We start from the raw sequence: 144,179 nt of genomic DNA, 5'->3' as shown, positions 1-144,179 counted from the left end.
CATTTCAATAACACTAAAAAGCCATTAAAGTTAATAAAAATCACTTAAATATTTATGTAAATGACCTCATAACTGTTCTAGCTAATCTTAGATTGCATGATAACATCTGAGTCAATTTTGGAGAAAATAAAACTTGGTTTTTGCAAATCAAAGAAAGAAAACTGCACACAATGGCAAGCACCCAAAAGCATTTCCTTTCCCAGATTTTCTCTTCACGAGTTAAGAAATTAACTAGCTTATATTATGCACTGTAGAAAAGCCAAACATAAGTGTCTAGATTAGATTTAGAGAAAAGCCACATAATTTTGAAACTGTCTACAAGTTTTAGCCAATCCACTTTTAAAAAGGGCAACTAGACATCAATGTACATGTGATGTGATGTAACTAAAGATGTTGGTGGAAACAGAAGAAGCAGAAGAATAAGGTTTCAGAGCTCTTTCGAGACAGACAAAGTTATATGATGAGAGAGTGTATATGGATTTCTTCTCTCAAGAAGACAACCTCAAGGAACCTAGAATAAAAGGTTAGACTAGTTGACCATTTTATCAAGTGTGGTTTAAACAGCAGCAACATTGTTTGATTGAATAAATGGAATTAAATCATTTATGTTATTTTTACTTACATCTGCTCCAGCATTTGTCTGAGTTTATATCAATTTCTTTCATTACACTGTAGAGATGTTGTGAATTTTACTTACTGTTGTCTGTAAAAGTAGAAATTTATGAAAGACAACAGAGACTAAATAATTACAATTATAATTTGACTTAGATATGAAACATTTAAAATGGCTTTTGGGTGTAAATACATTTATTTCAAGGAGAGTGGCCATGGGGTTAGAGAACGCATTTGCTTGCAATAGAAATGTGTTGGAGCATTTACAACTGAAATGTGTCCAATTGTTAATTGAGATTTAGGAAGTTGGAGAGCCTTACTTCTTTCAGCAGTTGCCAAAAAATGTAGGAACAGTACCATTTAAGTGTTATTGTGTGGAGGTCGCAACACTAACATGGTGGAAATGTGATTAAAACAAGTTATTTATGCATCTGTTTCAGTTTTTCAGTTTACAGTTTAACAGTTTTCCATGGAAATTTTACTCATTCTTTTTTGTCAACTGAATTATATAGCCAAAGCCTTTTTTAACTCTATTCAGAGTCAGTTAATATTTGTTTGACCATTCACATTTAACTCAACTCATCTTTGATTTGAGTCATATGATCAGTCGTTTTAAACTACATGATTATCTTGCTCAATAAGCAGCAAATTTGTATCTTTTGACTTAAGCACCTTTCAGTGTGTAATCTACTAGCTAGGATAGCTGTCTAGCTAATTAGCAGCATATGTGGCAAAATGCTTACTCCACATACCATAATTGAATGAAAAACATCTATAATATAGCTACGTCAAAGGCTAAAGCATTATTCATTTTATGTATGCAGAATTTTAGACTACTTTTAATAAACATATATCTATCCAAGTAAAAACATGTTCAGAAATCCATTTTGTGTCCAAGCTATGAAAAAATACTTTACGGTTTAGTACGCATGTTGCAGTTGTTTTAAGAATTGTGATAAAAAGCTGTTAGTCAATACGTTTGAACCGTTTTATAGGAATATTCAAAGTTGGTAATGATCTTAAATGAAAGCAAGAAAGTTATTGTGTGTAGACTTTCTGGTTCCACAGCCTGGTACCAACCCCCTGTCTGTAAATATACACAACCAAATAGAAATCATGTAGTCATCTTTGATTCTTAGTTTTCCAAACCAATTAATTCTGTTTTCCATGCAAGCTTTTTCCAACTCAAGACCATTCACAGGAAATTGTTCATCACATTTAATGATTTGGCGATCATTGTTCGTGCCTTCATTTCATTACTTGTAATTCTCTTTATTTAGGGGTCGCATCTTCAGCTGGTTCAAAACTTTGCTGCTTGCCTACTGACTGTATGAAAAGTTTAATCATTATATGGATTAACACAGCTTTACTTTTAAAAACTACTCTTCCCTTAGACCACATGAAGGTCTCATATCAGCTAGTCAAGCTCCTCTTAAGGTTAAAAGTTGACCTTGCTTTTTTCAGTTATAAGCCCAAATATATATACGATTTGGTACCTACTTCGGTTTTCAAGTCACAGTTCGGTTTAGTTTCAGTATGGTTAGGGGGAAGAAATGCAAAACATAAAATTGCTTTTCGTTTTTTTAGTAACCCAATTTACTATTATTAACATTTGTGAACATCAAGAGTTAAACATTTTTAAACAATTTAAAATAAAATGCTTGGTTAAATAATATGTGAAATAATATTTTTTATAACATTTAATAAAATAAAAGAGAATACATCTCATTAATGCATTTTTTATTATATTGATTAAATTGAGTAATCAATTAAATTGTCAAAATTAAATTGATTAAATTAAATACATTTGTTAAATAATAATTAACAATATATTTAATTGTACTTAAATTGTAATTAAATAGTTTACATTTGTTAGACCCATTTGTTTATATATAAATGTGTGTTTTATATTTAACATTAAATTTTTTAAAGATACGATATTCTTAAATGTTCTACTTATTATACTTTAACATATGTCTTAATTTCTTCCATGCATCCTTCATTCATTCACTCCCATGATATGTGGAATTGTCTAGATTTTTTCCTTTAAAGAGAAATCTTTGAAGCCGGAAATAAGATTTGTTTTGCATGCATGAAAACCAGGACGTGGCTAGCGGCTAATGCTAGCGCTACGGATTCTTTAGGGTTTTCATGCATGAAAAACAAATCTTATTTTCAGTACGAAGTGAGTGGCCAGAGTGACACTACGCTAACTCTATTTTCTTTTTTATACCCCTGGAATTGTTGTGTATGTTTTTAAGGTTAACAATTATAATAATAAAATGCACTCAAAGTGCGAGGCGGAGACTAAACAAAATTGCATTCTGCCACTTAATGCGTTCCAGGGAACTCAGATTCTAACTATATTTCACACCTAAAAAGGATTGCAGTCAGTACACGTTAAAGCCCTGTACTGAAAAATGCCTGTATGAATACGTGTACCGTTACACTTCTAATATAATCAAATACATTTTTGTATCTATATATTATATCAGCTGGGTTTATTTGTGCTTAATTACAGCACAGTGGTTAACTTTTGTTATATTTGTAAATAAACTTGAATTTTTTTTTCTATTTATCAGATGTCAAGAATCATTTATTGCCATTTTGCACACTGAATGATTTCTCAAAGTCAGAGGTCCAAATTCCAACACAAAATATTACGCAAGGCACAACCTAAAGCTCTTTACATTACTAAACAGTGATTTGTCACATACACATCCTGATCTGACAGGGGTGCGATGTACATATCTGTTTTTACGGACACACAATGACTCATAACTTAAGGAGAACATTCTCATCAGGAAGTGAGAGACAGACAAAAACAAGGTACCATTAATCATTCTGTTGACAGCCCTTCATTCAACTTTCCTTCTATTTCAGCAAAAGTTGTTTTATACTTTAGGCTATTTTGAATTGACAAATACAATCTATAAATACTGTATGTGACAAAAATATTTTTTCATATAATATATAATATTGTACTGTATCATAATATATTGTATTGTATCGAATTGTATCACATTGTGACATATCTGTCTTGCATCCTTGTCCACCATTTAAGCAATCTAACCCTGTAGGCTTGTGCAAAGATATCTTTTGGGACTTGAAATGGGATGACTGTGGTCAGCTGTGGTAAAGCTCTCACGTCGCCTTTTCCACCCGACTTATTGAGTTCAAACTTCCTCTCTATTTCACCACTTCCGTCCTACTTCAGCTTAATCATTTGTCATGTAGCATGATACAAACATAAGAACAATGTTAAGAAAGAGGATGAAATGAAGAATACATGATGTATTTAAGTGTAGGTATTAGTGGGGTCACTTGAAATTCCACTGTGCAGTAAAATGCTAAATAAACATGTGAAGCTGCATAACAGTTCCTACAGTGTAGGGGCTTAATGTAAATGTCAAAAAACTTCCCAGGAACCTACAGAAATAGAAAGGTTGCTCAATGCATCTTTAAGGGGTTGTTGGATTTTTTGCATAAAAAAAATTTGTAACTGAAATCCGTTCTAAAAGGAAAACATTCTATAACACGAGTCTTTAAAGAACTTTTATGGGTTCTCCAAAATGAATAAAAAATAAGGTAAATGTAAAAGCTAATTTTATCAGTGTAAAATTATCTGAACTTATTATAGGTTTTAAAGTTTTGTATTGTTATATGTTCATAAAAAACAACCTGAATTTTGTTTAAAACCATGTCTTTAGTCAAAATGTTTTATTAACACTTTCTCTTTTTTTTTAATTCATTGAAACACACCACTCTCCATTCACTTCCAAGCTACTTTGAGCGAAAAACAGTGAATCTTATATGTTTATTTTAGTCTTCATATGTGTTATTTGTTTTCTTGGAATTTCATTTTTTTTTTTTTTTTTTTTTAGAAATTCCATAATCTGTTTACTTCTGTCATTATTGAGCTTTTCTTCAAAGCAGAGTGGCTTCTTTGAGAAGCCCATTCGCTTCTTGATGGTAATGAGGATGTAACATGATCCAAGAGCAAATACTTTTATTTAAATGGAAGCTCACCATTGCTGGGGCCAAACCTTGCCTTTGTGTGAACAATCACCTGATCAGTCTATGCAAACAAGACCTGGAACATCCTCTTTGCCTGGCCTTTCTCTGCTGATCAAAATCTACACCGTGGTTTGTATGAACTGTTGCTGATTTTTCCCTTCAGTATTTTTAGCTGTCTGGCTTCAACCAGCACTGTAAATGTCACCTTACTATGTCCTTATTTCACTGAGTTTCTTCCCCATGTGTACAAATGTGACAATAACAATTCAGTGGTTTCCAATGGTGTATTTTTGGTAAATGTTGCTTCATTCTTTTTTTTCAGGTGAACAAAAGCTATATGTCAGAGAGAATGAATAAGTGCTTTTAAGATGCTCTTATGCTCTGTGAATTAGATGTCTGTTTTTGGTCTCACAAGGTTCTATCAGTTTCCGGTCAACAAAGTTTCCTGGTTCTCAAAGTAAATTCTTGGGCACCGGACTTCACAAGACTCTCCACCACTTTTTACTACCCCCAACTAGCAAAGTAAACAAACAGTAGGGCATTGATGCTGTTTGTTGGTCCAGAGTGTCAACAGGTGACACCTTCAGATTTACATGCCCATGCTACCATTATGGGCCACCTGCAAAAGTGTGCACTATGATGAAGCAATGCAAGATTGGTTAAAAAAGCATTAGAACTTTAAATATCAGTCTAGCAGGAAACAAAATTACCCTGGACAATGTGTGTTCATTAAAATCCATGATTAGGTTAATCTTTGTCTTAGAACCATTGCACTGCATCTGATGTCTTTTCACATTACAATACCAGACTAAGGTTCTTTTGGATTATTACATAATTTATCAAGATTAAAAATTGTCTCATAAAGAAAGCTGACTATACTAGCTCTTACTATTGCTTGCACCTCTCTCCACACCTTCCTCCCCCAGCACTAAAAGTGTCCTCTTTACTTTCATCATATGGAAATAATAGAGAGGTCAAGTAAATACTCCTTCTTGTGGGTGTTGATGGGAGGGGATAAAGGAAGATGGATGTCTCTGGTGTCCACATTGCAGGTGCTTGCTTTTAGGGCTGAATGTTGTCTGCAAGCAGTTTCTCATTAGGAGCTGGAGAGCAGGACAGCCTTCAAGTCTCCTGCATACATACATTGTGCTTTGGACTGTGTAATTTGGGAGCCTAATTTTAGGAGGAGGCAAATCAGATTTTATTCAAAGCAGATCTGAGTCAAATGGAGATTCACCGCACTGTGGTCAGACTTCAAAACCAGCTCATTACTCGCTCTTTTTCATGTCCAGAGTGCTGCAAATCTTTTTCCTTCAGAAAAGAGGCAAAAAGATTAGTCATTTGAAGTCTTCCTGTTGAGTTATCCTTGCCACACACTGACTGATACAGGAATACTGAAAGGTTTGAATTTACAAAGCAGTCATTATGTAGCACATGGCAAGGTTTTGAAAGGAAGTTTTAGAAGTTTTTAGCACAGACACATACTCAAGATGCAACAACATTTTCTGAGGATGTGTACATTTCCAAAACATACACGTGTATTTTACTTATAACGAGGTGCTCGAATGGATGTGGTTTATGTGATTAGCAAAACAATGTTTCAATGTCTATTTATCATATCACTGGTAGCTGCTTGCAGCACATAATGTTGTCTAAAGAAACAAACAGAACTTTAGCATAGACGTATAATGGTTACCTACTTTCAAGCAGTGTCACAAAAATCATGATAAAACCTTACACAGGGAAATACATTTTGAAAGTTATATAATTACAAGTATTGATTAAAAAAACAAGAATATATTATATGGAAATAAATGTATTAGCAAGTTTTGTGGAATAAAAAGTAGTTACTACTCAACCCATAAACAATGTCAGTCAGGGTAAACTGTCAAGGCTTGGGAGGAATATCAGCTGTAGCGTGACTATGCAGCAAGTTAAAAAATTCTTCAAACGTTTAAAGAGAATGTCAGAAGTGAACATGAACAGGACTTGTCATGACATTTTTCCTATACTGAGTTGTTTACTGCTTGTGAAAGTGAGTAGACTAGGAAGCAATACAGCTACAAAGAGCAATGCTTTGGGTCTAGATTGATACACAATTCCCCATAAAACATCTGTGAAGAATTAAGGCTTTACTGTTAAAATTCAAATGGAAAACCTTGACTCTGGGGTCAGAAATAAACAAGTCACAGAAACCTATCTTAAAGTAGTATTTCTGACATCAGAATCAGCAAACAGAGTTTCATACAAAGAATATGGTGAGTTTATTTATAATTTGCTCAATAAAATTATCAGTTTGCACTTCAAGAAATGCAAGTGAATGGACAAGGACAGCAATTTAAAAGGGGGTGATTCCCGGCTTTCACTTGGACCACTTCATTGCATTATAGTCTTATTCTATACACAGACAGAAAAAAAAAAAAAAAATATATATATATATATATATATATATATATATATATATATATATATATATATATATATATATATATATATATATATATATTACTATTATTATTGTCTAAACAGCTACTTTGAACTTACATTGTGATTCATTCTGATTCTATATTAAGTAAATACACAGTAATCATACAATCCACAAAATCAACCAGTTGCTGCAACGTGGTAGCTTCATATATCCAAAATAAATCAGAACAAACAGAACAAAGGTGGTCTGATCACCATGAGGAATACATTTCCAATGTCTGATCTTACAAATGCTTAGTGTGTGGCAAAGAGAAAAGTTAAATAATGGGGACTTTCCACTTGACATCTTAACAAATAAACAGAGAACATTTAATTCCTTGTTGGTCCCATTCTAATGGTTTGCTCTGCTGGGATCACAAGAGCACGTTTTGTTTATAGCAATAAATGTGTTGCAGCATTTACAGCACCTTGGTATGTAATCGTCAATAGCATAAGGTAGATTGAAATATTTTCCAAATTACAGCTCCTGAAAAAAAAAAACTTTTTGTGCTCCTCCACCGTCCTTCCAAGATAACAATCTTTAATGAATGGGTTTTGAGCAGTGGGGATTTTCGACTGATAGTGATCATATCAAAGAGAGTAGGGTTCAGTTTTTGAAAACCAATCAGGGCATTTCATCTTAACCATCTGGACGTCTTCCATAATGCCACACATTCACTGATTATTCATGTAATGGGCCTACACCATAATCTGACTCTGCACCACCCAAGCATTCTTGCCCTTCTCTTACTATGCAAGTGAGATGGCCTGTTGCTGCGTTTTTCTTCTCTGCGTTCTCTTTGTTCTGATCTTAGGTGTAGATAGATATTGTTGTAAGTGAATGCATGATTGTACGCCTGTATGAATGCTTGTAGATTTCTTTGTGTGTGTGTGTTTGTATGTATGTATGTATACGAGTGTGTGGGAGCATGTTTTAATGTGTGCATGTGTGAACCAGAGAAAGTGCAATGGTTGCTATAGGTTAAAAAAAATCCTTTATTGAAATAAAGTTAATTGTTTCCATCCTATTTTCTAGTGAAGCATCTATTCATCTACCTCTACTGCTATTGCACACATGCACACATGCACACACGCACACACATACACATTCAACACTCAATGGTAAATCACAGCTGGTGTAGTAAGATGTTTTATAGATGAGACAGTTAAGTCATTTAGTGTTGGCTTGGTTAGCAATTGACATAAAAGTAATTTCTTTGATTACTTACAGTCTAAGTACAAACAATCAGACAACTTGCCTGGCTGTGTTATGAGCCAAAATGCAACTGTCTTCTTATATGATAAGCAGTAATTGAGTGCACTCTGTTTGTGGTATTCCTTCTTTTAAAATACATGAATACAATCATTACGACAGTCAAAGTAAGACAGATTTAACTTTAACTGTAAATGGAGAGCTTTATCATGTATCAACAGTACTTTATGCAATAAGGTAATTGAAATATTCTTAAGATTTTAATTTGAATTATTGACATTAAATTCAGTTACATGGTTTACACAGTACATATGCTGCGATGTTACACAGGTTATTGTTGTTGATTAATAAAAATGTAGTGTGAGAAGCACAATAAAATAAAATTAATAGGAATTTAAAATGAATAAATGTTATCTAATTTGCATATAGATTTCGAAACTGCTTATTTTGAAATAAAATGTTAATATCGAAGAATTCTATAGGCTAGTATGACTACTAATATATTTGCTATAAAAAGTTTCTATTCCATTCACCCATTTATTTTCAAAATTCCTTTATGTTATAGGAATCACCTTAGCAGTAAAAGCAGAGAGTTGACAGAAACTCTTTGCCTGTCTCAACATGTTTCTTCTATATATATCCAGAGAGCTTTTGAGGCCATTATGACAATCTTTCACATTTAAACACCGTTATTGACTGAACTCAAAAAAATATTTGTTTGTTGTTTTGTGGAATTTGCAGTATTGCTTTTTTCATCATGCCTGTGTGACTGTAAATAACTTTTCTATAAATCAAAGGTTCTGTGGAAAAGGGATAAAATCAACAAAAACTTTTAAATTGAGAAAGGGCAGGGAAAGTCATATTCACCACATGATATCTGGTCAAGAGCAAATCTGCTAATCCTCTCAGTGAACAATGTGATCTGCCTGCCAGTCCACGACCTGTTCTCTTTCTTTTAAAGCTTTAACAGCCCTGAAAGCTTCCTACCTGAATCCTTTAACCAAATAATGTGACATACCCTCTTGATATTCTAGAGCTCCATTATTTACCAGGAGATTTTTAGGATTAGTTCATCCAAGCCATTCCTAGTGAATGACTGAAAAATGGCTGTTACACAGTTCACCTGCTAAAGTTTAAAGTGAGCTTTGAATAAGTTGTGTTATTGTTTTGGGAATTCTAAATACCTTTTTTTTAAATTATAAACTTTCCATATACTAATTAATTTTAGAATGTTCGACTTGTAACCAATGGAAATTTCAGATTGCATCTCTAGAAATGCTTGGAATATTTGCCATAGCTATACACATACATCATTTTCACTTTTTATTATTCCTCTTTCAACTCCTCCCCAGTAGCCAGTGTCTTTCTAGACTCAACCACAAGCTTTTTCAAGCTAGATGGATAAAAAGTGACTGTGTCAAATAAGGGTACATTGATGCTGTGCAGTGAACAGTGGTGTCTATACAAGGTATCGGTATGGGTAGTGCAAAGTGGTCTGCCATTGTCAGCACAGAAAGATTTTTGCTTTTGCATAAAATGTCTGTTAAGCATTGCATACCAAAGAGGGGATATCTGGCCAGACCACTAACCATTGTACATTTACAATTTTATTTGACTGATTTTATAAATCTGCAAGTACATTGTTGCCAGTTTAAATGAATATTTTGACATTTATGAAATATGGCTATTTATAATTACCTGTCTTTGACTTTGAAGAATGATGCTTATTTATTGACCTTACTATCTACCTCTTGAAGGAAGGACAATAGAAAGCCTATGTGTAGCCCCTGACCCTTACAGCCAAGCCAGGATGGAAAATGTCTGCTTCCAGCAGCTGCTTTGCAGGAGGTTAGCTGTTGTTTTAGAGTGTTTGTCTAGGCTGGTTTACCTAACCTTAGTGTGTTGCTTTACATGCCTTATCCTGTACAAAATCATATCCTGATGTTTATTTTATGATGTGGCATTTTTATAGAAATTGTAAAACCGTTTATGGTACATTCATTTTTCCATATAATAATATTTCTTCAACAATAGATATGTACTTGTAGACATGTATGATATGAAAATGTAAATACGTGAATTCTGCACTTTGCAGAAACAAGTGTTTAAGCCACGTTACTTAATTCATTGTAGCTTATTTCATACTTCATCGATTTTAGTAAACAATACAATCTTAAAAATGTGGTCTAATGATGGGATTAGGAAAATCTTGAAATTTTGAAAAAGAAATCCTAGATCAGTATGAACACACCATAAAGCTGAATGCAAAATGTATTTCCCAAATTTAGCAGAATGGTTTTGACATGACTGCATGGTCATTAAATGAAATAACTTGTGCTACAAAAATTAGAGAGTCAAATGGCGAAGTTCCTTCACATAAGGAACTGAGTTAAGATTGAGAGATGCATTTCCCTTCTTCTACACTGAGTGGCAGGAGATCTGTTGTGAATATTTTTTCTCTTGTGGTTGGTCTTTCTCTCCAAGGCCATTTACTTTAATGCATCTCAGCTGCCTTCACTCCCATTGTAACAGATACCAAGGGCACAAAATCCACAAGTTTAGCCCTGGTGCTGTTTCTTATAAGGCAAAAATATCTGGTATGAGTTGAAGTATAATTTTTGGTTTAGTGTGTTGAGTAACATTTCCTTATTGTAGCTGGTGTCCCACAGTCATGTCCAAACGTTGACAATTTCTAATTCTGTATATTTGCAAAGGCAGACCTTTTTTTATACTTCAGACTGTCTGACAAGTCACTGCACTGCATGGGGTATTCCACAAAATGACTGATGGGAAAAATCTCCCATTCCTGCTGCACACATTGCAACCTCAAGTAAGAACAAATTTTGATCTCATGTTCTAATCTGGAAAAATCTGGAGCACCGATGTTTGTTTTTGTTTTATTTGAGAGGTGTCCAACCCTTTGCACCATGACCTGTGGTTCCATTGCTCATCTTGAAAGCCTTAAATATACACACCTTTATAAACCAATCTTTGGTTTTTAAAATATATAGAAATGATGTGCCACCTCCTCTGTGCTACATTTAACAGCTTTTACATTTGACATTAATGAAAAGGAATTTTGTTGTCCAGATATTTCACTTGCAGTTCTCTTGCACCTCCAGTGGCCACATCCATATGTGCTTATTCCAGCTAATGAATCTCCCGTATGAATCAGAGCTAAGTCTCAGGCCAGGCCTGAATGTATGTGTTGGATTGGGCCACACATTTCTGGAGACCACACAGGTTTCCTGCCTGACGGCCAACTCTCTCCCTCTCTGCTACCCTCAATCTTCGTCTCTACATGTCTCCATGGAGACAAGGTCACAAGTTCAACATCAGCAGGAAATATGAACATGACAAAAGCTTACAAACCTGCGAAATTCCTTTTAACTCAAAGAGATGGTAAAAAAACAATAATTTTAATTGTATTAATTAATCATTTGTAAAAATCCTTAAATGGACTCTTTTATTTAATAACTAGACAATAGAATTTCTGTAGGTCATATTTCAGTTCATAAGTCAGATTTGTTTTTACCTGGGACAAAACAACTATTTCTAAATAACTACTTTAATGATGATGATGATGATGATGATTCTTATTCTTCTTCTTCTTCTTCTTCTTCTTCTTCTTCTTATTATTATTATTATTATTATTATTATTATTAATATTGTATTACTATACTTTACTCTATACTGCAGTGCACTTTTCAAGGCAATTGGCAGATAGTTTGTTCCAAGGTTCTTGGGGAACTTTTGTACTTAATTTCAGTAGGCTTAAAATTAAATCCTTGAAAATATAAATTACCCAACCTGTTTGCACAGTACTGTGCAAATATTATGAAGATATATATAAAACATACATTTGCCTTATTACAGTATTCTTGTGAGGGCATTCTCTAATTCATAATACAGTTAATAAATACAAAGCTAAACTTAAACCTCTATAACCCCCTCCCCCCCCACTCACACACACAAACACACACACACACACACACACACACACACACACACACACACACACACACACACACACACACACACACACACTCACATGCATATACACACACTACACACAAGCAAAAACACATGCATATGTACAACTACTGAAATATTCTGCTCCCAATGGATAGAGCTGCCTGTTCATGACTTTTTCATCTGAATAGCATGTGCTTTCAACCTGTTGTCTTGGCTCTGTTATTAAAGCCACACTGGAGGGAAGCTTCAGTGTGTGTGAAATGAACCTTAACCTGTCGCTTCCCTACACAGCTCCCTTTTCCATCATATCCTCACACAAATATACAAAAAAAGCAGATTATTTCATTACCTGCGGAGCCACCACTGGGACCAAGACAGGAAAACATTAGACAGTGGGAGTAGCAGGAGCAAAACTAAAAACAGCAGAAAGACACAGTGAACATGGAAGGCATAGAGAAGACTGGGAGGTGGGAGAGAGTGAGTGATCTCATCCTAAGCGCTGAAATCTTGCTGTTGTAAATGAATTTATCATACCACCATGGTCGGCCATAAATGACCTCAGCAGACATGCTTTCGTAGTAAGCTAAACCAATAAGAATGTGCATAAAGGAAAACACTGCCTGCAGTGAGAAGCACTACTTCTGCACCATAAATACTGCTAGTTTTAACCCCCGACATGTGTGGTGAGAGGTTGTGTGCCGGTTTGTGTGTGGGATTGTATAAGTTGAGGTGTCGCCTTGTAAGCAGTACATTTGCATGCCTGGAGGACGGCTCCCTCTACTGTGGAAAGGGACTTCCATATGTACTTGCATTTCCAGTGGGCTTCTAACCCAGACCAGATGTACACAGTAAATTGCATTGACCCACAGAGGCCCCTACAGTGTGGCTAGGCTCTGGACGCTGGGCTGTGAAGGGCAGGGCCACTCAACACCTGATCAAACTGCGAGCTTTACAATAAGGAGGTGTAAAACTTTCTCCCTGTGTACTCTAAAGCCAGAGGATTTTCAGAAACAGCAATATATTAAAGTCTAATTGGCTAAAGCAACAGACTACAGGCTCCCATGAGAGGGTTATGTAGGCTGTTACAACCTACCTTGCATTACTAGGTCTGCTGGCATGGAATGACCTATGAACTCCTTATTCTAATCTGTGCAAACATTTGAAACTTGACGTGTGTATGATCTACTTTATCATGTATTTACCTCACCTGCATGTTTCACGCTGGAATGGCCAAAGTAAGTGTTGCATACAATCCACTTATTGATTCTACCCTTATTAATTCACAAGTGACAAAATTATGTGAAGAAGCAAACTAATGAAATATGCTACTACTACTGCACTACTACTACTGCTACTACTACTACTCTAATAATAATAATAATAATAATAATAATAATAATAATAATAATAATAATTATAATAATAATAATAATAATAATAATAATAATAATAAAGGCCACAATTGGCACAGTACTACTAGGAACAAAAAAGAAATTTGGAGTCCATTGTGAGGTCAAGTCTCTCAGAGGGTGGTGCCCTGATGTACGAAATAATTCTGATAGCGATCATGAATGCCACATTTATAAAAGACACAAACAAATGGAACCAATGGAAGCCCATCCAAACCTTTCAGTTGTAATGGTGGTCTTCTTAGATCAGCCAGTGAAGCACGGTAAAGACCTGTTCACATGCTATTAAACAATATCCAGGTCAGATAGGAGAGTAATTTACTCAGTATGGATAGAGTTTATTTGTGGGGAAAGCTAAAACAATCTAAACTAATATTTACAGAGGAAATGCAGCCAAATAGCCAGTTCTGTTTCCCAGAACGTTGACTAGCAAATTAATTGGAACTCCAAATTACAGCCTATTCCTCCTGTCAATGCTTCAAATGCAATACATAGGCCTACTTTTATGTACTTTTTTTATTCGAACAGACCATTGTTCTTTAAGCAGTACATTAATGCCTTACCATAGCATCACATTGGAAATACTGAAAATATTAATATCTTTTCATGCAGCCACACTGAGAAACATGCAGAAGATCAAGGTCATTGTCAAGAAGGACAAGAAGGAACTTTGGCAGGTCTGTCCTTCCACACTGCTCTGCTGATTCACTTGATACATCTTGGTGGTCCCATTTTTGGACACTATTAAACCAGCATTATTTTTTTTCCCCTGACCCCTGGCGATGGCCCCTCTACAGCAATGCCCTCTTCTGGAACATTGCAGCTGGGTGTATTTAGGAAGCAGGAAGCAGCTGTCAGGAATGACTATGGCATGCATGGCTATCCCAGGCCTGGCCTGTTTGTTTTTAAAATGGACAAGATTCTGTTAGTAGACAGCAGCAATGCCTAAACCTACCTAACAAACACTTCAGATCAGTTAATTTGGAAATAAACCGTAATATGTATGTGAAATACAACAAGAAGCATGATGGACTGTATGTATTCTCTACACAGCCCTCCACACTAATTACACTAGCAAATGCTTGAACTATTACTTAAGTTCAACTTAAGTACACCGCATACAGTTAAATACAGTAGTTTTATTTGAATAAAATACTATAAATGATCTTACAACTACATCCATAACTTTTCAGAGACATTGACCTATCAAATAAATGGCACAATACACTATATGGACAAATGTATTGTGGCACCTGACCTTTCTTGCCATATTTGGTTCTTCTCCAAACTGTTATCACAAAGCTGTAGGCATGCAATTGCACAAGATGTCTTTGGATATGGTATAATAACATTTTGCATTCATTTTAACTTGGAAACCCATACCTGTTTTAGCATTGCAATGCCCCTGTACCAAAGGGAGCTCCATGAAGATATGGTTTACATGGTTTGGAGAGGAAGATCTTTAATGTCCTGCTGTAGAACTCTGATCTCAACCCTACTGAGCACCTGTGGGATTAATTGTAACACTGACTGCACCCCAGGCCTCCTCACATTATATCAATACCTGATTTTACTAACACCCTCATGGCTGATGTACATAAATGTCCACAAGCATACTCCAAAATCTAGGGGAACATCTTCCCAGAAGAGTGGAGGAAATTATAAGAGCTAACTGGATGTCTAGAAACTTACAGCAATATATATTTTGGCAATATATTTATTAAAATATAACTTACTCTAATAAAGATCCATTGACTTCAGACAACAAACAATCATCTAACATCAGTTATACAACAATGGTCTATAGGAACAATATTTCATTATTATTCTCATATTCTAGACATTATCTATTAAATAAAATGGAAATGTGGGAAAAAATGATGGGTGAGAATGTTGGGTTTCTTTGGAGAAGAAGAAAGTAGAAATGTACAGAGCTTACACCCACTTAAGACTACATCTTTCACAATCATTTTCATTTGGTTTTCATTTGGCCCTTTCTGTGTTTCACTAACAATCCTCAGGCCTCAACTCAAGTGGATCGTTTGACTTTTAACCTGCCATGGAGAATGTCTAATGAGAGGAGAAAATCAAACCATGGGGTAACCGGACACTCTACTGTACACTGTAAAGCCTATCCGTCTACCCAGCCCCCCGAAGAACTTCACTGCCTGATCAAAAGATAGACAAGGCTCTTTAAAATTCCTCACCTACCGTTAAATTTAATGCAGCACTCATTAGGAGAAATAAAACAGATTAATGCAGGTGCAATTAAATGTGAGCCATTGGTTTAGAGGACACAAAGACATAGACATGTTGCTTATTCACTACATTCATACAAAACACTAGACATGTTCCTACATGAGAGGAACCTGGTAAGTATCTCAAACAGGGGTTAAAATGCTAAAAAAGGTTTTGCTAAAATTTATTTACTATTAAAAAAACAAATGATAAAGATGTACAATTAATAATGTTAATATCATATGTTACAAAATATTAAAAAAGAAACCTTCTGGAACCCAAAGGCCCACTTGAGCTAATACCTCAACCCAACACATTACTGCATATTACCAGCAAGCCAGAAGATTTGTTTTGAGAAAAGGAAGTAACACAGTCTCATTATGGAGCTAATTTTAGTCTCAGGAAAAGATGTTTAAGTAGACTTGGCTCAGGCCTGAAAAGCTGAAGTGCCCGTTCTTAATTCCCAGTTGTGGAACAGAAGTCATTTTGGTTCTTGTCTGAACTCAAAAGAAACGATTTTTAACATATACAGGGCAACTTCAAAAGTGCCTTATCACTACTGGCATCAAACATGAGTGATTCCACATGAAAAAGCAGCTGAGCTTTTACTGTAATTAGGGAAATAATTATTCTATTTGTATTGTACAAATAAATCTGGAAAGGCCCTGTTTGAAAGGCAGTTGCAAAATGCAGCTCTAACCCCTTGCTGAGACTCTTGCAACTCTGCACTCAACACACAAGATTCTTTAAACCTGGCAGGCACAGTAGGAACGAGAATCAGAGTGCAAGAGTAAACTCTACCAAATGGGTATTAAACTTGACGGTTGATTAATCACAGATGAGACAAGGGAGTAGGGCACTTAGATGCAAGGTTGCAATGGAGTGCTTTTGAGAAATGGCAGGTGAGTTCTTGTGCTTTGGCGCCATGATTCCTATAAAACTCTGCTCACCTTTGTGAAGACTTCACCATTTAAAGGAATCAGAGCATTTCCACCACTTCAGGTCAGAAAAAAGGTGATAATGACAGTAATAATATTAATACTAATACTAATAAAAATACAACAAAAACTACTCCTGCTACTGCTACGCCTACTACTACTATTTCTACTATTACTACTAATAATGATATCTATGCACATGTCCTCATTATTTCCATTTACTGTTTTGCTGGTTATTTTTTGCTGCTCAGTTGTAGCATCAGTGCACAGCGTACGCTGCATTCTGCACACGATAAGAGCATAAGAGCTCTGACAAGCTGGGCTAGACCACCCAGTCATGCCGTGTTGAAACACAGTCTGGCAGCGGTCATTAAAGTGTTTCCTCAGGTCACTCAAAAGCTGTGAACTGTGGAGCAGTTGGAAGTCATCCAGCAGTTCCAGACTAACACTGATTGATAATATTTCTGTTCAGCCAGCACTATTTTCTGTTGTGATTATTTCTGTGGTGTGTGTGTGTGTGTGTGTGTGTGTGTGTGTGTGTGTGTGTGTGTGTGTGTGTGTGTGTGTGTGTGTGTGTGTGTGTGTGTGTGTAGCAGTGGGGAATATGTATATTTTAGGTATTTATTCTATTGTATGAGGTGCCATTTATATTACAGTAAGGAAGGCAGATTTGACATTAATGTGTTCCACTGAACGGTGCCCCTGGGAGCCAGCAACAGGAAAAGACTGCATTTAAGTAACATGAATACGTCCGAAAGCTTTAAACTTTGTTAATTTTGTTTTGGGTGAGTCATGTTTCTGTACATGAAACAGAGGCCATTTAATATAATTAAGCTTTGCATTTTAAATAGGTGCTGTGTGTATTTTTAATGTGTAATGTCATGTAATGTTTCTATGGTTTAGTATTTGTCAAATTTGCAATTATTTACAAAATATTTTTTATCACATGTATGATAAGTCTATGTTATAGATAAATTTGCTGTTTGCATTACATTAAATGATGCTCGAATGGCTTAACATGAATTCTCAAAGCACAAATAGTGCTACATTCACTCTATGTTTGTCTTTATCCATCCAGCTGCCTTAGCTGTACAGCAAGAGCAAAATAAATGCTGCATTGTTAACTCAGTAGATGTGTGAAGTAATAAAGTTTATGTTGGTCACTGCTACTGCTATGACTGTTCCAGTACTGTGTGAAGCTGCAGTGTGTCTTGGGCTGGGCTTGAACAAGTGGTCAGTGCCAGAGCTCATAAATCTTCTGCCTGCTCAGACATGTAGTGTCTTACTGCAGCCCAGGGAGAGGGCCTCACTGGAATGAGACAGCTTGTCAAGATATCCCAAAATATCTTACAGGTAAATACTTTTAATCCATAGCAACAGCAACACAGGACTGTTTGAATGCTTTTAACTTTCACTAAAAGACTTTGCAATATGTTGAGATTAAAAATATGTAAATTATCATTTTGTAGTTAAAACATAAATATTCACAATCTAAAAAACAATAATTCCCAACTCGTAGTTGCTAAGAATTAAAAGTGTGGTTTCAATAAAGGTATTTGGACAAGGTTTAAGGCATTAAGTATCAAGTAGCCAGCTCCTTTACATGTTTTGTCTGGGAGTGTGATGAATAGGAATCATCTGCAGTATTTATGTGATTTTTACACTGATAGTGACAGAATGTTTGCATAGCACAGAAAACTCCAGAGTTAAACAGTAACTGGAATGAAAGATGCCGATGGTGTGCCACCCAGTTCCTCAATACAGGTGCAGTGATGTGCTTCAGTGAAAAAAAAAAAGTTCTTGACGTCACTGAGCTTCTGTGATGAAACACAATGGCAAACTCTGAACAATCAACCTTAAAACCTATTCTAAGAAATATTCGCATATGACCATAAATTAGCATGTGTTATTAATTCAGTTAAAACTCAAAGTTTAATGCTGTAAAATAAATGGGTCTGGGGAACATCATTACATGTATACTTCCCCCTGTGGTTATTAAAGCACATAAATGTGTCTATCATCCATTAAGTCACTGTTCACTGAAATGAATAGCTAACACTTTTCATACCACCACATCCTTTCAAATGTTTCTCATGCAAGTCATGCAAAAAAAAAGTGTTGAGATATGAATGAGAAAATGAATGTTTACGTCCATAGTGATGTGCAATGGACTGCTATTACATATAAGATACTGTGGATTTTTTTACAAATATCCTCATGCTTTTTTTTTGGCCAAACCGCAAAAACTAAATAACTGTTAAATGTCAAATATATGATATTGTTTCAGTTATTAAATTATTAGATTTTTTTATGTAATTCAGTATAACTAAAACTAAAACTAACTCTGATACTGGGTACCAAAGAGCAACAGATTTTGCAGATGTGTGCACTGTAAATTACAAGTTTTTCAGAATCAGTTATTCTTTCTATATATTATTGCATGTATATTTTTTTATGGTTAAGCAAATGCAAATTTCCAATGTGAAAACACACACACGCACGCACGCACGTGCGCGCACCCACACACACACACACAAACACACACTTTGCTTAAATAAAGGTCTCTTGCCGAGAAGTACCTATGGCGCCACACTGCAATTTTCACTACCTGTCTATTAGTGTTCTGGCTTCGATAGAAATAAAAGCCAGAACTGAGGTGGAGTCTGGTTTTTAGATGTAGTTTTGATAGCACTGAACAATGAAAACATTTTTGATTTCACTTGGCACCACTTTGCTTAAATTCAGTTGAACTATGACTGGTTCTGTGGGCTGATCTTGCAGATACTTGCTGTTCTTAAAAAAAAAAAACATTTTGATTATGTCTTGAATTTTTTTTTTTTAAAGACCAATTGAGCCATCCCATGATCAGATAAGTAAGATCAATCTAATCAGTTTCCATCCATGTGTGAGGCCTGAATACATTAGACCTGAACTCACTAATTGTTTTTTATTTAATTTTTGAATTTTTGAAAGCTCACTGGTAATACATATTTGTCTTTTACCCTAATGAGTTTGGATAAGGATTCCCAATTTTATCTACTGTATGCTTCATGTTCTGAAACTTTGGTAATTAATCTCTGTAATGATGATATGGCTTGACTTTACATATAAGATTATTAATAAACAATGCAGTTACCCATCTGAAACTGTGAATGGAACACAATAGTACAATGTCTTCAAACACTGTTATTAAGAAAATTAGCACCTTGTTAGAACTGTTAACTTGATATTGTGTTATCTGAATAAAAATTAAACTATTAAACGTTCCTATTTGTCTACTGACCTATATTATTCTACTAAAATATTCTTTAGACCTGTTACGTGTCTGAGTAAAGAGATATAGCCATGGTGTGCAGATACAGAGGGTATAAGGAATTATCAAGCAGCTACCCGCAATGTGGGCTCTGTGATAGTGTGCCCTCTTTTCACCTCCCCCTGTAAGGCTAGGTGTGAGAAACACCTACCAGCATTCACTTAGCATTTGTAAGCTAAGTTCTACAGAGAGATAGAGGCCTGGAGAAGCTGAGGGCCGATATAAATTACTTGCTGATGGGAACGATAAACCATGTCATAACAGCTCTCTGCTTGCAAGGGCCAAGGAGAGATAGTCTCATGTCTCTCCCTGGGATTCTATGTCACTTCTGATCAAATCACTATCTGGATGTGGTCGACTTGGAGCAGAGGATTTATTTACATACACTGAATCTACATGAGCCACTCACTGCCATCCTTGCTGTCAGTCTACAGCTGAATGGGACATAGGAAATGGCAAAATGGGAGCAAAATCTTACAGCAAAGAGGGGAAAAAATCCTGCCCATGCATTTCAGTTTCATTTGGTAGATATCCTTAGACCTTTTCTGAAATTCATTTCTCCAGGGAGCTGCTGTATTTATGCTATTCTACATATCCTGACTAGACAAATGTTGTAGCCATCATTATCATTATTATCATCATTATTATTATGCAAACTACAGAATCTATCTTATGAATATAAAATCTTACAGAAATAGTGTTCAAGAAATAGGATTCGGTACCCTAAAATAAAGAATTTATGCACACACAAACAGGAGCTTGTGCTACAGAATGTCAAAACTTTCGCAAGCTTAAACACAGAGTTGTTTTCTTTACGTAAGTCAGACAGTTAAGCACGTAATGACTGCGATAAGTCTGCTTTATCAGCCAGCAGAAATGCTTTGAGGATAAGCCCTGTGTGGATGCTAATTAAGATGATACAGTCAAGCCGAGTTTGCAGAAATCAACTGCATGTTTAATTGCTTAAACCAGCTGATAAAATCCTCTATAAATGACCTTGCCAAACTCGTTTAATGTTTAAACATTGTATTTAAGAATATGAATATATATATATATATATATATATATATATATATATATATATATATATATATATATATATATATATATATATATATATATATATATATACACATACATATACACACACACACACACACACACACACATTTTGCATGAATTGGGAAAAAAGAATTGTATTTTCCCAATTCTTTTTCTAGTAAAAATGTCTGCTTGTAGGTCAGTCTCCCCTATCTTCTAATCATCACCATTACAGATGAAAGCCTAAATCTCCTCTCAGAACAGCCTCAATTGCTACAATTAAATAAGTGTGGTTGCGAGATTATAAGTCCCCCACCTCAACAAAAAAAAGTGAAGCATTAAATAATCCTACAATTAGAAACAATCAAAGTTAATGTTTGATGTTGTTGTTGCACAAAATCCTAACGAATACATCTTAGGCCAGGAATGGTGTTTTGGACCAACCGAGTAGGCGCCAGACCGCCGAGACTTCGACCAATGTGGTCATATCCTCATGCCACCAACGTACTCTTAGCAGATTCAACACATAATCTTTGTTTTCCCACCTTAACTCTGTACATGTAACACACCTTTTTAGTTTCCATATTGATATTATTTTCTAAGATTACTATCTCCCAGACAATAAAGGACACACTATACTATTTTGTATACTAATTTGGCTACATAATCTCACATAATGATCTTAGGAAATCTAATAAAACAGAAAACATTTTTTTTAATTATAAAAAACAAAGTTCTATACTATAAATATTTGCAGTAATTCTTACCCTAGTTGTATTGTTTATGTGCAGTAAAATGCTATATTTCTATGTTAATTTATTTGGAGTTTGAATAGCCAGTGTAATATTTTGAATATGATTGATTACTGTATAATATGATACATAGAGTCAGGTGAAGGTGAATATAAAATTATATCTAAATTCATACTTATGCAAATTAATAGCTATGCTATGACTGCACCTTTAGTTGTATAGTGCTGATGCCACAAATATTACTCCAGTTGGTCTAAATTACAGAAGCAAATAAACAGTCTAATGATTTTCCCATCCCAAATTAGCAACACACATAATATAATCCATCTCAGTATTTACTGTAATTCTAATTAGGCTTTGATAGTAAGCAGATGCAGGAAATAGCAATATTATTTGAAGCTTTTATTGTAGTCAAAGCATGGCAGATTAGTAAGTGTAGAGATTTATAGTCGAATTTTTAAATCAGATGTATTATTGCAAACATTTTATTAACCAATCAGACAATTCAATATAACTGTTGAATGATACTTCATTAGGATAACATACGTGCATACCATTAGGTTCTGAGACCAAACTAGAAAAAGAACCGTATTCTCAAAGATGTAGAAGATGACTGTACAGTCTGTGAAACTGGATGTTTGCCTGATTAGACAAAGTGGTGGATGAGGTTTATTTTTCCAAAGGTTGAACAGCTTTAATCATAGGGTCAGACTCTTTGGGATTTGCCTTTGCTACTTTAGAGAAAGCTTTGGAGGTATTTTCTCTGTGTTTACACAAACTGACCAGTTACTCGGGTGGCTTGCTTTAGTGGCAACATGTGGTTCACAGTGGTTTAATAATGCTGTCCACGTAATTGTGTAATTGAGTTATTTAAAGCCTATGTTTGCATTTACTAAAGCCATATCAAATGCTTTTAATTGTACACTGGCCAGTTCTGCACCCCAGTGCCACAGACAACTGCAGATTTACAAATTAATAAAAAATAAATAAATAAATAAATGCAAAATTGCTTACATATTTCTTTACTTGCAGCTAAATTGCCAATGGAAAATATGAATATATTATAAGAATTAAGTAAAAAATTATAAATGCATTAGCTTAGTTTGTAGCAAGGGTAAGTATTTATTAAATGTAAAGAAAATTCATTCTAGCCATTAAAATTTAGCTTTGCAGATTCTATTTATTGTGTAAGCTAATGATAAACTACGGCGTATGTGTGAAAGAAGTATGTGCAATTGCCTGGAAGTCCAGCATGGCCTGCTTAACAACAAACAGACCATGCTAGAGCTCTAAAAACAGATATATGTGAAGCCAATAGGTGAGTAAAGGGCCGCAAGTTTAGGTTATGTTACCTAAAATGAGAACGTGCTGTCTGGAGCCTTTTATCTGCTCAGTTTAAATAATCTGCACTGCTTGGCTGGATGATATGCATGAAAACCTGTTTGGCTGATGATGTCACCAGAGCGTAATCTAATTGTTCTTTTAACGCCTTGCTATGGGGCACTTTTACATCCTGGAGGACGCAAAGTTCACCACTCATTCAGTCACGCATATAAACATACACCCATGCAGACACACAGCACACATATCATTTGCCCCTTTGACCTTTACTGATACTTTTTAAACTTGGTAAGCAGTATTACATTGATTGCTTAGTTCTAATGTATTAAACTTTGAGAAACAAATTACATATCATACTGGAAACGGTAGCTAAGCTTGCAGTGGTTTGGAATATATAATGGGAGAGAAACTGGTGTGACCCACACTGGAATTCTGATACTGGAACAGAAAAGACAGGAGAACATATGAGTATGGCATATTTGGAAAGAGCAGGACCAGACCTGTGCTCTGCTATCAGGGTAGTCTAGCAGTGAACCATGAAGAGGCAGTACTGTTCACAACTCTCAGTCACCCTCATGACAACACATCATTGCCATCATTTTGATGATGACACATTTCTTCACCCTGACACAATGAATGTACAGACCATATGACTGGCTGAATTATGTTATGCACAAATTAAGCTATGCATCATGGAAAAAGTGATTTAAAGATCTAAAATAAGTGTCAAAAGAAGAAATGAGCTCAGATGTTTTAAAAAAATGTGTTCACATACAAGCATCAAAAACTTTGTTATTTGCCTTTAAAGCTTATTTAGTATTTTCTAAAACTAGTTTGGATTCCAAATTAGCCTTTCATGACAAAATGTAACCTAACCCTTCATTCTTAACAAGGGCATATTTCACGGTTAATGCATGACCACTTAAACAGTTCACCTCTCTTTATTTAAATCACATTTCCCCAACTGGAACAATGGATACCCATTCACAAAAATAAAGGCCAAAGGCATAGCATGATATATTACATTAAGTGGAAAAAAAGATTCTTCAATGGAGCTTTCTGAAAGTCGATCCATTTTTGAGGTTTTATCAAAGCTGCAACTGGTGTGAGCCTCAACAGCGAATAGCATTTAAGTATATGGGAGCCTTCTGAACCTCCCTTTCACTTTCAGCTATCTGCATAGCTCTCTTCCTCACTAACAAGGTGTGGCACTGGTGAAATTTAGTTCCAATTTATGAGGCCTAAACTGCCCTGACTGTATCAACACTTGATCTGGCATTGATTTGGATCATTTTGATTCCGAGCACTCAGCCTGGTTTTCATTTCCCCAGTGCGCACACCGGTCAGAGTTGGCTTGTTTTATTGGAAATCTTGTTCCTATATTCCTGCCTAGCACCTTTTGACCTTGTCTGTCTCTGGGGACTCGTGGAAAAGGGGAAAAACAAGAAAAGACACTTCCTTGTCCTGTGAAAATTGCAGTGTGAAAATGGAGGCGTTGTCTGTCATGATCTATCATGATCTTTTCAAACAACCTGACTGAATCTGCTAGTGGGTTAGCTTAACACATCAAGAATACTGAAAAACTACACCTGTTTGACACCTAATGATTAGTAAGGTATTTTGTTTTTTAAATCAGTTCTTACTAAAAGAAGAAATAGATTGAAAGACTTAAATATATGTATATAAATTATTTATTATGAGCAAAAAATATCTCATAAGACGCACAGCAGGAGATGCACCTCTCCATGTCCTGCTGCTTTTCTCATTTATTTGTTCAACTACAAAGGAAATGTCGGTAATGCTAGAAGGTTTCAATTTTTATGCTTTCTATAAAGGAAGAGAAACAGGCAAATGTCCTGTTGTTATTGTAGCCTGTGTGGATACCCAGCAGTAGTGCCTCACTTGTAAAAATGAGTTGTATATAAATTGGAAATGACACTGTAGCTTGGAAGAAGCCCACAAACCCAAACTCTCTATTTCTATGTAATTTTTAAAAGTCAGTGATATTTATAGTGAGGGGGAATAGGTTTAATACCTGCTTTTTTTTTTTTATTTAGCAGCTTAAAGTATGTTAATGTTGACCCAGAAAACTTCATTGTAATGTATTGAACCTTCATTGCATTCCATCTGTGGTGTTTTAATGCCACCAGGATCTTACACAATATGTAACAAAAAGTTAGCATTGCCACATCACAGCTCTAGATGACCAGGTTCAGTTCTTCCCACATGTTTCTGTCTGCATAAAGTTTTGTATGTTTTCCCAGTGTCTGTGTTGGTTTCCTCTGGATTTTCCATACTTCCAAAAAGTGTGCCAGTAGGTGGATTATCTATACACTAGATTGTTCTAAGTGAAACTGTGTGTATGGTACCCTGCAATAAACTGGGACCTCATCCAATGTGTATTCCCACCTCACACCCAGCATTCTGGCATAGGAGTCACCACAACCTTACCCAGGAAAAAGAGGTTACTGAAGATGAATGAATAAATGAATGGAACATAATGATAGATATCATTTATAATTACACCTATTAGGTTTGTTGGATTCAGCTGAAAAGTTGTGATTATTAACATTTTGGCATGTATTCATTTTTATGAATGTGTAATTATGAGTCTATGTTGGAACTGCAGTCTAAAATCTCAGTTGGCAACCCAAAAAAAGAAGTTTGCAAAGTCTTGGGTGAACCCCTGTACTGTATATATTACATAACATATTTCATTTCAGTCACATTCACCGATACACAAAATATGTACATGGTTAAGTTAAATTCCACAGAAGGGACTCTTTCCTTGAAACATTCTGTTTTAATTTAAAGTATTAATATATTGCATTCTAAGAAGACCAAAGGCATGTGGGTTATGTTTTAGAAAAGAATCTCGTGCTTTGGCCCTTTTGGTTTCAGATTACCCTCATCCTAGTCATAAGAAAGATTTGATAAATCCACCAGAGTGAAAATCTCTGAAGTCTTAGAGAACAATTAATGTGGATGTAATCATATGGTTCTTCTAAAAAGATTCTGCCCAACATGGGAATGCCTTCATAGTAAAAGCTTTGCCCTCTTTCAAATTCTAAGTGTGACTTACAAATGGCTGACAAATAGTAAGTGATGGAAGACATGAGAGATACCCACACTATACACACAAGCAAATTATCTTATAGCTTTATGAAATCCATTGGCAAGCCACAGTGAACAACACTTGGCATTCTGACATTCCTTTGATAAAGGATTTTCCCAAACAAAACTTAACTCAAGTTAGGTTCCTTTAATAATAAAGTATAGTAGCCTGTGAACAATGAAAACTGTAAAAGAATAATAGAGAATAAAAAATAAATAAATAAAGTTGGTCTGTGAATGTTCTGTACAACTACTGCTACCAAAATCGCTTTTTGAACTGCATGAAATCCACAAAATTATCCACATTTTCACAAGCAACTGACTCAATATACCAAAACATTAGATGTATATTCACTACATGATCAACAAACAGACTAATTCCCGAACCTAAGCTCTTACTGCTAAATTCAGTGCACCCTGTCTTCCCAACAGAACAAGCTGAGAACTGCCTACATGAACACAAAGGCAGAATAGCTAATGTAGCTCATTTGAACGCATGGTCGCTTTTCTATAGGGACATTTCCTCACACTCACAGCAGTTAGAGGAGGTGAGACTGTGTCAAACTGCCTGGCGCCTCCTATACCTTAGTAACTTTACACCAGTGTCTGACCTGTTCAACCTCAAATGCACATGCAGATAAATACAAGCAGAATTTACAACATTAGTAAATATAAATCCCATAAAATAGTCCAACTGTACCTCCTGGGAGCATATGACACTTAACAAAAAACAATACATACTCCTCTAATATTTGACATATATTTTTTGCAGGTGCTTTGCTTAGATGTAATTTTAGGCAACATTGCAAATTTGTCATATATATTTTTCTGTTATGTTCCAAATTGTCATATTAATTTTAGTGACCACATAAAAATGTATCAAAAGAAATATTTGATATACATTTTCATATAATGCTTTTAATTATCAGACATTAATTGTTTTGTACAGTGTCTGTGTAAATATGTGCAAACTGATACATGTGGAACATGTCTCCACATTCAAGCGGTTACAAAAAAATAAAATGTACATGGGTTTATTTGGCATGCCCACTTGCATCGTATCTTGCAGTGAGAGATTATATGTGAGTGTTTGTGTGTGTGTGTGTGTGTGTGTGTGTGTGTGTGTGTGTGTGTGTGTGTGTGTGTGTGTGTGTGTGTGTGTGTGTGTGTGTGTGTGTGTGTGTGTGTGTGTGTGTGTGTATATGTGTGTGTGTGTGTCTGTGTCTGTGTCTGTGTGCGTGTTTACGTATGTGTTGTTGGCCTCTGGTTACCCACTAAAATATGTTAATGTTCACAAACAGAGGAGCTGTGGGTAAGACTGGGTCAGAATTATCCAGCCTGCTGATTCTCAGTGAGTGTGACTCCACTTGCTGAAAGAGCATGCAGAGCTCAAACATTCTGGACGTGGTTTTGTTACCCTCCTACGTTACCACACAGGTCATGAATGAAAAATATATTTCAAACACACAAGTTTGCAAAAGATGTTGTACATAATGTAGATCTGAATTTAAGATGGTAATTCATGCATACATAAATATGTAGCTCAATCTCCTCTCATCAGTAAGTAGAATTGCATTTTCTCCCTCTAAATTTCTACATTACTGGATTGTTTTCTGTACAGGATGGCGCCTTCTGTGTTCTGTCTAAGGGTTGATGTTTTGTTTATTTAGCTGCAAATGAACCATTTAAATCAATTAATTGTTCCCAGTTACACTTCAGAGGCTTTCATGAGAGCAATTAAGATAATGACATGAAAGAAAAGAACATAAACATAAAAAACATTGTTTTCTGTAAATGTACATTTTGAAGAGTGATACAGTTATACCATGTACTTTATCCTATAAAACACAATAGGCTACAATTATCAAACATTCTGCAAAAAATATATATTATAATTATTAATAAATATATATTTATAAATCTATTTTAAAGTCTAGTATAGAACTTTAGAAATCTCTAAGAGAGAGAGAGAGAGAGAGAGAGAGAGAGAGAGAGAGAGAGAGAGAGAGAGAGAGAGAGAGAGAGAAAGAGAGAGATACACAGTGCTGATTTCTTCACACATGAATGCATGTACAAACCTATTAGTGCACATCTGCAGACTCTGGCACATATGCCTCCCCAGCAATGTTTACATGTAAACATACTATAAGCTTAAAAAAAAAATCTAAATGCCAAAGTGTGTGTTGCTGCTCAGACATGCCCTGCCCAGACAATAGTGCCATCTGCTGGAGTGAATTCACTTGCTCTAAGATTACACCAGCAGCTGCTGTAGGATTTCAAAAGTAACGTTAGACAAACTTTTTCAACAAAAAGCATAATGTAAAAACGTTCATTTTGTTTAATTTGAATTAGTTTATGGCTTAGTTACTGATCATGCTGCATGCTTGTTGCACACATTGATAGATGAGAATCTGTCAAGCAATTGGAAATTACAAAATCATATTAATATTACAAATATTTTTAGTCATCTTTAATTTCCATTTATACATATTAAAGCACCTTAAATATGAAAAATGTATCAAATACATAACTGCCTTTTGTTTGTCTGCTTTACTAAATAACAATATAACAATATTTTCAGGGATATCAGTTTGGTTGGATATCTACAAATACAAAAAAATGGCTTAATAACAAAACATTTAGCACTTAAAGTGCTTCTGGCCAGACTGTTGCTGAATGCAATCAGTTTCCTTGAGGCTCTGCACATCTCTAGGGCTGTTGTACACAGCTAGACTGCTAAAATTGTATGTGGGTAATGCAAATGCAGTGTAGAGAAGAAAACTCCTGGCTGTGTTTTTATCTAATCATGCTCTTTGTGAGAATCTGTTATCTAATCTATGTATTTTGTTCTTCACTCTTAAAAAAAACAAAAGTTTAGCAAGAACCAAGCAGCTAGCCTAAACCCTATCACATTTAATGCACTTGCCTTCCACCAAATAAAATAAAAAAAATACACATTTTAGCTGTTAAACAGAAAAAATTTTTTATTTCCCACCATTCAGACCTAATTCGAGTTGTTTTTATATTCCATTTAATGTGATAATATAATATTATAAAATGACCAACAAAAATGGTATATATATATATATATATATATATATATATATATATATATATATATATATATATATATATATATATATATATATATATAAAGCTCATTTCTGGGTGACTGAGGCAAAGTGGAAAAATTGTCTGATGATTCAAGATTTGAAATTATTTTTGGATACCATAAACACCACATTCTCCGGACTAAAGGGGAGAGGGACCAACCAGCTTGTTGACAGCAGTCAGTTCAAAAGTCTGCATCTCTGATGGTATGGGGTGCATTTGTGCCTATGGAATGAATAGCTTACACATCTGGAAAGGCATCATCAATGCTAAAAGGTATATACAGGTTTTAGAGCAACATATGTTTCCATCCAGACGTCTTTTTCAGGGAAGGCCTTGCATATTTTAGCAAGACAATTCTAAACCGCATACTGCATCTATTATAAAAGCATGGCTTTGTAGTTGGAGTGTCTGGGTGCTGAACTGGCCTGCCTGAAAACATTTGGTGCATCATGAAAAACAATTGTTGAGCAAATAGAATCCTGTATGGACACATATAGGTGAACATTCCTCTCCCACAACTTCAGCAACCGATCCCTTCAAATCCGAGACGTATACAGACTGTTGTTAAAAGTAGAGGGGATGCTACACAGTGGTAAACATGGCCCTGTCCCAACTTTTTTTTTGAGACCTGTTGCAGCCATTAAACTCAGGATTACTTTATTTTTTCTTTAAAATGGTGCATTTCCTTGGTGTAAACATTTGATATGTATTATATGTATATCTATTCTGAATAAAATTTTGGAACTGGGGTTTTAAACAACAACTGGTAACCTGTGATAAACTGCCATCCAATCGAGGGTGTGTTCCTACAATTTACATAATTGTTCTTGTTCCAGAAGTTCCAGAATTACAAGAACTCTGCACAATTATATTCGAGGTTGAAACTTATTTCTGATTTCAAGGCGAAGGGTTTAATTACCCACCATTTATTTGACAAAAAATTTACAAATATTGCTAATAAAATGTATAAATATTTTCATTAAGTCAGAAGATTAATAAATTATATCTAAATGCAAGAGAGAATTATGAAGGTATTGCTGAACTTGCGTGTTGTCACACATGAATCATTATTTAATCTAATAATAAATGTGTACATAGTTCCTTTAATTTAAAGAGAATAAGCATGGTGATTGTCAATGAGGACACACACTGGATACACACCAATTCCTCAGTTTCAGTAAAGGTTGTTATTCCAAGTAATTTTCCCTGCATTTCCTATCTCTTGAAGGAGCATAAGGCTATTCACAATATATAAAACCTGGGCCAGGAAACCACCTCTGCAGCCCCTCTGCAGCTTGGCCTGCCTTCCCTAACCAAATAAGCTAGCTTGTAAATGCAGCCACCTCCCCAGAGGTAACGTAATGGCAGAGTGTTTCCACAGACATTGTGTGTGTGTGTGTGTGTGTGTGTGTGTGTGTGTGTGTGTGTGTGTGTGTGTGTGTGTGTGTGTGTGTGTGTGTGTGTGTGTGTGTGTGTGTGTGTGTGTGTGTGTGTGTGTGTGTGTTTTCAAAATGAATCTTTCCTCAACACCCATTGCTTAAAAAAAAATACAACAATTTCATAAAGATCCTGTGACATCATTTACCCAAATATCTGGTTTATAATCCTGGAACCTCCTATTGTATATTTTATTTGGCTGCCAGTGTATCCCATGGTGTCCATGTCTTTAGCTATGACTATTTAATCTAGAAACTCCAAAACTCACAAATGCCTGATGACTGAACGTTCCAAAGATGTACCAGTATACTAAACACACCATATATCTTCAGTTGCTCACTTATCTCAAACAGAAATAGATTTTGTTGAATTGTTTGATAAATTTGACCCAAGTTTTTCCAGTGGGTCTTATTGGAGCGCCTACTGTTTTTCTGCCTGTTGGTGGCCTGGGCTCTAATCATCCACATCTCCCAAGGAGGCCATAAATTATTCCGATGAGATGGTGCTTTGTGTTCCTACTGCTGGGACGTGGGGGCGAATTCACAGCGGCGTATTTTCACAAGCCCCACTCTAAATCATTGTTTTATGACAGCAAGGAAAACTTCTGCACGTTTATGTTGATGATTTATGCTCATTTGGGTCTGGAGGACACTATAATTTGCAAGTAATGTGAAAACAGATGGATAGAGAGATAGCAAAGGCCAGACTAGACTATACGTTCTCAGTGGTGCTTACAAATGACATCCATATGCTGCTGATGTCTCTGTCCTCTCTGTGATTCTCTCTGTGATAGGCAATTGTGGTTTATGTGGTTATAATCAGTCTCTCAAAGACTATGTTTGTAAGAAAATTAGGGGGCAATAATTAGACCAACTGCAATAATTGGACAGTTGCCTTGTTTGCACAATGCACAATGAAATAAGCAAATGGTATATGTATTTTCTGACTTTTATGTATTTTATAACAGTTCAAATACCCAAACTAGTCTAAACTTAATTCAAGCCAGAATGATTACAAAGTCCCAGTTATCTGTATTATAATACCTTACAAATTATATCTCTGATTGCTGTATTTTGTATCACCATAGAATCACTATAGTCCTCATACCTTAAACCAATACAGCTTAAAGTAGTCATAACTCAGAGTTTAGCACTTTTCCTTAGCAGGAGGCAGCTAATGGATTACACTGTCTTGGGATTGCCATAGCAAGCCTGATGCTTCCCACCTTAGCCAAACCGCAGTACCCTTGAGGATCTCTGGAGTCAGTGACACCACAGACAGGCAAGGTCACTGGCTCAGACCAGTGCATCTCCACACTTTTGTCTGCTTCTTGACAAGTCTGCTTTCCTATGGCCTGAAATAACTCCAGAGTTGAAGGCCTGGTGGAAAGTTCACCTAAAATGCCTGTCCACATTACTGTAAACTCCTCTCAGTCACCCAAACAGCTGAACAGTGCTTAAAGCCAGCTCAGCTGGCAAACAGCTCTTTTAGTATATTTATCTGAGCTTTGGTTAGAAATAGTAATTTCTGAACCAATAAATAAAGCAGTGAAACCATATTGGTGCCATACATGCTTATTCCAACTAATTACCAGTTCTGTTGTGTGTCCAGCACAAAATAAAACCATTTTATGTTAATCTATCTATCTATCTATCTATCTATCTATCTATCTATCTATCTATCTATCTATCTATCTATCTATCTATCTATCTATCTAGATAGTTATCGAAAATAATCTTTCTGGTGTCAATAAGAATTAATGTTTTAAGATTCATTCATGAGCTTAATTTTGTAGTACCTATATATATATATATATATATATATATATATATATATATATATATATATATATATATATATATATATATATATATATATATATATATATACATATACATATATACAGTACAGACCAAAAGTTTGGACACACCTTCTCATTCAAAGAGTTTTCTTTATTTTCATGACTATGAAAATTGTAGAGTCACACTGAAGGCATTAAAATTATGAATTAACACATGTGGAATTATATATGGAATTATATACATAACAAAAAAGTGAACTGAAAATATGTCATATTGTAGGTTCTTCAAAGTAGGCATCAAGAGAATGCCAAGAGTGTGCAAAGCAGTAATCTAAGCAAAAGGTGGCTACTTTGAAGAACCTACAATATGACATATTTTCAGTTGTTTTACACTTTTTTGTTATGTATATAATTCCACATGTTAAATCATAGTTTTGATGCCTTCAGTGTGACTCTACAATTTTCATAGTCATGAAAATTAAGAAAACTCTTTAAATGAGAAGGTGTGTCCAAACCTTTGGTCTGTACTGTATATATTTATTTATTTAATTTATTTATTTATTTTTTTTAACTAGGATTGCATAATCAGTCTGAAAAGAAGTCAAGTGTAATAACACTTCATATAAATATAGGTCATAAGTAAAAATATTACATTAGTAATGTTCCCTAAAGAACTGGTCTGGCAATATGACCTGACAACTGTGACAAACTTTCCAGCATGTAGAATGGAATAAAACACTGCCAAAGCATTTTAAATCAATAGTTTAATCTGTATTGGATTCACCTCAAAACATTTTTTATATTTTCAGTCAGTGATACTGATTATTACAATGCCACGGATTTGTTTCTGGAAGATTCCCAACTATAAAATGAACCAGATAATATGCCCAAGTCTGTTTTCCGTATATATGCAACACAGTCTTTTTAAACAATTAAAAACTTATTGAGTCCAAAAAAACAGGAAGAGACACTATGTGCTAATTGGAAAAGTTGCAAAGATCTCTCTGCGAAAAAAATAGCAAAGCAAGGCCAATGTGAGCAATCACTAGCCAACACACTGACAGTTACTGACAGTTATATGTCCATTTGGAGAAAACGTGCGGTTTATTAGCCTTAGATGATTGTGACTTCCACGCAGACATCTGCGTTCCTAATGATTTATTGCAGCTTTGTGGAATGAGCTTAGTGAGTGTGTGTGGTTGGCCGACACTCATGCTTTTCCTCCTATTGCTTTTTGGACTGTGTGGGCTCTGATGAAGCTTTAAATGTTATAAAGCCAGTTTGGAAGCCAAGCAGTATAAAGCTGGAGTAATGCCTTCTATTGCAATGGATCCAAAAATAAGAATGGATGTATATTTCTGTGTCTGTGCATGTATGTCCTTGTTCTGTTTTTGCTATGCTTGCATGTATTATGTTCAGTGAACATGATGTCCTAGATCAACACACCTTAGTTGTTCCTTAAACAACATTGCTATTGACCAAGTACTGTTATCTTATGTCACCAAAATGTAGAAAAATAAACATGAATCAGTCATTAAGCATTTTGTCACTACTGTTTCTGTAAGGGGGTAGCACACTGGCACAGTGGGTGGCATTGCCACTTCACAGCTTAGTTTACTGTCTGTGTAGCATTTTGCATGTAGGTCACATGTCTGTGTTCTTCCAGTTGCTCTGAGCTTAATCCACATCCCAAGAAAATGAGAGTAGCTGAATTGTTTATGATAAATTCCTCCTAAACATGAATAAATTGTGTGAATGTGTGTGCACCGTGATAGACTATCTTGTGTATTCCTGTCTCATTCTGATCATTCAGGATTTTGACCAGGATAAGGAGGTCACTGAATGTTAATGTTAGTTAATAAGAATGTTTTCAAAATGTTTTATATACTGTATATATATGGCCTAAACACTATCATAAGCACTGACCTACATTTACAACCTAAATTCTAACATTTGTTTAATGAAATTTTAGTAATTTTTCCCGACAGTCTATTCTCTTCATTTCATAGCGTTTCTCTTGGCTGCACTGCTTCCAGTACGTGGATGCGGATGTTAGATTTTTTTTGTCCGATCAGATTTTAGCCTCTATGTGCTGCAATCTCAATCTAATCTGCCCGGTGTCAGGAATCCCCCTGCCACGCCCCCTTCAGAGGCTGTCTTTCCCTGGGATTCCCTGACGCATTGCACTCCTGCTCTCGTGCGTGCTCCGCCCGCATGCAGCTGCTCGCAATTGGGCTTCACGAGGAGCAGCTGAGGCTCATCTCCGGGGTCCGATCACACCACCCATATAAACCCCACGCTCACCTTCACAGAGGGTCGGTTATTGCATGTACGTGTGTGTAGTCTCGTGGCTGTCTGTGCAGGTTCCCGGCGGCTCGCTGCTCCGCGTATGCGGCCCCCCTTTACGCTCCTTCTACTTCCGGATTCCCTGTTCTCTCCCCGGCGGTGTGTGCGTTTCTCGGCGTGCCTCGGACTGCTGACGTTCCTCCGTCTCTGCCTCCGCACCGCACCCCGCTCCGTGGATATTATTCGTATTATTATTTGTATCACGGACTGCCTTTTGCCGGTTTATCTTTGCTTTATGTTGGCTCTGCCTGTTTGCGTAATAAAAACGCCGGCTGCTATTTCTGCCTCCGCCTCCATCTACGCCGCGTGACAAAATAACCGACACCCGAAAAGGAATAAAGGACTGGAGAAAAAGCGGAAATAAAGGAAAAGACATGATCGGATTAACGCCGTGTTCCCGGCGCAAATCGCACCTCGGTGGGCGGGTTCGCTCGGCCGCGATTACGAAGCAGCCAAGCCCCGCCTCCAGGAAAACCCGGAAGCACGCGGCCGATTCTCGGTCATGTTCGGCGGTGCCACACCCCTACGATGACGTCACGGGATTCCCAAAGCGCTTCTCTGGCAACAGAGCAGAATGGGGGAAATTTTTTACGGAGCATATGTAACTTTATTCGGGTTGGTCACGGCTGATCTCCAGCTCCTCTCTCCTGCCTCTGAAAGCTCGGCTCCGCCCCAGGACCTCCCGGATAGTTTGGCTCCGCCCCTAGGACCTCCCAGATAGCTCGGCTCCGCCCCTAGGACCTCCCGGATAGCTCGGCTCCGCCCCTAGGACCTCCCGGATAGCTCGGCTCCGCCCCTAGGACCTCCCGGATAGCTCGGCTCCGCCCCTAGGACCTCCCGGATAGCTCGGCTCCGCCCCTAGGACCTCCCGGATAGCTCGGCTCCGCCCCTAGGACCTCCCGGATAGCTCGGCTCCGCCCCAGGGCCTCCCGGATAGCTCGGCTCCGCCCCAGGGCCTCCCGGATAGCTCGGCTCCGCCCCAGGGCCTCCCGGATAGCTCGGCTCCGCCCCAGGGCCTCCCGGATAGCTCGGCTCCGCCCCAGGGCCTCCCGGATAGCTCGGCTCCGCCCCAGGGCCTCCCGGATAGCTCGGCTCCGCCCCAGGGCCTCCCGGATAGCTCGGCTCCGCCCGGTTCCAGGCTCCGCTCGAGAGCTCAGCCTCTCCGCTCCAGGCTCCGCCCGAGAGCTCAGCCTCTCCGCCTCCGAGCGACCCCGTGGGCTCCGCTCGGCCCCAGTGTCCAGAGGAGAGCCCCTCTTCGCTCGTGGATCTCCAGGGAGCCCCTCGCCACTGCTCGGCCTCCATGGGAACTCAGCTCCACCCCAAAACTCCCAGGAGAGATCTGTTAAGCTCTTCTCCACCCAGGGGTTTCCCTGTGCACTCACAACGGCTCCAGGACTGCGAAAGGGAAGTCGAACCGCTGGCCCCGGGTTCCACGTAAGGCGACGGCTCGCCCCACAGTCCTACAGAAGGCGAAGTGACGTCTCCGAGTCCCTCTCAGGACGACGCCACCTCCCAGAGCTCCTCCCACGGCGACGTCTCACTCCCGAGCTCCTCCCACGGCGACGTCTCGCTCCCGAGCTCCTCCCACGGCGACGTCTCGCCCCACAGATACGCTGAAGGTGACGTCGGTCCTCCCAGTCCCTCTGACGGCGACGTCAGACCTTCAGATTCCTCAAAGGAGAACATGGCACTCCAGGGGTCCTCCAAGGGCATCGCTCGGCCTCCAGACTCCGCCGAGGACGTCCTCCAACCTCCAGTCGGGACCGTAAACACCATCCAGTTCCGGCTCCCCGCCGTGAAGGTCGTGCCGCCTCTGAAAAACACCGGGGTCTTTGTTCCGTCTCCGGTCTCCATCCAGGGGGTCCACCAGCCGGTAAGCCTCGCTGACTGCTCACCCCCACCTCCAGCGGTCTGTTCCTTCCAGGTCCTCGTGGGTGAGAAGGCTCTGGTCCAGACCTCCGGCGAGGACATCGCCCAGCCTCAGGTCAGCACCAGGGACGTCACGCCCTTCCCGGTCCATGCGGTGGAAGGGGCCCCGTTCCAGGCCTCCACGGGGCAGCCGATCCGTTCCGGGTTCCCGTGGTGGCCAGCCCGCTTCCTCAAACCACCGCCGAGGACGTCTCGCAGCTACCTGCCTCTACTGAGGGCGTTGCTCCGCCTCCAGACTACCCTGAGTGCATCGTGCAGCTCTTGGTCCCCGTAGGAGACGTCTCTCCGTCTCCAGTCGACGCCAGGGGTTTCGCTCCGCTCCTGGCCGCTGCGCTGGGATGTACTCCGCTCCTGGTCCCCGTAGGTGACGTCTCTCCGTCTCCAGTCGACGCCTGGGGTTTCGCTCCGTTCCTGGCCGCAGTGCGGGGGGTCGCTTCGCTTCAGGTCCTTCCCGGCTCTTCCCGGCTCTGTGGCGGTTCCTACCTGGTCCCTTTGGGCCCTAGTCGGTCAGGCGGGCCGTCCTCCGAGTGCCCCGGCCCTCCGGGCTTTCTGTGGGTTTGGGGCGTCCGGTGCTGCCCCGTCGGGGGGGGGGGTGGCAGGAATCCCCCTGCCACGCCCCCTTCAGGGCTGTCTTTCCCTGGGATTTCCTGACGCATTGCGCTCCTGCTCTCGTGCGTCCTCTGTCCGCATGCAGCTGCTCGCAATCGGGCTTCACAAGGAGCAGCTGAGGCTCATCTCCGGGGCCGATCACACCACCCATATAAACACCACGCTCACCTTCACAGCGGGTCGGTTATTGAACGGGCATGTACGTGTGTGTAGTCTCGTGTCTGTCTGTGCAGGTTCCCGGCGGCTCGCTGCTCCGCGTATGCTTCCCCCGCTACGCTCCTTCTACTTCCGGATTCCCTGTTCTCTCCCCGGCGGTGTGTGCGTTTCTCGCGTGCCTCGGACTGCTGACGTTCCTCCGTCTCTGCCTCCGCACCGCACCCCGCTCCGTGGATATTATTCGTATTATTATTTGTATTGCGGACTGCCTTTTGCCGGTTTATCCCGCTCTGCGGGTGCTTTATGTTGGCTCTGCCTGTTTGTGTAATAAAAACGCCGGCTGCTACATCTACGCCGCGTGACACCCGGGGGCTTCAAAGTCAATAATGCTGGCTCTTTTACAATTGAGAATATTACCAACAGGTCTGTTTCTTTAACCAATCAGATTTCATATTTGCCTCACAGGGCCAGCTAGCTGGCCCAGAATAGCATCCTCTGATTGGTTGGTCAGAGGGAAACTGTTACACTAAAGTCTGACTGGCAAAACACGTCTGTAGCGATCTGCACACATTAATACAATATAATATTTATTTGGTCTCGGACATACTTAAAATAAATGTTGAAGAAAAGCTAGACATCGTGAGGAGGTCGTCCAATCCCGAAGCTAGCTAGCTTGTCTCAGAGAAGGGGTTTGTTCGCCACTTCCAGACCAGTGAATACGAGTGGTACCACTGGCTCACAGCCTCTGAGGAGCGGTGCAAATTATGAGTCTGCATCTCTGGTGAGTAGGTTGTATTTTATTTACATTTTAATGTTTTTGTCATGTTATTAGACAAACAATGATTCTGAACTGCTCCAGAAGATGCAGGTGGCACAGTTGCGGTGGTAGTGTAGAGGTTTGGAGTTGTCTTAACTGGGTTGCTTGCTCCCTCATTATGCTCTCTCTCTCTCTCTCTCTCTCTCTGTGTGTGTATATATATATATAAATTTTGTTTGTATAACATCTATTCAAACTAACACTGGAAAAGCTCTAAACGCATCAGTAGTCATTACAACTATCTGAACAATCCATCTGTAGTGATCTCTACTCTTCATACCAATGAGACTTACTGCTGTTGTTTTAGAAAAAGTCAGGTTAAGACTTGTAAAAGATTTGTGGGTTTTTCTAGGTGATATCTGTAATAGGATAACTGACATAAACAGCTTACATTCATATTTATATACGTGTCTGCATATGTAGTAGTTAAAATTGTGTACTATTTAAACCAATTCAAATGCTTAACAGTTTGAATAACACTTAGCTAAACAACAAACTCTATATTCGATTATAATCAACATCTTAGATTGCTGTAACACAAAGTTCAAGCAAACCAGTGCAGATATTTTTGATAAGTCACACACTAATCTATATAAAAAAAAAATAAAAAAAACAGCTAAAATATCTTAAACATAAAAAAAAAAAAAAAAACATTTTAGAGCAAATCTATTTTTATAGATACTTGTTATAGCTAGGATAGGATATAAGCGGGCCTGACCACCTGTGGCACTGTAATAATTTAGAAACAAAAGAAGTGTGTTCAAAATGTTTGGACATTTATTAAAAAGAAAAAACTAAAGAAAAATCACATGTACATAAGTATTTAGCCTTTGCCATGACACTCAAAATTGAGATCAGGTGCATCCTGTTTTCACTGATCATCCTTAAGATGTTTCTACAACTTGATTGGAGTCCACCTGTCCCAATGAGCACAATGGCCTTCATCATCTGTAAATGGAAGAAGTTCCAGGACTCTTCCTAGAACGGGTTGCCCGACCAAACTGAGCAATTGGAGGAGAAGGGCATTAGTCAGTGAGGTGACCAAGAGCCTGATGGTCACTCGGAAAGAGCACCAGCGTTTCTCAGTGTAGAGAGAAGAACCTTCCAGAATAACAACCATCTCTGAAGCACGCCACTAATTGGGCCTGTATGGTAGAGTGGCCAGATGGAAGTCACTCCTCAGTAAAAGGTATGACAGCCCGGCTGAAGTTGGCCAAAAGTCACGTGCAGGACTCTCAGAGCATGAGAAACAAAGATTGAATCCAACCTGAGCTACCAGGTTCTGCAAAAAAGAATAAGAGAAGCTGCCCAAAATTAGGTGTGCTTTGCTTGCAGAATCACATTAAAAAAAGACTTGAGGCTGTAATTAGTGCCAAATGTGCTTCAACAAAGTTTTAAGCAAAGGCTGTGAATACTTATGTACATGTTTTTTTTTTTTTTTTTCTTTTACATTATTTTTAATATATATATAAATTTACATTATGGTCCCCTGGTGGTCTAGTGGTTAAGATGCAGCGCTCCCACCGCTGCGACCCGGGTTCGATTCCCGATCAGGGAACCATCCCCAGCCACTCTCAGTGCCGGTCCCAAGCCCGGATAAATTGGGGAGGGTTGCGTTAGGAAGGGCATCCAGCGTAAAACAAATGCCAAATCAAACGTGCGGAGGATCCGCTGTGGCGACTCCTAACGGGAGAAGCCGAAAGAAACTTTATATAAATTTACAACGATTTCAAACACACTTCTTTCATGTTGTTATCGTGGGTATTGTTTTGATGAAAATAATAAATTGTATCCATTTTGAAATAAGGCTGTAACATAACAATGTGGAAAAAGTGAAGTGCTGTACTATACTTTCCAGATGCACTGTATATGTATTTGTTTGTTTATTTTCTGTGTTTGCATGTGTCCTGGCCACAAATTACACTGTAAACAATAATGTAATTTATGTTTTTTATTGTATGGCCACAGGACTGCAAAGCATTCTCATTTAATACCTGATCTTCTGTATCAACTAAATACCTTTCATATGCTGAATTTGAAGTGGTAGCGTGCTGCTGAGTTTGTACCTTAAAGCATGATGTGTCCAAAAACTTACTTCTTCTGACTTTGAATTGCTGTTTTAAGAATTTGGTGCTTCCTCAGCAACAGTGAAACAGACCGATGTTTAAAATGTTTTAATTCTTTATTGACTAAGTGATACTTACTGCAACTTTAAAAAAATAAAATAAAAAATTGCAGGAACTTTTTGGCAAGCAAAAGGTGAATAACTTTGGTGATCTGACCTCCTATATTTTAGTTTTTTTATAGCTTCTTTCAGGTTTTTCCCCAAGTTAAGTATTTATGTATTCCATATTTCCATATGTTCCATATTTCAAAAGAAACATAAGAATATGTATACAACACAGTATACATGAAAGCTGTTCTTTATTTGCCATTATTAGTCTATATGTAACATCAGAGGTGTCATTATTAAATCTACATTTTAAACATTTACTAGCTTTTGTTTAAAGATTATTTCTATTTCTCACAGCATCTAGTTAGTACTTAAAAAAAACATTGTTTGTCTGACCTCCACCGATCTCCCAAACCATCTTTTCTTTTTTGGATCATGAAATATCTGTCACCCAGCTGATAAAATTAAATGTATCAAATGGCTCATTAACATATTGCACTTATATTGCTTTGTATTAAATGGTGTTACTGACCTCTGTTGGTCTAATAATGAAGTGCAAATTTCAGAGCGCCATATTAGTAAAGCTAATGCCAGCATATTAAATGTGATCTTTAATTTAATTTTAAATTTAAATTAAACACCTGATATACAGTTATGAAGTTTAATGTCTGTCTGAACAGCATTTGCTATACCTGACTATTCTTAAATAAAATTATTGGTCATATTGTAAGTCCTTGTGCTCCAATATGCCTGTACTATTTAATACTGTCTAACGTACATTTATTGTTCTTTCTATTTTGAACAAAACTGGCAGCTGCTGATTCAGCATAAGAAGGCAAACTGGTTGCCAAAAAGAACATGACAAATCTGCTTGTGGGTTTCACAATTTTTTATTTTTCCTGTCCAAATATGTCCTGAGCCTTTATCCAGTGAGCCAGCCAGACATCCCAGCCTTAGTACAAACATGGCTTTGTTCATCTATCCTTTTTGTGGCCATCATCAAACGGCATTCTGTTGTGTCACCCATAATTTTATTTTTTGACAGTGGCAGCTATGTTGCTTGCTTCATCCCTTATTCTTTTTCTTTAATACAGATAATGATCACATCATGTAAAGCCATTTGTTTTCTGTTGATGACCACCCATGGTGACCACTGGGGTCCTGGCCTTTTTGATGATGAATTTTCCAAACCTCCATTACTGGGTGGTATGCAAAGTCCAGTAAAACGGGTTTCTCCCTCATCCTCCTCCTCGTCCATGTAGGTCCATGCATTTTGGACTACTGCTTGCATTTGTACTTTTACACTTATATTCCTGTATGAGTCAGGCGTGTTATGTGCAGGTCTGAGGGAAAAGGAAATGGCAATCCCAGTCAAGGGTCAACATGCAACCTATGATCATTTTCCTGCTCATGTGGAAAAGCACATTTTTTCAAAATGATAAAAACCTAAGATTCAAGCTTCATTTTAATTTGATCCTATTCCTTATTTCTATACATTTTCTGAAAACTGTGTGTGACATAATTAATAACAAATTATCTGCTGATTTATGTTGACATGTATCTAACAAAGCTGTTAGATATGGAAATGTATTTATATACAGTAAATCCAACTCAGAATATCAGCATTAAATCTGATGGTGAACCGGTATGTACACTGAGTCGTGTGTGTGTATATTTATTATTATTATTTTTTTTTTTTTAACATTTGTAATGCTGGGTTGCTGTTAATTCCTCTAGCTCACAAGAACAAAACCAACAATTGGTTATGCATGTTTAATGGTAGACAAGGGACCCATTAATATGGCATGCAAGCTAACCTCAATAAGGTTCTCTATGCTGGTAGCTATTTTGTAGTAAAGAAACATGCACATTCTCTACATATCTGAAATTAAGGGTGTTAAACCTGTTCATAGATAATTACATTAACCTTATTTACAGCAGGTCACAATGTGATATAAAGCACATGCATCTTCTAGGAGATACAAGTCAAATTTTGTCAGTGGCCATTCCGAAAGTGAATGTGTTTGTGCATGTCCAATCACTGCTGTCTCTTTTCTGTTGTGATCTGGGGCAAATGGAGGTGATGAAGCGATGTCACTGGCCACCTCTCTGCTGTGGCTTAGCTGACCCCATCTATGAGTGCTTCTGACCCTGTTTTTCCATTCTGCCAGGGACCTTGGGGTCAGACGAATGCAGTGTAACACGCACACACATGAATTTTTCACCGTCATATTTTCTCTGGGTAAATAATCAAGGGAAGAACACCAGAGAGCAGATGGTAGCTTATAAATCTTCGATTTAAAATAAATACACAGGTCCAAGGAAACTATTCCTCCCCACACCTTTCACCCACACCTGTGAGGCTTCTTAATACATGCATCTGTGCTTAGCATGTCAGCCATGTTTTTATAGTTTTTAAATGGCCATAAATGGTCTTACACATTTGATTATTATGCATTCTTGTTAGCAAGAATATATTGCAAATATATTAAGAATATTATGCAAGCAATATTTCATAGTAAGTATTTAAAAAATATTTAAAAAAGTTAAAGATTTGAATTAGGAAATACATTTTCCCACTGCTAGAAAAATAAACAATTAAGATAACAGCACTAGGTTTTGCTGAATATATTAATATAGATTTATTTCTGAACATAATAGAACACTGCAAATGTGATTTCAACCAACACCTCAACAGACTTTTTTTTTTTTTTTTTTTAATTCTTGACAAATTTTTGAAACGTTTTGTTTACTTGTCAAGGCAATCTCACTGGACATGCAAAGTTAATGAGGTGGATGAGAGCGGTGTTATTTGAAATGCAGAGCATCTTATTAGAAAATCTCTGGGTATAAGGGCCAGCAGCACAGAGGTGGCGAGCACCTGCCTTCTTCTGTCTTTAATAAAGCTTCCCTAACTCTCTTCTGCTCTGTCTATTATTTACACTCTTTTAAATGATTCTTGTCCTTCATTGACAAAGATAAATGAAGGGATTAATATATATTGGACTAATCTGTGAGGAGAGTGGAATAACATGAAGAAGCTGGGTAGCATTTCCCACAGGTAACTGCATGCAGGATTCTAGGATTAGAAGTCATTTGCTTTAAGGATTAACTGTGATCAGAAACCATTAGATGAGCCGAGTTTCCTTGTGCATAACGAAGAGAAATGGCAAAGCCCTTTAATTGTCTGCTGCATATTAAACATAAAATGATGTCACAAAAAAAACTATGTAGACCCACCTTCTGCACTTTCCTCATAAATAGTTCAACATTGTAAGAAACTACATTTCAGTCACATATTTTTTTGTGTGGGCTACATTTTAAAAAAATGCATTCCTCTGCAGCTATCAGTCAAATTGTTTAACAAGCAGAAAGCCTTAATTAAAATGGCATTCTGGCATCTATGATCTGTATGTATTTAGGCTACTATCAATATTTGTATTGTATTTAATGCTAGTTTATTACTTTAAAAATTTCATCTAAATTAAAACATTACCAGATTTTTTTTTTTACAACATCTCGCACCTATTTATTGAAATTGTACAACGACTGCTATTATATTCTTCTTATATTATTAAATAGGTTCTTTCGAAACTGAGAATCCCTTGCCAAAATAATACCATTGCAACATTTTAACACTGGAGCAGTACAGTAAAAAGTAATTGTTTTTATTACCATTATGATTTTTTATTCTTTCAAATGCATGAAATAGCTTGAATGCAGTAGAGATCATCGATCATTTTAGATTTGGAACACAAGCATTCATCTGTAGCATTAAAAGCAAAATCTATATGACCTTTTCTCCAAATACTCAAGTTTTTGGTCTGTGGAACCTTTTATTCTGAAACAGTGAGTCTGTAAAGTAGTTCAGAAAACACTACAAATACAGATGATTTAAAAAACATGTTTGACATAAATTTTGCATGTGGTTTCTAGAGTCTAGACATATAACTACACGTGTTATATTAAACCATTCTTTTTACATGCAAACCTTTCTCATACAGTTCTTTTTTTTTTTTTTTATTAATCATATGAATTCACATGGTTCAGTTTATTTTATATGTAAAATTAAAGTCAGTGATCGCATTCAATATACTGACATTGGTTTTACTACTTGGTGTGCTATTAAAAAAATCTTAATTCTGCGGTTATTTTATAGGGCTCCCATAAATTGCATTTCAAGGTTAACAATTCAGATGGGTGTCATCCTGGGAAGGGTCATAAGGCCATTTGCAAACATTTTAAAATCCCTCATTCGACAGTGATAACATTATATACAAGTGTCAAGTGAAAAACATTCAAGACAGTTGCCATTTTAGATATTCCAGCTAATTCACCCAAAGGTCAAACAGTGCATTGCTTAGAGAAATTGCTTTAAAAAGAAATTACAGCTACAAATAACAAGAATTACTCTGCAGGCCTCAATTAGCATACAAAATGCTACATTTCATTATCTCTGAAAAGAACAAAGCAACATGGCTTGGGTTTGCAAAGTTGAAATTTAAACAAATCAAGATTTCTGGAACAATGTCCTTTGTACAGATGTTACCTAATTGGAGATGTTTGGCCATAATGCACAGCACCACTTTTGGTAAAAAAAACAAACAAAGCATATCAGCACAAACACCTCATAACAACTGTCAAGCACGGTGGTGGAGGGTTTGTTTGGCAGCAACAGGACCTGGGAAACTTGCAGTCACTGAGTTGGCTGTGAAATCCTCTGTATAACAAAATATTCTAGAGTCAAATGTGAGGCCATCTTTCCGACTGTTAAAGCTTGGCTGAAATTTAGAATGGCAATGATCCCAAGCACACCAGCAAATCTACAACAGAATGGCTGAAAGAAGATATTCTGAAAGAACAGAATCAAGGTGTTGTAATGGCCTAGTCAAACTCCAGAACTTAATCAGGCTGTGACAGGACCTTAAGAGAGCTGTGCATAATCAAATGCCTGCAAACCTCAGTGAACTGAAGGAACGTTGCATGAGGAGTCAGCCAAACTTTTTCACATTCTCCATTTTGGCTTTGTTTTTGCAGAAATAAATAATTACACAGTATGTCATATGTGATGTTGTTTATCTGCAACCTGTTTTTAAAACCTGATAAGCATCAGATGATTTTTATTGTGTTGTGAAATGTAAAACCATAGAATTCAAAGAGGGTCACATTTTTTTGTATACAGTATATAACAATCTTCTGGAAATGTCTGAATGGTCTCTAAAAATATCAGAAATTTGTAAAAAAAAATCCTGTGGAGCAACAATAACTGAAATATTCACTAGAAGAGGCTAAAAATGCCAGGTTTTATAGTTGACTGATTAGGTTTATTTATACTGGTTTTGGTTTATTTGACTTCTGCTGTGAAGCACTTTCAAAAGGTGAGGTGTTTTTGACAAGAACCAAAAGGTCCTACTTTAAACATGGTTGCCCAATCCTCTCAAGGCTGTATGTATCACTATAAAGATGGATAAGGAGACCAGTTTCAGATTTCAGATTTTAGTTTCCATGGCAAAGGGTGAGAAATATGGAAATATGGAACCATTTAACTTGGAACCCCATTGAGGCTTTTTTTAGACTAGAGCTGGGGGTCACCAAAAAGCAGGACAAAGACCCAAATCTAGTGTAAAAGTTTCACTGGACTGGTTTAAACACCAGAATAAAAAACATCAATGTCAAATTTCAGGCCTCAAGCTGATATGTTAAAATTGCTGTCCACCAATTGTCTTCATTCAATCTCATAGCATTTGAGCAATATTGGCAAGAAGATTGGGGAAAATATCAGATGTCAAGACATATCCCAAAAGACTTGTAGCTGTAATTGCAGCCAAAGGTGATTCTAGTAAGTATTGACTAAAGCAGTAAAAAACGATGAAAAAAAGGTTTAATTAATGTTTGTGGAATGATAAATATTTTAAATGTTACCTTAAAATGTTAGACATGTGTAAATAAAAATCCAAAAAATATTATAAGTATCATAAGACTCATTTCATATTTCAAAGAGTATAAAGCATGTATGAATAACAATAGTGTATAGAGGAGGTCTTCGGTCTTATTTGCAAGGGTCCAGGGAAGCTTTCATTGCAGACAAATTGCGGCCCATTGTTATTAAGATTAATGACCCCTGGTATATAGCCTAATGTTGTGCCTACATTACCTGACTGATTGAGAATCCTGAAGTTGCAAAGTATATTTATCATGCTTTTTTTAGTCCACAACATCTTCACATTGCCTCCAGCAAGCTCTTCCTGGCAAGCTCCTGAAATTACCTGATTGTTAATGACATTTGCAGCTACACTCCCTTTAAATAATCTGTGAGTGTAAGAAATCTTATTTCATCATATCTTTGAAGAGTCCAAGCCAATGTTATCTGCCAGTCTTTTTTTCATAACCTGCTTCATGTTTGTTACATGTCAGTTTTGTCTAAGCATGTTCACTGACCATTTCCCCAACTTAGAGTTTTGCCTTGACAGTTGTTATGTTTGCCAAAACTGCATTTGCTATACAGGATGAATTTTGACAAAAGGGTAACATTCAAATAGATGTGCATGATTGTTATCAAATTTTGAATTCCTAACAGAAAATTGTCACTTCTACAAAATAATTAGTACTATACACAATATCCACTGTACACAATAACCACTGTACACAATAACCACTGATATTTTTACTTTTATGCTTTTATTTTTGATGTGGTTTAAACATTATTAGATATCTGTAGAATTGATTGACTATATTAAAAACATTTGTTTTTAAATAAATGAATCATGTTTAAATCTATACTCTAATAAAATTTAGAGAACTATGAATAGTTCTTAAATTGTCTCTATAATTTGTAAAGATTTATGTTGAACCCTATCACGTTTCAGAGGGGGTTTGTACCTTTGAGAAAACTAAGGACCTTTACACATCCAGTGAAAATATTTTACTTATTGTCGTCTCACATGAAATGTACGATTTTTTTCTTCTACTGCATATTTTAGAAAATGTAATTTTGATGCTAAAGCTGAGTGTAATCTATTTTGACGACACGTTTCACAAGTGGTTAGTCAGAAGTCGGTTAGTCAGGTGTTTTGGAAACAGGAGCATTTTCAGGGGGAAAAAGTAATAGCACAGCTAGCATTTTTATCCGACTTAAAATATTCAATTGGGCACCCCAGTCTTGCTATAGATAAGCTAATTAATATTATTAATTCGCATTGCATTACATTGCATGAAGTGTTTCATTTTTAAAATATTATCTAGATATTAAGCGCATAGAAAATCATTTATGAAGGTCCTTTTTCCACAAGGGGGCAGCAGAATGCAACAAACTTTAGTCAGGCAATACGAAATAGCATAGTGTACAATATTGTGGTTTTGTAACTTGACAAGGTTTCACACTTGCAAATTCATAGTAACTAACTCTTAGCGTGGAAAGACGATTAAGTTTAAATAAGACATTTTAGACACACAATTTTTTTTAAAAGGGAAAAAATTCCCATACTTTAAAAAAAGAAAACAAAATTAATTGTACCTTTCCCTGCCACTGGGTGGTGCCCTTAAGTCAAATCTCCCTGCTGAAAAATTCTGCTTGCTCGCACCAGTTGGTCAGACCAATTTCCAGATTCCTTGTGATTGGACTAAGGTGATTGGTAAAAATTTCAGAATTCCAAATTAGCTTAGTGTTGTGTAATAAAAAAAATATATTTTATATATATATATATATATATATATATATATATATATATATATATATATATATATATATATATATATATATATACATGCCAAGCCAGTGTCATTTTTTCCTGCTGGTAGTGAAAGTCACTCCCAAATACTACCAAATAAAAAAGTATATATATATATATATATATATATATATATATATATATATATATATACAGAGTACAGACCAAAAGTTTGGACACACCTTCTCATTCAAAGAGTTTTCTTTATTTTCATGACTATGAAAATTGTAGATTCACACTGAAGGCATCAAAACTATGAATTAACACGTGGAATTATATATGGAATTATATACATAACAAAAAAGTGTGAAACAACTGAAAAATGTCATATTCTAGGTTCTTCAAAGTAGCCACCTTTTGCTTTGATTACTGCTTTGCACACTCTTGGCATTCTCTTGATGAGCTTCAAGAGGTAGTCACCTGAAATGGTCTTTCAACAATCTTAAAGGAGTTCCCCGAGAGATGCTTGGCACTTGTTGGCCCTTTTGCCACTCTGCGGTCCAGCTCACCCCTAAACCATCTCGATTGGGTTCAGGTCCGGTGACTGTGGAGGCCAGGTCAACTGGCGCAGCACCCCATCACTCTCCTTCTTGGTCAAATAGCCCTTGATGCCTTCAGTGTGACTCTACAATTTTCATAGTCATGAAAATAAAGAAAACTCTTTAAAAGAGAAGGTGTGTCCAAACGTTTGGTCAGTACTGTGTATATATATATATATATATATATATATATATATATATATATATATATATATATATATATATATATATATATATATATATAATTTATTTGGTAGTATTTGGGAGTGACTTTCACTACCAGCAGGAAAAAATGACACTGGCTTGGCATGTGTTTTGTAACTTATCATCTGTTAGTACAAGTTTACATTTACATTTATTGCATTTAGCAGATGCCCTTGTCCAGAGCCACATACAAAAGTGCTTTGTATCTCTATTAATGAACAAATTCACTCTAGTACGCTAGATTACAAACTTATGATAAACCAGCCTACAACTGCTACAATAATATTTAAACCTGAATAAGTGCTAGTTTAAGTGTTTCAGGAAGAGGTAGGTCTTCACTTGTGGCCTGAGAGAAGAGACTAGAGGTGCTTCGGTCAAGTTACAGTTTTGAACAGCGTAACCTAGAGTGATGTATGTAGTGGAGAATTAAAGCTTAATTTTAATGTTTAATTCTGTACCTAAGATTTTAAGGCAGCATACAGAATTCTCAGCTTTAATACAAGGTTATGAAGATAAAACAAATGCATTCACGATAGCACAAGAAAGGGTTCTGGTCAATGCCTTTTTCTAAGAGTGAAATACAAATTAATTCAAATTTGGTAAAACTGTCATATTTTTTCTATTAGAAATCCTGACCTTTTAAAATTTGCTTATGAATCTGGGAACTGAAAAGCACCCAGATGTTGAGGTGTGATCACTATGCAAAGCCCAGCAAACATTCATCCTGATGCTGATAAAAGAACTGATGGGAGAGATATATATTTAAATAAGTATGTGAATATTAATGTGAATACACTTTGAGAATGAAAGAATAAAACTTAAAAGAGGTCTGTCTGGTACATGAACATTGTATGTTATAATGAACAGACTTTATTAATCCAAGATTAAAATTCAGACGTTACAGTGACATACAAATGATAAAAGATATAAATAAAAAATAAATAAGCTAAATAAGATGTAGACATGTGCTTATTTACAATTTGTGAACAGAAGAGGGTGCAACTATGATGACATGAATAGTCTAAAGAAAAAGTTGAAAAGTTGGGAGCAGATTGTGGAAGTAGATTAGTCTGAGAATTAATGTCAGACATATGAACTAATGATAGTGTTGTGTCTGATGTGTCTGATGCAGGGAAAAATGCATTTGGAACAAATGTTGCTCATTATGACTGAGAGTTTTTATCATCACTCTCCCCTCCACTATTATCTCTGTCCCCACTCTGAACCTTACTTTATCCAGGCACCTCATTTTATTCACATCTGGTGGCACATATGATACATATGTATATAAGTATGTGAATATTAATATATAATTATATATAAACAATCACATTTTCAGGTGAAAAATACATACCATTTCGCTTAGAGGGCAAAACCTCAGTGATGCACAATGTTATTACATTTTTCTGAGAGTTAAACCTTATATCAGAGTACAACATTTTGTTATATTGGCACAATAATTCACCAATGTCCAAAGTTATTATATTTATAATTTTATTAATAATATCTCTAACTTATCCACATGCATTCATTGCTTTCATTTTTTTTCTCAGCAGTTGTTCCTGCTGCTGCCAAGTCATCCTGCAACTCTTTTCAAGTGACTGCAAGCTTCTCTCTTACCTTCCTTTTTATTAAACTGAGAGTATGTTGTGAAATCTTGCATGGTACACCTGCCCAGGGTCGATTCATTCTACTTCTATGAACTTTCCACCTGCATATTGTGGTGGCAGGGATGATTAAAGTCTTTCTAATCACTTTTCCATTCCATTGTTTAATTGCATTGTACCTGACAGGCTTAAGCATGCGACGTCACCATGATTGCTACTGGTTGCATTAAATCTTTCCACAAATGGCAACATCTTTTATAATGACTCCAGGTGCAATATGTATGAAAATGTTTTTTTTTTGTTTTGTTTTGTTTTGTTTTTATGAATTATCCTCATTGCTATAATTGTAGTCCCATTTTCTTCACTACTAATAAATAGGACTAAGTTAGTCTAAAACCTTACATGAGAATTGATATGGCTCTTACAGATAATTGCCATAGAGCAGTGTGTCAACAGTGGCCTACAGAAACACAGTCACAGTGTGTTAACCCCCTCATCATCTTTCACTGGAGTGAGTGAGCAAGGGCCATAAAGTGCACAGCGCAGCTGATGTCAAACAGGAGAGCAGCAGGTGTGATGACTGGTTGGCAATGTGGCTTTAATGGGAACGCTGAATTATGGCTTTATTGTAGTTGATATCGCCACCGCAGCCTACAGACCAGGCCACCTGCCTTATCACTAGTCATAAAAGATGAGATATGGACTTTACAAGAACAAATTCAAGCAAATAGCCCTGAAATGTTAGATAGCTTTCATGAAAATACAATTGAGGCCTGGGGTTTCTCTGTGCAGACAAATGTCAACATAACCCATTCTTTTGCATATAATTTCATGTTCTTTTCATATGGTGTGTAAAAGAGCGGTAGCACTTACTTATCAGCTCTCCAAAAGCAATAATGTCCCTTCCATTTAAAAAGATGCCAGGTATAGCCATTTATGAATTGCTCTTTATTAAGTTGCTTATACATTATGCTACACTCCTTGTCCTGAATAACAGTAGCAGCTGTATGCTTTATGACATTAGTGGGAATATGTAATGGATCATAAAGGTGATCTAAGCTTGCTAAATACCAAATTGTTAGTATGAGGACTTTATCTTAGTACAAAGCATTGGTTACTTTAGCTTTCTAAAACAGTAATTGTTCATTAAAATGCTTAGATGTACAGTAGGGCACCGAAACAAGTGTTCTTTACTTTGCATGGTCTATGCCTTAAACCAGAAAATCCTTCTACAAACATTGCATTGTTTTTATGATATTTACCCAAGCCATAGGCTTCAGACCTTTCATTATTCAGTCCAATCAGACACTAAGGGTACTTGCTTGATTTGAAGACTTAAACTGTTTGCTCTGAACTGAAACAGTTAAGAGCAAAAATGTTTATGCTCAGTGTTGACATGTGGTTATCAGGTTTAAGTAATATAATATCATAAATCCCATCCATGTGTAAATTGTATTAAATGAGATTAACTAATTATCTTAAACCATCACAACATAATAGAAATTATTAAAGTAAAGATATTAGTTATGGTATTGTATATATTTTTGTTTAAATAATTATAATTAATATTGAAGCAGCTTGACAAATCAGGTTCAGGTTCTTTTCAGAAGGAAACCCATCTGTTCCAAATATCTGAATTGTCAAAGCAAGCAGTTAAAAAAGAAAAAGACAAAAAGACAATATTTTACAGGATCATCAGTGAGAGATGATGAGATTAGATTGAGTTTTATTGAGCTTGTGCTTACTATAGCCTCAGATTCTTTTTCTTAGCTGACAGTTATCATATATACCTGAGGACATTAGATTTTAGAAAGGAAAATTGTGCTGTGACATACAACAAACAAACTGAAGTACAGGAAGGTATTTGGGTTTAGGACCAAAAGATGAATGAGAGATTTATTTTTTATGTTTTTTAGTTCACATTTACATCTAGAGCTGATAAACAACTTGAAACATGACACATTTTGTTTGATTTGACCCGTTGTTTTTTTAATGATCAAAACTGACAAAGGTTTCTTTTTGCCATGGTGTGCCCTGTTAGATTGATTGTGTTTAAACAATTATATCTCTGAATGTCTACTCTTAATTTGAATCCTGCATTTCACCTTTGAAGACTGCATTTTTTGTTAAACAGATAAACAAACATTAAATTAATCAATCAAACATCAATGAAAAAACACAGGAAATTAAACAGGCCATGGCAAAAGCAATAGTCATAAGAAATGCAACAATTTTGTAAAAAAAAAAAAAAAAAAAGCACAAGCTGGCCAAAGAAAACAACAGCAGTTTATGATAGAAATATTGTCAACCCAAAACAGCATCAGCAACAAGCTCGTTAGATCAGGGCTGAAAGCATCCCAGTACACCTTTCGAAGAAAACCCTATGAACAGAAATATAGAGGTCATACCACAAAATGCAAACCACACATCGTAAAACTCAACCACCACAGTGGAAAAGAAATGCAGAGGTGAGCCACAAAATTTCTGAAGTCTAAAATAACCCCTATCCAAATGATGAGGCCAAAGTGAGGAGCAAGAAAAAAAGCCTTCTCATGATCCAGAACATACAAGTAAACAGCTTGGGCTTGCAATGCTGCTTCTGGAACAGGCTCACTAATCTTTTTGATGATGTAGATCATGATGTTAGCAGCAGAATAAATTTATAAGTCTACAGAAACATGTTTTCTGGCAATCTACAGAGAAATGCATACAATGTTATTGTGAGGAACTTCATCTTGCAGTAAGGCAATGACCAAAAAAAGCATTGTTTCACCTCATAACAAGAATAAACTGGAATTGGAAATCCCCTCAATACAAACAGAAACTGAAAGAAGTTGTAGTTGTATTAGACTGCAAAAGGTGTCAGTGGGTCACAGACATAATGCAGTCGTTGCAAGGGATATGTAATCAAATATTAACTCTTCACTTTATGACTATATAATTCTATACTTTTACCTACCGGAACGTATAAAAGGTTAATTCTATCTTACCTACCTAAATATTGTATAGTCTGCCAGCAAAGGTGACATGTGCGTTGTTTAATGCAACTAAATGTACAGTAGCATCAGTTGGTAATTAAGTAAATAGGAAAAAATACAAGTCTTAATCCTTTTCTATAAACATTGCACACATAATGGGTTATATGAGTTCAGAATTAAGACAAATGAGACCATGTTGGTTTACATACACTCAACATCCTTACATTTTAAAGCTTTATATGTCACCAAACATTGATGGACAAAAAGGGAAGTAAATATGGTAGTTGGTAGGGTTACTGTAATAAAAACATGAAACAAACAATATAATACCACTAAAATCCTGACTAAATTAACTGTTTACAAGTATTTTAACAGGTGAGTAAATATTTTATTTTGGGTTTTATTCAAATTAAGTCATTACAAGAAATTAGTAGCCAAAGCCTGCCCAAAGCCTCACACTGAAGATCATCAGTAACTGTTCAATTAAATTAAATTAGTGTTGATTTTTTTTTTAGTAAATAGTGTTTGAGTAGTCAGAGCATCAAACAAAAAATTAAACCCTTCTAAAGTTTTGGCAACTGGCTTGTACTCTTAAGTTCTCAAACTAAGCACATTGTGAGTTTATTTAAACTTGACCAAGTTTAAGGAAAAAACAATGCTACTTTACTCACAATATTTTCATTCTGTGTTGGAATCCATATTGCTTACTTATCATGGGTTGTACATGGCTTTGAACTGAAACTGTGAATAAACTTAGTGATGCACTGTTTTCAGAGAGTTCCCAGAACATGCTCATTAATCAGTGGATGGGTTCTTTTCTTTTCACTTGACACTGGAAGCATTAAGCAATAGCATTGTGTTTACAGAGAGGGAGGTGCCAGGCTTAGCAGTGGCACTTTCGTGCTTCTCAGCACTTTTTGGCACAAGCTTTTCTAGCTGTTTAAATGCTGATCTTGAACTTCTGTGCCACCTGCCAACAGAACTAATATATATATATATATATATATATATATATATATATATATATATATATATATATATATATATATATATATATATATATATATATATATATATATATAAAATTATTATTATTATTATTATTATTATTATAATTATTATTATTATTATTTATTCATTTATTTTCAAACACATTCAATGCTCTTTTTCAGTAATTATGCTGTAGATTTCCAGAGAAGTTCATGGCCTACTGAATGACTGCAAGGTGCTCGGGTCGTGGTGGCTAAACAAGGCCGAATCAAAACTCTTCCACCACTATGCTTGACAGTTGGTATGAGGTGTTTGTACTATGCTGTGTTTGATTTTTGCAAAATGTGGCACTGTGTATTATGGACAAACTTCACTTTGCTATTATCTGTCCAAAGGAATATGCCTTGTGTTCCATCTGTTCCAGAAGTCTTGTGTTTTTTTTCTGAACATTCAACTTTGCGAGCTTAAGCCATGCTGGCATGTTCTAAAGATCAGAGGCTTTCTCCTGACAACCCCTCCAAACAAACAGTCTTTTTTTATCATACTGTGATGAACTTAAACATTTTATGTGCTGACTGCTAAGATAACTCTCGGGTTTTTTGCATTGTACAGTCTGACCTTGAGTTGAATTTGCTGGGACATCCATTTTTGGGAATATTGGCAACTGTTTTGAATGTTTTCCATTTGTAAATAATGTTTCAAACTGCAGAATGAGTGATTTCAAAAAAGTTATGGATGCTTTACAAACCATTCCCGATTGATGGGCAGCAACAGTTGCTTTTCTATAAAAACATTGCTGATATCTTTACAGCTCAGAGATGTATGCTGTGGCCGCTTTATATCTTTACTTTTAAAAAGTAATAATGTTACAAAAAACACTGCTATTCAGGTATAATATTGCAGTTGACTGCTTTTATTTTGTGCCTAGAAGCAGAGGTTGTTTAAGCAAAAGTACATTGCTTTTCTTATTTCTTGCATGATTTGTGCTGTGTAAAGGATGAAGTATTTTCCAAAATGCCTTGTTTGTCTAGTAGGACAGGAAACTTTATGGTCTTATATTAAAACCATTAAGCATGTTAAAGCCTTTATTATATATCATATACATGTAGGATTCACAAAAATAAAGAAACACTGGAAAATACCTTGCAACTGCTAAGAGTTTTGCCACCTAAAGTCATTGTTCACATTCTGTTTACAGCTATATAAAATGTATGTACCTTATTAGACAATGTGTGCTAAAAGACTAAAATCTGTATAGTTCTTTAGTTTGGACTGAACTTTCATTCATTCTTATATTTTGTTTAGCATCCCAACCAATGTGAGAACAGTATGTGTGTGTTCTGAAATGACTTAAAATCAACCAGATTTGTAGAACTACACACTGGTGGATGCTTCTTCTGGCTTCTTCACATTTTAATATCAATAGCAGTCTATTGTTCTATGAACTTATTTTCATGTCAGTGCCTTGTAAAAGCTATTTCCATTAAAATGTTAGCATTCTGTTTAAAATAGTAATGCTTTATATAGAATATGAATATTTGGTCAGACTCTTAGATGGAATATAGATGCAATGAAAGACTGTAACATGGCACATTGAATGCCTTTACAGTTGAATATTTGTGTCTAGAAAATAGATGACTAAAGCAAAATAATAAAACAGTTTAAAGCATTTACCTGTTTACAGTATATACATTTATATCATTTATATATTTTTTTATATATGTATTGTTTAAACTTTGTGTATCTTTGTCAGTGTTTACCCAATGTTGGTTGAGCCGGATGCAAGTCATTTCAAATCTAGTTATGTTTAGGGAATGCTACTCAAATTGGTTTTGCAAAGTTGCTAAAAAACAAATCGAAATGGCCGTTTACATTCATCTCTTACCATCGGTCAAACAAATTAGCAGTCAAATAAGCTGCAACGTCTCCATGATACGTTAATGTATAAACACTGTCGAAAACGATCAAGTAAAGACATGGCCTCAGATGTAAATGTATTAATTTAAATATCTTCTTTTGGAAAGGATCTCCCATAATTGTTACCATTGTGACAGAATAGTAAAATAGTATTCATAAAATCAATATCCATTTCCATATTGGATGCCACTAATAATACAAGTTTAAGCCCTTGCAGATGGTGCCACAGGAAGAGGCCGTTGGTAGTGGTTTTCTTATGGAGCCGACTCTAAAAACCTTGTTAAATGTCAGTGTGAGGACACAGTATCTAATCTGCATTGTGTGCATGGGAAAATGTTCCAGCACTCTCCTCCTGCTGAAGTCCCAAACAAAATTTGCTTAAAGACTGCTAGAATGCGAATGTGTATAACTGACAGGAATAGCATTGCACTGGACCATTTGCCATAAATGATTAAAAAGTGTTCACGCAAAAGAGTAACAAAAATTATATTGTATTATTTATTTCAACATAATATCATTGCATTTTTACTGTTGGCTTATGTGCATCTGAAGAATGTCACTTATTTTCATTATCGATAGGCTTTTATTAAACCATGACGATAATGTAGAAGCTCCATATACTGTAGTTGAAATCGAATTGTACTGTGTACCAAAACTGCTGTGTTTTGGCAGAAAAGACACAGAGGGATGCAAGGGCTTGTTTGCAGATGTGAAGTAGAGAATGATATGTAAATAAGCAGTTTAGAAGTTTTATATATAGTACTCCCAGTAGCCTAAAGGCATATGCAACCCAACCTCATGCAAAATAATTCTAACGAGCAAAAGTGATTTGTTGAATTTAATATGAAAGAGGTCATAAAAAGCTATGACTAATTCTGTCCTTCAATCTTAACCTTTCATACCACTTGGCCCCTAATAAATGTTTAGTACAAAGTGGGTGCTAAATGAGGCAAAGCTAATATAGTTACTTCTGCAATGCTGTTTCTGTTTTCCCTAAGGAACTTCTATAATGTGTAGAAAAAAGAGTAGGCCAGAATTTTAAAACTAGTCAGGAGTGTATGCTTTAAATAGGTATGTATAAACTTTAAAATACACACAAACTTAAAATACAGCCTTAATTTTAGTAGTTTTGTGTACTAGTATGATCTCAACCATTTAGTGGCTGTTGAGTAAAGGAGATGTTTTTGAGGGAATGGGCAGGCCTCATCTCTTGTGTCAAATCAGACAATTCCCAACCGTGGCAATGTTTTTAGCCATGTGTGAGCATTTATTAGTGCCTTCTAAATAAGAAGAAATTAGTTTTTGGCCAATCTCTTGAATGATTGTTAATTTTTGTTCTTTTTTGGTTTTTCAACTCCCTGATAAATCAAACATTTCAATAATAATATATTTGAGTTCCATTTAAACACATGCTTTTGCAGGTGATTGGTGTGCTACTTTGTTTAGTTGGGGGAATTATTTTAGAAAATGTACAAGGCTTTTCTTATTTCTTGCATGATTTGAATCATACAAAAGGCTAGTAGTAGTAGTAGTAGTTTACAAAATTCTTCTTGAGGTTAGTGGGACAGGGCACTTTTTGAATTTATACTAAAACCTCAAAATATGATCAGCCTTTAGTTTGTGTTAGATACCTGTAAGATTTATGAAAATATTTAAACACTATACAATCACTGTAAAAGAGTTGCAAAAAAGATTCACCACCTAAAGGGATTATTCATGGTTTGCTTCGAGCTGCATGGGATTATTTACTTGTGCCTAAATCTTTTCCTTGAACAGCATCGGCAGGTATGTGCCACAATAGGCGAGGTGTGATAAAAGACTACATTCCTGAGTATGAGCCACAGGTTTTAAAGCATGTGCTGTGTCAATAAAGTTGCCCTCAATCTGAACTCAGATTTTTAGCTTTTGAGAATGGAAACAAAGTGGAAGTGTACAAAAAGGTGGTTGTTTTCACCTAAATCTTTGCCTTAACTGTCTAAATGGTCATGTTGCTAAGTTTGACCTTATAATAATGAGACTTCATATCAATTACACATTTGGTAGAAGTTGATATTACTTGTAAAGCAACAACAAAATGCATCTAATAAAAACATCCAGCATTCATTTAAACGTGTCAAATTAAACTTTTGAATGATTATTTGCCTGATGGATTGCTTTATTTTCTTGGTTGCTGTTTGTGGCATGGTGATGCAGCAGGTAGCACTGATGCGTGAAAGCTTCATGGTCCCCGGTTAAATCATGAGCTCAGGTTACTGTCTGTGAGGATTTTTCATTGTCCTCCTTGTGTCTGTGTGGGTTTGTTCTGGGTTCTTTATTTCTCTCCCACCTAACAAAACGCATGTGTGTGTGTGTGTGTGTGTGAGTGTGAGTGTGTGTGTGTGTGTGTGTGTGTGTGTGTGTGTGTGTGTGTGTGTGTGTGTGTGTGTGTGTGTGTGTGTGTGTTGGTTCTTTGCACTGGACTGGTATCAAATCCAGAGATTCTGAGACAGTGCTACAGATCTACTGTGATCCTGTGAAGCACTTACTAAATATGAATAAACTAAAAAAAAAAAAAAAAAAAACCCCACCAACACACATTTCAGTTTGTTTCTGTGTTAATAAACGTCTCTGTAAGGGTGAACTGGTGCCAAATAATTATCTGCTATTAACACAGTTAATTATTGGTTACATTACACAGTTTGTTAGGAAATGTGGCTATGCGTGTCACAGCTGATTAATGGATATTTAAGTGAACACCCATGTGTTAGCCCTTTAGGTCACATTTTTTGCAGTGACCCTGTATTATGATGGCTGACTTTCTCAGATAAATATGATGTTTCTTTAAGAGAGAAACTAAGAGTTCTCTCCTCGCAGTTCCTTGACAGGTTACTGAAAGGTGCACAATAGGCAAATCTGTAAAGTGCAGGTTAAGGGGAGAAAATCACATCACGTAAACGTGTCAGTCACCGCGTTAGTTTGCTTTGATAATTTTGGCATATTGTCAGACTTAAGCTATTGTAAGGCGTGTTTGCAGAGTAAAGAATCTCAAAGCATTTGTTATTTGCTTATACCTTAGAGGATGTTTAAATTAATTAAATACGGTCTTAATGCATTTTGTTTGTAAATATAATAGGCTAACTTGTATACAGTGCATGTTGACTTTATGAAAACATCACCACAGTAACAGTTATGGCGCTTTATTCCAAGCAACACAGAGTGGCTGGGTTTTGGCTGCTCTTTACTTGATGAAATATATAATTATCAGACTACATAAATCAAGCCTTTAATCTAAATTCAATTGAGTATTTGAATGTAAGCCTTTACCATGGTTTATCTTTCTGAGCTGAAATTACACATCAGATTGTAGTTTAATTTAGACATAACTGGGGAAGTGAAGTTTCTCGTATGACCCCTTAAGATTCAGTCTATTTTTTTGTCTTTGTTTTTATTCCCCCTGAGCTGATTTGTTCTTAGAGACGTTTTTCTTTGAACATAGGTACTTTTCAATTTAAGGGTGTGTCTGATGATCGTCGTGACAGGCCTGTTGTGTTAGATTTACATTACCTTGAGTTAGTAATTTCTTAGTCGACTATTTTCAAAACTCTGGCAGTTCAAAAGATTTTACTTTTTAAATAAAAAATCAGGTGAAATGCAGTTGTTCCTCAGCACGCTGTATAGTTCTAATAAGTGACCTAGTAAAAAAGTGTTTAATTGATTATACAGACAGACAGAAAAGTAGAAGGGCATTGGAGAAAAAGCATCTTATACTTTGGAGAGTAATGATTTTAAAGACTTACAGAATTTTTAATAATGCTTTGAGGACATCTGCTACTTCCTGTTAACTTCTGCATTCTGAGAGCAGCAGGCATAGGAGTGTGCCAGCCATAACCCCAGAGAGCTGGATTAATTGTGACTTTGCGACTCTGTCAGACCCAGCAAGAGAGTGTGGAGCTAACAGACAGAATGGCAGACGGGACAGATCATAGCACATGGCATCTAAAGCCGGGGACTCCAGAGGGACACAAGATTTTGATATGCTGATCGGCTGGATGAGCCTTATACTTAAAGCTGATGCTTTTTCGTTTATTTTTGACAGTTCTGTGATGCTTGTTGTAGTCTCTTTGGTGGACATTCTGTCTGCCTTAGTTGGAAATAGTCATGTAAAAGATATTTATTTAAATTAGTCAGTGGAGTTGATAGTAGGACGGGAGACTCTATACATTTTAAGCCAAATATAGATTTTGTGTTGCATATATAAAGAGCTTATACAAAAAATAGTTTGCACACATTCTTGATTGATGTAAGTCATCCTGGGTGACTGAATAAGATCTGAATTTATGATGGTACGGCAGGTGGTTTAGAAAGCTGCAGCAGAATCCCCTTGCTTAATTGCTTTGTGAATTTTATTATTTAAAGGATAAGGCAACCAGATGGTCATTTGGATGGAAAGTTAACTTTTTATCCAGCTCTCTGTTTAGAGAAAAAATGGGTATTTAAAAGACCCCAATATGGCACAAACTTTTGGTTAAATTTTGATTTTTATAAACTGCAATTGGGTCAGTGCTATAAATAAGAATTTCTCTGTTTTAAACAACCTCAAAGTAGGAGGAAAAACTTGCTACACTTTTTGTACTAAAATCTTAGCACTTTAGAAAACATTATAAAAAAGATGACTCATAGTAAAAGAAAACAAAAGTTGCTTTGACTCACATGATTGATGGGGTAGAATTACAGTCAGCTCACTTGTTCCTGGGGTGGTCCGTTTGTGTTAGTCATGTTATTTCAAGAGTCTAACAATGAATGTTTACCCCTCCAACCCTGCCCTCTCAACATTAGCTGCTGAGATATGCTCTTAATGCTTTGTCTTTTTTTACTTGGATATTTTCATTAATTTTTAAATGTAAGTTTTAGCATGATATCAATACGAATGTACTTGGGCATTGGCAATTTGGAAAGATAACTAATGACATGGAAGTGGGCTGTAGTTAAGTGGCCAAGGCATATAAAAAATATTCAGCCCAGCATTGCTCTGAATGTAGCCATAGATGGCAGTATTTTGCTTCAGTTTCTACACAACTGTGGTTTGGATCCTTTAAAAAAATCTTGTCTCCACTCACACTCATATTTTCCAGTCTTTTCTTGAAGTATTCTTCTGCATATACTTTATTTAATATATGTATACAAATAGTAGTATATTTTTGTATATATTCATAATCTTTCATATTCATACAAATACTGTTAGTTTGGCAAGGGCACACTTTAACAAATCTCAAAATTATCATATATAAAAAATATTCATATACATGCTCTTATTATCAGATTTTTAGGTATAGGCATGTGCAGTTTATTATGGACACATAAAAAAAAAAAACTTAGCTACAAAAAATTATTTAACCGTCACTTCTGCCAAATGTATTGTAACAGTTGAAGAATTTATAATTTATTCATTAGAAAACATTTCTGTAATTGTAAATGTTTGACTCTATTTTCATAATCAGACCATACTTAAATTGACTGTGTTCTCCTACGTTTATTATTGTTATTATCAGTTATTACATACATCTTCGTCTGTACTTACCAAGTTTGTCTGCTAACATCTTAGTTTTTCCACTGGTTATCAAATGTCATGTGATGGGCCATATTTGAATAGTGAAAATCATAACAGTATAATAAAGAGGAGTTGCAGTTCATTTTCATTCTAACAAATTGTGCTCCACCCCTATTTGCTAAGTTATTGAGGATTTGTTGACAAGCGCTTCCTCAACAAATTGTATTTGTACAACAGTATTTCACTGATGTCTTTTGATATGGCTGAGACCAAGGTCAGTTTTATATTTTACTGAAATCATAAAGTGACACTCGAGATAAACAGAATGTTTACTCTCCTTGTGTGAGCTGAGACAGATATGTAAATTTAGCCTTATTCTTTCATCAAATTTGCATTTACCCTCTTAACCAAACACTATAGGGCTCCAAATCAAACAACTTTAATGATGGCTGCCCCTTTATGACCGATTGCCATATCAGGGAAAAAGGAAAGAGCAATTTAGATTTAGAATGAACTGAGAGAAAAGCTTGTTAGCTATCATCCACTGCCTGACAATAATTGGATCAGGTTTCCAGCAAAATGGTTGTGTTCTGATGCTCTAGTGGCTGTCTGGTGATCGGCCGCCTTTTTTGCCTATTTGTTGTTTGCCTTTTATCTACCACTTGCAGACCTTTCCATGGGCTCCATTCCGGCCCCCGCTAATCAAACAACTTTTTAATAAGACTGAAAGGCAGCTTCGTGGCCTGTGGATAGATTCGCCACTCTCGCTGTGGAACACTGGAAACACAGGGATGAATATCAATGAAGGAATAAAATGCATGCAAACACATTCATGGCAAAAAAGTTATTCTTATAAGAACAGTATATATCTATATGCTTTTTTTTTATGTAGGTCTCACATTTGAATGAATTTTTCTACATGCATAATTTTGATGGCACAATCACTCTATATACATTTATTGACAACAAAAAAATTTATTTTATTAAGTGACCATCCCTGGTTAGTATTGTTGCATTATTGTCCTACCTGTCTATTACCCTACCTGTCTAGTGGATTTGTAATGATAAAAATGACAGCAAATTGTTCCTAATGTTATGGTGTAGGGTGCTGTGCTCTGATTGTTGGAACTCCAGCTTCGACTACATGGGCTGAAGGAAATGCGGTTGCTTTTCACGCGTCATTCCTGGGCTGAATATTGAGCTGGGCAGCTGCTTGGGTTAGTGCAGCCATTGAGAAGTTAACAAGCTCAAAACAAAACCAGTGACAAAAAGCCACAAAAGGGAGGGGGCTGGGAGATTGAACACAGCCTTTAGAGGTATTTAAGGAGCATCCCAGTGTTCTCTATCTCCCCCTGCATGAACGCAGAGGCAAAAAGTGAACTGTGGTGTGGGCCTTTGCTAGGTGACTGAGGTTTTGTGGTCTGGAATGTGCCTTCTATTAGATCTGTGGTTCTCCTTGTGAAAGCAACCCAGAGTATTTCAGCAATTTCTCTTAGTTCTATGTTGTGTTATGTCCCACTCCCGGGGTAAAAGCAACTAACTGTTTCTTTTTTTGTAAATATATCTCTATATTTCTTTTTTTGGCAGCCCATCAAATTGCTATCTAATTGTAGCAGAGGTGGTTGGGGGAGCGGATTTCAGCTATTCTCTCTCGTTGGCTGCTGGCGGCCCTGCCATTCACAAAGCCAGGGGATGCCACACACATTCTGTTTGTTCTACATGAGCAAACAGATTGTAAACTGGCTGATAATTTTTGTACTGACAATGTCATTTACGGCTGTCAGGCTTTTGTCTCTTGTGTTTGCTTTATTCAAATATGAACCGAGTGGACCTCCCCTCTACCGCTCTCTTCTGCATTAAAATCACATCAATTCACTTCCATTTCGTCTTATCTGAAATTCATTGGAGGCAATCACTTGGTTGAATGCCCCTGTGTTTCCATGGAGACGAAAGGTCCCGCACAGACTTCAGAAGGATTAGGAACTTGTAAGATTTAAGTCGTGAAGTACACACTTGCTTTGTCGCTCCTTGCTTTGATATCAAGTTGAGAGAATTGGCCTTTTGTGCTTTGATTTAGAGAGAAAAATAAGTATTGATTGTGATGACTTGTTGCTCACAAGAGATAATGAATTATGTTTGGGGCAACTTATTTGGTGACATTGTTTTTATTGTTTTCTAGAAAATCCATGTATGCATTCCTTACACTGTGAGATAATTGCACATGGACACTGGAAATTTATGTTTCATGCCTATGTAGCAAGATGCGATCTTTGTGCTGCAGCTATGAGAGTGATGGTGGCATGCAGTCGTGGGTGCCTCAGTGGCACAATTTTCAATCCAAGCCCAGACGATAAATCAAGCTCGCTTTCCTGACTTGCTGCTCTATACACATACATCCTATTCTTTTGTCTTTCAGAGGTCAGGGCAGCTGAGTGTTGAGTTATTCACATCCCAACTGTCTGTCTGGAAGTTGCTGCAGATGTTACTGTGCTTTCCTTTCATTCTTCCTCGCTCCAACTCTCCTCCTCCTCGCCTTCACAGGCTGCCTGTGCATTTGCCAAGCTAGTTTTTAAAGCAGTTCAAGGGAGGAAAAAGTAGCCTATGAAAAAAGAGGCTCCTGCCCCTGAATTGGCTCCTCTTTTATTTGTCGCCAGCCAAAAGTACAAAGTAAACAAACTGAAGTAAATGGATTCATTTTTAGTTGTGGTGTGGCATTTTGTTTGCAGCCGTAAGCTGGTCCTTTTTGTCTGTCTTTACCATCAACGCTAGCATCTATTATCGTTCTTTGTTGAAAGTGACAAGCATTTTTTTTTCCAGACTTTAATGTGCTCAAAATGTTTTGCCTAAGCACAGGAACAAAGGCTTATCCATGAATGTGGTAATTATTGCTTTTAAATTGTTTATAAAAATCTTCTTGTTGCTGTAGTTTATTTCGCATCACAGTAAAACTTCAGCACATAAATCCTTTATTCCACCACTGAATGCTAAAATGGGGTGCATGGCATGTTTGTTTGATTGTTTGTTTAAGTTAAAGTGATTTTATTAAAACCCTGTTACTTTGAATCATTTATCACCAATCATTTATTTAGGAATAATTAGAACATGATTTAATAGACATGATTGTTTATCACGTTTTACACTGTGAGTCCACCAAAAGAGTTCATCAATCAGTCACAGTTATAATTCACTGACAACATTTTATGAAATTTGAGGAGTAAATACAAGAGATCTCGAGTGGCATGCCATTACCCGGAGCTTCTAAACAATCAATCGACATTTGCAACTTGCTATTTACCATTTTATTTGGACCTTTGGCTATATGTCACAGCCTTCAGACCTGACAAGTTGATTTTATTGAAATAGATATTGGAAATACAGTGTTTTTTATGAATTCTTTCTTAATGGAGTATCTTATAATCATTAAAATACATGTTAAATGTAAAATATAAAACAACATTAATATATTATAAATGAGTAATTTATGTATTTAACACACAAAAGAGCAAAGGATCTTTAGTTTTTCGATCTGTATTTGTATTTGTATAGTTTTTGCTAAGTTTGGAAATATTTCAATGTTGACACTAAATATTGGTTGGCACTGCAGGCCTAAATATTACTTTGTGTAATAAGAGGATTTCACACAATTAGGCTGCTCAAATATTGTAATTATTTCTTTTGTTTTCAACACTGTTTAAAAAAATGTGTAGCATAAATTACAGATCTTCTAAAGAATTACACAGGAAGGGAAATAGAATGAACCACATAAAGTAATACATTCGATGATCATTTTGGCAGTGGTTAAATTTGTTAGACTTTTTTTATTTTTCAATCCCATATCTATCACTGGACTAGAAACTGACTGTGACATGAAATGTGTACTGTAAATACAGTGAACCCAAGTTATATCCTGTCCAAACCCTCTTTCTATTACTCAAGATAGAACTTACTCAGCCTTGAACATGGTATAACTCACAAAGAGCCGCCTCTGAAAGAACTTGAGACCAGGTCCTGCCCATGCCTGTTGGGGCGATATTGTATGGGAAGAGGATTATTCCCAAATACCAGCCCTACATTAACAAAGACAACTGATGATAGCAAATTAGAGTCTGGCTTTTGTGCAGAAAAAAAAAAACAAATGAGATGAAACTCACTTCTAAGGCCCATCACACCTGGTGGTCCCAAATTTGTAATAATATTTCATTCTATACAGCTACCTGTGGTGGATATGCACTGAATAGTACTTAATAAGAGTAACATTAACAAATGACTAATAAATAGTTTTGCACCTCAACGTTAATTTCGAGTTGTTAGCCCTAATGCAGAAATTCACCAATTATTTATATAGTCTGACAAAGAAGAATTTTTACTGAAAAATGTATTTTGAATTATATAAATTTTTTGAGAAAATCTGGGGTTTTTAAGTGATATATGTTATTGTTATTTGTGAATTAGGAATTATTTATTGTGTACACAATATATTGCAATTTAAAGCTTGACTTTATTTAGCCTTTACAGTTTAAATATATATATATATTAAATATTACAAATATTAATGCTTAATTTAAAAGTGCTGTACAGTCTACAGTATAATTTCTACATTTTTGTTTGATTTATTAGTGGTAATATGATATATTCTAATGTGAATAGAAATAGGCTAAATCATATTTCTCCCACAAAGATAGCACTAAATTAAAACAATTATTAAGCATTGCTTTAATTATGCCTTTAAATGTACATTCTTGGAAGAATTTCTTTTTATGTATTTTTTTATTTATTATTCATTCTTTCTCAGTTCCCAAGTTCTCGGGACTAGCAATAATGGTCTTAATTGTAATCTCATTATAGCAAATGGTTCTTTGTATGCTGAGAGATTTCTCCACTAATGTGTGACACTGATACCATAACCACCAGAAAAAGGCCCACCTCGGTGTGCCACTGTTTGGAGGAGAAAGCTTTGGGCCTGCTTAGGCCTAAGAGGTGGGGTAAGCTTAAATTAGTGAGATTTAAGAATCAAACCAGGATTGGAAGAACAAAGGCTATGTCTTAAACAGTGTCCAGTGACTCTACAATAGAATTCTGTCCTGTTTGTGAGGGCTTACTACAAGAAGCTGTGTCAAACACTCACTAATTCTGTAGTTGCAGATTTTAAAACCATATGAAAGACACACAATAATCACACTAAATAAAGGACTAAAAGGGAGGGGAATAGAATTGCACGTTCATTTACCATTTAAAGATGCAATGATTTATACAGTGGAATTCAGCATCATAATTCTTTTGCAATTTCTACTTTCTTATTGTATCTTCATATAAACGGAACAGCTAGTATTGCGTATGAGCTGTGAAGCATTTAAAAACCTGTGTGTTAAAATCATGACCTTTTTTTGGCCAATATTTCAGAAACACCTGAGTGAACGTAGGTTTTTATGATCTTCGATATTTTAATATAAGCATTTTTTTTAATGTTCAAGTCCACTAAAACCAGCTGGGTTTTTTTCCCCCAAAACGAATTCTTGTGTAATCTGAAGATTTGAAAAGATATTATCAAAATTATTAAGGAAAATAACATGACAATTTTGTTTAATTTAACTCTGCTGGGTAACTTATGTTTTGCTTCATAAGATTTATATTTTATTTTTATTCGATTGATGTGGAAAATAGAAAATGACTGGGTCCATATCTTTAACTGCTTTTTTTTTTTTTTTTTGTCTTTTTTATTGCTAAGAAAATAATATTTTGTGCTAGCTAAGCACTCAAACCTCAGTTTTACTGGCTATCATCACCACCATTATGACTTAAGCAAGGTCTATTAATCTTTTATAAATTACTTGAATTTAAATGTTTTTTCTGATCTTATAACTAGAAAATCTTATAACTATAACTAAAACACTAAATTATAAGTTATAACTTCAACAATCCTTTGAACAGCATAACAACAGCCACCTATGAAATCCTTATCGAAATACTTTTATTATCAAGGCAATAGTGACCTAACGAGGAATGGGTTGAACTGCCTATATGAGATTTGTCCAAATTGTTCTTTTGTATGCAAAGCAGGCTACTTTATCTTGTCAAACTGCAGGAGGGCACAGAGGATCAGCTAGAAGAGAGGATGCCCTGCTGTGCTGAATGTCCTGATTGGCCACCGTGCTTTTGTGTGCCCATTGTTATAAGTCCAAATCCCAGCATGTTTGCTAAGATCACAATTCCTAATTTGGATATAACCATGCCAGCTCTCTATCTGAAGTGAATGAAATGGTGTCGGGTAATAAAGACAGTGGCATTGGAACAGCTTTACCATTTGGCAGTGCATCAATGGCATCATTTTCTATTGAGAACTCTTGTTTGGTCATTGGTCCCTATTGAGCAAGACATCTTGGTCTCCTGTTGTGTTAGGAGGAGCAGTAATAGTAGAATCTCAAAAGAATTTGAAAACTTCACCAGAACTGAATGAACTCTTGCTATTTTCACTGAGTTTCACAATGCCGCTTTTGAATTTCAGAAGTCTGGATTACTCTGCTAGGGCTGTTTGTACAAGTTAGCAGTATTGTTACTCTTATAATCTTAGCCTTAGAGCATTCGTTCAATTCCCAATAATCCTAATCTTGTCTTCAGCGAGTAAAACTGAAATTATTCATAAGTACAGGGTGACGTGATGGCCCAACATTGTAGCCAGCTTTGCAAAGCAGTTTGTAATGATATGATCCCCTTCCTCACAGCAAGACATATCAAAAACATAAAAAAAAAAAGGCAACAAGCTTGTAGTTGTTAATCTCATTTTAAATAGAATTCAGTTTTTTATTTCAATCAATCATATTTCAATCATCTATTTGTGTCCTTTAATTTTTTTTCATGTTCCTTTTGGTATATTTAAACAGAAAAACGATCCAGTTGTGGCATGAAAGGCTTTTGAAATAGATTTTCCTGTCAATTGTTTACATTTGTAAGATTCAGGGGGTCCATCATTGCTACTGATCAGTGCTTGCCACTGCACTGCTTTAGTACCAGTTTGCCTATAGTTTTCATTTTATTCAAATATTACTACTAAAATGTTTCCTGAAGGCAATAAATAGATAAAGATGTAAATCCTGAAAGCTTTTTTTATATTGATATTTTATATATATATATAGAAGCCTTTTGTCCCTGCTTTTTAAAAAGCCATTTTCTGCAGGATTTTTTAAAAAAGGGAACACGTTTACTAATAATCTAAAAGTATTTCTCTCTTTACTGCATTGCTGCTACAATCAGTAATACTAAATACTCTAAAACATATTGTATATGGGAAGCAATATTTAAACATTAAATATGTATGTTTTATTTATTAAAATAAAAATAAATGTAAGAAATGCACACACAAACACTGAGGCACACACTAGCCTTAATCGCAGCTTTTAGGCCTCTCGTCTGCAGATTTGTGTCAGATCAATATTTTGTCCAAGCCTCATCGCTTCTCTGTTTACTTTGGATAGTGCTGCCTAGCATGCCAAGTCCCCACTCTCTGTTTGGACATGTGACTGTGTAATAATGACAGGTGGAAGAAACTAATAGGCAGTGCAATATCTGAGGCTTGACCCCATGTGCCTTTCCTTAATTGATCCATTGATTAGCATGAGGCACATCAGTTGGAGGGTGGTCAGACCTTCTCAGTTACCATTTCTATCAGTCTTTAAATGTATTTATATTACTTCTTTATTACCCTAATGGTAAGTGAAAACTAAGTGTGCAGGAAAAAAAAAACTTGTAAATAGTCTATTTTGTTCATTGGCCTTTTATATATATATATATATATATATATATATATATATATATATATATATATATATATATATATATATATATATATATATATATATATATATATAAAAGAGCTTTTTGTTTTCTGAAGCTATCAGTTAGTATTTAAGTTTATCTTTCTTTAAAAGTGTAACTTTAAAGTATCACCTTGTTCACTGTGTAATCTGCTTTCCTAGTATCCAAACCCAAACTCTGGCCCAGCTAAAGTTGTGTGCTGCACAGGCTATATATGTACACTTGGCCAAGCTATGCAAACTTCCACATGCGGATGTCAATCTTTTCCATATTTGCCATGAGCTTTATCAGGCCTTGATTAGTTTCCAGAGCAAATTTGGAGTGTAAGAAAACATCTGCAGCGTGCAAAGTGTAAGCCAGCAGACTGGGCCACGGCATGTCGCTGAATATTTACATGGCTGTGTTTAGTTGAATTATAGCCTTTGGGTAAAGCAAGTAGTGCACCTGCAAGATGTTTTAAGCTTACTTGATCCTTTTGTGGCTTTTTTGTGTCTGTGTTGCTGTGGATGGTAATAGGGACATCTATACAATGCAATCAGTGAAAGCTTTCATGTTATTCAACTTGATTTTACTGGTATGCTTTGTGTTCACTTCAAATGAACACTTAAGAAAAGTTTTTTTTTTTCCTCATTGTATTTAGTCAGATTGGTGCAAAGACAGAGACGGTATGTCTGCTGAAGGCATACATGCTCCTGCTTTAACAAAATACTATATAAAAAGTAGAAGACTGTAGTGTTTTAAAGAATCTCTAACACAATGATGGTTTCATTTTGTTTTTAATTTCATTGGCTGTGTTTTTATATTACAAGTAAGTAACATAACAAATTCAGATTTTTTTTTTTGTTGTGTACCACCATACTGGTATATTCACATCACAACTCTAGTATTATAAGGATTTAATTGCAGTTGCTGGTATAATAGGTTTTCATTGATCTTTTCTCCGGTCTTGATTCTCCTTTTTCCTAATTTTTTTCCAGCCTGTGCACTGGGTTGATACCATGGCAACAGTGGAAGCGCTGCAGCTCAGCGCAATAACGCTGCTCTGATCAGCCAGAGATTCCTGTATTGACCACACTGGAAAAGATTAAATGCTGGTGACATTTCTGAGGTGAAATTTGCAATTTCCACAAATATGACTTGGCTGGGACGCAGCATGACAGCACATAAAATCAATACAAATAACCTGAATCCCTAATACCTTGATCCCTGTTAGTAGAGGGATGCATTACAACTAAGACACTGAGAGTGGGAGCAACAGCTCAGGAGCTGATCCCTGATTCCTATCGACTGGCTCCAGGCCAAACACTGCCGCAATAACAATTAGGTGCACAAGTTTGCCAATTCTCTCCTCCAACAGCTCCACGTGCCACAGTGCTGGCCAAGCAAGTGAGAGCACAACTCTTTGACAAGAGTGCAATTTACCTCTCCAGCATCATTCCTGTATAGAGTGCATAGATTTCTTTTGAAAGTCAGTTTACAGCAGCCGGTTCCTTTCACCATGTATGACTCTCCAATACAAGTTTGATAGTGACTGCAAAAGTGAAGTGTGTCACGTTTAAATGATGTGTTTTCTTGAGAAAAATTTGACAATAAGTCATGCTGCCTGAGCTTTTCTGTCAGTAGGCATTAAAGTGTTACATGGTGATAGTGGACAGTTGGAATGTGAAGAATATCTTAATCTGTGTCTTTCAGGAACAATCCTTTCTCATGTGGTCGGGAAATCCTAGGTACAGGTGACCCATGACGTTGCAAGTGTGAGTGTGTCTCACTATGTGTGGAAAAGTGTGTGCGTGTGTGTGTGTGTGTGTGTGTGTGTGTGTGTGTGTGTGTGTGTGTGTGTGGTTGTGTGTGGGTGTCTGTGTGTGTGTAGCAGGTACATAGAAAGGGACAGGTTCAGACTTCTCCCCCTCCTGCGGCTCTATTTGCAGTGTGTGTGTTGGTTTTAAAAGGCAAGCAAGAGTAAAAGAAGAGCCATCATCATTACGCTGAGAGGTTGAGCCGCACTGGCGTAATGTGTGTGCTGAGTTGCTCTGTCTGTTTGTAAGGCCCTCAGCAGAAGTGTGGCGCTTGTTGACATTCTCCATATAATATTGTTTGAATTTTTCATCAAGATCCCCGCCTCTGTTACAAGAGCCCTTTTGTTTCCAGCTTGTTTGTACATTCTTCGTGTGTGTGTGTGAGTGTATGTATGTGTGTGCCTACTTCTCTTTGTATTTGTTTGTCCGTATGCTTCACTTTAACTGAAACTCCTAAAAGTCAGGTCATTTTTTTAACCAAGGGGGTTGGAGGGTTGTGAGCAGTCTAGTTGCAACACCATTCACCCCCACCCACCCCTTTTCTTGCTTCCACCTTTTGTGCAGGGGACCCTGACGTGGCCTTGAATGCAGGTCACCACAGGTTACCCATGAATAGCCGGGTGTCTGTGCATGACTGAATGGGGGTGTTGCGCACTGTTAAAAATGACCTGCCTCCTATCAGTGTTGGCGACATTAAAAACAGCTGGCCCAGACATTCGCCCCCTTTTCAGCAACGTGAAAGTTGGTTTTCTCTTTGTGCTTCTCATTGTGCCGGCTCACTCTTGCCCTTTGTCGCACCATCAGCGTCAGAATCGTAAAATGAGTTCATCTTCAATTCAGAGTCTGTCCTGTTGTACCTCCTGCACCATAAATCAAGGAAATGACTTAATTCCAGATTGTGTCTGGTTTCAGGAACTTGCAGGATAAACATTAAGGAAAACAGCAAATTTCAGCTGATTTTATTCTTACTGCAAAAAAATTATCCATGATATTGACGAATGTGCAGTGGAAGTGAATGATAATATTATAGCTTTTCTAATAAAGAACTACAGAACTTTTTTACTACTTAAATATCATGATAGATGCTACTAAATTATTAATTTAATTATTAACCTTTGTAGAGAATTGCATTAAATATATACTGCTGCATTTGACATCTGTAAAAGAGGGCAGTAATGTGTACTTTTGGTTCAATGAGGCATCAGGTTTATGTATTTTCTTTTATATGAGAGCCGGTGTAATATCCACAAAGCCACTGTGGGATGGAGCTCTGTCTCTGTGTGTTAATGAATTTGTAGTGTGTGTACTCTTATTGGGGTTAATGGAAAGGGATCATCCCAATGGCACAACCCACTCTTTCAAGCCCACTCTCCGTGGATGTTTCCGGAAGCAATCGTTTAGTCCTCGCGTTGTCTCTCCGCCTCCATCCATTGTTCTTGACTCTCCGGGGGCCCCTCTTGCTTTATCTGGTTCCAATTCTCTGTGCCACTCATTCCGCCTCCTATCTAAATGTCTGCTATATAGTTGGGTTATCTTATCAGCCGTGTCATCTCTTTATCAGCTTTATCCCGACCCCTGGCACCCAGCTGATTGCTCAGCCTGCCTGCCTCAGTGCCTCTGTGTTCCACACACACACACACACACACACACACACACACACACACACATGAAAGACACACTGAATGTCACTCTTTCACTGTAATACTTCAAGACAGTAGCCATCAAAATAGACACAGTACTTAAAAATGAAATTTTTTTGTCTTTAAAAATAAAATATATATAATATTATCACTGGGCTAATACTGGTTTATCTGAATATTCTGCCCTATACAAATGTCACCGATCATTGTGGCTTGCCTTTGTAAATAGAAAGTACAGTTTGTAGCTTAAGGTAAAAGTCTATATGTCACTCAGTAAAACTTTTGTTTTTATTCTTTGCCCTTTCTCTGTCTCTCGCTCTGAAAGAGCTCAAAGCCTCTGCCGCTCATTGGCTGCTGATGGACAGGATTGGTCATGTTCGCTTTGGTGAAAGGTGAAACCTGCTCAGCTGCCCGGCTCACTGTACCAGTCTCTGGCAGACAGCAGCTGTTTGTCTCTTTTTCTTTATCTCGCCCACACCGTCAAGCTACTGATCACACGCACAGGCAGCCGTCCCACCTTCACCAGCAACATTCAGATGTGCAGTAATAACAATGTCTTTCTCTGTGAATTGTAAAGTTCTCTGTACACCAATTATATTCATCTGGAGTAACATGGAAAAGCCACATCACTGGCAAGAATGATGTCATTGGTTATATGACATGAGAGACAAACACTATTTCTCAACTCCGGTTTACCTTTGGTATAACATAACCTATAAATTGTGTTTCAATCATAATACTCCATGTTCATTTTTTGATAAATGCTGGTTATATAATAATTACTATTAAAAGTATGACACTTTTTCTTTTTATATTGTGGGAACTGTTTTTTAAAAAAAAAACTTTAACTTTAACTTACAAAAACATGTACTAAAAGAAATAGTTGACACCTGTCTAGAAAAGGGAAATACAAATACTTTAGATTATCAATCCAACATCAAGGTAATTCCCAAGATCTCCTTTATTTGTTTATTTGCCATTTCATCATATTCCAATCTTAATATCTTGGTATAATGCAAAGTTATTTATGGGGTTTTTAATTTTCAATCACTTTGCATCCTGTGCTTTTCCTGCTCTCCTGTGTGACCTGCCTTCTCCCATTCATACACCCAGACTTTCTTTGTCTGCTCTCAAATTGAATGGCATCTATCTCTCCCAGGCATGTACTGTACAGCTGGCACAGATAGAGCAAGGGAAGCAGAGAGGGAGGAAAGAGTTGAAAGAAGGAGCTTCTGCCTTTCTACACCACTCAGATACACCTGTCACCAACCAACCCCCGCCTTCCTCCCCCTCACTGCTCTCTTTGCTGCAAGTGAATAAAATGAGATCAAACAGTTTGCGTGAGCTGATGCCTGGGAGGGCAAGGCCAGGCTATCACCTGCTCCCACAAGCCTCGGTTAGCTCTTTTACACACCGCTTTATATACATTCGCAGTCACCACCATGACTCAAAACCATTTGTTTTCTCTGTTTTTGCTTGTTTATTAGGTACTTTCTTGCCTTTAATCAGCTGTACTGATGTACAACGTATATATGTGATCATAATATCAATATTTATCGTACCATATTTTAGTAAATAATGTGTAAAGTACAGTCATATAACACAGTGTAACACAGTACATGTTTAAACAGAAAATAGTGAAAATGTTTTGATTCTCTAGGTATTATAATTATTATTACATTATAGACTAAATTTTTGTGATAATTTATTATTGCATGTATTATTTAGTTTATAAAGCAGTTACATACATAGAGAATCAAATGTTAGAATCTCTAGTTTATATGACACGCCCAATAACTGCCTTGAGTTTTGTATGTTCTCCTCGTTGTCCACATGGGTTTCCTCTGGTTTTCCAGTATTTCTTCCATCTCCTGAAACACTAACTCTTGGAGGTTTGACTAAATAATAAATTGCCTGTAGGTGTGAATGAGTGTGTGCATGGGGCCCTTTGAATGACATTTCTTCCAGAGTCTTATCCTGTCTTATACCAGTATTCTTGGTCTACCTGTAAAGCCCTTACTAATGATGAATAAATAAATAAACCATGAATAAACAAATTAATGAATGACGGGCCATTAAACTGCATATCAAAAGATTGACTCTTAGATAGATTTTTTTTTAATGTAGTTTTAGTTTAATTTTCTTTTATTATAATACACTTTGTTGATCAAATTATTTATGTGATTTATTTATGTATAATATACACATTACTTATACTTAGAAATGTGTATATTATAGAGCCATGACAGAACCCCAATAATATGCATATATCATTAACTACAGTGGAGAGTTTTATTATTCCCTCCAGCATTATCCAATTATAGGTGTAGAGGCAGACAAAGGAACTGAAGGTTCATGCGTAGTCTGCTTTCTTAGGAAACACTCGTGCTTTTTACATAACATTTTTAGTCTACCACATCAAAAGAGCTATTGAAGACAGAGCAGTTTTTTCTGTCTTTTCATAGCCTAGCTTATCATTGCTAACTCACTTTGATTAGCTCAGTTTCGGCTCACAATAGGGAGACTTCTGGAGCAACACAATACCCTAGCAACAAAGCTCATGCCTCGAGTCTTTTTGGAACAGTTTGCTGTGAAGATTTTACTACACGGTTTACCCTACAGCACCAATCCCATGGCGAATATCTGTAGCTATTTTTTTGTCTGTATGCCCTTGCATTCATCAATGGATCACTTATAATTATCCTGCATTTCAATTCTGGTTTAAGCTTTGTACATTACAGTCAAGATGAAAGGTGTAAAGATGAACTAAGGGCAAAAGTGTCAAGAACACATGTTTCCTAAACTGTTTTATAGATGTCTAGGCCTTCAGGCATTACATTCTGAAGTTTGAAGACTATTGTATTTTCAATGATAATATTTCTTGTAATCTAGACCAAATCACATTTTATAAAAATAATTATAAATATTAAGTGCACAAGTGTGTATTAGCATGCACAAAACTATTAATTGTGCACGTTCTCTTTTAGTTGAAAAAGTTGTAAAAGTTTACATTCAGGTTTTACACCTTACCTCCAGCACGCCTTCATTGGTTTCTAGAGTAAAGCTAACAAAGGTGTGTGTTGACAAGTATTGACAGCAATGTGCACACACACACACATACACATATACATACACACACACACACACACACACACACACACACACTCACACACGTATATATACAGGTATGAAATCTGTTGTCGGATTGAGGTTTAAGATAATATACATTTTATTATTTATTGGACTTTTCACATCTCATTCACATGTTTTTTTTTCCTTTAAGAATTTTATATTCGCTTCTGATTAAGTGTTTGCTGTCAAAAGGCTTTATTATTGTTACGTTTGTAATCAAACTTTGACTCCTCAAGTGCTAGCAATTAACTGAAAAGCAGCCCAAGTGCAAACATTAATTTCAGAACAATCAAAGCACCGTCTGTCTGATCTGCAGTACACTGTACAGAAAATTAGACACTGAATGCGTTGTTTCCATAATGTGGTCTTTCCATTTCCATTTCCTTTTTTGTTTTGTTTTTTTCAATAGGGGATGCTTGTATTGCAGCTTTTGTTCTTGTTATCACTTTCGTCATTTCTGTGTCAGACTGAGAAGGTTTTAGTGATAGGGCTTTTATAACAGCTGATTACATTATCAAGAAAAGGTCCAGTTCCCACTAGCGCACTGCACATGTAGCCATGATTGACATTGAAAATGCTGAGGTTAAATGATTCTTAACACCTTTCCCTCAGGAGTTGTTAACATTGTGCTTAACATGATTGAAAATGATCGAGAATAGCTCATTAATTACAGTCAGGCAGCCTCGGCACAATTGATTAGCAGTTGCATCAGACATGAAAACATTATTATTCAGCGCAGTGTGATATACAAGTATAAATTAAAGCATATATTATTAGTTTTTATTATACAAGTAAAAGGCAATTGTGTTTTTCTTTATACTATACTTTTTAAACTAATTGTTAACCCTGGTTAAAGATGCCCCAGCTTAAATGCAATAAATATGGTAGATACTTTTTCCAATGTTGAACATATAGGAAGATGGGAGGAGCACATTGGACTTGATCTGTTGGCGTAGGCGACTGTTTGTGGAGCTTGGCATGGCTGCGTGTGTTTGTGGTTGTCCCTGACAGCGCAGGCGACTCCAACCCAAACAGAGCACCTGTGTTTGCTCTACTGCTCACCCCCAATCTCCTCCACGCAGGTCACATGGCCACCAGATAGCCTCGGTACCATGGGAATACAAAAGCAGGGGCTTTTAGCGCTGTTAATCATTAACGTCAAACTTCCTTTTGTCCCCCCTCTCAGCTCTGCAGACGCGAATGTTATCTCTCATATGCGGCCAGGTCAGACGTGACTGCTGAGTTGCAGGTGAAGGTGCTCTGATGATGATTGGCAAGCTAGCACTTCCACCATGGCTTGAAGCATTAGGGCTGTAACTGATGAACATTTACAATTGATCCATACCTGAAAGGAAAAGTATGCACTTTAAATGTATTAGCAAATTCCTCTGTCTTATATTTACGGGCTAGGAATTATGTTAGAAGTAACAATGATCTCAATGAGGGCAAATTTCAACAAAAAAGATCACTTTGTCCTTCCTATTTTCCAGGAAAGTCTTAGTTGTTATTGTGTAGCTATTTAAATATCAAATGACCTAATCTGGGCATTTTCCTCCTACAAAGTGAAAGTGTTCAGGCTACAACAGACAAAAAGAAAATTCTGCTATATTTATTAACAAAAGTTTATTATGTCACTGAAGCCACACAGCATTCTGAATCTTAAAGATTGTCACACCCTCACTATACTCCATTCGTTTTTCATAATTATGCATTTGCACACATTTGAGCACAAATAATTCCTTAATTTAAAATATCATCAGTCTTAAAATGATGTTAAATGAGAAAGTGTTAGTGTGCATTGTTTCGTTTGGAAAAACAACAGAAGACAGTTGAAATAAAGGCAAATATGGCAAAGACATGATGTCAGGAGAATATTGTCTCTCACTTTTCAACAAAAATGTAATAAATGTAAACATGACTTATAGTTTCCTGAAATCAAATGTATAGCTTGTGCTTGTGTTGTAAGAAAAGTTACACTCCAGTATAATTCCTAGATCTACAGCGAGCTTGTTTTTAGATTAACCCTGGAGTCTGCTGATAACCACCTGGAATTTGTCTCAAATCACCAGTTGAACCTGGCAATTGACAGCCTCTCCTCTGAACCACCCAAACAGACAGATGTATTAACACACTGAATGTTCCTGTCAGAGAAATAAAAAGCGGATTAAAGGAAATGCATAGATTTTGAGTCACAGCCAATGGGGAAATAAACTAAGTTGATCCATTGAGTAAGAGCAGGCCCTAACAACGGTAAGGCTTAGACAAAGGTGCCTGTTTGCCAGCAGCAGGTAGAAGATGGATGGCTAGTTAAACATTGCAGTCATACCTGGAAGGTGCCATGGGCCGGTCAATGAGGCCAACTTTGTGTGGCCGTCACATGCTCCCATAGTGCTTATCTTTGGTCATGAAAAAACAAAGGAGATTTTGAGAGCCAGAGTAGAATATTAAGAGTGTCCTTATTAGCTCTGAGGCTGTGTGCATACAATTCCTCCTGAGAATAAACCACAACATTTGTTTTTAGGTAATATTGTTATTGGTCTAAATGGTATGAGTGCAAATTTCTGGCACAACTAGACATTCCTGAGGCCTTTAAATATATTTTTGAGTTGTTTAAAATATAATTTTTAGCTTATTGAGTATGCTAATCTATCGGACTTTTGATGTGCTAACATTTTATAACTGTCCTTCGATTTGTTCATGTTATTCAAAGCCTTGCTTCAACTGCCTTGTAAGGATTTGCATGAGGAAACCACTTTTCCTATTAAACCTGGCTCAGTTAGTTACCATTCACACATACACTTGTATTTGCATACATGAGCTTAAGCTCCTGCATTGCATATAAAACATTATGTTAGTAAGCATTTGTTTAATATGTACACCATTTTAAAATGTGTTGCGAAATTATGACTGTTTTTTTTTTTTTTTCAGTTTTGAAATCTATTCATGTTTTAAGGATTTGATCTGCACCAGCTTATCCTTCTAATAGCAGGGTTGTTTTTTCTTGCAACTGTGATCATGGAGTGGTGTATTACTCAACATGAGCTGATGCAACATGTCCGTGGTTCAACTAAATAAAGATGTGTTGAAAATGTTTTTGTGATTATTTATTTAAAATTGTAAGCAAAAAAAGTGATTTTTAGTTTATAAAAACGAGACCTGTTACAATGCAGATATTGCTTGTTTGTATTGCAAGAAACAGTGTAAGAAGAACAAACAATTTTAGTTGCTGTCCTGGTAGTAAAATTAATATATGTAAATGTTTTAGAACATGCACATAACTCATTATTTATTTAATTACATAAAAAAAAAATTTATATATATATATATATATATATATATATATATATATATATATATATATATATATACAATATACAATATATATATATATATATATATATATATTTATTTATTTTTTTTATTTTTTTTTATTTTTTTTTTATTTTATGTAATTAAAGAAATTACATTTCTATTTCACCCCTTATGACTTGGGAACAGCAAAAATGTTAAAGATAGTTAGAGATGATGATGATGATGATGATGATGATGATGATGATGATGATGATGATGATGATGATGATGATGGTGATGATCTGAACCATGGCTGTGTCATCAATGACAATGTTTTTTGGACTGCAGTTGTGAAATGTGTCTCATTCATGTCCCAAGGTTCAAATGCATAATAAAGTCAAACAAAATGAAAGAGACCTGCAGGCTCATTTCTCCCCACCCTTCCACTATATAGCTTTGTAATTGCACCCTTGAATAAGACACTAATCCCTGAGAATGAAAGGAAGATATGACATGAAAGTTAGAAAAGTATTTAGTGCCAAGGAAAATCATTCCCTCATCATTCTTTGCAAAACCTTCATGAAAGAATTTTGTTTCTACTAAAAAAGTTTTCTACTAGAGAAACAACCCCTAAATAGTTCTACCTGGAGCTTGTCTTGAAGAGAGATGGACTGTTTGGTGTTTTTTGTAACCAATAGATTTTGTCTGTGTAGAAAATGTCTCACTTAATGAACAAATAATTGAATATACAGCCCATGGGTTATTTTTATATACATTGGTATACAGGTTAATTTGATGGTGTTTAAATAAATTATGTGCTTATTTAATCTCTGCAGCAGTTATGAGTTTGTTTTTATTGCTTGAGCAGTGTGTGAAAGTGCTGTACAGTAGAGGGTGTGTTTATTCGTGTGTGTTCTCAAAGCAATATCAACATTGTTCCGGTACTTGCTAATCACCCATCTTTTGTGTGTTTCATCTTATATGACTCGGTTATTCCCTTTCATTTCTGAGCACTAGAGCTTTGTGAAATGTCTCAGCACTCATCAATTACACAGTGGTGGCAACTTAAAGGAGTGCTGAAAAGTCATGAACAGTTCTTTACTTTAGCATCAGTGAAGCGTTGTACAAAATTATCCCACACACATGATCCTGCACACACTCTCACCTACATATGCACACATAGACTTGCACTTACAGGTAAAATGAGCATATAGAAAACTACACTATACACAGGATTGATTTTCTCATGTTTTGAAATGTTTGGTTTTCCTTTCTGTATAATTTCCTTTGTCTGTTTAATGTTTGTTTGTTTGTTTGTTTGTTTGTTTTTTTATATATCACCACAGAACTTGTAGATCTCCTTTTATTAGACTCCTTTTTTAAACAGAATAAAATGGGCCATTATCATACTGTGGAAATCAGTTCTCCCACTGTGACATTAATCCCTAACAATAATCCAGCTCTCTCACTGCCACTACATTAATGTTCAATGTTTTACACTATTTGTGTGTTACCTTCCCCTCTAATAAACCTGGCAAAGCTGAGACATTTAGATTGGAACATGGACAAAAGTACATAGGTTCGAGACATTTTTTTTTTCTTTTTCAAAAAATAAAAAAATAAAATTTCATTTATTTCTTCACTGCAGTACAAAAAGTCTATTTCTTTTGCCATCTGAGAAAAACTGCGTTTGTACCAAGCCTGAGCAATAAGGTTAATGATTTTTATCTATTTTGAGGCACTCTTATTCTCCTACTCTCCTATCCTTTTAACATTCAAAATGATTTGTTTTGTAATTTATAAATAAAAGTTATTAGCTTACCCATGTAAGGAAACTATAAAAGGAATTTATTGTTCCACAGTACAACTGTTACAAAATAAACACCAAATAATCTTTTTTTAAATAATTGTAAATAAAAGATTAACTACTACTACTGGTAATAATAATAATAATAATAATAATAATAATAATAATAATAATAATAATAATAATAATAATAATAATACAAATCTTAGATTTTTTTTGTTGAGATGAACAAAAGTTTAAACAAAAGGTGTCAGGGATCAAAAACTTTTGGTTTTAAAATTAATTTAATACTGTTTTTTTCTGTGACCCTGTAGTTTTATCCTTTTACCCAGTGCCCTTTTGTGGTCAAAAAATTTTAAATGTAAAGGCACATGGCATAGTTTGGACTGTTGGCTTGGTTTACAACCAAGTTGATGTTGTAATCTTTTTTTGGGGGGGATGGTGCTTTCTTTTTTTAAAACCCCTTTTTTTAAGAATAATAGAAGCTTAGACAATTTTCTACCATTTATGTTTAATTTCAAAGAGGTAATTGCAAAATAGATAACTAGCATTATAAAAGCTTAAAGCATAGACACACACATGCTTAAGTGAAAGAAGAAAACGTGAGGTATTATCCCTCTGTAGTCTTGACCTTGCGTGTTTTCTTGGTCCATCCTCCCTAAACGACTGCACATGCAAAGGTGAAGCCAGAGCATGGAGATACATGAGCGATATGATGCACACTTATGGAATAACAAAATGATGAAAAGCCACCTAAAAGCAGATAAATGGCTATACAGTATGGTGTACAATGGGAATTAAACGCATAGGGCAGCTGGGCTCTTATCTGAACGAAACCCAGCAACAAAGGAGTGCTAAGACTAAGAGGCTTGATGCATGGGAAAGCCATGGGCCAGCCATTGTGACTGCCCTTCTGCTGAGCAAATAGTCCAAACTGTTCATTCCCCGTCTTCCATTCTCTCGCCGCCACATTGTTTGTGTCCTTGCATTTCATTCAGCAAGGAAGATTGCTCTCAGGCCCAGTGAGCAAACAGTCCAGAAAAGAGCCGGCTATCTTCTCCTGTTCCCAGGAGAACTAGCATTTTGATTTGGGCTCCAAGCTGTCAAAGGATTGGAGAGTTGATGTCAGGGTGTCTGAATTAATTGCTTTAAGCCAAGGAGGGGCTAACTGCATTTATCACAAACTGCTCAGAGAAATGTGTTGTAGCAGTTAGACTGCACCTCTAGATGCTTGCTTTCTGCATGTCTGACATCTTGTACTTGATACACAGTGTTCAGGGTTTTTTTGTGTCTTTTTTTTTTTTTTTTTTTTTTTTTTTTTTTTACTTTAAGTGAAGCCCACATTCTATTTATAGGGGATGGAACAAAACCCATGCATATGCTCACTGCTTTGTTTGCTTTATTGATCTGGCTTATGCATATATAACAGAAATATTGCATACCAACTCTGTGTACAAGATGTTTTATAATTATCTCAGGAAACCTGGAACCTATCTCTATCGCTCTTATTATTTAACTATATTTCTGTATATGAAAAAGGTGTATAAGATGTAGATACTGTAATTTAATAGTAAATAATATATTAATTACATCCTTTCTTTTTTTTATTTATATGAACATTTTTATATATATATATATATATATATATATATATATATATATATATATATATATATATATAATAAAATGGGGCAGATTCTAATATCTTTTTTGTTTAGAATCAAATACAAAAGGTAAATTAAAACACACAATGTATTTTATTTTATAGTGCAAACTGTCAATTGTAGGAGGAGTAAAATATTAACCTGTAATATCAATCCTCAGAAAACGCAAGACTCTAAGCTTAAACCTGTATTTCCAAATAAAGTACTACCATGAGAGCTGTCATACTTATGCTCTTGTATGTTTTGATAATACTTGCCTGCTATGTCTTGATATCTAATTCGCAAAAAAAATATATTCATTTCAAGCATTCCAAGTTCCAGTGTCGCATTTGCATTTTAAAAACGTTAGAGATTTTGACCACACTAACAGTGAAGCAAGGTATCTGAATAGCCTGCTTCTTTGCAAATACTCTTATAATTCATCATTCCCCTGGTCAAAATCATCTGCACTGCTCAAACAGATCCATCATGTTGTACTAGTCTCTAATAATGCACAACTTTGCATGTGCAGATGACTTATTTGCATTGGTATAGTAACAGTACAGTCATTGGGATAAGTGACCTTAATAGTGGGTTGGTCTGCTGAAGCTCCAGATACACAGTCATGGAAATGGTTGGTAAACTTAAACTGCACAGTACCTCAAATTATGAGCCATGCTTCGCCTTTTTGGTTTCTAACCACAAAGTGTGGCTATTCATCTAATGTTCTATTTTATATTTCAGTAGCTGATGCTCTGAATAATAACAATTTAAACATGTTAAACACATATAAGTCATTTTACACAGAGCAGACCATGACAGGTTCTGTTGTATGTCTGTGATAGGGGTCTTTCTTTTGTAAATCACTGATGATAAATCTACTGCCCCAACAATACTACTACACTTAATCTGACAGGAAATTGAATTAGTCCGCACACTATGTCACTGTCAGTGGTAAGCAGAGATTGGTTAAATTGTGTGCGTCTGGGGAGCACTACCCTGGAAGTAAGTAAGTAATCGCATCTCTGGTCTTTTAACGGTGCTTTATTCACACATTAATTTCGGTGTGATGAATGATCTCTACCTTGATTGCAGTCGGTGTGTGTAGTGGGAGTGAAATCTAGAGTAAGCAGTACGGTTGTTTTAGGACAGCACTTCTTTAAATTGGGCAAGTGGGTCCACTTTTGGAGTTCTGAAAGCAATTATGCTGATGTTATTTCATTTTTATTTCGATAAAGGAGACATAATGAATTCCAAAATATATAGACTATAAACAGAATAGATTATCAGTTAAACATCATATAAATCTAGAAATAGAATTATCTAGATTATTGTTTATATGTATGGTATGAGGGCTACTGCAGATATTGTTAATCACTCTGACCGTAAGAAAGGGGTGTAGGCTTGATTTTTATCATCATGCATGTCTGCCCAATTCTATTTTGAAGAAATAGGTTCTCATGAATATTGCATAGATATTCCTGCCATCCTCTCAACTACAAGCTCTTTGCTGTCCTAGAAAATGCTGGAATCACCTCTGTGACACACCCGTCTCACGTACAATAAATTGGACAAGCTCTGTCTCGGCATAACCTATTGCCTCTACATTTCTGCATTGGGAACACATGCAGGACAAAAATTTGATTTGCTTTTGTTATTCAGAGAATCACACTGGGGCATCTGGGCTTGTTTGCATTTAGCGGGAAATGGAGATTGGTTTGGGCGTCTGAATGAATTGCTGGCACCTGTGTTTATTGCTTTCATTAAGATTTAATGAGTCAAATGTCCTTCCCAGTGACTTAGTCTTGAACTGTAGACTGTAGGAAATTTTGGATGCGGTTGAAAACTACAGGAATGCATACCATACATGCATGTATATGTATGTCTGCACAAGGGGAATGGACAACTATGAACCAGCTATTTTGTTTAATATGAATAAAATATATCTCTTGTGTATCTGTGTATTTAAATGAAGAAGCGATATATATATACATATATATATATATATATATATATATATATATATATATATATATATATATATATATATATATATATATATATATATATATATATATATATATATATATAAAAAGACATTATAGTTTGCAATGAGCTTATAAACGCTGATGAATTTATGACAGTGTTTAGGATCTGACCTGTGGTTTAGCAAGTCTTGTCTGTGTGAGAAAGTGATCAGGAACTTCACACTATACTCTCAGAGCAGTGTGAACACACTATTGACCTCTGGTGCATCCTATTTCCGCTACCTTCCATCTGTCGCACTACAGCCTATAGTCTCAGCAAAGAAACAAAAAAATTGTGTGAATTTGCTAACTAGATGTTTTTTACGTTTAAATAAAAAGAGATTTAATGCACTTTTTAAAGAAAAAAATATAAATAGATATATTTATTTTGCACAGATATAAAATTTGTGATTGTTTTTCTACATTCTTTAGTTAAATATTCTAAATACATTTATTTGTAATTTTTTTTATCATTATTCAATTTCTTTCAATTTCTACCTAGAATGACAATGTTGTCAGGCAACAGGACACTTGCCAACACATACCTGTTTAGTTAAATATATGAAGCATTTATTACACTTTCCTGATCTGTTGCTGTTGCTAAGAATAAGCACAGATATAGCAAGGTGCCTGATTCCAGGACAGATACCTGACACAGCTGTGCCATGCAAATATGGCCATTTATTTTTTTTTTCCATGCATTCAAGGTGCATGTCACTTCTGCTATTCAATTATATTAATCAGCACTGCTAATTAACTTCATATGTAAAATGCATTTGTAATGCATTAAAAGCCACAACATGATGTTAATCTTAATCTTCTTAATTTTCTTAATCAAATACCTGTATTTAATCATGCATTAACTTCTAATATTAAGTATATGAAATATACAGAAATACCCTGATAAATTATAAAATACATTATGTAGAAGGTCAAATGAGATTATGTTTTAGAGACACAGTATTGTAATTTCTGGTTTTTTTTCTGGCTGTAGGTTTTTTCTTGTTGTAGTTATAGTATATTAATTTCATATTTTATATGATTGGTTTGTTGGTGGTATTATTAGTAGTAGTATTAGAAGTAGAAGAAATAGTAGTATATGTATATGCTTATAGTATATCTATAGGTCAGAGCTATAAAAAGCATAAATAGTTGGTTTAAATCATAATGCAAAATTAATTCGAACAAATAGAACCAGAACCAGAACAAAATTAATATGGGATTTTACATCAACCCACATTGTAGATGTGGAGGTATTAGACCGATGTCATGTTTTATTGTGTATTTACCACACACACACTCAAACATCTGAGAACAGAAATAAATATAGGCATGTTGATCGAAGTGTATTGTTGTGTTATTAAAGACATTTTGTGTCCTCGCAGCCGTGTGGGAATCGCCGCCGTCGGAGAAACTGCCTTTTCGATCTCGCGCTGACTTTGTGTTCTTTTAATATACTGCGGGCCAGCAGCTTTACTCCGCCGTGCTTTGGGGATTAAGAGCATTTGGTGTGAGGGAGAAGTTAAGTCGGGCTGCTGTGTCGCTCCTGTCGCAGACGCGGCCTGAAAGCCGCTTTAACACCGGTAAAAAAAAAATGGCCGCGCGCCGTTTCCCTGGATACGATCTACTTGGGTGTTCCGAACTTTAGGTTCGCACTGCGCGCGCCAGATTGGCTCTCTGAGTTACGTAAGACTCCGAACACGGCGGAAGTGTTATTGGCCGGGTCTAGCTCACTCCTCACCGACTTTATCATAGATTAGAATCATGCATTTTAAATGGTTTGAAAGTTTTATACAGTAGATTATTTATTAAAGAAAACAGCATAGAAAATATGCAGCTGTATTTTTTTCTGAAAGTAATCACAGGCGACTAGTGACTTAGTGCAACACGCCAAGACACTTATGATGACACCAACTTCTCTGTCTTCGGCTCCTTGGGGGATGTGGAAATGTAGTTCAAATGTTTTTTTCACTTTGCAGACTTTTATATTGCAAATAAAAGCGAAGTCAGTTTAAGTAAATGTAACCTGATTCCGTAAATTTCGCAATAAGAATGATTTAGGTTATTATTATTATTATTATTATTATTATTATTATTATTATTATTATTATTATTATTATTATTATTATTATTATTATTATTATTATTGTTGTTGTTGATGTTGTATATAAAAAAATATAATATTTGGAGTGTTTTGCAATTAGAAACTCTTTTTTTTTTTTTTTGTGAGTTTTGTGTCCATTATAGACACATCCGATCTTTAATACCTGTTCTACATTTACCTGTTAAACACAATTTCTGTTAAAGACACTTCACTTGCTGGAACTGCAAAGCACAGCTGTATATTCTATATAGTTATTATTATTATTATTATTATTATTATTATTATTATTATTATTATTATTATTATTATTATTATTATTGGCGGTTGCGGTGGTACAGTGGTCGTAATAGTGCTAATTGTAGTTGCTGGATTTATAATAATAATATTATTATTATTATTATTATTATTATTATTATTATTATTATTATTAATTTTGTTAATGGTGTTGCTGTTCTTATTATTATGAACAATAATAAAATTTATTAAAACCTAATGAAATAAAAACGGCGTCGTCATATGAATCACGTGAATTGTTTCACAGCATGAAAAATATTTTACAATATAAATAAAATATTCACAAAGGTTTAAGACAAATTATTTGCTGTTGGTAACATTATTATTATTATTATTATTATTATTATTATTATTATTATTATTATTATTATTATTATTATTATTATTATTATTATTATTACTGCTCTCTATTATTTCCTCGTTCTTAATGATGTATGGCCAATTGCACTTAGCCAAGTGACAGAGTTGTCAGATTACTATTGTGTCAAATCTGTAAAGTCTTTGTGTTGTTTTGCTGTCTGTGTTCTGTAGGTGACTCCATTTACAGCCTGAAGTATAAATGAAGTAAATCAGGTGTGCAGTCGGACTGCAAACCTCCCTGTAAAACACATTACCGATAACTGCCGCGATTCCTCGTATCTTGATCACGTTCTAGTAATTTAATAGCACGTGAATATTTACGCAACTTTATGCATTTGCCGAAAACATGAATAACGTGTCAGCACGTGGGCATTATTTTCCGAAACGGTCTTGTTCGTTAGGATTCGTTAACGCTGCTTATCGTTATAATCACTTAACAATGGAAAATCTCCACTCCATCATCCTGCACAGGAGAGCTCTAGGGGGTCGTGGTTGATAGTGCACGCTGGAGAGAAAGCATTTTCCCCCCGATATGAATAACGCACATCATCTATCAGCTCAAGTCGCAGTCTGTCAGCAGCAAGTCGCGCGAGAGAAAAGGCTTCAGCAAGCCGTGTTACAATCTGCGAACCGTATCTTTAAAAGTCGAGGGCGACAAAAACTCCCACGTCTCCGAGTTCAGTGTCCCCCTTCAGACATAAACCCCCAGCATGGTGTTCCAGTGTGTGGAAATGGGCTGCTCCTACCTGTAAGCTGCTGAGGGTCCGCTGCTCGCCCGCTGCGTTCTGCAAAGTGCTCCAGGCACCGCAGCATTTATTTGAGCTCAAACTCTGCCACTGTTGACTTTAGCACAAAGCAAAGATTTCGCTGCCTCGCTAGTTTAAAAAAAAAAGATTATTTTTACAGCGATATCGATCAGCGAGCTATAAAAATTCAGCCTCACATTAGGCCTAAGTCTAAAATGAGGGGGCCGAAATTTAATATCTGTGCAAATTTACCAAGTGACGTGTCTCCATTCGAAGTGTGCATTCTTGCAATTTGTTCCTCCGTGTACACATATTATATATACATATATATATATATATATATATATATATATATATATATATATATATATATATATATATATATATATATATATATATATATATATATATATATATATATATATATGTGTGTGTGTGTGTGTGTGTGTGTGTGTGTGTGTGTGTGTGTGTGTGTGTGTGTGTGTGTGTGTGAGAGAGAGTATATGTATATGTATCTATATATTTGTGTGTGTGTGTGTGTGTGTGTGTGTGTGTGTGTGTGTGTGTGTGTGTGTGTGTGTGTGTATATGTATATGTATCTATATATTTGTATGTGTATGTGTGCGTGCGTGTGTGTGTGTGTGTGTGTGTGTGAGAGAGTATATGTATATGTATCTATATATTTGTATGTGTGTGTGTGTGTGTGTGTGTGTGTGTGTGTGTGTGTGTGTGTGTGTGTGTGTGTGTGTGTGTATGTATATGTATCTATATATTTGTATGTGTGTGTGTGTGTGTGTGTGTGTGTGTGTGTGTGTGTGTGTGTGTGTGTGTGTGTGTGTGTGTGCGTGTGTGAGTATATGTATATGTATGTATATATGTATATACACATATATGTGTGTGTAACAATGTAAAAATGGTGTTTTATATATATATATATATATATATATATATATATATATATATATATATATATATATATATATATATATATATATATATATATATATATATATATATATAAAACACCATCTTTACATTGTTTACCAGCTGTTTATTTGCAGATGAGCAGTATTAGAGGCTTGAAATGGAGAGTCTACTCTAAACACTGAACTTTATTTTCCTTTGAAGCACGAACACAATGGCAGGGAATTATGAAATATGGATAGAAAACTTTAAAACTGCTCTTTGGGTGCTTCATGGCCTGTAAGCAGGAAAAGGCGCATTAGAGTATATGCTTATATGCCTTATGTCCGGCCGCATAATGTCAATAAACATAAAGCAAAAATAAAAATGTCAAATCAAGCTCTTCTCCGTAAGTCATATTAAAAAGTCAGCATTTTAGGGGCTTTAAAATAAAATGTGTCTTTAATATGTCGAAATAGCCAAAAAAAATCCACCTGTCACCTTTTCGATACATATACCTGTTTCCACACCCTCTTCCATTTATCATCAGAATACGAATGTCTTCTTATTGTTCATTTTCTTTTTCTTAATATTATTAATATTATCATTATTGTTATTGCCTCGTTTTTAATATCGTTTTCATGATGTTTAAAGCAACCTGACCTTCCTATACACACATGCATTTCGAGTATATTTGATATTTGTTTATGCATGTGGTTTTAAGCATTCATGCAATATTTATTCTGAATGGAATAAAATGATGTGTGATGCTGAAATGTTTTGTTTTGGTGCAAAAACAAGAATTTTTTTTTTTAAAGCCATTTGTTTGCTGAAACATCTATTTTTTTCTTATCTGATTTCTCGTGTAGCTGCTCTGAAATCGCTTTTGTCGACCAAAGTTTATTTATCGGATATTTGTCTAATTGGTCGTGGAAAAAGAAATCCCAGGAGACTCGAGCTTATATGACAGAACCACTACTAGCTAAAGATAATCAATATTATAAACGCAGGTTTTAGCAGGTTCAGTTCTTATATTTTCGTCTGGTTCATTTAAAATCTTTTTTTAAGCTGTTTCGTTTTAATAATAAACCTTTCGATATTTACTAGTTTATTTATGCGTTTAATTCATATAGTGAAATGTCCTTGCTGAATGGCCTGAAATTAAAATGAATAAATGGAGTGTGTCTGTTTTATGGAGTGTGCGTCAAGACATGACCATAAAGACATTGGAGTATGTTGTTTTGGTGGAAAAGAAACACATTTATCGTACTTGTTGAAAATTCAAATAACACTTTAATATAGATTCTGTTCTTATCGTTGTCTACAAGAATACACATTTACAAGCCATAAATAATGTTTTCACAGATGAATGAAGAACAGTTCCTCCTTTTCCATTTGGTTGAGATACCCAGATTCAGATCAGCTGTGTGTGTTTTTGGTCCATTTTCAAAGCCACAAAGTTCGTCACATTCGTTTCTTCACATTTTTTTTCTTTTTTACAAAAAAATGACTAATTAACGTGACCACTAAAATTAACGCGAAACGTCAAAAAACAAATAAAAAGTCCCGAATACTTATTCACAAAAAGTTTTTTTTTTTTGTTTGTTTTTTTACAAATGTACAAACATGTGAAAAGTTCCATCAGACTAGGATGAGTTCATGATGGGTCTTGAATACACGCCTTGGTAATAGGACGTGTCCGCTCCTAACGGCGATGAGTCGAAACCCGTTTTCGCCGCCATGGAGCCCATGGAAAGAGCGCCAGCCATCGGCGAGCTGTAGCCGTAATGCATCACCTGCTCGTACGTTTTCAGGTCCATTTTGTGGTGATGCTGTTGCTCGGACGACATAAGGTTGTTGATGGAAAACGGGTGGTTGAAAGAGTAGTGATGGTCTGGCTTTAAGTGCGCGTCGTGCGCGAGAACCGCGTGATGCTGCGCCATTAGATGCTGCTGCTGCTGCTGCTGCTGCTGCTGTTGGTGGTGCTGGGAAACGGGCGAGGCGGCGTTGTGTTCTGGACTCATCCCGGGGTTCGACTTCAGGTCTGACAGTGATCTTTTGTGCTCGCTGACGGAGGAGTTCGAGTTTGGGGACTCGTTGCCGTTGCAGCTTTCGGAGCTGCTGTGTGACCCAGGTTCGGATGACTTCCGGCCAGATTCCTTGCTGGAAGATTTTTCGCACTTGAAGCGCTTCTGGCGGCGCAGATAGCAGCCGTTCTCAAACATGTTGCCCGAGTCGGGATGCAGGGTCCAGAACGAGCCCTTGCCAGGTTTGTCGGGTGAGCGAGGCACTTTCACGAAGCAGTCGTTGAAAGATAGTGAGTGGCGGATGGAGTTCTGCCAGCGCTGCTGGTTTTGTCGGTAAAAGGGGAACAGGTCCATGATCCACTGGTAGATCTCGCTTAGGGTTAGCATCTTGCTCGGTGACTGCTGGATGGCCATAGTAATCAGGGAGATATATGAATACGGTGGCTTGGCGTGCGTGTAGCTCCTGCGGTACGTTTTGGGGTCGCGGGACCGGTTGATATTAGACTGGCTGTACATCGGGCTCATGGCGTTCATGTTTGTGTAAGAGCTTAAAGCGTTCATGGAAGGCGCTTGAGCCGTCATTGGGCTCATGCTCGGGCTCAATGCTGCGCTCATACCCGTCATGCCCGGGCCCATTCCCGCCATAGCACCTGCGCCCGGAGACATGCCAGTCATGGACGGGCTCATGCCTGTGTTAACGTACGACATGTTCATGGTGTTGGCCGTAATGTTCGCGGCTGTGCTCATTCCAGACATGCTCATGTACGTGTTCATAGAGTTCATTCCCAGTCCGGTGTTCATATTGCCGACAGAGGTGTAACACTGAAAAAAAAAAAGGGGGCAAAGAAGATTATTGTTTAGTCGGTTATTACAAAAGTAGAAAAGTTATTAGAAATATCAAATATCAGTAAGTTATGAAAGAATGCACTATAGTCATGTATTTGTAAATGTTCAATTTCAATCAAATGTATTTAAAAAAAATTTCATTATAAGCTTAGAAATTCAACAGACGGAGCCTTTTTTTAATTTAGGATAAAAGTAAAATAGAGGCAAAATGGTTATAATTGCCTAATCTAAATCCACTTAAAAAGCTCAAAAATTCAGCTGAAAATTCACCAGTATTGAAATACATATATTTCTGAATTTATGCTCAAATGTTATCACAGTGTACATAAGGGCCCATGGCTGGAAGGAAGTTTGTATTTCATGTCAAGCACAAGTTTTGTTAGGAGAGTGCAGCGCGTCGAGATGGGGGAGGATTTGGAGGCGCCTCAAGTCAATATTTGATCTCAAAGTTAATATTATCTCAGGACTAATATTGAGTTGTATAAAATGAAATCGGTTTCCACCATGAAAAAAAACTATATACATATAAATTTAGGATAGGCAACCTACCTCAGGCTCTCCATAGTAGGTGCTCCAGTCCGCGTGTTCGTGTCCTTCCATTTTGACAGCCCCGAGCATCCTGAAGTTTCCGTTCAGATTTGAGAGGGCTTCCCCCAGACAAGAACGTCCTCGCTGGTGGCTGTTTTGGAACCACAAGGATCCTCGTGTTCTAGTCGCGCTCTCCTGTCAAGGGCTGGCGCATGTGTGCGCGCTTGTGCGTGTGAGCGTGTTCGTATGAATGTGTGTGTGTGTGTGTGAGTGTGTGTGTGTGTGTGTGTGCGTGTGAGTCAGCTGCAAGCGCACTGACGGGACGCTGAGAGGCGACTGCTGAAGACTGGAGTTCAAATGACGCCTGCTGCTGCGTGTTAGGGCTGTGATATAGCCGTGTGCGCCGGGCGAGCCTCCAATCCCTTCTTCACTCGGCCCTATTTGAATAATCTGCTCACACCTAGGCGCGAGACTTCGCCGCGTTGCCCCCCTATTGTACACCTGCGCCACTCCAAAAGAGCAAAGCGTCCATATGAAAAGATTCATTATAAGCTAATCTTATTGTATTCCAACAGAAGAAAAAAGGGAGGGAGGGACGAGGGGATGTTAGAGCCACTTTATCACACGCAGATAAACACTGACGTTACACCTAACCTTTAATCAACCTTTATTCATGCGTTACCCATTGTTTATATCACAAATCCGATATCTGAACATATAAACTGTTTTAGACAAAACGATCCTGAATCTTAAATAGAACAAATTTTTTTTATGGTTGTATTTCTGCTTAGGTGTTTCTCCAGAGAATAATTATTTAGATACTATTTCGTGTATGTACAATTGTTTTAAAATTCGTTTTAGCAATGCATCTTTTAAAGGAAACATGCGCACAACGTATATTGTTTGTATATGCATTTTATGATTGTTTCTATAACAGTTTAGTCACCAGGAGTTAAATGGATGAGATGTTGCAGGATGAATGAAACTCTTCCAAATATGCTCTCGGTTGTTGGATTGTAGGTTTGTTTACGCGCGCGCTAATGTATGGTGGTCTAACTAATCAGAGGACGAGGTTTGCTAATGTAAGAGCTTCACTCTTAGCACACAGGTCATCCGTGTTGATTCTGCAGCGCGCACTGGCGCGATTTGATTGCCTTCACTAAACAAAGTAGCCTAACATTTATCCAAAGTGTTTGACTATCCACGAAATAGGCGAATCACACAGGCGAATACTGATGCTCTTGTTGGTTGGGCAAATTGTGAAGACCCTTGAGTTTGACTAATACACATTATTATTAGTAAGAATAACAAAGGCCACTTCAAACGAGAACTTTTACTCATTGTCATCTCACTGATAGTACGTGTGAGCAAAATGCAGAACACCAACTTCTCGTAATAATAATTTGTTGGAAATGTCTATAATCTGTATCAGGACAGGTCTATGATGTGTGCCTAAATACAAGGGATATATCACAGAGTTTGATGGCGCCCCCTTTTGGCATCAGAATATAGTTACCTGCGCAATCAAATCAAGTCAAATGAAAATGCGGCCAAAATGTAAGCTGCATTAAGACATAGATGCTTCTATTCGAATATTTGGGTCTGACGCCATTCGGTAGATTTGTTTTTATTTCAATAACACGCTTAGTTTTAAAATAACGAATCCATTAGAGCATGAATATTAATACCAAGGTGTTTTGGCACGTGCCTGTGCTGGAGTGTTATCGTTCCGTATCTGTTTGATTGCGTATTTGCGTAGCGCAGGCGCACAAATGTCAATATAATCTCTTAGTTTATTTTGACCCGTGTGTAATGTGTAAACGGCGCAGAGGGTGACGGACACTCAGACATCACAAAAACCAAACCCTACCGGTCTGCTCTTAGTCTTAGAGACAGCCTGGGTTTCCTGATACCGAGTGCGGCATATTCACCACCATTTCAGAAAAGTGATTGATCAATTCTATTTAGGCTACACATGAGCGTTTTCCTTGTAATGTCACAGGAGAGTGCAGGAAAATCAAATGCCAAATGCACATACAGTCAAAAAGTCACACGTGTTTTTGTGCAAATGGATTTCTTATCTGAAGCAACGGAGCAGAATAAATACACGGAGGTGCACAAGCACACGTGATTGTGCGTTAGATTGAAGTTTATTGTGGTTTTTTTGTTTGTTTTGTTTGTTTGTTTGTTTGATTGATTGATTGATTGATTGATTGATTTACCACATCAGGTTTATGTTAGATTGGAATATGTCCATATCCCAAATTACATACACTCTATATTACATACACACCAGTCTATATGTCATGTTCTTGGTATGATGCTGACTTGAAATATTACCAATCAAGTATGGTAAGCCTAGATCGTGGCTTTAAATATCATTGGTTTAATTTTAGATTTTAGAATGACATCCTTTTACTGTGGATTAATATTTTTTTTCCCCAACATCATGATTTTTTCACATCAGCATGACATTTTATTTCATAATAAAATGGTCCATCATATGCAACCTCATTTATGATCATGTATACAGCTAGTAATTTTTCTCTTGCTCACCTTTGTTTTTAACTTTTTTCTGTTCTCAAATATTAAGAAACAAAATACAACATTTTAGTTGTATTTTTTTTTTATTAGTAATGCAATGTAAATGATAAATTATTTTCATACAGGCATGTTTAGCATGGCTATAAAATTTGCTATGTATCTGCAGAATTAACATTCAAAACATTTACATAAATATGGTGACTTCTTCATGGTCAGTGTGCGGGTACATAGCATAGAGTACATTTGGAATATTTTGCTTAAAGTTAATCATTCACGAAACTGGTACAGATTGCGAGCATACTCGGTAGTGAAGGTCACTTTTTTTGTATTTGATGAAAACAAAAAAGAACCGTATCTTTGAGCAAACAGAACATGTTGAAGTACTGGCCTATACTTTGTGCTTGATTTGCTCTGAACCAGAAGAAGCCCATGGCAGGTGATTCTAACCTGAGACTGCAGAATATAATTAGATATAGATATAGCAATGTGAATCTCACCAGAATAGGCACAGTGTTTTTTTCTGTCTTCTATGTTTATATCCACTGTGGTTCATCCATTACTTATTTAAATGTTTCCATGTGTTGCAATGCAGCATCACAGTGGGTGGCACCTATGTGATCCTACTCAAACTCATACATTAGGGCCTGTATTCTAAGCAAATATTGCCTTAGGATCTCTAAACACTGACCCGCATTCTCCCTATTGTAGACTTAAAATCATGTTTCAGATTGCATAGAGGTCAGGTTATATTTAAGCTTCAAAAAATGTTCATGAGCAACCTTTTATGTAATTCAGGATAGGTTTTTCAACATAGCTATAAAAGTCAGCACAGGTTGAGGGGCAGGTTCAATTTCAATGTTTTGAAGGGCTTACAACAGTGCCTAAATCCGTCCAGAGAAGGTACAATTTCTAAACAAAAATGGTAATGCATATTTGTCTAAGTAGATATTTTATATAGCAATTTTATATACAATTTTACAAAGAGGAATGGTGCATCATTTTTGTCACGGTGATATCTTGTATTGCAGATTGCAGGATGCCCAAACACCTTAAGTAGACTAGCTGAAACCATGGGAAATGTTTAATTATATCGCTTTTTCTGCTAGTAGTTTGTATTCAGCTTGAAATCTCAAAAGCTGTGACTAAATTCTCTGACTTCTCTGATGCTACAGATTATATGTAGTGTTTTAATGTATTTCACACTGGCTTCTTACTGTCCTGGGAATCTTGCATAGTTCTTTTCTAGGGATGCATATCAGAGTCTCTGTACAAGCTTGGTGGGAGGCTCAATACAAATTCCCTGCCGTTATTTGCAGGAATGTGTTACTTTAAGTCTTTACTTTCAAAGCACAGCTTTCTGTTCTATAAAACTTAAACAAACCCCAAACCAAGTCCCTGCTGAAAGGTTGCTTTGCTATGTATCAGTGTTTTTACTCCTCTGTTTCTGCACCACAATAACAAAGGGCCAATGGGTTAAGCTTGTGATTCGTCAAAATAAAATTAATAACTGCACCCGCTTTCTTCTGGAAGGTAATGGAGAAGTGTTTGCTGTGCAGGCCCTGTGGTGACAGTAAACATTCCGGAGCGGTGCAGGAGTTCGGCCTGGCTATTATCCAGCACAGCTGTGACAACGGCTGTTGGCTGCAGGTTTGTGGCCGGCCAAAGTGTGTTTACCTGGAAATGAATCTCAAAAGTAGAGTGACGGGGAATGCACACAACCCTGACTGGATGGAGGGAGGAAAAAAGATCGGGGCAGCCATTGAGGTGTCATTCACAGCCAGAGGGGTGGTACAGAAGTTATTGCACAGAGGCCCATTGGGTCTGGGTGCAAACACTGGCGTAAATGGGCTAAGGATTTCCTCAAATACGCACCTTTTTGATATTGAGAAGTATTCGCTGGGGAATGCCCTGCATTAGAGTCCTATGTGGTCTGTATCCAGGGGCGGCCGCAATACACTTCCCTTGTCATGCTAAAAAGACCTCAGCGTAGTCATGCATACCACAAACAAGGTGCCAATCCACATCCATTCCACAAAGCATGCGGAGCAACAACTTACAAAATGAAAAGCTACAATTTACAAAATCAAGCAGCTCTTCATTTCAGCTTGATTGATCCAGCTCTATGGAAGTTCAAAACAATATTGTAAGGGCCATAGGAGAAAGAATCCCTGCAATGCATTTAATATTACACAGTTAAATTCTCCGCCATGCTTGACAAACTATTAGCACTCAGGCACAAAATGGTTCGGATTATATCCGTTATTTTAATCCATGCATTTTAATGTACACCACAGCAAAAGTGCAATATCATATAACCCTTCATTGTTATGCATCAACGAGGGAAACGTAAAGTCAACACACGTTTTAATTACAAACGGAAAGCAATTAAATGTGATGGCAAGCGCCGGTATGCTAATTAGGCCGTGTGCTCCCGTGGGAAGAAGAGTTCTTAAATATTACCACCATCAATCCTGATCCAGAAGCAGGAGCTGCCATCGTTCACACTCAGCTGACACATTTTCACTTCTCAGCTGTCACCTCTAAAGAAAACACAGGTCTGAGTGAAATTAATTCATTAGGGAAAGTCATTTAACTGTGGTGACAGGCGTTAAGCTTGCTGTTCACAGAAGGTTAAAGTTATTTCTCTCTCTTTCTCTCTTTTTTTTATTATGAGGAGGATGAAATCACTGAACAGCATATAGAATAGAACCCTAAAGGAGGATACAATTAGAGTTCATTGATAGATAGAGTTATTCACATACTTTGATGTTTAGCAGATGGTTTAAAATTTTGCATTTTGACACATATTTCCAAAATGATCATTATCTGGTTTTTTTTCCATTTTATTTTTAATTTTTTATTGTGTCTGAATAAAATGTGTTGTGACTTAAACATGTGTAGGTCACTGGGTTCAGTGATGAAACATTAGGGGTCAAAGTCCATAATATGTTGTATATACAACTAAAATACATACAGAATTAGCAAAACATTTGGTCTAATGCTCATTATAGAACTTGTACAAAATTATTCTGTTTTATGGCTGGAATAGAACATACAGACAGAAATGGTAAGTGTTTTTTACACTTTGGTATACATCTGAACACATTCATGTTTGCTTAAGGAATTTTTCTTTTATCTCCCCCATGGAACTTACAGCTACAAACTGAACAATTTAATTGAAATGAAATGTTAAGGTTAAGATCATATTTTGAAAAATGTTGACTACTTGTTTGCACTACTGTAGATAGGATACATGATAATGTTTCTTTATGATAAAATCAACAATGTTTCTTAATTATATAATATGAAGTGAAGCATACTATTAGAAATTTCATTTTATTTTGAGTTCTCTAGTCATTTATGTATTTATTAGAAATCGAACATTTGTAGCATTAAAAAAAATATATAAGTAGACAAATGTTTTAACACGCAATGCTTGTTTATATCGTTCAAATATCTTAGAATATTCTTATCTCTGATTCCTAGGTTCTCTTAAGAATCTGCTCACGTCTCAGTTCTACATCAGTCAAAAGACATTTCACTGTTCCCCATTTTCCATTGTTCCGTATATTTGTTCTTCAGCTGGCTTATCTGTAGCCTGATGGAGTGATGGCAAGTTTAGGATTACTGCAGTCACCATGACTGCTGACCTGTGTCTGCATCACTCAGATGCTGCCAAGGCCATCTATCAAGCAGCTCTAAAAGCATATCTTCTTTAATTTATTTTCTTTAATCAATATGTCTACTATGTATAATTGTTCCTGATCAGCATGTGTAGGAATCTGCATGCACAGGTTTATCTGCGTTTTTTTTTTTCTATTGCCAAAAAACACGTCTAGGCCACTGACTGGAATTCCAGAGATCACTGGTTGGTATCGCATTGCCTCTCCTGATGACCCATCCATATGTAGATGTCCAGTTTGTTAAGTTTACTGAAAAGCAGCAGGGGAGCACAAGACATCCTTATTTTTCTTGTCATCCTGGCCTGTAATTCCCAAAGGCCTCTCAGCCAGTCGGCACATCCCATCAGTGACCAATCTGTGTTTACTTACCCGTGAAAAACCCTTGGCAGGGGAGCCTATGAATTCAGGCTCAGTTTTACAAGTCCTGACAGCTAACAAGCTAGCCTGCTAACAAGCAGGCTCCAGTGACACTAACCACTCAACAGATTAGCACCTCATCAGCCTCCTGTGGCTAAGGACAAATATGGCCTTCCCACCAATAAAATACAATAGGACAGTCAGCGATAAACAGCGCCTCAGTAGGGGTCCAGCTCCCCCTTACTAAACTTCCTGGCCCATCCCCTTCTCTTAGGCTTACAGCTGCTAAAGGCACCCGACCCTGCTTCAGTCTCAGGCCTCAATTGCCGAGTCATGTGTATTTCAGGTGAGCAAATATTGCCACTTGTTTGAGAGTTCAGTGCCTGCCCCTTTCAGAGGTTGCGTATTGCAGTCACTCAAAGGAAGTAGGTGTGAGAACATGAGAGCTCCTCTCAACACAGCTGGAGCTGTTCGATCCGTCCAGCTATACACCGGGTCCTAAACAACAGCCTCTTTGTACTGCAGCCGAGGATTCCCTTCCTCCATGCACATTCTTCATGTGTATGTGTCTTTTCCCTTACACCAGTCTAAATTCCTTCAGCTACAATATTGCTGATTGTGTTTTTATTTCTTTATTTCACTTGTGACAGCAAGTAAAGGAGAATTGATCTTGTCAAGCACTTGCCATTTCTGAAGCAATTTATTGTCTGCAATATACATTTACAAGGGATGTCAACAGCCCATCATGACATTAACTCTCACCTTAACCTTAATGTGGAGAAGACAATTGAAGGACAAACTGACCATATGTTCCACATGATTTCACATAAGATAAATAGTGGATCCCAACAGCCTGCCTGTGTTTACTTTCAACGATAAAGATATAGAAAAAATGCTAGGTAATAAAATTTAAATAAGCTTCATATAACATTTTAGCACATATCGAAAGGGCACTGAAATCTTGTGCAACCATTTTTATTTTTATTCAGCACATTTTAAAGTGTGTTTATGCAATTTTATTTTTGGATCTTTTGTAGTGAAATCACCGTGGCTTCTATCTATGAAAATAAATATTATAAATAAATAATGAGCCGAACATCAACCATGAACGAAAATTATTTAAAAAAACAAAATACAAAAAATGATATTGATGCACAACAGGCTTGTTTCTGAGTTTCCAAGTTTGCAGTATATCTGTTCCCCTTAGATGAAGTGTCAAAGGTGCCCAACTGGAAAGGAACTGCCTCAAGAGTGAATCAAAGGAAGGCAGTAGGCAGCTCTAGTGGGGGTTCTCCATGAAATAGAACTAGCTCCACTGCAAATAGCTCTCGCCCATCCCAAATCAATCTGCTGCCTGAGCTCGTTTGCTTTTTGTGTGTTTGCTTGTTTGTTGGCTTGTTTGTTTGCCGTAATTCCTGTCGGTAGAGACTGACTTGAGGAGGATACATCACACAGACCACCCCAGAGCTGACAAGGGATTGCAACCTGATCTGTTGTTCAAGGCCAGATTTAAAGCAGACAGCACCTGACTGTGGCCATTTACAGGTTCTTACAATGCTGAAAGAAAAAGTAGGTTGAGGTGGTCAGAATAGCAAAATCTACTTTGTCATTATAACCAATATAATATTGTATAACACGTGTCTAAGTTACTAAAGATGAACACTTAAAGATGCCATGTGTTTTTAATGGAATGTTATGACGCTGGAATTAAGAAGGCTATATCAGGCCCAGAATGCCACCTAGTGGTGCAAAATAGAACTGCATAACGTTTCCACTTAAGGGCAGGATCAATGTAGTACTTGTAAACCTTTTAATAGATTCTTTCTTTCTTTCTTTCTTTCTTTCTTTCTTTCTTTCTTTCTTTCTTTCTTTCTTTCTTTCTTTCTTTCTTTCTTTTTTCTGAATAAGTACAACAACGAGAACAACAACAACAACAACAACAACAACAACAACAACAACAACAACAATAATAATAATAATAATAATAATAATAATAATAATAATAATAATAATAATAATAACAGTATTCGTGATCTCATCAATCTCCCGGGTGTTAGACACTACCACTACATAAAGTCACATACATCTCAAAGTAACAGGCCTAAAGCCCATACTATGCCAACATCTGGACTTCATTAGCCATATTTACACAATATGTACATTCTGAACCAATTTAATCTAGAAATTTCCCTATAATCTCTCCAAAATTTAACTGACAAGTTTTATATCACACATGAGGCTCAATCCAAAGCAGTAAAGCTTGGCACAAGATCACATGCCTAAGCTTATAGCTTTTTTATTTTCCTGTGTGATCTGGTTAGTTGTTCTTGTAGTATTTGCACAGTTCACTTTCACCACTTTTCACTGTAGGGCAAGAAAATGCCAACGGAAAAAGAAAATGATTTTTCCGTTGAACTTTGAAAGTGGCAGCTTACTTGTCTGTGTGTGTGTGTGTGTGTGTGTGTGTGTGTGTGTGTGTGTGTGTGTGTGTGTGTGTGTGTGTGTGTGTGTGTGTGTCTTTGTGTGTGGGTCTTTGTGTGTGGGTCTTTGTGTGTGTGTGTGTGTCTGTGTGTCTGTGCATGTGCGTGTGCTCCTACAAATAAATTCATTTGAGTGTAGGCCGTTATGAGATTCCATGGTCTCCATTTATGGATGTTTAAAAGATTTATTTCTGATTGATTTGTGGCTGATCAATCATACCAGCCTGTTTACACAGAACCCCTGTCTATAATCCTATTTAAGAAATGTTTTGTTCATATGAGATTGCTCCCTACTCCTGATCTGGGACCAAGGCAGACATGTCCGGCTCCTTATCTAAATGGTCTATGATAAAACTCAGACTTCTCCTCACTTCACAAGCTCTGGTAATGGAATGGGCCAAGAGCCAATTTGTCTGCCAGGTTTTCCTCCCTTCTGAAGATGAGCACTTATCAGCAGACTGTGTGGCACGGTCCACATCTTTAAGCCATTTGAAGAGAGAACAGATAAAGCAGCTCATTTTGAGTTGAGGCTCCAGGGGGATCTTCTGAAACCCTCCACAAGTGCTTCTCAATCCACAAGCACCTTTAATTTAATCTTGCAGATTTGTGGGTTCGCAACCTTTGAGTTTTTTTGGAGGCAGATAGTTTAAAATACCGAAATCCAAATACCAAATCACAAACACTGGTATTATAATAAGAGTCTATCTTTCATTAAGAAGAATCTCATCAATCAGGTAAGTGATAATAGACAACAATTGTGGAATAATCATTTACCTCATTTATACAGTTATAATTGAGAAATTATGAAAATCTTTTTATAAGGTTATCTGTTAATAAATTTATTATAGATGTAGAATGTCGACGTGCTCTTTCTCTAATTACTCCTCAGTGTTTGGGTTGGGCTCAGATGCCTGATGGCCAGTGGTTACACAATTGCATCCAGCTGCTGCTAACTGCATGTGACGTGTGCTGCTGCTGTTAGTAAGTAGTGAACCTAACCTAGCACACATGCTGACACACACAGCGCACGCTAGCTGCTAGCATCATATACCATACTCTAGAAACCAAAGAAGTGGTCTTAAATGTGAGGTCTGGTCACAAATACCAAGAATGTTAATCACCACATTTAATGTTCATTCTAAATTACATACCCCAACCAACAAGTCAGCCACACAACTATAGGAACTATGTGAAAAAAAGAAACATCTAGGATTCAGTGTACAGTACTTCAGAAATATACTTCTGAAGGTCAACATAAGACTTTTGAACTTTGGATAACTGATCAAATTGCTCCAGTTCCCTGAGGAATGAAGGAGTTGCTTTGCAGCCCCCTCCCTCCCCCCAAGGTTTTTTTTTCTAGTGATTCACTTATGTGTACATCTAGTAATTAGAGACATGGCAGAAGGCATTTGACTGATGCAGGACAAACAAATTTATGCTTTTGTTTTGTTTTTTTGTCATCTAGATTGGATTATTGTAAATCCTTACTATCTGGATGTTCCAGTAAGTGCATAAGTAGGCTTCAGTTACGCCAGAATTCAGCAGCAAGAGTCCTTACCAGAACCAGAAAATATGATCTGCTACTGTTGACATATAAAGCACTGAATGTTCTCACACTACAATATCTAATCAAATTTTTATTTCATTATGATCCACCATGACTACTTAAATCAAAATGTGCAGGATAACTGAGGTGTTGGTATCACAATTAACAAATACTACAGCACAGGTCAGAGCTTTCTCCTATAAAGACCCACAGCTAAGGAATAGCTTTCTAATTAGCATTTGGCAGTTTCAGTGTTGTCTATGTTGAACAATTTTTATTTAGTCAAACCTTTTTTTCAGTAGTTGCTTTGCATAGGTTATTGAGTAGATATAGAAGGATCATGGATATAAAGTGTTTTGGTGAACTGGGATGTCTGGATGTTGTCATCTCCCTACTCTTATGGGTTATCCCAGAGATCGCTCATGTCTGTGTTACCTTCTGGTTCTCCCTTTTAGTTAATACTGCTGGAGTCTATTTAGCACCAACATACAGTTCAGCATCAGTTCAACAGCAAGCAGAACATTTAGAGAGTAATAAACAATGGTAGAAACTCCTGACTCTAACCTTATATGCGGGATTTTCTTTTTGAAGTTGAAAAAAAGCTTTTGGACTCATGATAATTTTATTAGATATCAATTAGTATTTGACTCATTGATATCATTCTATTAATAGAATGATATTAATGAGTCATATATAGCCATGATAAATCGTACTTAGGATACTTAAGTACATTTGAAGGCAAATACTTTTACTTAAGTGAAAGTTTACAGAGAGCACTTTTACTGGAGTAATATTTTACCAAGTGTATATCTACTTTAACTCAACTACATGGATTGTGTACTTCGTCCACCACCTTCACTCAGTACTTAGTTGAAGAACTTTTAGCAACAAAAGTTTATTAAGTTTGTTGATACCTGAACACAAGGGTGTGAATAAAGTCAATTACTGATGTAGTGTGAGGAGACCTTTTGTTTATTATGAGTGGTATCAAAAAAATTCGAGACTAGCTCTGTTTACAAGAAAGTACTTTATTAATTTATGTTTACACACTATCACCTTCAAAATATTCCCCTTGCACAGCAATACAGCGCTCCCAGCATTCCTGCCACTTCTGGGATATGTCCTGGAAGTCTTCTTTTTGAAGCATGTCAAGCACCTTATGAACAATGGTGTCAAAACGGCAACCTTTAAACAGGATCTTCATCTTTGGGAATCCAATGACAATGGTGACAATGTTGTGGATTGTTCTCTGACACACATGATGCACAAGTTGCCAAATGGTTTCAACATTTTTGAGGGTTGAACTCGTTGAAGTTCTTCCTGATCTTTGTCTTCCAGTGATGTTCTTCCTATGTGCCAGTCAAAACACCTCAAGCAACTCATTGCAGCATCGCTTTAAACTTGCAGAATCATGGCAAATATCATTTTGGCAGATTTGCCCAGTTTCACACAGAATTTCACATCTGCTCTAACATGATGAATCGTAGACTGGGTAATGCATGTTCTGACTGTGTGTGTGGCCTTGTGCTATTATCTGTTACAAAACTAGCCTCAAAATGTTTAATGCTCCTAATCTTATCATGATATATTTGACCTGTTCCTTGACAAATTAAATAATTGGAACTGCATCACTTTAATTTCACACTCAAATATGTATCGACTTTATTGCCCCATAGTGCTTTAACATGTTAAACCAGTTAACTGTCAGGGCTTTTTTGTAGCTTATTGGCAAAAGCTTCTTTCTAAACTTTTCTTCCTCCAATACACACATATTACATTCTTACATTACATTCTTTATGTAAATTATGTTTGTGCACTTGTTCAACACACCCATATGTTCTTATTGAACGTCTAATTCCAGATTAGTCTAACTTTGCTGTTATTAATGTAACACTCCACACTTCTTGTTGTGCTCTTTCAGTCACAAAATGTTTTAGTGAGTAAACAATATTGTCATGTGAGGAGGCTTGGAGTGCAATCAACATTCATCCCTGAGGTGTTTAGTGATGTGGGGGTCAGGGTTCTGGAGTTAATCCACTCTAACCTTGTCCTACCATGTCTTTATAGACCTGGCACTAAAGGCATTAGTAATGTTGGAATATGTTTGGGTACCTAAGTTCCAGTGAAGGGAAAACATCCTTTATAATTGGGTGCTTCCAGCTTTGTAGCAACAGTTTGTGGAAGACCCGTCATATGTGTGTGCTGGTCAGATGTCCACATTCCTTATATTATGTATATTGTGTTTTTCAATCTTTAAATCATGAAACAATGACCCCACACGTTAAGTAGTGCATTTAATTCTTTATGTACTAAAATATACAAAACACTCACACCTGCCAATCCAGTGGCAACATGAATTAATGATTATATGGATCCAGAGGAGCAAACATCCCCTCCTCTCCCAGACAAGGTGATGGAAACTCATGCAAACTTTAAAAGCAGTCAAAACGATCTGCTCAAAATGGCTCCTTATTTTGTGCTATGGCAAACCTTGAGAACAGAATGTGAACTGTATACCCAATTGTAATCAATAAATAATTGAATTTGAACATTTATAGGCAAATCTTATCTGCCCAACATACTGAATATGTTCCATCCTATATAGTGCCCAAAAAGGTGAGTTTGTACTTATGTGCTAATATCGTACTTATCTGAGTGAAAATAGCTTGCTACTGAATTCAATTCAGTATTTATAACTGAAATGGTTGAAATCATTATACTCCGATTCTGGAATATATTGTGAATACCACTAAGATGTTACAAGTTGGTTCTTTCGGTGTACAGGCCACATGATAAAGAAATACAATGCTTCTCCTAAAACACAATCTCTAGTGTTAATAGTGGAATTAAATTGAACCGATGTGTAGCGTGTTGTAGTGCCATTGCAGTTTTTCAAGGCTTGACTACCTGAAGAAAACTTACTCTACAGATAGAAGGAAAAACTATAAGTGAAAAAAAAGGCATACAATATCGGTGCTTGTTTTGAATTATGAAGAATATTTGTCTATAATCATTTTTTAGATTAGTTCAAATACCTGATATAAATGTATTTTAGAGGCCATAATCGAGATTTTAAATATTTTCTAAACTTAAAAAAAAAAAAAAAACTATTTTTATAGCCTTCTCTGTGTATTTCTCCAAAATTGCTTTTTTTTCCACAAACGTTCTAAGATCTATTTCTTTTCTTTTTTTTATAATGTATGGCTTTTTCATAACACATCCTAACATGTTCCAGTTATAGAATAAAAGGCGTTTTGTGTTAACAGTCTTTCTGAACTTAGCCCTCAAAAAGTCAAAATTCTTTATAGCACCATTCTTCACTCTCCTTTATATGTAACCTCACCAAAGCCCTTTTTAACCTTTCTTCAAATTCTTGTAAAATTGTTAACACTAAATCTGTAAATAAGATAATAAAGATCTGCACCTTCAGATGGAGCACAGGTAGAGGGCAGAATAAACCACAAACCACAAAATACTGACATTTAGGGTTTCTACAAGGATTTGAAGAAAAAAATCTTCATAAAAACAGGTCTTGATGGTAAAACCAAGAAAAAACAAGGCCCCACACCGCTGTGTGCTTTTGCATCACTGAGCCCCTTCACTTATCCCAGAATATCCTGCTTCTGCCTCAGCAGAGTGCTGTATTCACTTTAGCTACAGGTCCTTGAGGGGCTAGCGCCTTCTAGTGAGAGTCTGACAGTGTCCTCTTTCACAGAATCAGTCCAGAATGTATCTAGGGGTCTTCATCCATGTCGTCTAGGTTTGGAGCCATGATAAAGTGTTTAGGGTAGATCAGACTGTGCTCATCAGCAAACTCCTCCCAGCGTGCATCATCGCTCTCGTGGGTAATGTAGCGCTCGCCTCGCCGGGTCTCAAACTCCCGTAGGTCTAGCCACGTCTGGTAGTCCTAAGAGAGCAGGGATATGCTTAGTAAACAAACAAGGCTTCACTGGGACTGTTGAAGCACCAAAATAATGTGCTGTGCTGTCTAACCTGGAACCAGGGATGACTGAGAGACTTGTCCACACTGTACCGCTTCCTCATCTTCACTTGAAGAAGGTTGTTGATAAGATCTGTGGCTGTGGGTTAAACATAAAAGTTTAACTCAATTTATATATTTGTATTATATATAGTATATATATATTAATTATATTCGAGAAGCAAAATGTCTAAGAATCATCGATTATTATAACAGTACGCAGCATATTTAAATATAAACAGTAAAGTTAACTTCACCTTAATTTAAATGATGAAGACATTGTTCACAAGTTAATTCAGGTTAAAACTTTTACAACTGTGTTTTACTACATAACCAAATCATTTAGGCTGCATGCACAAGCTTTATAGCAATCACAGTCTCAAATTAGCATAAATGTCATTCGCAATAGAGGTGTAATCAAAATCCCATATTAATATGTACTTATTATATATCGTATAAAAATACTGTCTTTTTTTTTTTTGTTTTGCATCCTCTTCAAAACGAGACTTGGTGCTATAGGCGCATGTGCCATGTGTGACCTGAAATTCGTATGTCTGACTAAATGGACTAAATGCCAAGATGATATCAAAATGTCAAATGAGTAATGCCCTAAATTTCATTATGAAGAGTTTAAGGGGCTAAATAAATTAAAATGGAGTTATGACGAATGAGATTTAGCCCCGGCAAATTGTAATGATATTTAAAATAAATGCTGATCAGTTTAAAATGTTAAGAGACAAAATGCAGTAAGAGATGCTGTGGAAGGGAAACTGTAGGGTGGGTAGTGTAGTGACTCATTTAGGCTGAGATTGTGGTAGCATAGACAGACACGGGGGTGAGACACCTAACTGTGTCTGATGAACACTTTGCATCCACTGTATGTTTTTGGGTTTTAAATACAGCCTACTAACCCAAATATTGAACGTAAGAAACAGTCAGCCATTTACACATAATAAATCTTCTGTATTAATACTACTGTTGGGGTAAACCACTGCAATTTGATCCAACTTATTCAGCAACTATATTATATAGCACACCACTATCTGAAAGTAAACAAGAAAAAACAAATCCGTTGTCTAGACAACTGTGTTACATGTGTAAAACATTGGTGTTAGTGCAGCTGAAACAATGACTAACTTCTAAACGTTTTTTTTTTGTCCTTGATCATTGTGGTAGTAAATGTTAAAATAAGCAAAATTAGACAGTTAGTACATCAAGCGTACGATAAATTTTTATACAATTTAGAGAGAAAATCACTGTAACACTGTTTTCTTACCGTCAGTGGAGATCTCCTTCCAAGGCATAGGTGGATACATAAAGGCTGCGTTCTGTATCTGATCATTAATATCTTCATCCTCGTTAAAGGGGAAGGTACCGCTCAGGCTGACGTAGACGATGACCCCCACTGACCACATGTCTAGTGAGCGGTTATAACCTTTACTTCGGAGAACTTCAGGGGCCAGGTACGCCGGAGTTCCCACCACCGAGCGTCGGAACGACTTTTCCCCAATTATACGAGCAAAACCAAAGTCACATAGTTTCACCTGCCGAACAAAATATACAGTGTCAAGTCTGAAAGTGTATTCGGTGGATAACATGATAAACGTGTGACAAGTGTCTTACCTGAGGAAAAGGCTCTGCAGAGGCTAGGAGCACATTCTCAGGCTTCAGATCACAATGAACAATGTTTTTAAAATGGAGATGTCTCAAAGCCACCAGAATCTGTAACAAAATAACAACAATGACATCAGCTAATATTTTAAGCCTTACATTAAACTCGTCACATTTACAAGCTGAAAATCAACTGTTATGAAATGCATGCTGAGTACATGTGCGAGTAAAATCAAGCTTAATCAAATTCAATATTTATTTCCAGTGAAATATACACCATCATGCACCGTCAGGGGGCCTCTGGCCACATCAGAGCTGTGTGTGGCTGCTAATTGGAGGCTGCAGATCCATAGCTATTAGATGAGCCCCTGTTATTCCAGCCCCAAGGGGCCCCTCTTTTCTAATCATCCCACAGGCTCAAGCAGTAGAGCACTTCAGCTTCCTGATGAGATCCAGACTTCTCTAAACACACAGCCCCCATTCAAAACACCATATTCTTCAGAATAAACACAGTCCAGACAAAAGGAATGAAGGGTCCTAAAAAATTATTTAAAAGAGTTAACCTGTGTGACAAGGAACTTGGTGATGCGCTCCGGCAGTCTGCTCTTCTCGCTGGACAGGATCATCTCCAACATGTCCCCGTGCAGCTTCTCCATGACAACAAACACTCGCTCAGGTGTCTCAAACATGCACTCCAAGTTGACAATACCAGGATGCTGCAGGTTCTTAATGGTAAATAAGAGAAAGGCAGTTATTATCAGTTTAAATAACATAGAACTGTATGCTTCTCCACAGTCTCATCAGGCTGTAATGGACCCACCTGTAAAATAGCTACTTCATTCCTCAGCTGGCTTTCTTGTTTTGTAGGGAACCTCATTTTGTCGATCACCTTTATGGCTACATCTCTGCCCGTCTTTCTGTGCTTCCCTTTTAGCAGAAAGGTTTTTTTTTTTTATTGTTGTTGATTTTTACTATAGGTTGTTATGCAGAAGCACATATAATGTAATTGATGGGAAATTATGAAATAATTCACAACGGTACCTCCATATACAATGCCAAACTGGCCTGATCCCAAAACCTCATCGGCAAAGATCTGGTAAACAGAGCTGATATCCTAAAAACAAGTGATTTTATTATTTTTTTTACTTTGTATTGGTTGTGTAACGCAATGTGATTGTTTTACAAAAATTGTAAAAGTGTTGTAGTGATAATAATGACTGAAAGCCCACTTTGTTAAAGTGTAAATATAAACACAGACTCACCACGTTCTCCTGGATTTGACTGTTGGATACAGAAATGCTCATAGACAGTTCCTCTGGAGAGACACAGAACAAAAAGATAATTTATTCTAATTCTCTTTTCTAAATTATCCTGATATGATGTGCAAAACACAAAAAATAATCCTTAGAGCAGATAACAAAGTACATATTTCTGAAGTGACCTAATCAATAATAAAACCACAGAAATAAACCAGTGAAATTCTCAGTAGTTCTGTCTCAAATCAGTGTTTGAAGGCAACTAGAAGCTGTTCAGGTGCAGAGCAAATGGTGGAACATGGCCTTAAGCACCATGATTGGTGTAATTTTTTTGCTGAGGTTCTAAGGAGAACATGCTGGATGCAGTTCAAAGAAATTCCATTCAAACATACAACACAATTTCGATCGTGAGCATATGTAGGATGTCGTCTGTGTTCTCAATTATTTGTAACCTAAACCAATGACTAGATAATTAGAGTATTTTAATCAAAATGCTGTTTCTTAGGTTTGGTAAATGTAAATATTATTTCGGGCAATTTTATTCTAATTTACAAACTTTCTACAAATAGAAAACTTTTTATCCCTAACATGAGCAATCATTGTCTCACAATGAATAAAGTTAATTCTATGTAATTTATCACCAATCTTTGATTACGTTGGCCAATCAGCCAATTCATGGGTTCTTCTCATGGGTTTATATTTAATTAAATACTGACTCTAAAATGACTGTGAAAAATGAAATATAAATATTAACAATAACAGCAACAATGCAAAAAGTGATAATGGTGGTGATGAATAGAGTGATAGAGTGATCATGATGATTTGTATTATTTATTACTATAATACTATCATGCCTTAAGTATTTAAATGAATGTACTCACTGTGGTCCTTGCCCTGGCCCCCTTGTCCAGCTCCCACACTTGGCTGAGGTGTAACTGGAACAGGCATGAGAGCTTGACGGATGGCCATCTCCCAGCCCTGCGCCACCTCCAGTCCCACACCAGAGGCTGCCAGCATGGTGTTGTGCATATGAAGATGAGAGCCACCAGTGTTCTCCCCAACATAATAGACCATAGTAGCAGTGATAATCTCAAAGCAATGTGGATTGCCACCCATGGCAAGACTACTGAAATCCCGAGCAGCCTCCACCTGTAGGATCTCAGACAGAGGAATCTCCTGTAGGTAAGAAAAAAAAAAAAAAAAAAAAGGGATGCATTTTCAAATTCATTCATCTGGCTGATAAATGAAAGACTGTCAAAGTTTTTATTCGAGAGAACTAAAGTTATATGTCATAATTAAAAAAAATGTATGAATTAATGAAAACTCTGAAACACAACAATCAAATCAATATCCACTTCTAATCACAACTACTACCAGGATACAAACAGCATTTCTTCTGTAACATCCAGCCAAACCGATACCATACCTTAACCTCTTTAGAATAGAGAGCAGGTTTCGAGATCACACAATCTATGGTCTTCATTTTATCTGAGAATGGGTTATCAGAACAAGTTCATGAGCCTCATGTCCTTTCTGAGATTTTAAAGTGATACAAAGCAAGCTGCCTTCTGATGGCATTTGCTTCTGTCCTCCCACTTTTCTCAAACGAAAGAGTGAAACGGTAGCTGTGACCAATAGCAGCTTCCTCTGAGCTTCACATCAACTGTTTGTGGTTAGAGGGTGGACCACATGACCCAGCCCACTGCAGAGCTCTATGATTACAAGGCAGCACACCGAAAGTCTTCATGACTTCATGCTTGAGTGTGTCGTGGCGCGCATGTGTGTGAGACCATGCTACCACTGTTCTGCGGATGGCCACTACATGGTAAAAGGGGGTGGTCTGGTTGAGAAACAGTTATGTGGAGACAGTATTGAAGTCCCCATAGGCCATAAAAGAGGTGGGGAAACCAAAAATACAGGGCTTCTGCCTTCAAAAGCGTATAGTATAATTTCCAAATGTATAAAACAGACACAGTCTTTCAGCTCTTGACACATGGCCACCGGAGCATATTTGGTAAACATAAGTAAAAAAAAAAGTGGTTTCCAAATAAAAAAGCAGAAAATGAACAATCAGCAGCCCTTGGCTCAACCAGTAGAACAGAGGTGGCCTGTTTCATTACATCTGAAGAAAGGGAGCACTGTGTAAAAAACTTCCTGGTATGGGTAAGAAATACCTAAAGTACAAAGGTCTTTGGCTCAAACAGACACATATTAGGAGGCACCGCATTCAATAAACTTTTCTTTTTTTTAATTTATAAGACTTTTCCAAAACCTTAAAGAGAATAGAAGATTTATCCAAATTAAATTTACAAATTCCTGAACTGTTGTTTTTTTGTAGACAACAACAATCTTCCTATAATTTACTTTTGATCTAGCATTCTAAAGAAGAGCATTTCTCAGGCCCCTTAAACATTTTGTAATTAGGTGTCAAATACGGCCTCATTTTGCTTAATTGTACTCATTTTTTGTGTCAATCCTTTTTCACTCAGATTCAGCTGAAATATATTTCCTGCCTTGTCTTGTGAAACTAACCATTTCTTAAAGAGATGCATAACAGTAAGTTATTCTTGTAACTTTCTGTTGTTGTTGAAAGCCAAATCCAAAGCTCTTTGTTGGTAATTGGAGCAATTAAATGTCAATTAAATGTATATGCATTTACTGTATATAGACATGTAGCTTTCTAAGAGTATCATTATATTCTATAGTATAAACAAAAAATAAATAATTCATTTACCTATAAACTTTATCTTTGATATCTTTAATACCAGTTTAGTCTGAAACATGCACAGTAATGGTCCATGGCTAATGTGGGTAATTGTACACAATATGTTTACATAATTATATATTATATACTGTAGCAAAAGTACATTATAGTCCACATATGTGAATCATATACAGTGCTAAAAGCGCTGGCAAGGTTCCAAAGTCAAATTAGACCCAGAGACCCACATAACACATTTCTTCATGAGAAAGACAGTAAGTCAAATACCCTGGAATTACTTCCACTACTTGAAGCGTGAAGTGCATAACTGATAAGCTAATAGTGCACTGAGCTAAAGTGTGGGTACTTTACTGGTTTGGATTTTACTTGCAAAAATACACGTGGTGTTTCAGAAAGAGACTCACTGGAGTCCCCTCATAGCAAGCAGACTGGGGGCTGCCCACAAAACTAAAGATTGAAAGAAGAGAAAATGTGCGGAGCGCCTACTTTATTCTGCTGCTGCCATGGTGTTAGATGTCTTTCTGTGGGTACATTTAGAGTTTCAGGGGTTTGTTACAGTTAACTGTCATTATGGTTTTACAAGTATTTGTACAGAAGCTTCAATATACAGCACTTCAGTGAAAACAAAATAGTGTCAGATATGTCAGCAGTACAATAAACTACTGGAATGACTGTGAGAGGGAGCTGTGAACATACGTGTTCACACATGTGCATGTCATTCACTTTTACAAGGTTTCACAAGCGCATGCAAGATTTTTTTGTATATAATAAAAGCTTAAAAGCTTACATCGTAATTTCCTGCTCACCTTTGCCTCTATATTTGTATGCATATGTGTATGGATATTTATATGTGAACGTGTAATAGGGTAAAAACAAAATCATGAGCATTAACTAGCTCCTCTTTGAAAAGCATAGAAACAAAAAGTGGACAAATGTATTTGAATATAAATGTACATATTTTTATACAGTTTTTTAAATGTTCTAAATTATATAATTAAAAATTAATGCATTTACTTTTTCGTCCACATGAGATTTTAAGATTAGATTTTTTAAGATTTAATTTTTTGAGATTTTGATTGAAACTTCTGAATTCTTATCTCAAAAAAACTAATTTATAGCTTTTGAGATAATGGTTTTAAAAAAACAAATCTTTCCCTTCAGCAATTTCAATACAGAAGATATTTTTCCAAAAATATGAATTGAGTATTTTTATTGAATATCAGTTTATCAATTCAGTTCAAAAAGCTCAGTTTTTTGGCCACCTTTTTTTTATTTGGTGTTATAATTTAGTGTTATATTTTGTAAAGAAACAAGAATTAATTTATCATTAACTATGTAAAGTATATACAGATTCCCAATGAACAATTCACATTCAACACTGACATTTTATTTTGATCACAGTTTGTAGTTTATTAACCTTTTCTGCAAGACACATTTGAGGTGTTAGAGTGACCTCAGATGCATTATGACTAGCTCTGATGTGTTTATTTGACAGCTTTCCACTTTGACCACAGAGATATTATGCATCTCATGAAGTGAAAGATCAGTGGGGGAGGGGACATTTGAAGGGCCACTGACCTTATTTTTTATATAAAACAAAAAAAGCCAAGGGTAACTATTATACTGATGTAAGCAGAATTTCAACAGTTTATTAGAACTGTGACTTTTACATGTATCATGTAATGACTATCAACACTAAAACACTATAAACAACGCAATCAACAATTCTCTACAAATGAGTTGCTTACCTTGTAGAACTTGGCCCCTGTGTCATTCTGAAACAAAGTCAAGCTTTTGCTGTCCAGCCTCCAATAGTGTCTCTTTCTCTGAGAAGAATTTATAATTACAATTAACATTATATAAGGAAACATCTATCTATCTATCTATCTATCTATCTATCTATCTATCTATCTATCTATCTATCTATCTATCTATCTATCTATCTATCTATCTATCTATCTATCTATCCATCCATCCATCCATCCATCCATCCATCCATCCATCCATCCACCCATCCATCCATCCATCCATCCATAAGCACATACAAACACAAATACATACTTGAATATATACACAATATTGTGCATGATGAATATGTATAATACATAATACACACAAATAATACAGTATCTCACAAAAGTGAGTACACGTCAGTGTGCAGCTTGTATAGCAGTACAGATTGACTGTCCTCTGAAAATAACTCAACATACAGCCATTATTGTCTGTATATAAAAAAGGCTGTGGGTGGTGAATATGTGCCATAGCTTAAAAGAGATAATAATATGAATGTAATCACACTAAATTAGAATAGAAAAACAAAAAAATAAATAACAGATTATTCCTAAATAGCATACATTGTATATAGCATACACTAGAAATTGTTCAACTGTAATCATAGACTACATGATATACAGAACAGAATGTGCTTTAAATACTAAATCATGTCTAATGATATATTTAATTGATCGCCTTGTGATAATACCACAGCACTTTTGAGCACTTTCTCAGCAGGTATAGAATTTGTTTAACCACAAGGTAAATCACAAGTTTATATTAATGCATTAGCTCTAATATGTTATATTTTCTACTTAGACTTAGACTTGTATACTGCTCCATGTAAGCAGATATGAAACAATGTGTAATATATGCCTACAGTTGTGTAGGATGTATTTGAATGCAGCAGCATTCAATTATCCCATTTCAACTAGGAAATCCAACCCTGTACCAGCATGACAATTTATCTGTACACAATACAAGCACCATCTAAATATGCTTTACGTGGGTTATAGTGGAAGATCTTAAGTGGCCTGCTATAGAGCTCTGAACTCAACCCTATTGAATACTAGTGGGATGACCTGAAACACTGACTGCACCACAGCCCTCCTCACCCTTCAGTACCTGACTTTACTAACACCATTAATGCTGCATGAGCACAAATCTCCACAATCACATTACAAAACCAGGTGGAACATCTTCCTAGATGAGTGCAGATTATATTAGCATATAACAGTTATAGTATAACAGAAAATGAAAACTAAATGTGGAAATGGATGCTCACAAAACACGTATGAATCTTAAGGTCTGATGTCCACAAACCTTTGTCTGTATAGAGAACATAATGTAAATCAACGATATATTGTTAACAACAGAAAAATATATCCTGCAGTTGTGTTTGAAGGTATTAGCAAGTTGTAATATCCTTATTAAGATATGAATAAATGTAGCATTTGCTGAAGGAACTTACAAGGTTGTCTTTATTGGTATAGTGCACCATCCACCCCTCCCTGACCACAGTGGAGCTTCTTCTCTTGGTGTGTTTAATCGACTGAACTACGCGCATCAACGGGATATTAGTGCTGGTGGATGGGCTAAGAAAAGACAAAAAGAGGAAACATGAAATACTCTAAACTCTGATTACAGGTACAAAACACTGAAGATTTCTGTGACTCACTGAGGGGCATAGAAATACAGGAGTATTATCAGAAATACTAAGACTTATTATTTTAGTTAGCAGGACCCTTTACCTTATTTAACTGAAGCAGACCCTCCAGATTTAATCTTTAATGAACACAATAGTTCTACATAAAGATCAAGTCAGCCATCATGCAATATCTACATACCTGATCTGAGGAGCTTTTACAGGCTCCTCATCTTTCTCCTGGTCTGAGAAAGGAAAGTCCCGAAAGATCTTGTCTTCTGGTGTAGAGGGTTCTTCAGAGTCGTCCTGGCCTCTGCTGCTGTCGCTGTTGACATCACTGATATCCACCTCCATAGTGGTGTCTGAATCCGGAGCTGGACTGGCTGGCTCTGAAAGAAGACACAAACAATGTAGTGTCACAGAATGTAGTGTAACACAAAGACTTGCTAGGCATGAAGCAGGAAACTGATACACCATTAATAACAATTACGTTATACCTCCATTGAAGACGACTTCCCCAAGACAGTCTTTTGGTACCTTGGATGCACATCGCTTGTGGCAGTTAAATTTGCAATCTAACAGAATAATAATACATATAGATGGTGTGTTATTTCTTCCATTTTTTAGGTTTACATGCATATTCTTATACAGGAAAAGGAGAGGCTTACCCTTGCACTGCATGCCCTGGCGGAACAGGCCCTTGAGCAGGCGTTTGCAGTACTGGCAGATGGTGGGGCGAGTGTATGTGTGGATAACAAAAGTGTGTGGCACTTTCACCCTCCCCAGCACCATTTTCTCCATCCAGATGGGCCGACCACTCCAGGATGGGATCCGCTTCCCCGCTTCCTGATGAGGGCGCTGTTGCTGGAAGTCCCACGGGGAAAAAACACAATAAGACATGTTTTTTGCAAACTGAAACATGATGGACATTTACAGGGAGCTACAGGGTGATACAGGGTGATACAGGGTGATACAGGGTGATACAGGGTGCTCCCTTCACAGATGTTTTAAATGACACGGCTAAACTTTGTCACATTTACAGATAAATCAATGCACAATGTCTGAGTAGCAGCCAGTTACTGTGCTCTTTTTTTTGTTTTTGTTTTTAACAAATAATTATGTCAGTTTTATTATTTTTTTTCATTGGTGGAACAGCAAAAATCCAGTCTATAGATACTCTCAATTTCAGCCCACCCTTACCCTGACTGGCTGAATGCTTCAGTTGCTGTTCCAGATTATCCTAGCATTTAAATACTGATCTCCACAGATTTTGCAGGCCATTCAAACATCATGTTGATTAAACAAATCACACACATTTATCTCTCACAGTCTTCAAGGAACATAGTAGATTATATGGTATTGTAGCTGTCCTTGTACATGATACACAACTTATCTGGTTCAACATCAATACATCCAGTCTTGCAACCTATGTACACTGATGGACTGCTACTGGTTGCTAAAAAAGTCTCTAGTGACCTAAAAAAGCATAATTTAGGCTCTTGAAAAGAACCGTATAGACATCTATATGTTTTTCTACTTGAAAGACTCACACAGAGCAGCTTACTGCATTGTGTGAACTAGTAATAGAGTAACTACTTTTCTTAGAAACAGGGGAATGTAATTCCGAGGGAGGTTCCCCTGCAAACAGTCAGTATGATTTGCAGTACTCAGTGGACTGTGGACTGGACTTTTTAATCCGTTCCTCCTCTTCAGTCTCAAACATTATCAATTTTGACTCAAACTGTCCTCTCAATCACACAGGATAAACACATCTATATTTATTGCTGTATACACAAACCAGACACACAGAAGTTAAGAAAGTAATAAATGTAATACAAATGACTGACTCTCTCTAAGGACAAGGAGGAGAAAATAAATCATAATGAAGCATGCATAGCTCCACTTTACCTCCTCCAGGGTCACCACCGCACTTTCTGCTGGTTGAGGCCGAGGGACGGACAGTGATGGACCTGGCAGAGAAACATTGGACAGGCGCCTCTTCCTGACTCCGCTACAGTTGTTTGGGATCTTAAAGGCGCATCGCTTGTGATAATTCAGACCGCAACCTGATACACAAACATAACATAAACATGCATGACAGAATAAACTCATATAACAACTGAGATTAGGTGACCAGACATTATTGTATTCTTTGTTCTGTTTTTGTCAGTTCTTTTAAATGTCCTCAGTTCTTTTAAATGTCCACTAGAGAGCTCCAGAAATGCTCTTACTTGAAGTCTAGCAGAGAAACAGAAAAAAAAGCAAGAAAGCAAGCTCTTATATCACATTCAAAACCATTTAGATAAGGCTTAAGTGAAATTTAGGCCTCTATATAAAATTTATAGACAATAAGCAGCTCTTGGCTTGGTTGATATAACAGCCTGTATCCATCAACAAAGCAAATCACAGCAGAAAACTTTAAAGGCCACTTCCAACACTTGGCAAAGGTACACTGTGCTCCAATCAAAAAGCCCCTCTATAGGGCTTCAAAGGCTGGCTGGATGGAGTAGAGGGAAAGCCAACACAGCATTGAGACATCTCACTGCACGGAATAGTAAACCTGAGCCAGAGGCACTGAATCAGCGAGTGCTGTGTCTGGAAAACACTTGATGCTCTTAGGCTCATATGGTGCACATGTGTAAGTATTGTACTTATGTACTGCATGAGCACTCGCTGAGTTTGTGTATTTCTGTGTATTCAGCAGTTTTAAAGAAAAGTTTCTGTGTAGCCAATAGTACATGTTTGTTTTTTCGTACATTTAGTATTCACAAATTGAAGTATTCTTGAGTTGTCACTAAAGCATTACCTTCACATTTGAGGCCTTGCCGGACAAGACCCCACAGCATCTCCCCACAGTAGTCACAGAAGGTTGGGGCTTTGTATGAGTGCACATAGAGGGCATGAGGCCGGATCTGAAAGTCTTCCACTGTAGCCTGAGCTGCAATTAAAACGCAACTTAAAACTGAACTAAAAGATTTGAAACCCTGATGAGATTAAACATCAAAAAAATGATAATGAACAAAAACAAAACAAATACAAATATTATTATTAGTAGTATTCATTCAGATTATTAAATATAATAAGATTATTAATTAAATAATTTTTTTAATCAACCTGATTAAGGCAAATCAGCTACATTCATTAAACCCATATCAGACTAAACCAAACAAATTAGTATAATTAAGTAGTACTTAATACCTTTTTTTTTTTTTACAAATATTCTGAAAATTGATGATTTTTTTCAGAAGCCTTACATCTGCAAAAGTGTTAAAGGCTAAACCACAAACAGTACAGTAAAACATTACTCTTTAGTCTGAGTCAGGAAGAGTGATTCACAGATGTGATTCAGCTATGAGTCAGAGCACAATGTAGATGCATTTTACAGCACTGAGAAGACTCCCAAGTGATTACTTTAAACTATCATGATCTCATCTGGTTGATTCATCCATCAGGTATAAATCAGAATCTTATTAAATGATTCCAAATTTGAAAATGACTTTCTGGAAGCTGACAAGGCCTCACAATAAACTGAACTGCTTTAAGATGTAATTGTTACAGCACTATTCTGACTAAACAAAAAAAATAATTTAAGGTGCTGTTCTGTAAGTGCACTAACAATTAGAAAATTACTGTACAAATCTAAAAAATTTAGAGTATATGCTTTACATTGCACTTCAACTCTATTGAAATCTACTGCGATGCATTTGTGGTATAAATATCTTGTTTTCAAGGACCTTGAACCATCCATGCTGCACTGAAGACCACAGACAAGCAATATTAGGAAAAATATTTAATCCAATTAGAATTTTGAACATGAGACCAAACAATGGGCTATGGAGGAGTGAACACTGATGATGTATACCTGCATCTTCCATATGTTCAGAATGACTGTAAGAGTAGAATTACAGTGTTAGTGGAAAGTGTAATGCCTATTCTTCAAATAAAAGTCTTCTCATCTGGATCACTCATCAGTGATAATTCAGTGGCTGATTGGAAAAAATGTAAAAACTTGATGGCAGTTTTGGGAGCGGTTTCCTGGCAGATAGAGAGCCAGAAACACTCTGGTGCATTGAACCCTTTTTCAGACTAATATCTCTAAATCCAATAAAATTGAAACACTGCATATTTGTCCATAGAGAAGCTCTACAAAGACATTTGATTGTGTGTATGTGCCTTATTTTATTTACCCTCTGCTCCATTCTATACTGTAACCTTCCTATACAGATTTATACTTGGACGGATTGATGAAACCATGGAATGAGTTAGAGTTTTTCGAACTTTCTTTCGGCTGCCACACATTTGGGAAGAGGATCAAAACGAGACAATGATTCTTTAGCTTGAGAATATGAACCCTGCTTGAGTGAGCTCCTCTTTACAGATCAAAAGCATGACGCTGAATACTGGAGCTGCCAGCGAGTCACATGCCAGGCAGCAGTACAGAGCATTGGCACAAACTCATAATGAGGCATTCATGAAAGCACCACATAGCCTACATTATGTAAAGTCATGATCCAAACATCCAAGAAAGAATCAAATGCTTATAAAAGCACCTTAAATCACCAACAACCAATGGCAAATACGGTGCAAAATAAAGTCAGCAATATCACATAATAAAGCAATATTTTGACCTAATCTGAACTCCCATTAAAATTTCATTATTAGTGAGTTTCAAGTATTATCATTCCGTTCTTTTTTAGCCTCTCAGCTTCATTGCCCCTGGCTCAATCATCACTTCAGGTTAACAGAAGAAGTTTCTCTGCATGTCCATGCCTGTGGTGTGAGTGTATGTGCTGCTATGGACTGCCGTCTCACCCACGTTATATTCCCGCACTCTTGTTCATGCACAGTTTCAATCTAGCTCCACCAGTCAGGACAATTTCAGTTACTGGAAGTGAGTGAGTGATGGCTGGAAATTTCTTAATGCTTGAGAATAAAAAAAAGCTAGGAAACCAAGATAAGCATAAAACCCACACCTTACAAAAAAACCCTCATTTTCCTGTTTAATTTTCGTTTCTTCAATAAATGTTGAGAAAAGCTGAAATATTACTCATTCCAAAACAAAACATACTACTAGATATTTGAATGAACTTAAAAGGACAGAAACAAGACAGACTCAGCTGTGGTGCACACTGTAGTTTGCTATCTCAAATAAAATCAAGCAAGGATGGACCTCCTGTAAGGCCGGAACACTCAAATCGTCCAGCTCTCTCGTATCCCTGCGGCACTTCACAGCAGAACCACTACTGTCTTTTACTGTAATAAAAACAAGCCCCTGTCTTTGAGCTGAATGCCAAGTAAAAGCTGCCCTCCTGTGTCTCTACACTGTGTGGCCTATTTTCCTTCAAAGATGTTTGATAACCAAAAGCATTGCAGGACAGGAGGCTGTGCGGACAGAAAAATAAGGGATTATGAGTAGAGTGTATTCTATGGTAACTGGCATGCACTTCACATGCGGATCCATTAATGAACTGTTCTCTTAAAAGGAAAGTGCCAATTAGATCTGGTGCTATTGCAGGACAATACTAGACAAGCATAAGTGTGTGTGTGTGTGTGTGTGTGTGTGTGTGTGTGTGTGTGTGTGTGTGTGTGTGTGTGTGTATGAAGTCCAATGTGTGAGGAGGATGTGTGAAGCAGGTGTGCTCGATTACTCCCCTGTGGAGAGGGCATAAATGACAGGAAAATCAGAGCTCACACAGCAGCATTCATAGTGCAGGATGCAACAGCATTTCAGGACAGGAACAGCCCATAAACCTTCCAAAACCACAAGCCTACTTTACATTCAAATGCTGTGTTTTTCACCCTGCTTTTATGATTTTCTGCTAATTTATTTTGACAGTGTTACAGTAGACTAGATTGTTTATACAATTTGGGCCTGTATGCCACCCTCCCTTTTCCTTGAAAGAAGAGAAACCCATGAGTCTGTGTGTCTGAATTCTTTCTCAAGGTTTCGCAATAAATTGGGGTTCGGCTGAGACTGATGTGAATGTGAATGGCGGCCTTAAGTGAACGTCCTGTTCGCAGTTATTTAAAAATAATTATGCTTTCACTGATGACAAAAAAAAATTATGTTCCAGTTGTGGGCACAGTCCAGGAGAATTGTACTCCAGTCTTATCCAGTTAGCACTAGTCTGTCCATCTCAACCTTACTAGAATTGACCATTTGTTTCAAAACATGAAACAGGATTTCAGAAGTATCCCAAAAAAATGCACATGGCAAAGCCTAATCAAAAACCTAAACCTACTCATTTCCTGTAGGTCAGTGTAAAATACCCAGAACTTACCTGAGAGTACCACCTCAATCAGGTCTCCCTCATGTATATCCTCTGCCGAAGTTAGCCTCTGCAGAATGTTATCAGTGTTCAGGTCATGGCGGAAGAGCAGGATCTTGTCATACATACCAAAGAATCCGCATTCTGGGAACTGAAAACAAACAAAGGCCATTCGTTAATAACATTATAAAATATTCATAATCACACCTAGAGCATGCAAAAAGATATGCCTAAACCACTCTTCTACTGTCCCAAGTGAAGAAGAAAAACATTGCTAGTTCAGGTATAAGTATTATGAGCCTGTGTTGTTTTGTATGTTTGGTATATAATAGTAATTATAGAAAAAGTCCAAGTTAGAATCAAACACTAGTCAATGTCCTGATTACATGTGAGAAAAAAACAACATCCCAGAGCTCTTTGGTACTAAGCAATGGGATAAAGATTTAATTTTTTCCAAGGCAATGTGCAAGACTGATCAACAGTTACGGGAAAATTTTAGTTAAAAGATTGTCACACCAAACACTTTTGCCCCTAAATATGTTAGGACTTTTAAGGCTGTAAAATCCTAATGATGGTTTTGGTCAGAATTACAAACTCATAAATACAAACTTCATTTAATACACTTCAATTCATACACTTCTAAAGGGTTCACAAACTTTCACGCACCACTGGTGCTGAATCTTGTGACTATTTTTGGTCTTTGAAACAGCATGAATTTGCCTAGACATGCATGAGACAATCATGCAGAAAGAACTGCATTGTGCAGTTGCAAATTAAATAGCAGGCTTCCTGTGAGTAACTTTGTCCACCTACTTGAAGAATGTGAGATAGTATTGAGGTTCAGTCAAAGAACAGGCCAGTGAAATTCTGAAAGCTAACTGACAGGTTTCTATAACCATTCATTGATGATATATGCTTTGGAACATGATGCATGCATGCTGGAAGTGTCCCTCCAAATAAGGATAAACTTATAAACTATAGCCACGAAGGGATTAGCAACATTGTTCAGATGCACTATGCCAATCCAGACATCATTCAGTGGATATCAGGGGCTCTACCATGCGTCAGGAAAATATTCTTCCACACAAATGCACTGCTACAACGAGGTTATACTGCTGAAACCAAATGGACTCAATGGACTTGTGCTGCTTACACGAAATTCCAATTAAAGCCAATCAGAATTATGTACCAAAAAAAGCCTCCCCAGACAAAAGACAACCACGCAATGCCTCAAAAAGGTTTTGATTCCCTATTCCCAGTGAAGATGGGCTTTCTTGGTATCAGTGTTCCTCTGAATGGAGAGCCAGGAACATTCTGGTCCAATGCACTATTCCTTAGACCTATCACAGCTAATTCAATTTATTCACTGTACAGTTTTCACAGGTAAGATCTACACAGCCTTTTGACTGTGTACTGTACTGCCAAAAATGTCCTTTTTTTTTATCATTTTAGTTCATTTTCTATACGCTTTATTCTTTACTATTATACACTGCAATTTATGCTTCTTGCACTTTTGTTTTTGGCTGCCACACTTATGAACAGATTCAATATAGGAGCTTGAAATGGTCTTTAGATGTGTGGCCCAAATTTTAATATGGTGTAGCTGGTTGTTGCTTGTTTTTAACACACTGCACCTTTCTCCTTTAGACCTCTCTGATCCTTAACTTTTTTTTGGCAGTAAATAAGCTGATTGGAAGATCCGAGAACTGACCTTAAAAAGTTTGTCACTAAAATTCTACACCAAGTCTACAATTTTCTAGACAACATTTAATTAAACACCAACTGATTTATACATCACAAATGAATCACATGACATTTGGCTTACTGGAATGTACCATTGTGGATGTGTTTAGACCTGATTTGTGCAGCTTTTTTTTAATCATGTCTGCTAAGTTGCTGTCAGGGATTCACCCTGCCACGCCCCCCTCTGTAGCTGTCAGGGATTCACCCTGCCACGCCCCCGTCTGTAGCTGTCAGAGATTCACCCTGCCACGCCCCCCTCGATAGCAGTCACGCTGCTTCCCAAGATTACCGACAGCTGTGGCTCATGAAAGATCAGACTACATAAACTCACGTTCTTGAGTCACAGGCTGTCGGTCGTTGTATTGTCATGCAGGTAAATCGCGTGGCTGCTCAAACGCCGGGATTCACCGCTGGCTATTTCTCCGAACTCCATTTCCTTATTGAAGTACTCATTGCCGAAAGCTTTACTTGCATTGGGATTAGGCGTTGGACATTCGCGCTCATAGTGGATACTTCGTTACGAGCGGATGTCTGGGTTTGCTTTTGTTTTCATTGGTGTATGAGTGTTTTGTTTTTTGCACCTCAATAAAGAACATGATTGGACTTTATCTGCTTCCGCGTCTGCAGCCTGACAGTTGCAAAGACAAGAGCAAAATGACAAGTGTGTTTTTTTTATTTGCCAATCGGAGTTCTCTTTCTCGCCGACGAGCTCCACGGTTGATGTGACATGCAGTATCGTCGGAAAAACAGCTGATGTGGTCCGAATAAAGCCAACGGTGCGGAAAAAATACTAAAGCCAACCGATGCTCAAAACCACCCAACGTATCATTTGTTCTTAATCTAGCCTTATATACTTATTTGGTTCGATTTGATGCTTCATTTTGATGCTTCATCAAAATTGGCATTATATATCTGCCATCGGCTGCCCTGATTTCTAAATATCGGCCCCGGCATCGGCCAGAAAAAAACCCATATTGGTCGACCTCTAATGTAAACTTTAATTTCCGAATATGCACATATAATGCAATCCATTAAAAGCCATCATGGCAGAGTTGAATATGAGGATGATGAGGGCAATAAACACAGTGAGCCGCTCTGTTTTGAGGAATGGCTCTCCTCACAAGCACATTACACAAGCTGAGAGACATGCGGTGCAGAGGGCCTTGTGTAAATGCCCAGAATATTAGCCTAGCAAAAAGACGTGGTTAAAAACATCTGTTGGAACAGATCCTATAGCTATGAGTCATCCCCATTTCCTCAGGCTACACACTTCTCTCTCCTCATTACAGAGTGAGTGGAACTGATATACAGCACCTTTACAGCAAGGGTTCAATTGCGCAGGTCGTAAAATCGATAATGACTGATTCAACCGCATTTCAAATGTCTAGCACACAATTAACACAAGTTTTTTTTACAGAGACATTTTTATAAGGACACATTAACAAAACATGAATCAAGGGCATTCATAATACACAACAAGCCCGCTCCATGAATGTAACATTTTCTCTAAAACGATTCGACTGTCAGACATCTATTCATGGAAAAGATCACAGTGTATTAAACTGTCATTTACTTTTCGCTGTTTGTACATTTTGTAGAATGTCTCAGCTTTCTGGATTCATTAGTAATGCTGTTGGTTTATCTAGAAGAATCATATACTTCTGGAATCAGTGTAGTGAGAGAATCACTATTTTTATGGTCCCTGCCAGGATATGAATGCAACCAACGATACTGAGTCACTTCCTCTTCCCAAGAGTCACCAGAGATTCCACCTGTCAGAGACAGCACAGACGTTTACAAAACACCAAGCTAAACTGAAATAACCTTCACTTTATATCGACAATTATTTTTCCTTTTTCAAAGAACACAATAATTTCCTCTTGTTCCTGATTTCTCCTTAAACATTGAACACTGTTTTGTGTTTAACAATTAAGCTGCTATCTAACAATTTTACAATTCTGTCATTTTAAAGCTACAGTGTGTAAAGGTTTTTGTTCAAATAAGCACATTAGTACTGACTCAGCAGAGTTAACATACTCTGTAATATGATGTTCCTGAGCTACTGTGAGTTATACCGACTGGCCTGTAATAGTATTTCACTGTGTCAGGGGTATCAGGTTAAAACTGGTATGAAATTTCTAACCAGTGTGTATTGTTATGCATACGTCAAACATCATCACACCACAAATTCTGGCACAAAAGAGTCTGATTACCGAATGATTGGTAGGAGAGAGAGAAAACAAAATAAAATGTGAGTTAAAGTGAATGCTGCTCATTTACCATTTGTCTGTCTGTACTGTAAACTTTTTAAGATGTTGTGGAGCTAAAAACCTCATGACTAACATGACCTGTATTCACCTGATTGGGGTTGTTTTTCATCTTTCAGTGTGCAAATACAGTACAGACCAAAAGTTTGGACACAGTGTGACTCTACAATTTTCATAGTCATGAAAATAAAGAAAACTCTTTGAATGAGAAGGTGTGTCCAAACTTTTGGTCTGTACTGTATATGCTTGTATTGATACAAATACTAATCATACTAATAACAATCATATTAGATAATGAAATTCAAAGAAACACAGTTTGGGTAAAAATAATTTACACAACCTGGCTATTTTTTGCCAACCAGCCCTAGAAATGCCCAAATTCAGAGCATATAATACCACATTCAAATTTGGCCTGTATCAATGTGCTTAATATTTCAGATGAAAAATTGTTTTTCCTTATCATGAGCTCATAAATATACCAAGGTATCTAACATTTGGTGACTACTTTTATTTTGATCAAGCAATCTCAGTAAGACCTGAACAACAGTAGCTGGAGAGTGTTTGTTCATTCATCTGGTAGTCAGTCATTATGACAGTCACAATGATGAAAATTGTAAAATGTTGTATCACATTTGTAATATTAAGCAATTTTGAGTCACTGATATGCAGGCGACATGTAGAATAGCATGCTACCCTACAATAGTGCTATTGTGCAGTTACAGTAGAACTTGTAGTATCTGTTTTTCAAGGTTGGACAACATTATTTAATTTATCTACCTATTTGCCTCATGTGTCATGAGTATCTCAGCACCTGATATCAATCAAACCTTTGAAATATACAACACTCTCCTATACTATGCACATTTGCAGAAACTTGTTTTTTCCTTGACTGACAGCCACATTGCATGTGCTCAGACAGATATCAGGAACAAAGGATTAAAAGAGAGGAAAATATTTAGAAAGAGGAATGTAAGGGTCAATGTATGATGAAAATTGGCCCATGATGAAGGCTAAGGACTGAACATGTCATGCTGCCAGCTTCAGGTCTGGAAAGTCCATCAGCCACAGCTGTTTCCCTGCTGGGACCTCACACACAATGCATGGCAAACAATACTAGCCATAATGCCAGGGCCAGTGAGAAGTGTTGGCAGTTCACAGATATTGACCACAGCCCAACAGGGTGGTAATACAAAGGCAGAGAATGAAAAAGATTACAAAAGTTCAAAAAAACAGTTAGGTATTGGATGGTTTGAGAGATACAGAGGAAAAAAAACAACAACAACTGTACCTACCTCATGATAATAACTGCAAAACCAAAAAAATTCAAGGATGTCTGGAATTTCTCTGATTATCTCGAAGAAGACACACAAGTTCCATTTTCAACAGCATTTAGAGGTTTGGATGTGTCTTCACTTTTTCATAGCAAAAATCAGTACTAGTTATGAATGTCATTTAAAATAAGGTACGTTTTTTAAACGTTAAACAGTTACATCTACTTTGCCATTATTGAGGGATGAAGCTTGTTACACTTCTTCATTCGGTCCTGCCAAAAACGCTCCACTTTTCAGAGATGCCTAATTATGCAAAATTGCTTCCCTAGTTTTTCATAATGCCAAAGTTAGTTAAACATACAAGGTCTAAAGTATCCAAAGTAGTCCTTCTTCATAACTGTATCATCACAAACAATCATGGTTTATTAAGCACAATAATTACAAAACTCCTTTCAAAACTTACACAAATAGTCAATTCATGTAAAAGCTAAAACACTCCAATGTGCTCAATACATTTATCCACTCTGCTCGCTTATTTAGGACCATTTGGATTAGAGTGTAGGACCAATCAACATGGCTTGAACCCCATCATCTACAGCAGATGAATGCAAATTTTGTACTGTAGCCCTGGTGGCTGGGCCTGTATCAATGCTGAAGACCACGAAGGAGCGGGCATGCACCAACAATGGCTCCACTGTTCGCACCCTCTTCCTGGCTTTCATGTGCACATGTAGTTTAGGAGAACAAAGAGATTGAATTCCAGACAAGAATTGCCCAAGGCTGTTCCCGGGGATGCTTCTGTTGAGAAGACTTCTGCAATAAGTGTTCCTGAGTCAAGATTTAAAGACATATATCTATGAACTTGTGTAACACTAGCACCAGTGGAAAAACATGGGAGCCACAAACTCCAGGACTCTTGACAATCAACTCTTGACAGAGGTTAGCAGATGTGCCGGTAAATCAGCATGTAGCTGATTCTGCAGCATTATATTGACTGATGAAGGTTTTGCAGAGGAAGCGGCTCAGAACCAGAATCAACTCCCCGAACGGCTGCATTCTGGCGGTTTTAAAAGGACAGTCCAACTCCTTTGCATGCTAACCCCTGACACACGGCCATAGAGATTTACAACTGGTACTAACATGCAGACATTCTAATGCATCCTTCCTGATTGAGTAGAAGTCTTTCCTCTGGCTGTGCCTGACCACGAACCCTGCTCCTCCCTAGTGGCGGAGGGTACCTCCTGTTGGCATGGACTGTCTCTCTCTCTCTCTCTCTCTCTCTCTCTCTCTCTCTCTCTCTCTCTTCACTCCACATGTTTCCCATGCCAGTGCAGCAGCCGCAGCTGGAGCCCTAAGCTTTGAAATGCCAATTCCAGGAAGCTAGAGGGAAGCTGTGAGATTTGCCCACAAGGTTTACAGAGACAAAAGAGATAGGATATGGACAATCACAGTGCATTTGTATAGATTGAGTCATTCAGATTGTAGAAGAGTTGATAGTATATACAGTGTTTCAATTAATACATTATTGACATCAGGGCTAACAGCATAGGTTGCAACAGAGATGCTATTGGAGATGATTCCTATGTGTGAAGCTTCACAACCTACATAAATACATTAAGACCTTGAAGCATTACAATGAAAGTATAACAGTAATATCAATGATAAAATATTTTATTTGCTCCACAATGCAACAGAATACAGCCAGATAACATACAGTTCAAACATCAGTTTAAGAAGTCAACACAACTTTGTAAAAGATGGGGCAACACGTTTCAGAAACAGAAATTACACATTCTTTGCTTTTTAGTGTCCTGTTCTACGCCACCACTTTTGTTTACTTCTTTAACCAATGAAAACAAAGTCAGCTGCCTCTTTTCACCATATCGATGATGATGTAAGTACAAGTGACTAATAAAGTGAATATTTCATGATTACTAATGGCACTATGATAGAATTGACCAGATACTTGAAAGCGACTTTCATTCATTAAAGTGATTAATTCAAATACTTCAGAACCGGACAGCAAGCCGAGAAATCTTCCATCAGAATCCGTGGGCTAACCATTAAAGACAAGTGCAAATTAATATGTTGGAATACCAATCAACTTAGCTTAGTTTTAGAGAAAGTAGTCTGCAAGTAAAGTTTTAGCAGGAAATCAGTTATTGTCTAATTGTTCGATTAATGAACAAGAGTTGGTTTAAGCGTTCTAGCTACATTAATGCTAAGTTGTATATTAGTAAATTATTACTTTAGAACTATTGGCAAGTAACACTATCAGAACCTCGGTGGAAGGATCTGTTCCACAGATGGTGCTTTCAGAGCCAAAAATCCTTTCAACCTTGAAAAAAAAGGCAGTTGAGGCAATCACACATTTCTCTTATGAGACAACAGCTCTGAAAGGAAGGAAAGACGTTCAACACATGACAAATGTGTCTGTTAGGACCACTCGTCAAGTAAGCAGATTAGTAAAAGGAAAAAAAAAAACGTTATTTGCTGTAATCACCTGAATCCTGCCAAAGCAAGCTATGCAGAACTAAAAAGAAGGAAATAGCTTATTTACAAGTGACGCATCTTCATAGAATGTTTTTCAAGCAGTGAAAACTTCAATAATGGAACTTCTGAAGTATAAGTAAACTCGTAATACTAGAATAATGCCACAGTACATCTATTTGCAGTTTGAACACAGAGACCAGAATTAAACCACACTAACAGCTTGCACAAATGGACAGTGAATCAGGCCTCAAATTTGGTTCGTAGAAGCTTAGCATAAGCAGACTAGAAGTCCATGGCCTGTGCATTACATCAAACTATATGCTCACCACTGGCTGGACCATGCCAAAAAAAACACAGCACGGTTGGAGCAGAGGGACCACAAGCAGCCGATTTTGCAACCCATCTGCACCATCATTAGCCTTTGCATAGTTCACATTTCAGTCAAGTTTTAACCCCCACCATATACACACTCCCTTTCAGTTCCCACTTCAGTCCTCAGCCACTACGATAATCTCCACTTGTAGAAAAACCAAGCAGGGCATCCATCAAACTAGAACTCCTGCTTAGGGCTCTCTTGATCTTGAAAACCCATTTGCTTAAAAACTTCCTGCACTTTACTGGAATTCACTTCACTGGGGACAATCTGTTGCATCCTTTTTTGTATATTTGCATATAGTATTCTGAATTCAGCAATATATCCTAGTGCATTTATTACATAGATATAATAGAAAGAGAAAATGTATATTTAACAAATACGTATTTTATTCATTGTTTGGATAAATTGCAATTATTTGCCGCGCATTTTCCCCAAAACTAATTGTTTTCCTGGGTAATGGCAGGTTTAATGTGATGGACATTTAATTATAGTCACAGCACAGTGTGGATAAAAAAACAACTGTATATTCTATAGAGTATAATCTATACTCTATATATTTCTCTAGGTTGTGTATTACAATACTATTAAAAATGATTCCAATGTTTCACTAAAAATATATTAATTCTGATTTATAATTAGTCTGACATCACAAATTACCAAACAGTTCTGTGGAAATGTTCAAAAAGTGTTTCAGTTTACAAAATAGTCTTGCAAACATTAGTGGACATTCATGAAAGTTATCCTGCCGGATGAAGTGTTAGTTTGTGCAGTAACATAATTCTCTAGAAAAGTAAGGAACAAATAAAGATTAAAAGTAGAATCCTACATGGGTCTTTAACAATTCAAAACCCTAGGCACGTATATAGGCTTAATCTTATTTTACTCACTCAGGGTTTAATCTAAATCAATTTATGCATAATACCTTTCATTTCAAATTTTCATCAAAATTAACCAGTAGTCTAAAGAAAATCGTTCTGTGTTCTTTCTTTCAACACACTTTTCGAACTTCCTTGCTTAGGAGCTATCAGTTCAGCAGATCACTTGAATCAATGGTCAGGCAGGAAAAGCAACACTAACAAAAACACCTCCACAAAACAGCTTTGTCAACCTGTCCAAACCTTGCCGATCGATAGGATTAGCACCGCAAGCTCAGGAGGCTGAGAAAGGCCAGGCCTCCATATGGATTTCATTGTAATAACCTGCCGCTATTAACATAATTGGAGGAAATCTCTCTATTTTTGAGTGGTAACAGTGGCTCCATTGTTGAGTCTCTGTGACATCTGGGCTTTTTTGTGCATTGGGAGAAGTTGTGTCATACTCTTTTACACTGTAAAATGGACCTGACAAATGAACCATGCTTGAACTCTTGGCTTCCGCTTGCTCGTTTTGAACAGCAAGGGGTCCGAAACCTGACGTGGTGCCGAGCATCTGCATGTGCTTTCAACAGAAAATCCTTAATGTACGGAATGTGTAACTTCCAGAGGGACTCTCATTGGAAAGATTTTTATACTTTCATCTTGTTGCAGAGACACAAAAGGGGTCAACGTGGCTACTGCTGTGCTGCAAAGGTTACAAATTTGACGTGTTAACGAGGTCTTGCGTTCCTTTAGGGGAATCGTGTTGAGATCATCGTGCCACCTCAAACATGTTCTGTTTTGTTTATACTGAACTCCAGGATGTCCTGGATTCGATGCAACAGCACGTTCTAACCCTGCTTTCTATCCTGTCAGCAAGGATTACTTATGATGCGACACAGTGAGTGATCATCTTCATTTTATCCCAGGAAAGCTTGTGAGGTTCAGCTTCGGCCTTGGACTAATGAACAATCACAATGCATACTTTTTTTTGAATCGTTTAGTTTTGGATGGTGACCAAACCAGTTGACGCCCTTGTAATAAACTATAAGACTCTAGAATCTAGCAAGCTAAGGGTCTCAATCATCAACAGTTCAAGCTATTGTTCCTGTAAATTTGTCATTTTCTAACCATCTACTCGACAAAAGGACAATGCCTTTTTTATATAAAGGTAGTTAAATATAAAAAGGGAGCAGTAGTTCAGGGGGTTAAAAAAAAAAACGAGCGCTAGAAAAACACTCTAGCAAAAACGATCTACATATGGAAAAAACACTCATTGTGGCATTTAAAGCATAAATACTGTTGCCACTTAATCACGTGATTCATTTGCGAAGCATTTTTTTACACACTATCACAGATCTGCCATTTATTTACCCTCTCTGGAATGATGTCTGGACAAGGGAGCATGTAATTAGTCACTTCACATCAAGTTCAAAGCAGATACCATCTCAGAGCCCAAGGCCCTTGTCACAATGATAACACGAAGCGCCACTGTGAACGTATACACGAGCTTGAGTGTCTCATTTATAACCAAGAGAAAAATCTCTTATTGTTAAACATTTAAAGGTAACATTTCAGTCATAATAAATATTTTCTGGATCTTTCCAAGCAAGGAGTTTTATGCTTCTATTTATGCTGCATACATTTTAGACGACTATCCCTGCAGTAGTGCACAGCATGAGCCTGTCAATACACTGTCTAAGCAAATCATGTCCTTTTTTGATGATGGGTATTCAGACAATAAGAATAAGAACTATGAAATGTGAGATCCTCAAGTCAAACTGAAGAATCCTACAACTGATATTTGTTGTAAAACATTTCAAATCATCTCTGTCAAGGACGTATGCAGTAACATCCAAAACAAGTCTGCCAGATGAAATAAATAGCCTATACATTTTGTAGAGCAAAGTAAGACAAAATTGTGCCTGCCCCCAACAGACAACAACAGACAAAAGCCGACAGCTTCCGCAAAGTGTCGCTCAAGTGTCACAAACACATCTGAGCTGCCTTCACATTCAATATACAAATAATTCCTGAAAACATATCAACATAACTGCTCTACTACCAAGATCAACTTAGTCATATGACAGTATAGAGATGTTAACCACATAAACCAGTGTCACCTGCTTTAACGAAATTATCTCTTGGTATGTGCTAAGAGGTAGACAAAAAAAAATAAATATTGCACATCAATGACTGAAAAAATAAAATAAAAATCTCTTATAAGCTTGTGAGGGAAAAAGCCTGGCCTGAGTGATGAATAAAACACGCCTCAGCCATTGAGTGTGTGTACATGCAATGGAGCTTGGTGTGATGTGTGTTGTTAACACACACATTTTTTCTGTACTGTGTGCAATCTCAGAGTGAAAAAGCTGTTTTCAAGTGCTTTGTCATAGAATGGCGAGTAACGTGATTGGTTCAACCTGTCATGTTATGTCCTGTTTCTGCTTTTACGATGGCAGAGTATGTGCTGTTAAGTTCAGCAGGGGAGGAAGGAGAAAAGTCTTTTTATTACATAAAACATTTTTAGTGGATCACTTTTGTAGTGAGTGCTACAACTGATAAGTAAATGAAAAAGTGATAAATGGAACTTGAGTAAATGATGACTCATCTTGCTCAATTTTTTGCTCAGTAGCTAATGCAGAAGAAAGCCAGAGTTACAAATAGCTATGGCTAGGATTGAAAGCCACGAGAAAGACAGCACATATGTGTGGTCTGCTAACAATAATCACTTTGGCCTCAAACATTTTCCACAGTTTACTGGTATTTATTATTCATTTTTTTATGACCCTTATATTGAACGCAGAGTTTTAGTAATCTACATAAGGTGAGGAGAGTGGGTGCATGCCCCACTTTATCCTATATGGTGCCAACAAGAGTAAAACAAAATCCCAACCTTTAACTGTTTATTTCCTGAATTGAAGTAGTCTTTGTCAATGAGATTAATTGGCGTTGTTATAGAGGTTTTATGAATCTACTTTTTAATTTGAAAAAGCATGTAACGGTACTGCAGCCACATCTTAAAAAAGCAAACCAAATAAAAACCCTTTCCTTTTACCTGATTTAGTTATGCAAGACAACACAGCAACAGCCACACTTTAGAAAAATCTTTGTTCCTAATTTGGAGACTGGAAAATACCCTCCATCCATGTGCCCTCGTTATACAAGAACCGCCAAGGAAAAGACATACATGTGGCAGTGGGGCAGGCTATAAATCTTACCACACACACACACACACACACACACACACACACACACACACACACACACACACACACAGGGCCAAACATAGAGGCTAATCACCAATCACCCACACACTCAGTCAATCATACACACCCTGCCTTTCGATGAGTCAGGCTGCTGTGATCCATGATTTTTGACTAGTAGGAGTGCGTTCTCTCCAACTGCTCCACAATGCACTTGAGCAAGAACAGCAAAAAGTAAAATTGCAGATGTTATAGATTAAGTGAGAGAGTTCTTCCCTTCACTGCTCTTTCTTAGAACTATGTACTAATGTGTAAAACTAAGTCTGGTCCTGTCGCTCACTCGATTTTCATAAAATATTTTTTTTACATTGAATTACCAAGTAAACAAGTACCATTGCATACCTTTGAACAAGTTACTCTGTACACACATCTGCTTTCACCACTAAACACAATTTGCATGCTTGAAACCAGCATGCTCTGTTATTTACTAAAAACATGTTTCTAGTAAATCTGAAGCCTCTAGTAAAGTCTGAGCCTCTATTTCTAGGAAAAGTCAAGGTGAATGTTTTTGGTAGCAGTATATCACACTGGATGAACAAATGAAATACTGTTCCTTGCATAGGAGCAGGCAGATGCTTGCTATATAGGTCTTTGGGGTCAGGCTTGGGGGAATTTATTTCCTGTTCATTTTACGGTTAGTTTTGGCCGGGATGATCATGGCACACTACAGTTTCCATGTGCTCCCCTCCTTTTCGCTCGAGTCTCAAATCTTTTGCTGCTGACTTTTTAGCTTTGCGTTACCCAGGTAACAATTTAATGTTGACAGCTATCCTCCCAATGAACCTGCAGGAGAGGAATGATAAAGTTCCTCTCAAAAAAAAAAATAAAAATAGAAGGCAGATTTTTCTATCTTTCCTCATAGCAAAATCAATTTGATAGCATTTTCCATGGAAAATTAAATAGCCAACTGTATTTTAAGCTAATAAATACTGACAAAACATCCCAAACTACAATAAGAAGAACAACCTTGAGCTCAAGGGGTTTGTTTGAGAGAACAGTCTATGTGTCTGTAATTTTTAATCTGTATGTCTGCTTTGACATAGGCCACATACTGAAGGTCCCAATCCTCCAAGGTATTGGTGATGGGTTGTGTTTAATAATGTAGAATTCTGTAAAACTTCAGAATTATAGATGCACTCCTGACATACAAAACAGCCACAAAGTTAAAGCTAAACAGAATTGAATTTGTGTAAAAGGCAGCATAACAGCTATAAAATGGTTAAAAGAAATGTTAAAACTAATTAATTGCAGATCTGTGAAAAAAGTTAATCGTCCTACCCTGGCACATATTATTTTTATATTTAAGCATGCAATGTTCATTAAATGTTAAACTACAGCTCTGAGTACAGACCTTGCCCATAGAATGAAAGTTACTAACCTATCACAGTGGGAAGGTTTTCTTCCTTGCCTGTATGCAACACATTAACATCCGACCGCACAGTGTTTCCAGCTGCTTGAGTGATTCAAGGTCGGGCACAAGGTTTAGTCTTCATAAAAGTGCTTTCGGAGAGATTTCTAGAAGTTTATGCCTTTTTCCAAAGTATTTGCCAAAAAAGCTACAAACTTTTGTCCTCCGAGCTAGCTTTGTCATCCCTTTCTGACAGAGGGGGAGAGGATCTGGGCCAAAGTAAATTCCCCCTCCTCCAAATTTACACTGAATTCTAGCAGACTATATACAGTGGTTCCCTCACATCACCACTTATATAAGAGTTGCTGAGAAATTCTCAGATTCCACTGTATACCAATTTGCAATGGCAAAAGTTCACTAATGAAACCAGTTCTAACCTAATCTTCCAGGCTTCCACAGTGATTTGTTACAATTTTCTAAATTGTATAGCATGTAAAAATATGATGCACATCACCTCCTGAAAATGTAACAAACGCTTCTTGTCAGTGTGGTGAACTTTTGTCCTGTAATTGCGCTCTTTGTGACAGCGGAGTAGAGCCAGTGCAACACCAAAACAGGAAGTGCTTCATTATCAGATGTTTATTTCCTTCATCGCGCTCTACATTGTCCGAAATACACTGATCCCAAAAATGAAAATAGTTTCGCAAGAATGTTGGTTACTTTTCATATTAAATGTGAATAAAAAGCATTCACACAAGCTCAGTCTCAAGAATTACTGTGCCTCCAAAACATAATGTTCCTTTCCAATTAGCGGTGAAACCGGGCCCAAGCCAGGTATTTTTCATCAACAATAAGTAACATCAATACAAACACCAAAATTCATCTCTCATTATTCAAGCTTTGTATACATGCTAAGCACAAAACAGTGATGTATGGCCCAATAATGTGGTTTTGCATTCGGCAGGAAGTCTAAACAGCTCTGTGTGGTTTGCATAGTGTCTTTCCATTACAGTGACGGCAATACAAGTGAAACTCGTAACCAAACTCGTAACCAAAAGTTAATTCAGAAGATTATCCAGAGACATCAAACAAATAAAGCACTGTGGTCAAGCACAGCTGAATATGATGCCCTGTCATTTGGAATCCATCTAGATGTTTTACTTTAGCACTATTCAAATGAACATATGCTTTTAGACTTTTTACAAATCCTTTTATAAAATTAGACCCATACATTTTGAACTCATGTTCAAAACCTACCAATTATGATGTTGTTTATGGGGCATAAATATCACCTGTATCTAACTTGAGAATTATTCTCCTGAAGATAACAGTTTTTTTACTACTTGTAAGATGTATTATTTTATTCACTTGATAGTGATTGTGATTGAACAGCTATTTGTAATTTATAGCTATTTGTTTGTCCTCAAAGAGTTTAAAGGATTATAGTGTTGGTCAAAGGCCAAAATCAAGGATATGTAAAATATGTGCAAATCCAAACAGAGCATGCTCTTTAAACCTAAAAAAAACATTTATCTGTGGTACGTAAGCAGGTGGAAAGACAGCAAGCTACCTAATGCATTAAACCTCCAGCAACATCCAGATGATTACAAAATGAGGAGCCATGATTCCAAAACCCACAAAATCTGATGGTATACTATTTCTACTAGTCTATACCACTGTGTTATTACTAACATCCAGTCCACATTGCAGTTAAAACAAATTCCAAAAATTCAAATAATTAGTCAATATATTTAGTCAATCAGTCAATCACTGGGCCCATCTTTTGCAGAACAGGAAATATAGATTAGAAAATGTATACAAACATATTTAATGTTTAAAATATACATTTACTTTCCTTAGCAGTCCTCCAACTGTGTAACAGAAATGCTTAAACTGACCATTATCTCACATCTCTTTCTACTGAAATATGAAAATGTAACATTTTACTGTGTCCTGATTGGACTAGCAAAGAGCACAAGTATGTGTAAGTGTATTTCTCTCTGTTAGCCTGTGCCCTTTTATGAGTAAAGATGGTCAGGAGAACTAGAGAAATCAGTCATTTTTTCCACTAATATCAAAGCCATATGATTGTGCTGGGCTGGATGTCAGCACATGAGGTTTCAGCTCATCCCATGGGTTTTGGGTGATCCACAGCAGCACACAAAGTTTTGAGACTGACACTGTTGCTTGGTTTTCCAATCAAATATGAGTCTTCTGTGTGTGCTACATGTCTATTAAAACTGCATCTAGATGAACTGTAAAATAACCCGCCTTCTCCAATTTGAACTAAAGCGTCGAGAAATGCAATAAATGCAAAAACTGCATTAAGTCCATGCATTTATATTTATGTATTGCATACATACACATAAACACAAATCTCAGGGGCCATGATGTCATACTATGGTTAAACAGTAACCTTGTGTCAAATGATCTCTAAAACGTCTCTCCATCTGAAATTCCTGCCTTCAAGCCAGAAAAGCAAGATCGAGAATTATACCAATATTGGATTTTGCCCTGAAGTGAGGTTCCAGCCCGCAAGCTAGTGAGAATTCACCACTGCATTACATTTGTATGAAGGAATGTGAACTTGACCTAAAATGCACTGGACAAGAAATACACATAGCAAGGCAGTGCATGTTAGTAATGATGTCTGCCTGCTTGTTTAGCAGTTCAACGAGGAACCATGCAAGGTTGCAGCTTGTCTCTTAGCTTTGAACAGGAGCTCATCGTGCCCTGTTAACGGGTCACGTTAGCACATTACTGCCAGACTGTTCTCTGTGAAAACAATGGTACATTTTACATAGAGCTGTTCTGTGTGGCCTAATTTAAAAGGGTGTAACTGGTGTTGGTTTAATGTCTGCACAGGTTAAAACTAAATTTTAAAAAGTTACCATTTATCTGTTATCATTCAACAGCAGCCTTGAACAAAATGGAACCCAGAGCAGGTAGCTGTCATTCAGCAGACATAGTCTAGTAGTTTATTCAGTCTAGTAGTTTGTTACCTTTAGAGTTTGTACCTTTATAGAAGCCCCACTACATCTCAAATCCAGCACAAAATAAATTAATTTTATGCCTCTTTTTTATACTCTCTGTGGAAAACAAGGTCACCATGGTGCACATGTATTCCTGATGGCTAGATATCCATTCCATAATCTCCTTTTATTGCACTCAATCTTTACCTTAAACAGAAAATGTTAAACAAAAGTAATGTTTACTTACAGCCTACATACTGTGTGAGTTGAAATGTATAAGATTTAATTCAGTTCAATTGAATTCTTCTCTAAACAAACTCTAAAACAAGAACTTCATAGCTGTGGAGTATTTCAAACTTTCATTTTGGCATAAAAATTGACCATGGCATCTCTGTCATTAAATGTCCTGTCCCTGCCCTGAGCATGCGGCACCATGGCTTCTACAACAAAGGGCCTCTAATAAAACCTCTATCCCATTTTTTTTAACTGTAGGTATATTAATACCTAAAATGACATTTTATATATATATATATATATATATATATATATATATATATATATATATATATATATATATATATATATATATATAAAATTAAAAAAGCATGAAGTTGTAAATGAGAACATTGAACCATGAAGGTTATAATTTGTTAGATGTTGAGATATTCATATGGTGGGGCTGACCCAATTTCCTCCTATGGACAAACAATCCTGGTTATGTTTTAGGATTTATGTCATTACTCACATCAACACTGCCTCCATTGTGTCATTACATCTGTCTGTGAACTCAAAACTGATGGTATGAAAATGTCTTTTAATCAGCGACTAACGCCTCTCATTGCTTATCCACTAAAGGCACTTCCTGGTGATTATAGTACAGACGAGGCACAGTCTAGATTAGTCACAGCCTTTTACATAAATTAATATGATAGAAAACTACAGTTGATCAGTTACTTTAGTTTTGTTACCTTTTCAACAAAAACAACAGATTTAGATCATTTAATTTCCAGATTCCTGAATAAAGCCACTAATACTCTGTTATGTTAGTAGTGAGTGAAGACCGGACGGTTTAGGGATTGTTACCAGACACGTCAGCTGCAAACAGCTTAACAGTTGCCAGCTGACCAAAACACTGCCCCATAAATCTAGAACAGCATTCTCAGATTTACATTGTTCCAATTAATCCTGATTAATATGAGACCATTAGCTCTCAAAACATTTCTGGTGAGACTCATAAAAATGGCAAACGCTATCAAATTTCTAAAGTAAATGCCTGCTATAATAAACCTTACTGAGATCATTTGTTTCTTTTCTATCACACAGACAGAGATAAAAAATTGTGTGTGACAGCTCAGGTAAGAAATTATGCAAAGATCTACTGTGATCGTGTACAGACTTAGTTGTTCCTTTTTAATTTTGGTCCCCATTTCAGAAAAACTATTAAGTCCTATTTTTGTGCAAGTACACAAGCACATTTAGGCTTTTAAATGATTATCATACTTTATTTGTATAGTAACATAGTAACCCAGCAAGACCAGATGGATTTATACCAATCTGTAAAGTGGAGTGTACCTACCTGCCTATTTTAAAGTCTACAATCAATATACAGGTAGTTGTCGACTTACAACCACAATTGGGACAGACAAATCGGTCGTAACACGATTTGGTTGTAAGTAGAGTAGGCTATATGTACAGTACTGTGAAATGATGCTGGAAGCTGGTACGCACTGTTGTATGCCGCGGCTAGCGGCGTAGCCGTGGCATACGACACTCGTAACACAATTTGGTCATAAGTAGAGTAGGCTATATGTACAGTACTGTGAAATTATGCCGGAAGCTGGTAAAAAAAAAACGTACGCGGCGGCTAGCGATTGTGGTCGATTGTAGTCGAATGGTCGTAAGTTGCATAGGTTGTAAGTCGACGACTACCTGTAAATGTACACTTTATACATAAAACAGTGGATAGTTCCCGTGTGTTTAATATGTTACTGCAGTAACAATTAAACAGCAGCTTCCAGTCTTCTGTTACACCTGAGAGTCTGTCTTGATATGCTCCATTTGCTGTTGTGTTTTGACCTTAACAGGACTAAGTGGAGCAAAAATATTTAGAAAAAGATACAAACCAAGTGATTGTGGCTTAATGGCCTTGCTCACAGGCCCTACAATGTCTCACCCACAATCTTCTGATCAGTATAAAATCTACTGACATTGCTGGTAGTTTATAAAAGGGTATAATAAACTATAATTGTACCTTTGTTTCTACTGTAGTAAGAACCACATCAAACTATATTGTCTTTATTTCTTCTGACTGCAAAACCCAGTGTCTCTGAACTGCACTAAAAACACATTTCTATCATGTCATGGTAAACAAGGTTTTCTTAATATATTAATATGGATATTTACCTTTTGGTCGACAATAGAACAGACCAGGTCTTTCACAGCATTGAGTGACAGGTCATGTGGCTCCAGGCTGACTGTCTCCCTGGTGAGGCCAATCTGAAGGAGAAAGGAGAGTCCATGGAGAGAACCTCTGGAGAGTGTAGGGCTTGGAGCGCTGTGACTGCCGTTGGACAGGCGGCCAAACAGGGCCACTGGGGGGCTCGGGGATGGGGTCGGGGGTGTAGGCTGGGACTGGAGGTAGGCTTTGGACAAGGGTGGAGGAGGTGTGCTACTGCAGGCAGACATTGGCTTGCCTCCTACCACTGAGATGACTGCTAAGTAAACCCCAAAGGTGACTAGTCTGGAATCTGTGTCTCAACAAGACCAATTTTTTATTAAAGTTTTATCTGGAAATCTATCCTTTATATAGTACATCAACAGTGTCTGAACTGCCACAGTCTTGCGCAGTCCTTTGCATAGGCTTTGAAGTTTGTGTTGAGTTTATGTGCTGGATTTACATACTAATATTGTAATCCCAATAGCATACAAACACAATAATGATGATAATTTTGCTCTCGTTACACTGTGGTGCTCTATGGGGTACACATTGCATAGATGAATGTATTTAATGATGTCGCAGCTGAGCTATCATGATCTCATCTTGAAGATGGACAGAGCCACTGTCATCCTAGACTTTGTGTTCCCGTCCCATTCCAACTTTTCAGGCTCTGTTGAAAACAAAGAGTTCGATGTATCAAACATGCACCAAATCTTATTCGCGTGTGAGATGCAAAAAGAAAAACACAGTCAAAAGCAAGCATCACTACAGAAAACAATTAAAAAACTAACAATCACATTAATTTTTTTTTTCTATGACTGCAATTGCTCACTGTAACCAACATCTGGAAGCCTTGCCATTCCACACATCTGGAGAGGATCCTCCCCCTCTCGGTCGTGTAGCTGGCAGAGGACCACAACTGCCAGCAAAACAACTTTACAATTGTTTTGCTCGTGTTCACTGTAGGATGCACGATAACATGTAGGTACAAAAAAAAAAAAACAATATCACAAAACACTGTATACTAAAAAAGAAACATTACCTGGAAACAATGCGTTTACTCTTTTATTGACTGAGAAACCAAAAAAAAACTTTCAAAAAAAGCTGGTTTCAAAGATTTTCAGAATCCCGTGTTTACTCAAAGGCTTTAAATCCCTGAAAAGTCCAGATTCGTGCCCTGATCTGGATTCGAGACTGCTGAAAACTTTTTTCTTCTTTCAGGTCTAGAAGCGAAATCCTCCTTCATGAGTGCGTCGTGTTTTCAGCTGTGGCTGTAGCCTCCAACTCCAGCGCTGAAAGAGAAAGGGGGAAAAAAAACACATGCACCCTGGTTGCGGTGAATCTGGTTGAAAGCAAAAGTCGTGTCAGAGCCCGAAGTGACTTCATTAATGTCCCATAAAGCCTGTGTGTTTCTCGGGGCTTTTTTCCCCCCTGCTTTTGCATCACGCGCATGCCTGACTTGATAACCGTTTCCGTTATGTGAACGGAGGCTGAGGGCGGTTTTGCGACCTCTAGCGGTAAGATCCTTGCGTCTCTGAAATACAAGGCCACGTTGGTAAATCTGTAAATCGAAAACCAATGCAATTGATGATTACATAAATCTAAAGCAGAGACCCCCAAGCTTTTTATTATTTTTTTTTATTATGTGCATCACGGATTAGTTTCACACGAGACCGTCTCTTGTTTGTGGTCCTTGATGGGCTGTATATTGTCATGCACAATAACTTGCATATTATCATACATATTACATGATTTCATTATTTAGTTATTACATATATAATAAAAAATGTAACTGATCATAATGCAAAATCAGCGTGAGCTACATTTATTGATGCATAGAAAAAAACTGTGACTGAAACAAATTGCCACAGGCAGGAGTGGTCTCTTCTTATTCGTATACTGTGAAAGTCAATATTAAAATTAAAATTATATAAAAATGTTTAAGTTTTCATTCTTATCGTGTGACTCGGTACCTAATGATTCACGGTCTGGTACTGGTTCGCAGCCAGGTTTTGGGGCCCCTGATTTAAAGTG

General features: G+C 36.8%; 2 protein-coding genes and 1 long non-coding RNA gene across 6 annotated transcripts; all 3 read right to left on the bottom strand.

Moving 5' to 3' along the window:
- Positions 1–76,756: 76,756 nt before the first annotated feature.
- On the bottom strand, positions 76,757–89,246 carry LOC310727594. Of its 3 annotated transcripts, none has more exons than XR_014534049.1 (3): positions 89,202–89,246; positions 88,950–89,078; positions 76,757–78,022 (listed from the first exon to the last, which is right to left on the bottom strand). It is a non-coding gene; the product is annotated as an uncharacterized lncRNA (long non-coding RNA). The 3 variants fall into 3 exon arrangements; XR_014534051.1 differs by lacking the exon at positions 89,202–89,246 and adding an exon at positions 85,578–85,710 and having other exon boundaries at positions 77,436–78,022; positions 88,950–89,141; XR_014534050.1 differs by lacking the exon at positions 89,202–89,246 and having other exon boundaries at positions 88,950–89,144.
- A 2,038-nt stretch (positions 89,247–91,284) lies between these two features.
- On the bottom strand, positions 91,285–93,485 carry foxa2 (forkhead box A2). Its single transcript, XM_083544187.1, has 2 exons — positions 93,275–93,485; positions 91,285–92,701 (listed from the first exon to the last, which is right to left on the bottom strand). The coding sequence occupies exons 1-2, from the start codon at positions 93,341–93,343 to the stop codon at positions 91,499–91,501; spliced, it is 1,272 nt and encodes a 423-aa protein (XP_083400313.1). The 5' UTR covers positions 93,344–93,485; the 3' UTR covers positions 91,285–91,498.
- Positions 93,486–106,146: 12,661 nt separating this feature from the next.
- Positions 106,147–143,643, bottom strand: prkd3 (protein kinase D3). 2 transcript variants are annotated; one of them, XM_083545029.1, is made up of 19 exons: positions 143,188–143,643; positions 142,112–142,815; positions 123,131–123,269; positions 119,656–119,787; positions 118,758–118,915; positions 117,518–117,713; positions 117,347–117,424; positions 117,052–117,238; positions 116,676–116,799; positions 115,180–115,257; positions 111,591–111,885; positions 110,716–110,768; positions 110,495–110,567; positions 110,274–110,380; positions 110,017–110,178; positions 109,466–109,564; positions 109,119–109,386; positions 107,857–107,942; positions 106,147–107,770 (listed from the first exon to the last, which is right to left on the bottom strand). In XM_083545029.1, the coding sequence occupies exons 2-19, from the start codon at positions 142,391–142,393 to the stop codon at positions 107,597–107,599; spliced, it is 2,691 nt and encodes an 896-aa protein (XP_083401155.1). In that variant the 5' UTR covers positions 142,394–142,815; positions 143,188–143,643; the 3' UTR covers positions 106,147–107,596. The 2 variants fall into 2 exon arrangements, with proteins under 2 accessions (XP_083401155.1, XP_083401156.1); XM_083545030.1 differs by lacking the exons at positions 142,112–142,815; positions 143,188–143,643 and adding an exon at positions 135,181–135,291.
- Positions 143,644–144,179: the final 536 nt, after the last annotated feature.

The sequence above is a fragment of the Silurus aristotelis genome (genome assembly GCF_946808225.1).
Source record: "Silurus aristotelis genome assembly, chromosome: 6".
Taxonomy (NCBI): Eukaryota; Metazoa; Chordata; class Actinopteri; order Siluriformes; family Siluridae; genus Silurus; species Silurus aristotelis.
Note: the sequence above shows the minus strand (reverse complement) of the source record. Positions and strands in the feature narration are given on the sequence as shown.

Excerpts from the sequence above, each read along its gene's own strand:
- foxa2 (XM_083544187.1), bottom strand. The coding sequence starts at position 93,343 with ATGCTCGGGGCTGTCAAAATGGAAGGACACGAACACGCGGACTGGAGC. Across the intron at positions 92,702-93,274 it reads CCTACTATGGAGAGCCTGAG|TGTTACACCTCTGTCGGCAA; the intron begins GTAGGTTGCCTA and ends TTTTTTTTTCAG.
- prkd3 (XM_083545029.1), bottom strand. The coding sequence starts at position 142,393 with ATGTCTGCCTGCAGTAGCACACCTCCTCCACCCTTGTCCAAAGCCTAC. Across the intron at positions 123,270-142,111 it reads GTTCTATTGTCGACCAAAAG|TTCCCAGAATGCGGATTCTT; the intron begins GTAAATATCCAT and ends GTTTGTTTTCAG. Across the intron at positions 116,800-117,051 it reads GTAAAAGCTCCTCAGATCAG|CCCATCCACCAGCACTAATA; the intron begins GTATGTAGATAT and ends GTCTTTTCTTAG.